The sequence below is a fragment of the Carassius auratus genome, chromosome 31, assembly GCF_003368295.1.
Source record: "Carassius auratus strain Wakin chromosome 31, ASM336829v1, whole genome shotgun sequence".
In the NCBI taxonomy this organism is placed as follows: domain Eukaryota; kingdom Metazoa; phylum Chordata; class Actinopteri; order Cypriniformes; family Cyprinidae; genus Carassius; species Carassius auratus.
This window is the reverse complement of record NC_039273.1, coordinates 15,021,144-15,165,322: the sequence shown is the minus strand read 5'-3', so window position 1 is coordinate 15,165,322 and position 144,179 is coordinate 15,021,144. Positions and strand designations below refer to the sequence as shown.

General features: G+C 36.8%; 2 protein-coding genes across 4 annotated transcripts; both read right to left on the bottom strand.

The window, feature by feature from the left end:
• Window positions 1–15,128: 15,128 nt before the first annotated feature.
• Window positions 15,129–29,457, bottom strand: LOC113050642 (LIM domain transcription factor LMO4). Of its 3 annotated transcripts, XM_026213839.1 has the most exons (6): window positions 29,318–29,452; window positions 29,120–29,223; window positions 26,939–27,179; window positions 20,806–20,902; window positions 20,323–20,478; window positions 15,129–17,353 (listed from the first exon to the last, which is right to left on the bottom strand). In XM_026213839.1, exons 3-6 carry the CDS (start codon window positions 27,172–27,174, stop codon window positions 17,345–17,347), a joined length of 498 nt encoding a protein of 165 aa, XP_026069624.1. In that variant the 5' UTR covers window positions 27,175–27,179; window positions 29,120–29,223; window positions 29,318–29,452; the 3' UTR covers window positions 15,129–17,344. The 3 variants fall into 3 exon arrangements, with proteins under 3 accessions (XP_026069624.1, XP_026069623.1, XP_026069625.1); XM_026213838.1 differs by having other exon boundaries at window positions 29,120–29,457; XM_026213840.1 differs by lacking the exons at window positions 29,120–29,223; window positions 29,318–29,452 and adding an exon at window positions 27,818–28,009.
• Window positions 29,458–57,917: 28,460 nt separating this feature from the next.
• Window positions 57,918–127,483, bottom strand: LOC113050641 (heparan sulfate 2-O-sulfotransferase 1). The gene is made up of 7 exons (XM_026213837.1): window positions 127,032–127,483; window positions 64,419–64,657; window positions 61,395–61,480; window positions 61,098–61,236; window positions 60,911–61,008; window positions 60,607–60,764; window positions 57,918–59,297 (listed from the first exon to the last, which is right to left on the bottom strand). The coding sequence occupies exons 1-7, from the start codon at window positions 127,153–127,155 to the stop codon at window positions 59,071–59,073; spliced, it is 1,071 nt and encodes a 356-aa protein (XP_026069622.1). The 5' UTR covers window positions 127,156–127,483; the 3' UTR covers window positions 57,918–59,070.
• Window positions 127,484–144,179: the final 16,696 nt, after the last annotated feature.

Genomic DNA, 144,179 nt, shown 5'->3' with positions numbered 1-144,179 from the left:
TGACGCTGATCCGCAGCGGCCTAAACATACCCTGAGTGATGACCAAAGATCACTGGAAATGTCACACTGTAAACAGAAACATAATCAAAAGCCCTTTTGCTTTTTCAAGGCTTTTGTCTGTAAGTCTCACAACACCTTGTTGACATTCAGACCCCATTTGGCCTCAATAATTATAGTGGATACTCTTGTTTTCTCAAGTAAACTGAAGCTCTTGTTTACAGAGTTCTGAGATCAGCAAACTATCCCTCTCTGGTTTTAGTGTGCAAGTCTCTTAAATAATGAAATCTGAACAGAGAGGGCATCTAGATGATATTTTCCATTTTAATGGTTTTTAAGCAGGGGAAACTACATGAGAGTGAGGAGAGGAGATGTGAGAGAGACTGGCTCCCCGGGACCTAAATGGCTTTTGGGCATGCGATATGTCTTTGATGTGGGGCCTAACAAGCATCAAACTCGCTTCCAATGGCACTTCACATGCAGCCTGATTGATGTGAGTATTCTATTTGTGTGGGGCACATAGCAAGCTGCACCAGCTGTACCTTTAATTTGAAATTCACTAATGTCCCAAACTAGATAACATTAAGGGTGATATTAGCTTGTTGTAAGTCCGATTTTTACTCTTGCATGTACTTGGCTTCACAGTGCTCAGCGTGAACTCAAGTTCTCAGATTGTTGCTACGCTTGCCAAAACGCAGCATAATAATGGTATTTGAAATTATTTGCATAGTGGATCAAATTTGCCACTAGAATAAAAAATTTAAAATCACAAATTCAAACAGTGGTCAGTCTTCAATTTTTTTTTTTTTTTGATTTTTGCATTGACTGAGCAGTGGTGGAAGATCCTGTAAACACAATTATTTCAATTTATTAAATGTCTTAGGGTCAATGATATATATATATATATGCACACAGTTGCAATCAAAATTACTCAACCCCTCAGAGACTGCAGTACTTTACAAATACAAGCTTTTCTGAAGACCCCAGCATAAAATAAAAATTGCATCTATAACAGTTCACTGGCATATTAAAAGTGATATTGCCAATATATAATGTAATATTCTTGAGTTATAAGATTTTTTTATAATACTGCTATGTCATAATTATTCAACTCCTATTCAACATTGCTGTTTTTAAATCACTAATTTGCATGGTGGGGAATAAAACAGTCTCAAAAGACAATTAATCTTTTAGAAATTCTATTAAAAACAGAATTAGCTTAAGCCGTTACACGTACAGTTAGCCCATGTATGTGTTGAAGTTGAGTAGCAAAAATGTCAACAAAGATCTCACAAAAGCTAAAGAGAATAAATATGGTAGTACTTTAGAAAGGCTAAGGCTATATGAAGATTTTCAAGACATTGAAGGTTCCTAGAGACGCAGCTCTCAGCCTTATTCCTTGGCTTAAAGTGTGTTTTACCAGAAAACCTTCGAGGTGTTGAAGAAAAAGCACAATATCATAAAATGTTTAATCAGAGCAACTGAGAAAAACCTGCAATGTACAGCCAAAGACTTCCAAGATGACCCGATGAAAGGAGGAATGGACTGTTAAGTATGGACTTCATGTTGAGACATCTTGCAGAGTACCACTCTTGATCAAGAAGAACAAAGGACAACTTGAACTTGGTAAAATTAATTTGTGTAGAAGTGTGGAGCTCTGGAGGAATGTTTTATGGAGTGATGTGACCAAACTGGAACTTTTTGGACCCATGGATCAGCGGTATGTCTGCTGCAAAACAGGCAAAGCTCATAAGCAGAAGAACACCATCTCCATCCTCAAACTTGGAGGTGGATCAGTCCTGTTATGGGGTTTCTTTACTGTAGAAGGAAGTGGAAATCATGACTGTATGAAGGACATCATAGATTCTTTGATGTATCAGGCCATTTTGACAAAAAAATGTAATGCCTTTGGTGCAAAGACTGAAGCTGATGATCAATGGACTTTCTTGCAGGCCAGTCATCCCAAAGTACACATCCAAATCTACTACTGCTTGGTTCAGGGATCAGTCATAGAATGTACTTGAGTGACCTGTTCAGGATCCATGCTTAATTCTCATTGCAAATATCTGGTTTAATTTGAAGAAAGCAGTGGCAGTGTGAAAACCAAAGATTATCAGTGATCTGGAAGCTTTTTCAGGCGAGGAATGGGCCAAGACTGTAGTAGAGAGGTGACAGAAGTTTCTAAACACTTACAGACAGCGTTTATTGGTGATTTTAAAGAATAAAAGATTCTGCACAACTTTGAATTTTGAACATGAATCTTTAGAGCCAATTTGAATTTTAATTTGAATGTTCCATTCTCAGAATCACTCAAAAGTGTACTAACAAACTTTCTCTAATACTTTAAAGATGTCTTTGTTGAATTGATTTCATAAAATGTTGTTCACCGCAACAAAATGTCTTGCAGGTCAAGGGGGTTGAATAATTTTGATAATTTTTGAGTTTGCAGACAAGATATTTTTTATATGTATTAATAAACCATGAAACGGTTTACAGTTTAATTAATACTCTTTTTTTCTTTTCTTTTTCTTTATGTTTTGTTGCCTGCATAACATGTACCTTCTTGTGAGACATGTAGTCTTTTATTTTGAACGCAGACACAAAACATATTACCAAGTCATATAGTTCCTGTGGTCAGTAGGACTACAAAACAAGGTCTCCCAGTAGGTTGTCCCTAGATAACATTTCAAAGGATGGATAAGCAGGTCTCCATTATTTCGAGGCTGATTGCTTTGACAAAGCACATTAAGGGGGTCATGCTCTTTGTGTTGGGCAATGCAATTGTGTGTCTGCCACAGTGATGGATAACACCTAGATGAGCTGGCTCACAATTGGCCAAGAATGCAGACAATTATTAGACATAAGCTTAGGTGAAAAACACAAAGGCCTTCCATAAATCATGCACAATCTCGAGTAAATATTGTCTTGTCATCTAGCTATTTGCTTAGCAGCTTGGGTGTGTGCATTGTGTCGCTAAATTGATTCACGGTTCAACTGATGGTGAATGTAATAAACCAACACTCAAAAAAGGGTGATAAATTCTGAGGAATCCTTGAGAGACATCCACTTTGTCCTCTCTGAGCCTCGGCGCAGAGATAAGCAATGCCAGATACAGCAACGGCTTTCCGGAATGAGCCTAAATTGTAATTTGAATCTGGAGATTGTATCTATGCAAATTTGTGGTCTAAAGCTGTGAAAGAAGCAAGAAACAGAGCAGCTGATGTCTTGTGCTGGAATATGGCGCCATCAAATAGTTTATTCATGCCCGCGCTTGTAAAAGTCACCTCTTCTCAAACAGGAGCATTTGCATTTGATGATGCCCTTCCAAAGGAGATGTCTTGAGCTTGATGGCTTCTTCCCATGCTTTTTTTTTTTTTTTTTTAAAGATAGGAAGAGCCTAGAGAACAATGCATTGTGTTTAATTAGCTTCTTTATTGGCGAACTAATGAAGTTTGTTCTACAGATATGCCAGAGTATATAGTTTGAGTGCACGGAAAAGACAAAGGAGATTTTATAAAACACCTTTTTATTGCCTTGTCGTGTGTTTTAACATTCCGACGGGCCTCTCGTATTCACAGACGTGACACAGTACCAAACTCACTGCTACATCTGGTGCCTTTTTGACAACACATGCAGATTCACAATGCAAGAGAAAAGTTCTTAAAAAAAAAAAAAAAAAAAAAAAGCTATTTTAAATAACTGCTACCAGATACTCTGTACTTGGCATAAATAGAATGCATGTTCATTTGGTATATTAAGAGAGGCTCACAGTTAAAGTGTTCATTGCAATTGTAAATTTCCACCCTGGGGCCCATAGCCCAGTACTTGATTACATGGGGTCTGCGCTCATGGACACAGTCTGAGTCGGACTGAAAGTCCAGTGCACCTAATTAATTTCATTAGAAAGTGAAGTCATCTTCTAACAGAAATTAATATTTGGAGCGTCATGTTGCTAATTCATTTCCAGATTTAATTAGCTCAGAGAAGAAATGTTGCTTGAGCAAGAGGACTTTTTAATTATCAGCTTGGATAAATTTGAAAATGTTGATGCCTAAGGGTTGAGTTAATTAAAACCTGCATTATTTTAACTTTAATTAGCTCCCATCTTTGTTTTGCTCCACCATATGGCCATGTCCTGTAGTCAAATTTAGTTAATTAAGCTAATTAAGCTAATCATTTTAATTACTCAAGACAATGTGATTGGATAGAGGATGACTACAAGTTTATGGCCTAGTACTTGTTATTCATTAAGTTGAAGGGACAGAGTTATTTCTGATTGCAGCTGGCAAGCATTGCCGTGCTGTGACAAGCGCTGAGATATTAAGGCTGAAGTATAATTGCATTCCTTGATAAAAACAACATGTCACAAGCACAACTCTTTTAAAGACGAAAATAATTTAGAGCTATGTCTGTTAGCATTCCGTGTCGGTTGAAGGCCCTCTCACCGATATCTGATTAAATGCTGCAGAATCGCTCAAGTGAGAGAAGCCCCCCTTCCACCCACCCACTTGACCACACTCTCAAACCTGCAATTTCTTGCTCAGGTAATGACACACACGCAGTTTTGAGATTATAAATGATTAAAGTCATGTATGTCTGGTCAATGCTCTCCAAAAGGTATGTTTACACTCCTCTGTGCTTTCTCTATTGGTTTATAAAGTATCAAGTGACACCTGTTCTAAGCAAAAGAAACTGCTCCAATCTCATGGACTAATGCAGAAGAGTTTCATTAATTCAAGAAATATATTAACAGAAGAAAAGTTCAAGGCTCAATTGCCTTGTGTGGTTTTGAATACTTTGGCACTTTTGATGTAGGAGAACCAAGAGCCAGCAAATTCCTCAACAGAAGCTCCCAACAAACAGACGTCTGGAGTCACTCAGGGGGGTCCAAATGGACACCCTCACTCCCAACCCCACCCCCCCATCAGGACCTGGATTTGACTGGCTAATTGAGGATCTTTGTGCTAAATCGGAGGGCAGTGGGCCTGTTTGCTTCTGGGAAGAGTCATTTGTCCATCTGGGCCAACAACTGCATGTTGAGCTACACATCATGTCCGCTTGGTAAGCGCCCAAGATGCAGAGGCCAAGTGCGGTAATGAAATAATACAACCAGACATCATGTCCATGGTTTCCATTATTGTTAAAGATTTTGGTTGCCCAATAGCACCACTTAGGTAATTTGTTTCTGTGTATAATCCTGTTGGCTGCTATTAAATTAAACTAACTGGTCATTTGGGTTTGGGGGCCTATAAATAAATCCTGTTGCCACGAGGCATGGGCAGTATGTGTTGTGTCTCATTTTATAAAGGGGGAAGCACTTTATAATTATATCTCAAAAATTGTGACCTTGCTGGGTTGGCCACCATCAGATGATCCCAAATAATGGCTGAAGTAGGCCTAGTTAATTATTGTCACTAATGTAGTCTCACTCGTATCCATAACCAGTGATTTCTCTCTCTCTCTCATCAGGCATATTTTCAGATTTAATCACAAGTTTAGGATTATTAATGCTTGATAATCATTGAAATTGCCTCTCATCCATAAAAGTGTTGGCTGTGCAGTTTAGTGTGAGTTGGGCCAGACGAGATTGAGTTGTGCTATGGCATGAAGCCAGATTGAAGAAGAAGGCCCAACAGCACTGCTCTCTCTCTCTCTCTCTCTCTCTCTCTTTCTCAGAACTCTTTGTGATTAAAGTATTAGGCAGTCTACGCTGAATTAACACCTGCAGGACTATGTATGTGTGCACACCATGGTATGCTTGGTGGTATGCTTGAACGCTTATCCTGGGTTTTATCAGTCACATTTTAGCTGTTACACGTTCAAGGTGCAACTGAATACTGCATTAATTAAATAGTACTATTTTGCATATAAATATCTATGTAGGTGTTTCTGTAATAAAGTATATAGGTGTTTCTTCAGATCCTGGCACTTTATGTCCCTGGGGTTGATTTTTTTTTTATTTATTAAAATGACCAGATTTCAACTTTTTTTTTATTTAACTAAAGGTTACTTTCTACTTATTCTCCAAATTCCTTTTGTGTATGGTTTGACCATTTTATCCTTTTTGCAGCAGGATGTTAAACAGGATGTTAAACCCTGCAAATGAATATTTTCAAATCTATGGTGATCTGAACTGAGAGTAAAATAACTGTTCTCCATTCATTGTGAATGTACACAAATGATTGAACTGCCCGCAGTTCCTCAGCATCATGTCCACCATGACCAATAATTTCATGAGTGCTTGAGATGAAAAACACAGGTGATGAAAAATCAAGGTAAATATCACCTGAGAACAGATTTTTAATTAGCCTTTATTTAGCCTTATCCTTGAGGTGCTATCACATAAATGTGCTGTCACAAAAAAAAGTCAATTGTTTATTGCCAAGAGTGCAGTAATGTCTGAAGCACAGTTTGCAAATGTCACTTTCAAATCAGGCAGCTTTCTGTTGGTAAATACAGAGAATTTGCTTGACCAACTTTTAAAAAACCAGCATGGGGAAATCTTTTGACCAGAACAACAATAAATGTGATTTAATTCCAAATATGTCAATTCTACCACAGAATGTTATCAAACACAATGCATAAATGTGACGTAAATGACACCGCGGAAAGAAATTATTTTAATATGTTAGTGGACAAATTAATTAATAAAAATGCATAAATAAGTGAGAATGTGAGAAGTGTTTTTAGAAAGTTTAATTTCTAATGTCTACAGGGCTAAAAGCATAAATAACACCCACATGATCCATTATACTTTGTCTTAACTGCAAAACAAAGACTTTCTGACCCCAAAGACTTACCAGAGCTCAAAATAAGTTTTATAAGTGATAAATAAATGCATTAATGTTCATACAGTTCAAATACAGACAAATAATAATATAATGTCTGAAGTTTGCTAATTATTTTTTTGGGGTTGACCCTGTTGATCCCATGCCCAGCAGGCCCCAGCAAGACAGGGCTTAATAGATTAACTAACAGAAGGTTGCCGATCAGGGCCCAGCCAGTTGACTCCAGGAGTAGCATCTGCTCAAAGGCCATCTCCCTCCACCCAGGGCCTGCGCCTCCTCACAAACCCCGGCACGGAAGCTACATCCTGGGCCTCTTGCTAATTCTGTCTCCCTCTCCTCTCTTCTCACCACCGACGGCATCGCCAGCCCCTCTATGACATAGTGGCTAATTAGAGGCATGCATATACTGTATTGATGACTGCATTGTTTACAAGAGAGAGGCTGCCTTCATGCACCTAAACAAACCTGCTTCCCAGCTTCCAGCTCACCATCCGCCGTTGCCTCCTCTGTGAAACAGTTACAGCAGTTAACCAGGGAGCCAGCTTGCAAACTCTCACAGAAGAAAATAAATATATAAGCTTGTGCTCTAAGGGGATAAGCCACAGGCAAAAGAGAAGCCTCTTTGGGGTCCATTTGAGGCTGCTTGAACTACATGTTTAATTATACGTAAAGGTCAGGAGGAGTGAAAGGGAAGAAATGGCAGACAGAGGGGCTGTGGTTAAGGCTGTGTTTTCTGCCTAATGACGGTCTCTTCTTTTAGTGCACACTCAGCTTACATCCATCACCCACAACTGTATCCCTCAGAATTAAAAGCACTTGGTAACTCAGAGAGACAGTCAACCTGAGATAGCTCCTTAAGATGCTAGTGTGTTTAAGGAAGTTCTTAATGGTAGTGTGTGATTTTATTTGTCCAAGATTATGTATTTTTGTAAGCTAACAGAAGTTAGCATGACCCTGGTTCCCTCTACAAAAACACAGAAGTAAAAAGACATACGTAAGCTCCACATAAGTTTTACGGTCGCCGTGATTTCAACATCTTTTGATGATCCTGGATCAACATTATTGTCCAAAAATTTAAGCTTAAAACCCAATCCCTGCCCCTAAACCTAAACCTACCCATAATTTATTCCTAAAATCAGAAGGAAATGATAGCTGATTAACAAGAGCGTAGAAGCACCTAACCCTGATTTTAGGCCTAAAACAAATATTTCCTTAAAAGTGATATCTCAATTCTGATTTGTTGATAGGACTGTTGCAGAAAATAGTCATTAAAAATAAAAAAAGAATGGGTAGGTGTGTCCGAACATTTGACTGGTACTGTAAATATCTCACCTTGACCAAACAGAATAAGATGGTAGTTTCCAGGGCATAATATGCTCCACTATGTTATCACTTATCGCTGGGAAAAAAAGCATTATGGGTTAAGAATCCAGGAAGGGTCAAGTTCTGGCATCCAAAGAGAAATGAATATAAGTTATAGGTCGGAGACTAAGAGGTGTGTGTGGGATGAGATGGGAATGGACAAATAGATCCTAAGCAGATCCCACTCCCCTTCATGTAATTGCAGAGATAAGGAAACTCACGCAGCCTCTTGGGCAGACAGTTAGGTGATTTACAACTCTTTAATGGTCTCAACTTCAAAGCCTCGTAAAAAAAAAAAAAATAATAGATTAATAGATTATTAATAGATATTTTTAACAATGTGAAACATTAGTCAGTGTTAACACATTATCTCAGCTGCAGTGTTTTAGAAAGAAACCCAAAGAACTGATTTCAAATGCTTTTTAATAGGTAAAGAGATCATTTTTCTTCTCTCTCTCTCTCTCTCTCTCTCTCTCTCTCTCTCTCTCTCTCTCTCTCCCTTTTAATCTCTCCTTTCATCCACTCTTCTTTGTTATGTAAGCTTGAAAAAGCGGGCTAAAATAATGCCTTGTTAAGGCACAGCATTAATTTGCTTGTTGAAGTGGAAAATTAATTTGCTATATGATCTTCCATTCTCTCTCCCATATGTTTTCAACCAACTTTAGATACTTCTTACACTTTCTGCCTCACTTGACGCCAGCCCATCCTGAAGCTGTGGTGTAGCAGATGGTGTCTATGCACCTAGCATGTTTAGTTGTGCTGCTCATATGGGTATTGTATGTTAGAGTGGCCTGCAACATCTCCTGAGCCTGTTTCCCCTCTCTTGCTCCACAGTAATGGCCTGTTCCTACACTCTCATGGCAATTTGTTACTATTTTAAGCAATGGTGAATTAATGGCTAATTTTTATTTTATTTCATTTTTATTCATCTCTTTTGTATGTTTTTGCAAGATCTACTTATTTCACAACTGGTCAACATTCACCATGCATGTGAACGAACAGACAGATCAATGCTACGTTTACCTATTTAAAATAAAATAAATTAAGAACTATTCACAAATAGTTTTTTTTAGGGAATCAAATATGGTTCTTCCATGGCATCACTGCAAAAATGTTGTATAAATAAATGCTTTTGGAACCTTTTTTTGAATGGGTGTACAGTATATAAAAAGTATTAAGCTAGTATTTTCTTACCAATTTAGTATGTACTCCTAGATTCAGATTTTATATATCAAATAAAACAGAACCCTAAATGTATAGGCCCTTTGCTCTTAATGTGAAGCCTGTGGCATTAGCCCTGAACTGGGAGTTAGAAAATCCTCTAGTGCCCTGGAAAAGACAAGAAGACTTGCAGAATTTCTAACGAGGGGTCTTTTTGACATCTAGGCTGAGTCTGGCTGATTAATGAAAGCATTTGGTGACCTTTTGCTGTTCTTATGGAAGGTTCAGCCCTCTGCTCCGGGGCTCTGGCCCCATTCCTCCTCTCTTAACTCGGAAGAGAGACCTCCATCCTGTTCAGCCACACTGAGACTCAGTGCCATTTTATTTTCACGTTCTTTCCAATAAACATTGTTTATTTAAAAAAAAAAATCTTGCAAATTACTAATTAAATGTTCTTTGCGATATTTGTTCACTTTTATAAGGGATTAAACTGTTTAAAAACAATAAAAATGTGCTTAACAACTTGGTTACTTTCCTCTACTTATAAAACTGCTATGTGATCCTGCAGCTGCTTGATGTTTTAATTTTCTGGGTGGTGTTTGCTAATTGGTGAAATCAGTGGGTAGCAGCCGATGAAATGTGTTGTATGTTTTCAGACTTGGTTTCTCAGCCTGGGCCTTTCATGCACTTCATCAAGGAGACGAACACATGCAGTTACCCGCCAAAGCACAGTGGAAAATCTATTCGGAAACACCAGAGTATTTATTTCCCTCAGTGGGATCTGATTGATGAGCACACCCACATACACAAAAAAAAACAAAAAAAAACAGAAAGTTTAAACTTCAAATGATCCCACTTTATACTGGCATTTTCGGTTTAGTACCTGCATAGCGATGGCGGTTATGAAACCTTTTCATTGTGAACGTATTGTGAGTGTGTCTTTGGTCTCGCTGTAGGAGTCCGTCTGCAGTCGGCCATGCTTTCAGGGGCTGACTGACCAGCCCAGCACTTAAGAGATGGCGCACGGAGTGTTGTCGCGAGCCACGACTGGCTTAATGCATTATTATTGTTACCACATTCCCTCACTGAATGCTCCAAAGGGAGTAAAGGCTCAGAAAAGCTTTTCAGAAGCCTAGTCTGAGAAAGCACACGGCCATAAATAGCTGAATTGGGCCTGGGTATGGATTGGACATGATTTATTTATTTATTTATTTTTTTCAAAATAATGCTCACCAAAACTGCATTTAATTATAAAAAAAAAAAAAAAAAAAAGTGCAACAGTAATAATGTGAAATATTAATTTACGGTATTAGAGGGTGACTTATGAGGACATAACCCTTGTCCCCATTTTTCAAAACACTTATAAATCATAAAGAATGAGTTTTTTGAGAAAGTAAAAATGCACAAAGTTTCCTGTGAGGGTTAGGGTTAGGTGTAGGGTTGGTGTAGAGCCATAGAATATACAGTTTTTACAGTAGAAAAACCATTACGCCTATGGGATGTCCCCACTTCTCACAAAACAAACGTGTGTGTGTGTGTGTGTGCGTGTGTTCTCATAACTGCTTCATTCCTTTTTTTAATCTCTTTTTAGTTTTAATTATAATTATTCATCAATCCACATTCATTTGTATTTGCATGAACTTTAAATAAGCAATGGATACATTATTCAAAGTTTCCCCTTTATATAAAATATATTGTTACCAAATAATGAGTGTATTTTAGAACGAACTAGAACGAGAAACCGCATGACGCTGCAGCAGATGTGAAATTCAATCCAAAAATATATGGCTGAATCATTTTCAAATGACACCATTAACCTTTTGGTTAAATGGTTTTGCACTTTGGAAGATAAAACCTAATAGTGTGTATGTGTGTGCTTGTTTGTGTGGAGCGCCGTGTGTTTAGGGCAGCTCTCGTCAAGGTGAGTCGAGACTTTCTGAGAGGAAAAGGGAGCAGAGTTACTAATGGAGGTGAGTCTCTTCTTTTTGTGAAGCAGAAAAATTAAGTATCCTTTAAATGCACTTTTCCGAGAGTCCATTGTCTGCCCCTGGGGGATAGGAGGACGGAGTGAAAGGGTGGTGCTTTCAATCTCATCGCATTACACGAGCATTTACATGACGGACAGGAAGGCCGTTGGCGAAAAGTGAGCCCTCTTGTTGTGAGAAGCTAACCCTTTTAGCTGAGAGAAACCATGCCCTTCTGGAGCCGTTCACAATGCGTTAGCAGCACACCCGTAATGGCCAGGATTGGGTTACCCCTTTACTTTAGGGCAAACAAGACTATCCTTAATTGCCTTACCAATATTTGCATGTCCCTCTTCGTGTTATCGAACACCCCGCTAAGTAACTGAGCACCTCCGCCCCTGCTCTATTTGAAGTTGTTTGCAGATGCCATGGAAAGGCCGTCAAAACAGTACAATTGCAAACTAGATTTCACACATCTTTCAGACGCCTTGGTTTCACCCGCAGGTCCTTTCATTGGCCCGTGCATCTACCTGATACAGTATTTCACAAGGTGGCATCCTTGATTAGTGTTGACCTTTTGACAGACCAGACATCGATAGCTTGTGGAGGGTTACGCGTTTAAACATGGTTGAAAGAGACGACAATGTTCACCAGCGTTTCATTATTGAACCTATGGGTTAATTATTCATGTCCATAATGTGAAAATGTGGCTGGAGTGCATGGGAAGGATAATATTTTCCAGAGAATGTCTTTTAAAAAGACACACCGGAGTATTGCCAGCTGGCTGGAGCTGGGTTAATGACTGAGAGAGCTCATTCGAATGAGGATGGGCATAATGGTAAATGCATGTACGATTTGCAAAGAGAGGGACTGTGACTGGGGGAAAAAAAGAGGCCTTTTAGAGCAATATAGGCTGTTTTAACACAGCTCCACTCAAGAACCGTGATGCTATACGCTTAATGAGAAACTTGGATCCCAGCCGTCTGAACTATTGCATAGTTTTGTTATGTGAGGAGTGTTTTTTGTTGTTTTTTTTTTTTTTCACTCTGGCTCTTTTATTACTGGAAAGATTATTATGTTACCATACACATAGATTGGTTTTGCTCTCATGTGTATTTTATCAAATCGAGAAGACACAATCTTGCCATTTCTGTCAGTTCGAGATGCCTCTGATCATGAAGACTTTGAGTGAATCGTTGAAATGGGCTTGAAACGTGCCACATTCCTTCCTGATGAGTGCACTGATAGTGCTGAAATGTCGACTTACATACTGACAGAGCTAAGTGCACATAGTTTACACCCATCCTGATACATTTACACATCAGCCTCGGCACCTGACCAAACATCCCATATGTCAAAAAACTGTATTGTTTTTCTACTTTGGTAATCTTTACAAGTGACTCTAATTACCAACCATTATAAAAGGAAAGGAGAAGACCTGAGGCCAAGTATAGTGACCCATACTTGGAATTTGTGCTTTGCATTTCACCCATGCGAGTATACACACACACAGCAGTTAGAAGTGAACAAACACACACATCCGGAGCAGTGGGCAGCCAATGATGTGGTGCCTGGGGAGCAGTTGGGGGTTCAGTGCCTTGCTCAAGGGCCTCACCTCAGATTCAAACCTGCAACCTTTGGTTTACAAGTCCAACTCTCTATGCATTAGGCCATGACCGCCACAATAATACAAATAAATGTAATTTTGTGAGTGACTGTTTTTTTATTTTTACTTGAAAAATAGTTAATAGTTTTTAAAGTATCTTATGCTTACCAATGCATTTCTTTGATCAAAAATACAGTAAAATCAGCAATACTGTGATGCATTTTTACAATATAAAAAACTATTATTAAATTATTAGTTATTAAATGAAATATATACAGTATATTATTTTTAATTGTATTTTCTTGTTTATTGAATGAGAAAAAAATTATATGCTCTCTAAAAACACTATTAAACACACACAAATAAATGTCTTAGGTAAAGAGAGTAAGTTAAAAAAATATATGTTCTGTCTTTATTTTACTCACATTGCCGTTCAACACAAATATTATGTATTGTTATTTCGTAAATCTATCTATCTATCTATATACTGAAGATTGTTTCTGTATGCAATCTGACTGATAAAAAGAAATGTTCTCCTTTTTGGAAATTTTTGCAAAATGAGTCGACGGTCTTCTAAAAAAGTCTTTAAGATGGAAGCAGGACCAGAAACAACTCACAACACAGCCACTCCATTTTAAAACTGCTTCACACCTCTCAGAATTACAGAATTACAGGCCCAAACATGCCAAAGCCTATTCATTCGCTGCTAAGAGATTCTCTTCCTATCTCTAGCTCTCATTCATACATCTTCAAATAGTGTATTTTATTGCCTCTATATTACTGTTCTTCAAACATCTGCATATATGAAACAATGCTCTCCTGAGCAATAATTTGACTTTATATGCTCAATTAACTCTTATCTCTTTAATGCCTCTGTTCTACATAACAGACATTTTGGATCTAAGGGAAGCTTTCTATGACCAAACGTCTCTCTCTGAGCAGTAAAGCCATTTGTGTGGCTCCATTGTGGTGGCTTAGCTCCATTAACTCGCCTTCTTCTGCCCCACATCAAAACCACATCTGACACATGGATCATGTGTGTAAAAATGATGTTTTATAAATATGTCACTCACTAGTTTTGCCCTGGGAGTGGAAAACATTAATGTTTCATGTTAACATTCCTCATTCATATCACATTGTAAGTACAGCAATAGAGCCAGTGCTAAAATATTTTTTTCTTATATTATTACACTAAATAGTTGATATGTATGTATGCGTGTGTGTGTTTGTGTGTGTGTGTGTGTGTGTCTGTGTGTGTGTATATATATATATATATATATATATATATATATATATATACATACATACATACATACATACATACATACATACATACATATATATACACACACACACACACACACACACACACACACACACACACACACACACACACACATATATATATATATATATATATATATATATATATATATATATACTTCAAAACAAAGCCTTCAGATTAAAATATTTTAATTGGAAAAACATGAATCCTGGAGAAATCTTGAATTAATTTCCATTTATTAGGATCCATCTCCTCCGGTAATTGCTTTAACATTAGCACATAATTGTCACATACATGGCCCTCGTGTTTGCAGTGAAAACACTAAATCACTTGAACAGATGTGATTCTGACCTTTGTTCCACTGAAACAAGCTTGCTGCTTTCAAGTATCCAAGCGATGTAATGCACTCTATGCACACTGAGTCTAAATATAACTTAAAAGTAATGACAATACATTATAATCCTCATGACCAATGTAATTATTATCTTAACTGTTACTATAGCTGCTGATATTAGGAGAGCTGTTGTCCAACACCAGCTGTTGTTGGACTACAATCTCCTGTTGCTCATAAAAGTATTTTGGAGATCCTGTATCCGTTACACATTATACTGGCACCACATGGTAAAAATAACTAAGAGGACACTTTTAAACTTGAAGGTTAGATGAGTATTTGTACCTATCATCAGACAGTTTTTTCACTCTCACAAAATGACCACAGGTCTTTTCAACTCACATAGAAAAAGGCATTTGGAGCTCTATAATTTCCTCTGGAATCGCTTTGTTGAGATTTATTTGAATGTACTTTAGCTTGATTCTCTCTACAACGGAGACCAAGAGACATTCCTTGAGTTTTACAGCTGAGGCAAACTCTGCTGAAGCACTTTGGAGATGGCGGTGTATTTGGACCGGCTAATTTGAATTCCTGATGCTCTGAAAAAAAAAAAAAAGGCAAACCCTTGCACCTGTTATGATTGCACGTTTCATGTTGCTTTAATAAAGGCATTCAAAGTGTATCTCCAGATAATAACTGTACATGATGCATCGAGATGTTTTGTGCACTCACCCTGTAGCTCTAGTGTTCTTAAATATCTCCCTCAACCCGTTCTGATTAACAGACGGCAGAAATTTAGCAAGAAAATTCAGAGTGAGTCTCTAAGCATGAACCCATATGAACAGAGTTGAATTATTTCGCCAGAATATGCACTTTTTTTTTTTTTATTTCAGGTCAGAAAGTAAAACATTTTTGTAGCAAGATCTCCTCAAATACACTCTTGAAAATAAAGGGTCATTGGCATCTATGGTTTCACGAAGAAACTTTAATATCACAAATGGCTCTTTAGATTAAAAAAAATTCTTCTTCTAAAAAAAAAAAAAAAAAAAAAATAAACTTTATTTTTTAGAGTGCATGAGCTTAATAAAATCTAATAAAGATGTAGGTTTAGACCTTACCACAGGCTGTAATAAAATGCTATACAAAATTATGGAGATGATGAAAGATTGTCACCATGCACCCTGTCCACCTGTCCGACAACTGAGTGCGGATTATAGCAGAGCATTCTGGGAATGCAAATCAGGCCCTCTTCATACCCATTAAGTCTAGCAGCAGCTTCAAACGCCGATTTGTTCTGCAAATAGCCCATTCAGTGCGGGCCCAAAAAGCTGCAACACCTTTCTCTCCCCCCCGCGGTAATTGAATCTTCAAAGGGGCATTTGCTGCACTCCTTTTCTTGTCCGCTACAAGGACCGTGGAATGAATAGCATGTTCACATGAAAAGAGAAGAAAGTATACATGTTTATCCATGTTCAATTAGCCACCCCATCATCAGCATTCATAATTACAGCATAAGAAGATGAACTGACACAATTAAGGGACAGAGAGATGGCACCGCATTTAGGGAGGTTCAATAATAATAAAAAAAAAAAAAGCATAGTTTTGCTAATGAGCTAAAGAAACCCGACGAGATGAATTACTGAGATCATACAAATCCTTTGGTCTCCTGATGGAGAATTAGATGTTGAGAGTGTTCTTTCAGATACTGTACATAATTCATATTGAGTGATTTCAGAGGTGAACACCTGTGAGAGATTGGGACTAACCCGAGGTGAATTCATGGCGCTTAAAACATAGTCTTCATACTTAACTGAGCATAAAAACAAACTTTTAACATGAGGACTTTCATATTCAGCTGCCAGCCCAATTTCCATATTAAGAATCTTTGACACAAATGATTTAAATAGGATTAAAAAAGGGATATTTTTAAACTTATTTTTTTATTTTATTAATTAAATACACCATATTGGAGCAAATGTCTCTGAAAATATCACAAATAGAATTCTCTCTCACTCTGCATTTATAGGATGACAGCTATGAGCTTCATTTCTTGTTTGTTGCGTGGTTTCTGGGTTGAGGGAAAGGGGAATAGAGTTAGCTGCTTTGTGTAGTATGTACGGTAGCCACAATGGGACAAAAACATTTACATGCATACATACTGTACATGGTAGTTCTACAAATACACCAAGAGTGTTCATGATTTGATTTCCACAAAAAAAGCCACGGATACTTCTTTGAACCCAGTCTTCGGGATTTTTATATCATCCGAAATGAAACGCGTTCCCTTTACAACATCTAAAATATAGAAAGAGAAGATACCATGTTGTGAAGAAAAGGAGAATAGACAAGGTAGGACAAAAATATAAAGGCAAAAAGAAAGTCAGTATTCCCCCACTACATTTTCAAACAAGTGTTATGAAAGATTCAAAAATCGCTGCAGTGGATCAGCTTCATTTGTCATTTTAATTTCACCCTTCCGGTCTCGTTTTTTTTTTTTTTTACTCAAAAACAACATCCTCCAGCTGGTCTCTCTCTGTGTCAGTCTTTGAGTCCCTCCGGATCAGAGGTCTCGCCTGGGTCAGTTCATAGAGTCCTCAGTATCCCCCCCTTCAGTGCCTCATGGGTATTTTCCATCCATGATTCAGGAGTTTGGAGTAAAGGGCGGGAAAGGGGGATATCTGGCGATCGCAGGTCAAGGTGGAGCTCAAGCCTGAGATCGGCCCTCTGGTTTGGAGTAGCGGAGCTTTGAGAGAAGGAGCGGGATGGGGTCCGATCCGAAAAGGTCTTCAGTGACAATGAGCGAGGGGCTGAAATGAAGGCACACATCCTGCTTTGAGCAACACCTACATCCTAACACACCTGAAAGATAAAGAGACAAACTGGTTAAAAACACTTACAACGAAAAATATTACAACCAGTAAATGGGTAAAAAAAACGTGAAAGAATATACTTTAAAACATTTAAAAAGTTGATTATATGATTACTTACGGTTTTGAAAACAGGTTTACATTTATTGACTACATTTTCTGAAAAAAGTCATGTGGTGTAACTATTAAATCCAAACGAATAAAAAATTTTGTACACCTTGAATATACGTGCGTGTCTTAATCATAATTATTTGTATGATCATTTTATCTTTAAAAATTTTAAATATGCTTTTCTTTATACAAAATATATATATATAAATATAATAAAATATATATTCTCACTTGCCCTGTCTTAAAATGTCAAATTATCTCATATTTTAAAATACTTATTGACCTTTTTTGTTCTGGTATCATATCCTGTTTTGTTTTGTTTTGTTTTGTTTTGTTTTGTTTTGTTTTGTTTTGTTTTGTTTTGTTTTGTTTTGTTTTGTTTTTTTTTGTTTTGCTTTGATTATCTTTTTCTTTTGTTTTGTTTTGCTGGTCACACCACAAGTATTAATACATGAAATAGATAAATGAATCTTATTACAGACCTTAAAATCATGTTCATCTTTTAAAGGGTCTATTCAAGTAACTGGAAGTGTGAATTGTGTTTTAATGTATTAAAATAAAAAATGTCATGACACTGACCCAAATTAAATAAAGGTACATTTTGCCATACTGTAAATAACAGTGTGCAGGTTTTGAATTTTTTTTAAAAATTTAAAATAAGAAAGAAAAAAACACTGTTGTAGTAAATCTAACAACCTGTATTGTAAAAAAATTCAATGTGAATCATACAAATCTCATGTTCTCTTAAATAACATACTCTATATCTATTGTCAAATAAAGGCCGCCAATTCTGCTAAAGCCCCCTGCTTAACTCATTGATCAGTAAGGCTTTCAAATCCATCTGCTGCCCTACTTCCTCTGCATTTTAAGTGCATATTGTTAAGCTAGTCTTTTTTTGTCTCATTTTTAACAATGATGTGCCACAGTCCCCAGGCTGCTAAGTTCTTGCGCAGGAGAGACAATTATCCCAATATCCAAGCACAGCGTTTTACTTCACAGTCACTGCAAACTTTTTACCCCTAACATTCTCCTTCCTTTTGTTTTTTAAACATTCTAGGGGGGCAATTTGCTTTTCCCGTCCTACCTCAAGTTACTAAGGGGTTTCAAGCTACTGTAATAGTAATTGCAAGCCCCCCACGCCACCCCACATTGGAGGGCTAATTAAAGAGACGGAGGCGGTGAAGGTTTGGATCCCCTGGGTTCAGGCTCAGCATGAGAAAGGTAATTTGTCTGTCCTGAACAAAGAGATTAGCGAGAAGCCGGGGAGCTACTTAATAAATGAGCATCAAATGTCCTCAGCCGTGGACACGGACAGCACCAATTATGTCACCATGAAATGGCACATAATAAAAACAATGGCTGCCGGACGAGGCCTCCTATCTGTCTAGGGAAGCGTTCAGTCGCTTTCTTTCTCTCTCTCTCTCTCTCTCTCTCTCTCTCTCTCTCGCTCCTTTCTGTACTGGCTTGTTTCAGCTCCCAGCTTATTTCTATAGGTTCAGAGGAGAATTACAGCAAACTTCAAACTCTGAACAGAGAGAACACACCATGAAGTAATAAATTACGATGCATCTTCACTGCAGTGGTGAATAAGTTTCCTAATAATGATTTGAATCTCTCTGTACCAAGCGAAAACACTAATTTCGAGCATCTCATGAGGACCCATGGACCTTCTCTATTCCTACTTGGTGAAGAGGGGCATCTGGGTGTATTTAAGAACTCTCTCTTTGCTATAATTAAAGCAGCCAGGCCAATATTCAGATTGCATTTTAGTATTAATAATTCAGCGGTTTTCACTACAATTGATGTCAGTACATAAATAAAGAATGAGGCCTCATATTTACACAGCGGCAGCCGCCGAGCGAGAGGTGGGCAGAGGAAGGAGGACGAATGGAAGGATGGGGGCTTAAACAGACATTTCAAATTAGGCATGATAATGCAAAGGCCTTCAGTTTGAAACGCAACATGCTCTTGGAGCTAATTTGTAAAAGTGACGATGCCTTAAAAGGCCACTAACGGAGCACCAAGCTTTAATGGAGCGATTTCCCCCGGCTCACTACGGCTCTCCTCAAACTAGTTTTTTCCCACTGACGGTGAAATAAATGTTCACTGGGAAACTCGGCAACTGTCCGATCTCTCTCGTATACACTCTCACATCCCCATCAATACTGATTACGTGTCACTGAGCTGTTGTTTTCAGTGCTGCCAAGTGATACAATCAGCTGGTGGCTGACTGCACAATGAAGTCTTATTGCAGACTGTCCCAAAGGCGAGAAGGGGAATTAGGTAAATAATTTGCCTGCTTGGGGCCCTGGTGTTTTTTTATTTAAGGCTTGCGGTGAAGCGTCAGAGGAGCAAATACCAAAATGGGATGGAATGCTTGACGCCAGCTAGCTTTTTATTTTTTTGTAAAAGCATAATGCAATGAAAACCATCTTTTGTTATTGAGCAAAGCGAGTCCATTAAAATCTGTGACCAGTATTTTCAGGATTTCATGTTTTGTATCTTCTGGATGGCAAATTAATTCTACAGAATCAGTATCGAATCTGAATTTGTCAGAGTTAGGAAGAAGGAAACATTTTTCACTCCTTGCCTCTCCTGTAACTAAAAAGCTTGCATTAGCTGTGATCTCATTTCAGCAAGATGTGATCAATTTGGCTTCCAGCCAGGATGAATTATACTTGGGTTAGGGGCACAGAATTATATATATGGTTCGTAAAACTTCAATATTTAAACAAAACAGAAGCAATTCTTTGATTAGGGACTGACTGAAGGGAGTGTTTGGCTAATAAATACTCATAGGGGTCCTGAACGTGTAGAAGTTTTGATAAGCAGACAGATAGCGGCTCTCACTTTCTGGTCAGGCAGTAGAGGGTTAGTCTGGAGTGAACTCAAATGGCCGTTGATGAGTGCTGTGGGTCTGTCGTGTTCGCAGAACAAGCTGCCGTTGATGTAGTGAAACCTGTCACCAGGGACCAGCCGGTTCCGGCAGGTAGAACATGTGAAACACTGCGGGAGACAATGAAAAGGACTCCATTACCCACAATACACAGCATATTACATCAGATCTCTGACTCATTTCTGGAAAAGTCTACTTATTTTAACTTCTCGTTATTTCCTTATAGGGATTCCACATGGGCTAAATATTTTAAACTAAAACATATTTTTTACTAAAATATGCACACACCATTTTTGATTTGGTATCAATCATAAGCTATTTAATTTATAACACCATCAAATAGTGACTGAAAAGCAGACTGAGTGTGAAAGGATTCTGTAGTGCAATGAAGCATTTATTTCTTGAGCAATAGTGGTCACTTTAAGATTAAAGGTTACCTTGAGATGGTACACGTTTCCCTGTGCCCTCATAACCAGTTCACTGGCTGGGATGGACTGACCACACGCACTGCACGCCCCACTGTTCCCAAATAACCTGTGAAAAGAAACAGAGACACGTTAGCATTGTCAAAATAAGAGATACAGAGTGAGCCCTGAATCTGTCTTAGACAAAGCCTAAATCAAAACACTGTGCTATTAAGTGCCAGAAAATATCATTAACAAAAACCTCAAATAACTAGGAACACATTCATTAAGATGTACAGATTACATGTAGGAACACAAACATCACTAGCACATTTCATACCAATATCTCATGACCAACATTTGACTCCTTTATATGATTTATTTTCATTCACACAGTGCAAACAAATGAACTCTTTCAGCATTAATAACCAAAGCCATCATGTGTGTGCGATTTAAAGATGATTGTTTTTTTAAGTCAGTGGCATTTTATAAATAATATTTTCGGTCTGTTCTATTAATTGTCTTCTCGTGTGGCTTCAGAAGGTTAGGTTTACTACTGTTCAAAAAGGGGAAGGAAATTGTTTCACTAAGTCTATTAAGCTCATCAAAGCTCCATATATTTAATCAAACAATAATATTGTGAAATATTATCACCATTTTAAATAACTGTGTTTTATTTAAATGTAATTTATTCCAATAATATTTTTTAAATGGAATTTATTCCAATAATGGCAAAGCTGAAATTTCAGCATCATTACTCCAGCCTTCAGTGTCACATGATCTTTCTGAAATGGTTCTAATATGCTGATTTGCTGCATCTCTTATTATTATTATCACATCTGAAAGCCCGCTGCTTATTTATTTTAATTATTTTTATTTAATTATTTTTTTTGTGGAACATAGGATAATTTGTCCAGGTTTCTTTTTTAAATAGAACGTTCCAAAGAACATAATTTATTTGAAATAGAAATCATTTGCAACAAAATAAATGTTGATAAAGTTAACGTGTCATCGATAAAAATTTACAACAAATATATATCGTCTTACTTTTAAAAGGTGGTGTAAATAAAGCACGTGGACATGTGGACTAATATTACAATGCTTCATAGTATTGTATTGTACTTTCTGAAGATTGAAAGCCATTGCCAACATACACTTTCATTGTATGGAAGAGAGCAGCATTGACATTTTCAAAAACTTCTCTTTTTGGTTTCTACGTTTGAAAGCAAGTCACATGGGTGATGACTGAGATTTTAAATAAAAAACATGCACAAGATCCTTATTTCTGTGTGCATCAAAAATGTTTGTTAACCTGTTTGGCCTTGTATTACTGTAACAGTGGAATCCTTGCAATGATAGGTTAAACCATTTCAATCCTGTGCCCGGGCCTCCTTTTCTCCCTCTCGCAGTCTCTCTCTCTCTCTCTCTCTCACACATGCAGAACAAATTACATCTTCAACATTCTGATGTAGGAAAAATAAAATCATAGTAATAATGGCAAACCAAATGAAAAAATCCTGCATCCTGTCCACCAAAAGCCTCTGCCACTGGGACTAAGTATTACCTTTGGTGTTCATTTTTGCAACCTAATAATAACCTAGAACATAAGCAATCAGGGCCTAAGAATATTTGATAGTACATCTAGGCAGAGACACAGCGCTTTTGCCATTAGGACTCAAGCGAGTGCTCAGTCACTGCCGCCTTTCCATTAGAAACCCTCGGCTACCCGGGTTGATATATAATGTGCATGGGTTAACCTTTTCAATCATGGTGTCAACACTTTAGATTTGCTTCTGCTCATCTCTTTCGTCTCTAACCTTCTCTCTCTCCCTCTCTCTCAGTCTCTTGATAATGAAATGCTTGCTCCTGCTTCCTTTCTATCTGCCTTCTGAGTCCACAATTTAGATTACTTCATCTTGCCGAGCAACAAACTGAATGAAATTTCGATTTGAGCTGAAAGTAATTTACTGGGATCTGGACCCATTTGTCATCATATCTCACTGGCTGTTTGCTCTATCACTGCACTTTTCCTATGCAATCAAATAAGACCACAGCATCTGACAAGCTCCGGAGAGAGAGAGCGAGAGAGAGAGAGAGAGAGGAGGGGGAAATATGAGGAAAGAAGCAAGCAAGAAAGAGACCGTTAGAAGAATAGAGGGAGGGAAATGGGGAATGGCTACAAAAAGATAGAGAGGAAAGAGTTGAAGGAAATGTAGGGTGTCATAGCATGTCCCTTATGTACACAGTTACAGATTAACCTAAGAGTTCATGGATGATTTCGTCCCACAAGATTCTTCCAACTCGTAAAAAGATAAACGCGCATTGTACGGATGCCGATATAACATCACAGCATGCATGTGAACGTGTACGTTCCGACATCGGAACAGCTGTCACCTGCGACGTTTCGCATACACGTGTGGCGTTTATTGAGGGCGCTACACGACGAGCGAGTGAAGCTTGGAGAGTTTCTCTTCAGCGGTGGCTGCAGGGGGAGGCGGGGGGGGGAGGGGAAAACAAATTTGGCTGTGGCATCGATTGGAGCAGCTCAATCAAAACTCAATTTCAAACGTAATTAGCTGTAGGCTCGTGACAACAGCGCAGCTTCAATGGCGTCGATGGGCCAGTCACGCTAGGCAAATGTCAGGGGGGAAGGTCTTTAAACGCTGCAGTTTGATTCACCTGTAAAATGACATCTTCCCCCGGCCTTGAGAAAGCAATCTGCCGCGCCACGACATGTGCTTGAATCAACAATCCCCGAGAGCTCGCACCTAAATTCATTTACAAGCACATATTATTTGGGATCCGGGCTCAAAGTGCGCTCCCCTTTTAATTGTCCCAGTGTCTTTCGGAGGAAAATCGTGAAGAATCTCCAGGCAACCTTTTTATTTTCTTGCCTCTCTATACGTAGTATAGCAGGTTAATTATTTGAGCAGGGGATGGCTGCTGATAGCATTTGATTTAAAGGCCCGAAGGCTTTAGGTGCTCAATTAAGTTGCTATCAGTCTGGTGCTCATCTCTAATGGTCTCTCTTACCATTGAACTTCTGTGCTGACGAGGGGAAGCGTAGGGGAGCGATATCACGGGTCACCATAATTAAGGCCAAGGGACTCTTTAATTGCAATGACACCACCAGTCTTGGCTTCTTTCTCCTCAAATCAGCCTCTCTTTCGCTGTTTTCTCACTTTCTAGGTATTCAGTCCCTTGATCAATCAGAGGAGGAGGATTTTGTCAGCGAAACATTGCGGAATGCTGATTTATTGACTCGTTTCGTCTCGGGAACGGGCGGGAAAAAGAGGGGCTACAATCTACGGCTGTCTTTCATTACGAAAGCAAGACAAGAAATCTGTCTGCGCTCCATAAGCGATGTCTAGAGGATTTAATTCTGGATACCGACTGTGAGGTAAAATACAACCTAGCAGGGCTGTTTTGGGGCCATCTGGCAGCAGCTCGGCCTCTTAAGCGGAACCTTTTGAGTGGAGAGATGTAAGTTGTTACAACAATGATTTCTGCAACACAGTCCATTATAAAAATGCCTCTCAACATTAGCAGCCAAAGCACCTTAAAAGCACTGGGCCATATTGATACTTAAGTAGGGCTTTGCATAATGGCAATGTTACATTAGGGAGAGAGAGAGAGAGAGAAAAGGAGATTTCACGGTAAAGAGAGCGGTGGGCGGGCGGGCGGGTGGGTGGACGAGGGGGCTGAAAGCAGCCAAATGACACTTGGTTAATTCAGAGCAACAGATCTGTTCCCAAGTGGATTGAAGGCCTTGAATTAATTCTGTTATGACAAATCAAGATAAACGTTTCCCCTAAATTGCATGCGATTTAATTAATTTCTGAGATCCAAGTATTTCCTGGCTTAATAGTTCACATGCTCCCGTGCTGTCATAGTGCTTGAGTGGGCAGACTTCAAAGTGATATTAAATAACCAACTATTAGATTTACCTAGCACATTCTATTGGAAAAGTGCCATTTAATTACCTGGCTCGATTCAATTAAAAGGACAGTGTTCTTCCCCCCGACCTAATGGTCACATGATTGCTCTCTCCCCAAATTAATTCAATCCCTCTCTCTGTCTCCATTCTCTCCAGCTCACGCAAAAAATATCAGCAACGGCTTAGGGACAACATGATTTCGAATGAGTCCCTACTGAAACTGCTGAAATCTACAACTCGCGGCGGTTGCCCTTGTGTTCGGAGTCGGCGCTGGTGGCCTCGAGCTGAGTGGTATCAGAAGCCTATCATCCCATGTCATTTCCCCCCATCTGCCATTAGGGAAAATGGGATGCGTTTTCGCTCGCTCCATACCAATCAATCGCTAAGCCTCTTTGCATCAGTGGTATTAATATAATTCTGGATATGTAACTTCATTATTTACACAGCAAGGGCAATTTAATAATCCATTACAAAAATAAGGGAGGCCCCTTTAAAATCCCCTAAGGGGACCGGCCTTCACAATAATCCCCTCTTCTCTCTCTCTCCCTCGCTCTCCCGCTCTCTCAAAAGCCAATTTGGTTAATTAAATGTTTTGTTTGCAATGTGGCTCTCGTTCATTTCGGACACGTCATTGGAAGCGGATAGGAGCCAGGCACTAGATCTCATTAGATAAAACCCTTCAGGACTAAAGGAAAATGGAGGGGGACTCTAATTAAAGCTTTTAATTGTGTGGACTCACTGTCAGATGTTATTTTTCCCCTCTCTCTTATCTCTCCTCAGATCACAGGCTCGCACGAGTTGTGTTTTAGCTCCGTTCTCCCGCCCGATACGCTCTCATCTCAAGGAGAGAGGTGCAGCTACTGTACTTTTCCCTCCCTGCTCATTTTAATTAGGCTCACAGACCCGATTCTAGTGGCGAGTCTTGTGGACTTGATCCCTTCGGATCAGGTGGAGTGGAAAGAGTGAAGGCACTTTTCACATTTGGACTGGTCGTCTCAGGTTTGCTCTGGTTGACACCTGTTGTTAAAGCCTGCCAGCAGTAGTGTCAGTATGAGGCTTCGCTGAATGATCCAAGGCGAAGCACATGCCAAGGTAAATACTCACTAATGACTGCACTTCTGCCAAAAAACACTCTTTTTCGGCAGGAAGAGCAGAATATATCATGGATACTCCATTTTATGAATTAGCTTTTAAATTGGTCTGCCCGTTTTAATAAGAAAAATATAGGCGTTCCATTATCAAAGTCACTCAAACAGTGTTTTTCCATCCCCTCAAAACCAAAGAAATAATCCAAGACGACCTCAAACTTCTCAATGCAAGAAGTTCTGGAGGCTTCGTAGGGCGTTCTGTTTGCCGTTGCAGAGGTCAAGGCACTGAAGGATCAGCCTGTCAAATCAGGCCATCCATCCACCTCAGCTGAGTGAGACTGCCGTGGCCGCTTTGGGTGTCAGACTTACTTGCATAAATATTTAAAAAGGGTATTTTTGCTAATTAAATGGTTTCTTTGTTATAAACAAAACATGCTGGAGAGGATGTGAAAACTCTCTTAGATTCAAGCACAGTCGAAGGTCAGCTCTGCCTTACCAAATCGAGTTTTCTAGCATCTCGTAAAGAAAACACAAACGGTCCTAGCAGCGGCTCCTTTTGCTTAAGGATGAAATATGGCGAGAGCCACAGACTTGCAGATGCTGTGGAGAGAGAATCTCCTTCGTCTTCTGCTCTGTCAACATGTCAGTGGCTTGACCTCTTTTTAGAGTGTCCCGTTGAGGGTTTAACCAGCGCGCTTTAATGAGGGCCGCTGACGGCTCAATCTGAGACACATGTTCTCAATGGAAAAATACGCTCCACTCCGTGAGAAGAAGCTTGTTGCCTTGTAACTTTTTCCTTTAGATTTTTTTTCTTGACACCCATCACTTCATCTAATCATTACATGCCTAATGTCAATTCATGTGGTCGTTGGGCTGTCATAATATCCAGATGTATGAATGATCTGAAGTTTGGCTTCAAAGACCATGAGAAAGGAGCACAGCGCAACTACACTATCCTCAAAACACATTTGGAAAGACCCTGTTTAAAATTCATTTCACAAGCACAGCAGAAAGAGACTTAAGTGAGTCCCCTTTATGAACACAAAAAGCCCTCAGTGCTGACTGACACCTTCCTCAAGCATGTGAATATGGCTGTGGCTGTGACTCGCATAAATTCAAATCAAGAATAGATATGTCGAACCTGATGTAGTCATTTCTACATAGGATCATGCCACTCTTGGTGTAGCAGGATGTGCCGATCTCTCCGAGCTGGGCCTGGCAGCAGGAACATTTCAGACAGCGGCTGTGCCAATAGCTGTCCATGGCATACAGGAGAAAACGGTCTGCAATCTTTCCCCCACAGCCCGCGCAACGCTTCCACGACAGAGATCCCGCTCCAACAGGTGGGGGCTGGGCACTTCCTCCAGGGTTCACCATTGTGTCTGCAGAAACATAATAAGACAGAAGAGAGACATGGTTAGAACTGAGCAGTCACTCAAGAGTAAAGCAGTTTTTAAATGAGTGCATCAAGATGACATTAAAGGACAGATTCAGGACAATTTATTTTTAACATTTGCTATATTTCTGCAACAAAAATAAATAAAACGGATATAACTACAAACTGTATATATAAAATAAATAAAAAAAGAATAGTTGCCATAAAAGTATTCAAATACCATCAGCATTACAATAATCCATATCTAACAAAGTCAGCACACTTAAGTTTCCTGAACTTCTGACAGAAGTTTTGTCATTGCAGTATCTAAAACACCTCGAGCCTGAACAATGACCCAAAACATTTCATGTTTTCAGAGTCACGCTTCCTAAAAGCTTTTTTGAAATAATTGAATTGCATATGATGCCTGCAAGCAAGTCAGAGAATTGTTTTAAGTGGCAGACTATGCTTGATCTTTATCAAAGTGCTCCTTTGGTCCATTTGTTATAAATGTCTGCTGATAACATTAGAGTCGCTACAACAATTAAAGAGGTGCTGGCTTTCGTTAGGTTGTCTACATTGCTTTTAAACCACATTTTCCTCAACCTCCATGATGTTTGACATGAGAAAGAGAGAGAGAGAGACCTAAGTGCTACTGCGGCCAGAAGTGGAGCAGTTAATTGGGGAACCTTGAAGTTGCATGAACCATTCAGAAGTCGACTTATTCCACTCGCTTTTGCTGAGGTTATCAGATGACGGATTTCCAGCCAACATCATGAAGAACATTCAGCAACGTTCGCTTTGGGGACTGGTCACTGCCGCGTGAAATTACGCCCAGTATGCCGGATCATTCAGCATATGCAAGAATCAGTTAATACCGGCCCACAGATCTGCCTCCAACAGAAATCACATAAACCACAGACCCTCATTTATAGTTGCAGTTCTGTACTTTGGTATGCTGATCCATCAGTAACGCATGTGTGCACTTCTGCTCCATCCTTCCACTACTACATCTGAATTTTTTATATTTCCAAGGTTTCATAAGGAGGACTGCTGGACCAAAGTGGGAAAGATTCAAATTGAAGATATATTCGTGGAAGGCTGTAAGCCAAATCTTTGTTGAAAGGTAATTAGAGGAGAAGAGAGAGGTGGGGGGGGGGGGGGTAGAAAACATTGCACTGAGAGAGAGAGAGAGAGAGAGAGAGAGAGAGGCATTCAGTAACCCCATTAGTGGAGGCTCTTCGGGACAAGCAATACCTTAGTGCTGATTAAATCTAAAGGGAGATGAATCAGAGACCGAAAGTGACTCCCCCAGATAAATAAGATCGGACCATCGTCAAGTTTCATTCCCAGTAAGAGGGAAAAGAGGACATTTGAAGAGAGGGAGGGGGTGGCTTTTAAGTCAAATGGGCAAACTCAAGTAATTACACGGACAGGCAATTTAAGCGAGGGGATGTGCAGAAATACAAAACAGATCAGCAGCCCATGGCCAGAAATACAGATCGCAGTGCTGGAGCTTAAACACAGCTGCTGCTGCTGCTCCTACTACTACAATGCACAAACCACAGCAGAAGATACAGAACTGCGCTTATGTTGTGGTTTGTTGATCATTTGTACAGCACGCGCGCAGTTCTGCTGCACTGTTATGATGTGATAAACTCAAAATGCCTGCAATTTCCATCGAGCTCACAAATGTGTGTGGTCTTGATGGGAGTAAACACATAAGCGCAACGCTCATGTCCCATACACTACATTACAAGCTATAGTCATCACGTTATTCGCGACGTGCAACACAAATAAAATACAGCGAACACTTCTAAAAAAATAATTGACTTTTTTTTATGCTTACATACTAATCTGGAACATTGTGACGCTCCTTGCCCTCTCGCGACATTAATTTATTATCATAAAATAAAAAGTGATTTTGAGTAATGTAATGTTACTCACCTATATGGAATGCAATGGTTGGAGAGAAATGTACAGCAGTCTGTTTTCTCGGTAGACGGTGAAAAGAACGCGCACAGTCCAGCAAACTCAACAATACTTCGCTGCTGCAAAAGAGTCAAGCAAATGGAGAATTCAGATTGTATTTCCACTGTTGCCGTCCGGTAACCTTTCAGATGTTCTGGTTATGACTGGAAATACCGGCCGCGGTCTGGTTAAAAGAGCGTTCGGGAATGTCTTCCGTAATTTCCATAGATGAAGCGAGAACTCTGCTCGGATCTGTCCACTCGTCTTGATGTCTGGCCGCTGCTTGTCGCTTGTACTCTACATGTGTCAGTGACAGAAAAAAGCACAGCGTAAACCCCCTCTCAAAGGATGACGTGAATCAGACTGCATCCAATCATAGCGCACCCCGTTTAAGCGGATTGACAAATCCAGCCAATCAGACGAAGGCGAGATTAATTTAGACACACACTGTTCAAAGGAGGAAAGATTGCGGTTGAGTGGGCTCTTTCAGATTTTTGAGGTTGGATAGAGCAGTGGTTCTCAACCGGGAGGGCACACTTTTAAGGGACCACAGAATGCCCTTCAACAAATAAATAGTTATATTAAAACTCAAAAGCTGCTATAAATATATATGCGTCATAAACGTTGGAGGAAAAAGCAAGAACTTTTCATATTAGATACCCTACTACAACTACGGAAAACAAGTAGACAGTCTTATCATTTTATTTATGCTGATAATTGACAATGTTTGATTTGGTAAGAGCATAGTTTTTGGTTTACAATAAATACTTTACTTTAAGCTGTTAGTTATTTGAGCAGAGTAGTTTAAGTTTATGAAGAATGTCTGCAAAAATAAATTCTGCATCTGGAGAACTTCAACAAAACATATTTGTTGCTTACATATTTTGTGGTCTCATACTTCAGGGAAATCTTGAGATTAAATATGAAAAATTATTTTTTTCTGTACTGACAGCCCTTGGTTTTGTACATAAAATATTTAAAACAAGCGTGTGGTTGTTGTTATCATAACAGCAGAAGTACAGGAGGAAAACAAGGCTGTGTACAGGGGCAATATTGAATAATAATAATAATAATAATAATAATAATAAAGTAGTACACAGAATTATTTATTTATGTATTGAAAAGTTACAACCTGTGTATGTTAGTATTACAGGCAAGCAACATTCAGTATTCTCTGAAAATATTTCCCCTGCAATGACAGATCATGATTCTTTTCATATAACGAGATGATTTTTTTGGCAATTTTAACAGAACCATTTCAAAGTAAAAAAAAAAAAGAGGTTTGGCGCACCATACTTACTAAGGTACACAATCTATACCAAATAAGGTGCACAAATAATAATAATAATAATAATAATAATAATAATAATAATAATAATAATAATAATAATAATAATAATAATAATAATAATAATAAAAACTACAACTACAAAACTACAAAAGATTAAAATTCAGTATAGCATCAAGCAAGTCACACTTATGTTCCTTTTTACAGTGGCGCCATCCACTGGTAGAAAGAAGAACTATAATAATAACTTTTGTTGTTACAACTAACAGATTTTCTCCTGTACTGAGTCTATTCATAAAACCTTGATGCAAATAACCAGAATACATTCTGACAATAATCTACATTATTTTATTAATTTAACTGACTGATAAAGCTCTTCAATATGTCACAAAATTTGAAAACATAAAAGAGCTATTCTGTTTACAACAGTTTGCCTAAATTCTCCAACACTCAGAGAATCGCAATTTAAAAAAAAACAAAAAAAAAAAAAAAACCTTTCAGCTAAGGCTTATAGATAAAATTGTATATAAAATGGCTGTTTGCATATTTCCATGGGCACAGATACCCAGAGATGAATTGTTCGTTAAGGAAGTGTACCGCATAAAGCTCATGTTTCTGCAAAAAGTGATTAATTGTTTGTCATTTTACGATTAAAGAACCTGAAATCACCTAACCAAGAGGCCTATTCATCTCAGCAAGACTGAATTTCTTTAATATTTACCTACAAATGCACAATAATTTGCATTGTGTAAAGGTAGTGCATCTTATGTGTTATTGTTTTCTATCATGAAGTTATGAACACATTTAATAAAAGGAAAATGACCGATCTGCACCTTTCCCCCTTTTTTTTTTTAATGATATCTTTATAATAGATTTGAACATATTTTCATTTGTCTCTCTGAGAACTGTCTTCGTTCAACATCACAAGCAGCAGGAAGTGAACCGTTATGTGATGTTCTACTGAGTTTCAATGGGCAGCTAATCTTTACAAGACAAAACTGTGTAATTATGAGTTGCCCCTGGATTCATTAGTAAGATGTACATTGTCTAAAGAGTCTCCTATACCAGATACTAATGGTTTAATTGTGGTTGGTCCTTGCTGATTGCAGCATGCAGTTTGATTTCCCTGCAGGAAAGGCAACTCTATTTCTCACAGGATGGGCTTCAATTCTCTCCACCAAAAACAATGAGCCAAAGATGGCAAAGAATGTATTTTCCACGAAGGAATAATTAATTTATCTCAACTATTAAAACTAGTGGGAAATTATGGGAGGACTCTGAATGGGACCCTCGGAGGAAATGCTTTGTTTGTTCTTGGGCTGTCTTAATGAGCTTTTCACAAATGGCCAAAAAAATAAATAAATTCTTCTTTCTCTTCTCCTTTTGCTATATGATAGTCACACACAATAATGAGGAGGGGGTGCTTAGGGGATCCCATGGAAAAGAGCAACACCAAGCCCCTGTTTCTGATCTCCTGATATCCTGAAGTGAATCCTCCACATCTATGTTGTGATTACAAACAGCAGTAACAGAATAGAGAAACAGCACTATATAAAGTAATGGTTTAAAGTATTGATACCCCAACAGAAGGAGAGAAACAGCTCATAATGAAGTTTGCATCCTCTGGGGGAAACCAACTGAAGCTGGGAAGAAATATAGAGTATTCACTGTGATGCTGCATTTCAAATATGAAAGTTATCCCTCATGATATTACATTATTATGCTGTTAAACTGAGTGGCTCTCCTTCACCCAGCAATGGGGAAAGGCTGGAAAGGCCTTTCAGACATTCTAGAACCATAAAAACACAAAATGATATGATTCAGGTATGTACTGGAATAGGACAAAATACTGTTATACCTTAAGACAACATTCCCACACGCGGTCGTTACAGTAGCCTATAGCCATGCTCGGGTCAAGGCCTTGCATTAATACAGAGATAATGGATTATTGATTTGTAAATACAAATGCCTTTTATGAAATGTTGGAGGATAGTGGTTAAAATGTATAGTTTTCAGTTAATTCAGCATTGCAGTGCTGAGTTCCCAGTCAGTGCCCTTCATTGAGGGCTAATCTATGGCCAAATGAAATGAAAAGTCAACTGGCTAGAAATGGTTTTTCAACTGTGAATTCAATGGAGCCTGAGGTCTTTGCTCTCACATCATCTATGTGAGGAAATGTTGCTAACCCTTCTCCGTTCTCCATTATGAGCCTGGCGAGTGTACTTTACCCAGGTGGATGAAACATGCCTGCAGCACCTAGACGGGTGGTGTGACACTGAGAAATATTGAATAGCATATTTCAAGACAGATTGTTTGTTCTCTACATTCATAAAGCTGGAGAAGAAATCTCAAAGTCATTTCTTTAATATGCTGTTATTGACTGCTTTGATCAATCTTCTGTCAGCAGCGAGCAAGTGAGTGAACTTAATTAAATATAAATCGATAATTCCTTAACAAATAGGCGCATGGACTCGAGAAACAGACCCAGCAGAATTAATTGGGGAGCGTTTGTGTAGCTAAACGTTTGGGAAACTTCATCAAGAATTCAGCTCTCCATCTTTGGCGAACATTTATACATTATGCATGTCATTTAAATGCAATTAAAGGGTCCTAATATGTTAATCTCTTTCTTTTATTTGGCAAAGCTTTTTTTGTAATTACATTGTTGTAAACAATGATAAAACTGTGTCCTCATCCATGCAATTGGATAATTGGCTGCTCACAACACATTTAGTAGATTAGACTAAAACTATTATACAATCATATCTGGGAAACTGGCTGTAAGATACCCACTGTGTCTTCATTTCCAGTCAATGGTAGCTGATGTAATGGAGAAACACATACTTATTGTTGATGTGTAATGTAATGTGTGTGTGTGTATTTAAATTTTTGTCTTTTTTATTTGCACAGACAGGGCATACAGAACTGGGGCTGACTAGACTCAAAATCCCATTTGAGCGCAACAGCTTAACAAGTGTTGCTAACTTCTAGGCCACAGATCCAACATATTTTCCTTGTTTAAAAGGGTATAAATAAAAGCTGTACTGTGTTTTTGCTTGGAAATGGTGAGTGTATACAAAAATACAGTTCACAAGAGTACCATTTGCAGTTCTGAGAACTGAATTATAGATGATGTCAATCTAAATCTACATTTACCCACATATCTATCAATGTAAAAAAGAAAAAAAATCCAGTTTAATTACATTTAATAAAAAGAAATTGCAGCTTCAATTGCCAGACATTCACTGCAAAAATATATATATATTTTTTTTTTTTTTTTTTTAAATGTATTAACTATTATTTTTTTACAGCTTATAACAGTATATTTCATTAAGGGATGATTAGTAATATACCAAGCTACTTATTCTACCGAAATTATCTTTTTACCTTAAAATACTGATAATCACCATAATAATAATAACAATAAGGTTGTATATATATATTTTTTTTCTTATATTATTACACTAAATAGTTGATTGTATGCGTGTGTGTGTGTGTCTGTGTGTGTGTGTATATATATATATATATACCTAAGGGACCAGAGATAAATAAGTTTTTATTATTTTGGTGAGATCTTTTATTATGAGCCATGCAGTGTTTAGTGTATATGCAGTGTATAGTGCAGCGTATAGGTGTAGCTTTTCCTCGACCTCTTGACCACACACACAAAGACACACTGCCTGGCCCATAATTATGCTGATCAGAACAGCCACGGCCCTCGAACAACATCACTCTAATGAAAGCTCGCTAATCCTTAATGAGTCGCTATGTCTTGTGACAAATTTCATAATTATTCAACCCAGCGCGACGGGAGACAAAGATTCATCCGTCAAAGCAAATTAGCCCGGCTCCATTATAGTGCAGCGTCTTGTAGAGATGTTCACTTTATTAGGCCTCTACACCCAATCGCAGTAATTGGGAGCATATTTCACTTGGCTGTAGCCCTACTTCATTCAAGGACTGCTTTTATCCTTTTATATACACCATTATAGACTCCCTTTCTAAAAACAAATCAGCTCATACCTGCAAGAATCAGAGTATTTCACAGTTTTTGAGAAGAGAATAAGCGGCCAAAGCTTGTAGATCAGCAGGGTTACCTGGGTTTGTAGCCTTACTTGGATATCACATTTGGGTCATGCTCCTATCGCATTTATAGGCTGGTAAAGAAAGACCTTTACCAGCCTATAAAGCGTCTGAATGTACACATTTAAAAATAATAAATAAACAAATCAATAAAGTTCAGCTCAGTATATTTTTCTGAATGTTTAAGGTAAAATAATAATAATAATAATAATAATACAAAAAAAAAGATATAATAATAAATAAATTTTATTATATTAAAATTTTATTATATATTTTATTAATTTTTCCTTTTTTTTTTTTTTTTTTTATGGGGTTGAGTTCCCCAAAAACTTTTAAATATCCAAATAAATAAAGTAGAAGCAAAGTTTCAGGTTAAATTATGACTCCTAATTTTATAAAAATTAAAATAATTAAAATGTCCTCTATGAAAAACATTGCATTGAAAATAAAATGCAATCAAAGTATTCTGTATGTAATTTACTGAAAGTACTGTAATTGATTTTTCATACATGCATAATGTAAATTTTTCAACAGTCACAGTCAATCACAACAGAACATTCGGGGTTACAAAAAAACTAAAACAATCTTAAAATATCAAGTCTCAAGTATTATTCATGTCTATTATCTTGCTTTTCATGTAAGACATGCATCTTCAACAGGCTTCACCTCTCATCCACTCTAATTACCATTCTTTCTGTCATTAGGAGCTTCTACCTGAGGAAAAGATGACAAATGTGATTTCCCCTGTTCTCTAATGCTGATTAAAACGAGGACAGTATGAAAGGGGGTATTGTCTCATTGTGTGCGCGTGTGGGGTGAGGGGGTTTAGCTGCAAGCGTATGTGTCTGTAGAACAGTGGCTGCAACAGGAGGGATAATTTCACCTGGATGATGGACATTAGGGCGCCCCTCACACACACCAGCCTTGTTTGTTACTTGACTGCCTAAGGGCGCGTGCTCGGTGGGATTCCTCTACCACTCATGCAGACAAACTGCATTCAAGACAGCATGAACAGAACCAGACTTGCTGAGTCACTCAAACATTACTCTATAAATCAACAGAATAGAGCTCATATTTGCCAAGAAAAATAAAAATAATAATAATGAATGAATAAATACTTGTAATGAATATGATTAACATGATGTGCACTCAAATGAGATTAGGACACTAGAAGCCATGTAAAAGCTGTTTTACTGTACACTGAGCAGGAGCTAGCTATGTTTGTATCACATGACCAAGCTTGGGATGAAACTGGCAAACCTACTTGTAATAACTATAAGTTTACTTCTATAGCATATATTTTTAAGTGCTTAAGGTGCTTAACATTGCATAAATATCCAAACAACACAAATAACCCAAACAATTAAACAGCAAACTTCGAAGTATTCTTCGAAAGCTTGGGGTTGATAAAATTTCTTTTAAATGTTTTTTTTTTTTTTTTTTTTTTTTTTTTTTGATGAAGTTTCTTATGCTCACCAAGGCTGCATTCATTTAAAAAACAAAATACAGTCAAATGGTAATATTGTGAAATTTTATTTCAGTTTAAAATAAACTTCTTTCTATTTTAAAATATAATATATTTGATTGATGGCAAAGTAAAATTTTCAGCAGCTATTACTCCAGTGCCACATAATCCTGCAGACACAATTTTAATATGCTAATTTGGTGCTAAAAAACTAAACAAAAAAAACATATCAACAACTGTGTTACTTTTTTTTCTAAAGTGTGACACACTTTCATTATTCTTTGTGGAATATAAAGTTATATATATATATATATATATATATATATATATATATATATATATATATATATATATATATATATATATATATATATATATATATATATATATATATATATAGAATATAAAGAATAGCATTTCTCTGAAATAATATACTTTTTTAACAAAGTAAAAGTTTTGCTTTCACAAAAACTCTCTACTCTCACAAAATTCAAGAATATAATATAATATAATATAATATAATATAATATAATATAATATAATATAATATAATATAATATGATATAATATAATATAATATAATATAATATAATATAATATAATATAATATAATATAATATAATATAATATAATATAATATAATATAATATAATATAAGAATGGCTATGTCTGTAGTATGAGACAGAAAAACAGACAAAAAAGGGGTGGGGAGGGCAATGTCAAGTGGCAGCAAAAATTATTTTCATACATCCACGCCAGTAATGAAATACAGAAAAAAACAGGGAAACGTAAATAAAAACTTGGCCTGTTGAGTGTAGTTTAAAAATAAATAAATAAATAAATGAAATGTGTATATAACATTTTGTCCACGATAAAAATAATAATAATAATAAATAACAGTAATAATACATATTCACAGTACAGCTGATCGGAGAAAGAGAGGACGGAGTTGATGAGATTAATGATTTGAACAAATGGATCCATGAGAAACACCGCGGGCAGAGCTCAAAGGACTCCAGTTACAAGGTAGCTCAGTCAAGGCCGGGCTAGGGATGAATCCATGAAACTGATACCACTGTTACTGTAAAGGCAATGTCTAATAACTACACAAATGATGAGCAACACTACACAAGTTAGCTTTTGTCTTATTTTTCCCATACGCTGTCAAATGTGTCCTAAGAAAAGCCAAATTCCTCAACATAAAAACAATCAACCCTCTCATTATTCTTTTGCCATCCTCAACAACACCATTCAGAAGAGCAGACATTTAAAAGGTTATATTCTCACAAATCCCATAGTTTTCCTTGGTGTCGGTATGAAATGTGCGGTTAACATAGCAGTTTTAGTAGAAGAGTAGGATTTCGGAGGATGTGGTGTGTTTGTGTGTGAAATCCCTTCAGTCAGACCGTATCATTTGACCAGTCTAATCTCCTCTTCTTACAGCTCATTACAACCATGTTTGTCCAAAACAATGGCCCAAAGTAATGAAAAAAGCCACTGCGAGGCTGAGCTGATTAGAAGGTAATAAAAAGTGAAAAAGGACAAAGTGAAAAGGCAAATGCACACACTCGCTCTCACAAACACAGACTGAAAATAGCATCCTTATCACCCCTGTTTCATTTAGATTTGATTACTGTCGGATTATAATGCAATCACAACACTGTTTGAGAGGTAGCTATGGGAACCGTGTATCTCGCTGCAGATCTTAATTTGGGTTTGAACACTCCAGATCACTTAGATACAAGAGACGAGGGGGATGGACAGAAGGGAACAAGGGCGCGAGAAGAGGTGAGAGGTATACTGGGAATGAGGCATGGGGGGGGGGGGGGCAGGACGTGGAGACAGGCGCTTTCTTGTTCTGTCTGTTGTATTTCATATGCGATTCAATTTGTCTTTCAGGAGGAAAATCAATTTCTGATGACAATCCTGTGTGCTGCACTGAAAGGCAGAGAGTTCCTGAGTCCTGGGAAAGTTGCTGTTGGAGACAGAGGCTAATCTCAGCAGAATGAATCATTCACGCTCTTATTTGGACATCTGTGTTAACATTCCCCCCCCCCCCCCCCCCCCCCGCTTCCTCCCCTCCCTCATAAACTCTGCCCGACTGGTGATGGTTTCATAAGAAGTTTTTGCAGGTGGTTGAAAGTTTGGTGGGACTGGAATATGATGATGCCTCAGTTTCTTAGTACGGTCAACAGACTTAATTAAAGATGCAAACTTTATCCTTAACACTAAAATGATTTAAAATATTTAACAAACTATTTTATGTATGTATAATTTATTTTGTATTTTATACATGATTAAAATGTCAGTTTTGAAATTGTGGATGCATTCATTTACTGCTGTAACCATAGTGATGCTGAACTTGACCATGGCAAAGAAAGACACTGCAAACAGCGTGCACAAAAACAATGACTTCAAAGCACGGAATGTCAGATCAATGGAAAGTTAATTAATGAAGTGAGCAGAACTGCCAGATGCTCTTTATTCCTATTGAGCATGTTCTTCATACTGCTGCAAGACACAAAGAGAGGCTTCTTTTCATGATTCTGGATGGCTTGCACCTCATTTAGTCTCATACTTTTCGTATTAATTTCAAAATGACCAGAGAAAATTACGAAAATTAAGGAAAAGGTGTTGCAGCTATAAGAAAGATGAAATAGGTAGTCTTAAAGGGATAGTTCATCCAAAAATGAAAATGTTTTCATCAATTCCTCACCCTCAAGCCGTTCCAAACACATAATACTTTTGTTCATCTTTAAAACACAAACACATATGTTTTTAATGAAATCTGAGAGATTTCCAACCCAGGCTAATTGAGAAATTGAGAGACAATGAAATATTCAGCAAGTGGCACAAAAGCATATTGATTTTTATCTAAAACAGATGAATGTGAATCTGGTATTGTTTTATAGGTTGCTCATCGTACATTGAAATGAAATGTCCGGTGAGTGGTGTTAAATGATTAATGCAGTCATGTTAGATAATAGCGTATCACCTACAATAAATCCTACCTTAAACATGCCCAATAGTATTAACATGAACAAATGTGAGTTATTGTTATTATTATTAATCAATAATGAACTGCCTGTAATCGTAATTTGTGTGAAAATAAATAAAAGTTGTTGGCCCATTTTTCTAATGAGATTAGGTTGGTGATTTTTGTCCCATCTTTGAATGTTCATTCCACCAAAACACTGGCACTTCAGGCAGTTCAGGATGAGATCACTTGATGCACGAGAACAAGTTGGTCCTTGAGGAAGCTCAAAAGTGCTTGTGTGACACTCGGGAACACAGGAGAACAAGCCTCATTGGTTCTTTTCATGTCAAGTATGGCTTAGCTTCTATTTACCATTTTTGATGTGTGCTGATAGATGTTGATATGTAAATAAAAGCAAAAAACAAATGGGTTGATAGTTCATCAAAGTGAACATGTCTTTTCAGCAGATGAGGATTAAACTGTTGGATTCATATGAACTTTTTAAGCTACAGTGTTTTGGTGGAATGGACAAATGGAGGTACAGAAATCAGTCATTTCATCTCTTTAAAGATGTCCAAATGAGTAGGAAGAGGAGAGATGGGACTGTTTATAACATTTGTGATCTCTGTCAAGTTTTTGGCAATCCCACATGTGAAATTAGAAGAGGGTTTTCAATCAAGCCTATACCAAAGAAAAGGACACATTAGAGAATGAAGCTGACTTTAGCTACTTTAAGTTGATTAAGGAGTATTGTATTTCAGAGCCAAGTTCATTCATTTTTATAGGCTCAGCTAAGACTATATATATATATATATATATATATATATATATAGTGGCGGGGTGAAGTAGGACACGACTCGAGGACGAGGGTAAGTTCCCCAAAGGGTGGATTTTATTAATAAAAGGGGAAGTGAAAGGGCGATGCTGTGAGGTGGTCTGGTGCTCGGTGCTCGGCGTTTTGGCTTGTCAGTGCGCTAGGCCATTGTGGGTCTGTGCTCTCCCGTGGCGTTGGGGCTGGTGGTCACACGCTGCTCTCTATGGGCAAAGGAAAAGGAAAAGAAACAGTTAGCCAAGTCTTGTGGAGACATCTCTCACCTCAGTGCCCGCTTGCAGGGTTTATGAGAGCCTCTGCCGATGAGGGGCAGGTGTGGCCACTCAGCCCATGAGGAGCAGGTGCAGGTGTGTCTGCTCTGTTGCCAGGGCGATGCTGATGAGTATATATATATTATAAAACAACCTACAACTGACCAATGAACACTGCTGAAGATTAAAAAATGACTTTTCACACAAGTGTCAGACATGAAAGGAGTAGGATTTGGACAAGTCCCTGTAGCTGCAATGGCTACCTGGTTTTAAAAAGACTGAACTGGCATGATTAGACGTTGAGGTCACAGATCTGGAGTATCCGCTGGGATCATGAAGACAGTGACCCTCAGGGTTAAAATCCTTTCTATGTTCTTCCAGGCAGAAAGAGTTTAGACATCATAATAGTTCTTTAAAGGGCACGTAATTATGACATTATCTAATGTCATTGTCATGCTGTTAAGGCTCAAAAGTTTGCACAGCAAGGAATTTGGGTTTTAAAATAGACAGCTCAGTGAACATGGGGTTTGATTACAATTATGCGCTACACTTTGCTGATTTGAAATCAATGAGGCCAAATTTCACAGGGTCCATGTCAAATGGTAGCAATGAGCATCCCAGATCTATTCCCCAATCAAAAGTTTTGCTCTGTATAATTTCACGCAATCAGATTTCTCCACAGTCATCCAGTGCAATCAGGTAATCAGTAGGGCCCATTAACAAGACAAATGGGGTTTAAAAAGTGGGTGCACTCTGTTTGCAGGAACTTCCTGTGGAGAAGCCCCCCCTGCCTCTGCCATCTTTGATACGCTGCTGAATGGCGCCATAGTCACTGTGATTTCGGTCTAGAAAAAGAACTCACGATTTCCTGAGATTTCGACCATTTAACATGGTATCAGCCAATGAATTGCTATAGGTAACTGGTAAAGGAATGTTTAAACTGGCTGGATATCAGATAAAGGTGTTTTCTTTATTCATTTCAAATGGTTTAATTAATGCAGTGGGCTTGCATAACAGCGTCTGCCATCATGCACATTGGGAAAAGGCTCTCTATACAATTTTTCCATTTATTGCTTTCGCCATGAATCAAAACGAATAATAAAAAATAAAAAAAATATGAAAAACACTAAGAAAAGGTGTCTTTCATTTGCCCTTTTGAAACTGAGAGAATTATATTTTGGCCTAAACTACCTTTTCTCTCAGTGGACACAAACTTTCATTACCACAAATTGAAATGCCTGTGGAAATAATGAACTGAGACAATGTGAACATAACAAAGACAACGGCAAAAAATATGAAAAGGAATAGGCTCTAATTTTGGCCCTTCGGGAAACATGGAGCGAATCTAATTAAGCTCATCCTGAAATGAAACACCCAGGTCACGCCGGTTTCTCATCTCGGTCCCTTTTGTGTGAGGTGTACAGTTAATAACAGTGTTCAACCTCAGAGAGAGGAAGTCATGCTCACAAAAACCACGTGGACATTAGAAAACTGACATGCTGTATAGATATTAGATTAGATGTAGCTTTAACTGCCAGACGGCAGTCAAACTGGCTGAGCTGCAGAAGTCGTCCCTCAAGTAGTCCTGATTAAACATGTGAATCAGTGAGGAGCGGTGCTGATTCTACCCAAGGTGATTTGAAGTGCTTAATTAAACATAGACTATACCAAGATAGCTCAATCTAAGAACTGTCAAGCCTTAAACCAGGATGAATATCGTACCTTATGCATCATATTTGCAGACAGATCTATCTCGACTGGTAATATCTGATCCGCTCACTCTTATCTACACTTTGCCAGACCTCAGATTGTTGAGCTATCTTTTATTTTGTTCATTGTGTGCAGGGCGGTAATTGGCTGAAGATAAGCGCTCTCCCTCCCTCATAGGCCGAGCCCGAGCATTCCAAAAGCAATCTTCTTTGACACGGCTTCTATGCTGGGTCATTTGGCTGACCAGGGATGTCTAAAGCTTTTGGATGCCTGGCTTCAGATGAGTCCACTCAACTCTGGCCTGCCACTCCCAGCCAGATGCCCCAATCTTTCAATCAACCATCCCATTTACTGCCGCAAAGCACCACTGCACAGCATCGCTTACTGACAGCAATGGCGCGACTATCAACTACTGCTGAAAATATCCTCCACATCGGGCCTAATAATTCACATTGCTCTGGATGAGCGAAAGGAGTGCAACAGGGTTAAGCAGGTTGATGCAAACATTCAGTTAGAAAGGATTGTGGTTTCTTCAGGAAGACAGATTCTGATCCATTAAACACTTAACTCTAAATATTGCATTTATTTATTTATTTATTTTTCTGGATGTTGATATATCCATGTAGTTAACCAATCAGAGAAAGCAAATCAAGGTTTCCATGGCAACACTAGTTAGGAAAAATGGGGAATAATTGTCAATCATTTGTCACCACCAGTCTAAATTGTTTTGATATTAGGTTGATATCTAATTTGCATTTTTAATTTCTCTGCAGATGATACACTCCCTGCTTAATGAGCAACGGATTGGTGACAAATTCAAATTTAATATCAAATATGGAAAATGCCATGACTTGACAGAGAGCAAACAAATCATTTGTTGGTTCTTTCCTCCACAGAATATAAAACATAAAACTCAGTTTCAGAAGTCGACAGAGCACTTGCACTGACATAAGGTTTTACGTTTCCAAAACAAAGGCACTAGTGAAAATGTCTTTGTGCTGCAGCATTGGGCTACTTGACAATAGGAGTCAATCAAAGGTGAAAAACCTGTTGAAGCATTTTTAAGACTTACACATAGCAAACGAGCAGTTTCTGTGGCTTTAGCACCTTCAGAACACCTAAATTCAGTTGCATAATCACACAGCACAATAAACAGAGTAAAATTGTAACAATTACTTTTCCATCACGTGCCATGAATTCAAACTTTTTAAAAGCCTCTCAGTCATACAGTTTTTTTTTTCCTTTTGTCCCGTTTTAAAATGTCTCCTGATTTCCATGAATTCCTTTCCCTGGGTCCAATTGGATAATGGATGTAAATAAGCCTTATACATCTAACATGACTAGGGACTGAAAATAGAGGGTAAGTGCCTTTTTATAAAGGCTTATGCTGAGGGAGAGCTTTTGATTGCAGGAAATGGAGATCTTATCTCTTGTGTTCGCCTGGCAAATGCCTGCACACTGTAATCTGGATTATTTAGCTAAAAAGCCTATATGTTCCTTTTTAGACAAAATGGATTAATCTTTGCGTATATGTGAAGCATTTCCATTATACGCATTCAGACTCTCGCAGACATGTTTTGGCTTGATATTGCTAGAGTCTGTTCACTGTCTGCCATTGACACATTTTCTGGAGAGAAACAATATCTCTCAACATCTTGTTTCATATCACTTATTTCTTTATACATCTATGCATCCATGCACCTATCTATACATTCATCCACCATTCATTTATCATACAGTTTATTTATTTTATTATTTCTATTTATGTATTCCTTTTTTTTTTTTTTTAGACAGTGATTAAGAGGCATTGTGTTTATGGATAGAACTAACTTTGAGATAAAATATGTTTCATGAGCAATAATCCTCAAGCTGCTTTATTATACATTACTATCGATACATACAGTTTTATTGCAGCGCTAGAAAGATAATGAGCTCTGCTCTATTAAAAAAAAAAACATCGGCTAATGGCCAATGGCTACATGGAATACACCCATGTGACGTGCTGTTTAGAATTCTTGGTGTGTTATTATTATTACTTTATTTCACCTCCATTCATGTACAGTTATTTATTTATTTGTTTATTTATATTTTGCATCTGACTGTAGCAAGAAGGCAGGACTTGGAGCGTGTAAACAGTTGATTGGGATGGTTATACATTATTTATTTATTTTATTTACATTATAGGTTTTTATTAATTAAAGCTCAAAGAAATGATTTAGGCCTTTCTAATGCTATCTACTATCACCATCTCTTACTCTTGCTTCAGGGCACGTTTCCTCTTTGCAGAGTCTTCCTTTGATCACTCCTCTCCTGTCGACTTTTGGCTGTTTCGGAGACAAAGAAGTCTTGCGCTGCACTTCATGCTGACAACTTCACTTGCTTCATTTTGAATCGGCTTAGAATTCAGTGACCTTTTCATTTTGTGTCGTTTTTGTGCGGATCCATCTCTTGGGATTATCTCTCTACAGATTGTTTGTGTGCGAGTGTTTGTACGTATACGTGTCGGGAGGGAGCTGGGATAGGAGAATTATTTTAGGCTGTTATCATTCTAATGGGGTTGGGGGAAGTGTCTTCAAAACAAGATCATTGTGAATTTACATCCCCTTGGAGATCTGGGGACAACAACAAGCACAGAAATCATTTTGTCCTCTTCACATGTTTTCACTGTGAAAAATGTTCTCCTTTCGTACATGGAAATGAAACACGAGACAGTAGATAATCTCATAAATATGTGTTGCATATCATGCCCAATTCTCAGGCTCATAGAGAGCGAGGAGCAGAAAAGGAGTTAGAGAGAGAAGGTCTTTGTTTCATGCTTGGCTGACAGGAAGTGGTAGCAGAGGGACAGTCAGGGACACTCATCCCTGGGAATAAGGAATGCTGGAAGACACGGTATCCTTTTTTGATCAGACTGTGCTGATGGATCAAATGGAGAAAGGCAAATAGGGCTAAGACAGACCCTTGATGACAGCAGACCAATTTTGATGTCCTTTTAACTCTCATGTTGTGGTGCGTCTCGTTTGAGCTGACGTGTTTGAGCAGCATGGGAAAATGGCCTTTAACCCGAGTGGAGAATCAGTAAAACCACAAAACAGACAAGCAGAAAAAAAAGACAGAGAACAGGGTGGGCCGCTTTTCACGACATAGACATACAAGACACTGCAACTTTTCGGGGGCAGAGAGGAGATGGTCGAGTCTCAGACACTGGTTTTGTTAATGGTTTAACAAGATAAAGCTTTCATTAAGATCGCAGCAAAGGGCAGAGGCGACTGTCTTGTTGCTGTGGTCGAAGAGTGAGTTTCCTTGTTTGTCTGCAGTCGTGGCTGTGATTAATGCTCCTGCTGTCCACTTTAAGCAGGGCCTTCGAGAAAAACACAGAGAAACAGAGTAGGAAAAAGACAGCGAAAACGAAGAATTTATGTTCCTGTCAAATTTCCTTTCTCCTCCCGTTTCCGAAAACAGCAAAGTTCAACAAATGAGACGACAGCTTTCTCTCTGCTTTGCGCAATATTACAGAACAACAGTGGGTTTTCAATGGAAAATGATTAATTCCAAAACGCCAAAGCATGTGCAAAGTGTTGCATTAGTGCAGAGTCCGGTTCCATATTGAATGCAACCCTAAACTCAAAGGCCCCGAGCCCTCCTCCATGTTTATAATGCATTAGTGGAACAAACTCTTCACTGTACTCTATTTACAGATCCCAGCAGGTCATGGATTAGTTGCAGATGTGGCTATGAAACGGCTCTGACCAAATTCATACCACAGTAATAAATGTTATGTTGGTCTAAGCTCTTTTTTCTTTCTTTCTTCTTCGTATTTTTGTTTGAACTAATTTTGATGGGGTGCAGGAAATGAGAGAATATAGCTCACTATTTGGATCAGGAGGTGTGGTACAACATTTATATTCTCGAGGTTAGCTTTGCACTCATCCACATGTAAAACAAAGAATATTAACTTGCTAGGCTAAAAGCTTTAACCAACATTTATTTATCTTGTGTGAGCAGATTCTGTAATTTGTCTTTGAACGGGGCAATAATAGCTTTTTACTTTGGCTCACACCAACACACGCTCACAGTCTCTCTTCATTAAACTGATTTGGATGAGCACTCGAGAACTCTTAGACAGAGCAGCCTGAATTGATTTTCTCAACTATCACCTTGTAGCGAGGGAGATGTTACAACAAACAAATGCACTGCTCTTGTCAGAGTCACATTCTAGCAAACGCATCTTCATTTGCAGTGATGTGAGAACAACAGTCCTGCTTACAAATGCAAGAACAGAGGTAGAATAGCTAAACAAGAGCTAAAGTCTGATGGTCTGTGTACATGACTGGATGCTGGTGTGTGCTTTTTTGTCATTCTGTCCCCTCCAGCCTCTTACACATGATCAGAGAGACAAGTGCCCTGCCGTTGGCAGGTTAATGGACAAAGGAGACTGTGTCTGGGGTGCAGGAAGACCTTCTGCCAGAGCTATCAGCCAACCCATTGTTAGGCCCTCGGGTGCATTAGGATCTTCATAGCCCTCACTTTGTCTGAGAGGAGAGAACAGTAAATGCATTTAACCTATAACAGAACACTGGACATGTCAGTCACTCCCAAGATTGTCATTTACTTCCTGCCCCCTTCTCCAGACAAATAAATAAACTATGGCGATGCCTGGAACTTGAAAACTGCTTCTCGGGTGGTATAGGGTGGTTGGAAAGCACTAAAGCACGTCTAATTTCAACATTCATGGTTAATCCTACTAAGGTGCCTTTATCTGGTTGACAAAAGGTAGTACAGATGTATCCTTCACTCTTTTTTTGATACCATGTACCCTCAAATATTAAGGAATAAAATATAAATGCATCTTCATGTATAAAGCCCAAATATTTTTTGTATATTATTTAGTAAAGAATAATATGTTTTTCAAATAATAACTGAAAAAAACTTTAATTTAATTTAATTTTTTAATTTTACCTTTAATTTGAATTTTTATTATTATTATTATTATTATTACTTTGATATTTAATTTTAACTGTTTGTTGTACAAAGTTTTCCAACTTTTATCACAGCAGGCACAAGCTGCCAAACAAGACATTTTAATAGTTTAACAGTTTGCACTTTACACTATGATGGAGTCACAGTGCAGTCACATTTTGACTACCTCCGAATGTGGTTGTAGTGATCGGATTTGAAAATGTGGTAAAACTTTAGAATACAGCATAACTAATGAAGAACTAACAAGTTATTTTTCATTAACACTTAACTTACTTCTGTTAACTGCTAAGGAAGATGTGTAACTAATCAGTATTTAATATAATTTAATGATTGTGATAAGTAACAGTCAATCAATAACTATTATATTCTGTCATACCTCCTGAAGAACTACTATTAGTTACTGTATCTACTAGTTAAGGTTCAAGAAAAAAAAAATTAAATAACTACTACTGAATAGTTATACGCAAATAGTCACTGTAATAATCAGGCTGTGGCCCACAAATCAAGTACTTGGGTAAAAGTACAGATACCCCCAAAAATATTACTTAATATTAAAAATATAATAGGCCTATTCATTTTCAAAATTACTTGAGTAAAAGGAAAAGTACAACATACTACTACAGTAGCAGTTTTGTTACAGTCCACTCATTAGCCTATAATGGAAATGGAATTTCACAGGCAAAACCTCTATAAAATGTATTGCATTTATTAATATTGCATTTTCATACTACTACTACTGCTAATAACTTTTATATGAAAGGGTCACCATTCAATGTAATTGTGTATAACTGTTCATTGGTAGTTATTTCACAGTTATTTTTCTTGAACCTTAGTAGATACAGTAATTAATAGTAGTTCTTCAGGAGGTATACCAGAATATATTAGTTATTGATTAACTAACTGTTACTTAACACAATCATAAAATTGTATTATATACTGATTAGTTACACATCTTCCATAGTAATTAACAGTTAAGTGTTAATGAAAAATTACCTGTTAGGTCTTCAATAAGTCCTTATTAGTTATGCAGCAAGTAAGAAAAAGTATTCTAAAGTGTTACCGAAAATGTTTTAGACCTCCATTCAATACTGTCACACCTGTGATCAGATCACCAGAGTTGGATCTCAATAGCAGATGTAAAAGAGGCCTATGCATGATCTTGCATGAACTTGTTTTTATCAACCACTGATGTATTACATCAACAAAGCGACGTCGTTCTCTAAAAACCTCTAAAAACAAACATTTTCTGGTATTTATGCAACTGTCTGAGTGAGTATTTCAACATTGCAATAGTAGAAGGCCGAGGTTCAAGTAAACCTGAGAGGGAAGTTTGGCTGGAAGTGAGCTGAGCCCTCATCCCCTTCCTCCAGGGACCCAAACTCAGAGATGCATTCCTCTCTCTAATGCTCTACTTCATCATTTGATGTGCAAATATGAAACGTACAGTATACTCGATTCGGCCCAATGCTGATGAGAGCGTAAGTCACGTTGTGTCAGACCCACACTAGAGGAGGAGGTTTACACCAGTGTGTGATTTACAATGATTTCACTGCCCCGTTTCAGATAGTAGACAAGCATGATCCTCAGACAGTATTCGGGGGAAATGTCAGCCCACACTGCTAGAAACAAAGTCACATTTGAGTGTGGTTGGTCAAAGGCCCCTTGTGGTTTGTATCCACATCCTGAAGTGGAGACTGATTTACACAGTGTGTCTATCAGTTGTTTGGGAGCGGCGGTTAGTCGCCGGTGTGCTGACGATAGGCATGCTGTGTGCAACTTTACGTTATAAATAGATCTTTAAAGCAAAGTGGCCATGCTGGAGCTCATACGTATCTGTCAGTTATAAAATGACCACAAAATGACCTGCCACTAAAATGTAAATAAGCTCCACTTCACCAAACGGTAAGGTCAGCTCATAGTCTTGTTTTCAAAATCTGTAAGTGATTCTGAGGTGTACTACAGATTGCCAGCTACTCTCATCCAGCCGTAATGCATTATGTTTTTGAGCACCTTACATTTATAGGTGATTTATCTTTACGGATTTGGCCATTTTCCTCCGCATCAAATTCCTGCTGTCAAAGAGAGCAGGACAATGCTGGGAAATAAAATGCTGTGGCATAAGTAAAGGCTCCAAATTTATATCCTCTGCTTCTAAAAAAGCAGTCAGGGCTCCTAGTCAGATCAGGACACTAGTGCAAAAGTCTCCTTCAACTCTCATCTTTACAAACTTTTCTTTACTCCATTTGGGAGACAAATCACCCAACTGGCCGGTCAGATTTCACAGTGCTTTTCAAAAGGCTCTGCTCTGAGCAAGCAGTCCGCAGAAAGAAAGCAACTTTGATTTGAGACACCTGCATTTCAGATTTCAGTGAATGATACACACGGGTTTTGATGTCTCCACCCCACTCTAACTGTTCATGCCGCTAACATCAGTTATATTATCTTACCGGGCAAGGCAGTTTGCTGAACCTGACACCCAGAAGCATTGTCTGTTGATCAGGGTAAGTCACACCTCTTTACTGAAAGGGAAAGATGGGAAGAGGTTGAAGGCGTCTCAACTTTCTCCAGCTGGAGGATCCCTGCAGGCCCTTGAGTCTTAAGCACAATGACACCAGAGATGTGATTCATGGGTTTATAATGCAGTCGTCCAGGCTGAGTGAGTCAGTGATCACCTGAAGTGTTTACATCTGTGTGAGAGCAAAAGTTCAAGGGTCATATCGATATCACTGTTGAGCTGAAAGCATGAGGCCCATTAAATGACAAGTGGATTCTTCTGTATATATATATATATATATATATATATGTGTGTGTGTGTGTGTGTGTGTGTGTGTGTGTGTGTGTGTGTGCGTGTGTGTGTGTGTGTGTGTGTGTGTGTGTGTGTGTATATATTACAAAACATATGACATGAATTAATCAAAAGTCACATTTATCCTGTGTGAATTTATTTTTCAGATTTTTTGGGAACCTTTGCAAAACAACCCACTGACCTAGAGCACCACATGAGTCATGACTGTCAAAAAAATGTCTCAGTTTTTTTTTTTTTTTTTTGCTCTTAGTGCTACTTTAGATTTTTGAGTATTTTTAATAAACAACTAATATGGAAAACATGGCAAGCGTGTGGATATTCCAAGCTACACTTTAATGGCGAGGCTCTTTTATGCTCAGCTGTCCTGTTTTACATATTGGACTTTTCTGACATGGGTCAAGACTTTGAAAAGAGAGGAACTAAAGTGGGTTAATTTAACTTGGCAACAGGTTAAATCAAACTATTCAATAACAGCCAACTTCACATTGGTGAGCAGGGCCAGCCAGCAGTGTCATGGCATGTTTTTAAGTGGCCAGCTTTGATGTCTGCTGTGCGGGAGAGACTGCGCCCTCTATGTACCCTAACATTTGTGCTTCTAACTCCCTGGCTCTGAGGCCTCTGTCATAGTCATTGTATGAAAGGGAGAGCAATAAATACAAAGAGAAAGGAATAGAGAGCGAGCGAGAAGGAAAGAGAAAGGACTGTAGAGCATTGTAATTAGTTGCACCTGTTTCCTTTACCACAGCTCCGGTTTCTCTGTACAAACGCATGTAGATTAGGCATCAAAGTTCTTCTCTTCAATGCCCTCTTTGTTGGCAGTTGTCAGGGAAGCAGCCTCCAGAAATGTGTGACCCGAGCACAGCTCTGGAACTCAAGCACAGAGAACCCGCAGCCATGTGTCCTCTCCACAGCAGGAGCGCGAGCGCGAGCTGCTGGGTCACTGGTAGACTTTGCTCAGTTCTGTAATGACATGTGCAGGAATACAGTCCTGCTTTGTTGAGAATCTGAGTGAGAGAAGTTTTAATAAGTTGTTCTGTGGGGCCATAACTCACTAGTAAAAGTTACTTTCTGGTTACAAAATAAAAAATAAAAAATAAAAATAAAAAACTTAATTAAAGTCATCTCTGTATTGTATTTCAAGGGATGGTATAGTACATTTTTTATCACTTGCCTCACATGGAATATTCATGCCACACAAGGCATAATGCAGCATTTGCACAGTTTGTACATTTATATGTGCTCATCTATTTTTCTCTTTAATTGCTCTATTTACGAGTGAGTTCTAATTTCTTTAGAGCTTGCAGAAAGAATATGTCATTGCCAGCAATTACTGCCGCGTACTGTATTGCATTTGATAAATAAACTTTGGATGCGTTCCAATTCATATACTATCCATCTTCTGTAATGCAAGATTACAATTAGTGGGTCTCCAATTATAGCATGTTGAAAATAGTACACTAAAGATGTCCTAATGGTATATTATTTTCCAGTGCAGCTTGTAATGCTTCTATTTCAGCCTTTTTAATTGCATAATAGTGGCAACGATCCAAGGCGAAAGAGAGCAAATAAACAACAACAATATATATATATATATATATATATATATATATATATATATATATATATATATATATATATATATATATATATATATATATATATATATATATATATATATATATAAAACAATATCTTTTAGTATCTAGTATGGTATTGTTAGGGTTATAGTTCATCTACTTTAATGAAACTGTCCAGGAATGATCATTTTGGGAAAACTAGTAAAAAGGACATGAATATAGCTTTTTATAAATAAATCAAACTCTACAGAACCCACTATAAAAATGTTTAAGCAATACAGGAAAAACAAGTACTACGTACAAAATACTGTTCCCTTTAGCAAAGACGTGTGATATTTCGCATTAGAAATATTACAGATTCAATAAGGAAGCAGTGACACCTAGCGGCTGATGAACGTAAGTACTAAAGAAGCTCCTTATATATTCAATTTCCAAGGTGGTCATTTCATAATTTCAAATTTCAAATGTAAGAGTGGGAGGACTTAGAGATTCAGAGCTTGTCTTAATGAATAATCAGTCTACATGATAAAAACATTGTACTTGTCTATACAGATGCATATCAGCATGATTAGGTCTAATCTCTCTTTCTTTAGTTCTCACTGATTAAGAGAACCCATAATTTGTACAGGTCATAATTTAGTTGATGGCTGTGTTTGTTCTAATGTGCACAGTGAAAACAAATCAGCCTACAGTTCTTAAGAAACATGTGCTCAACATCAGATGCACACTCGTAATTTCATGTGAAACCATTTGCTAACTACAAAAAAAAAAAAAAAAAACTTGGAATATCATCTGCTTTTCAATGGGGATTTGAATTTGTCTATTGTCTTGTGAAGATCTCATCCCTTAGATTGTAGCGTTAAGTTGCAGAAGCATGAAAATATTTTGTAGCAGCTGAAGTATTTTCCTCTCGGACAGCATGAGGTTTTTGTGAAACTGAATAGCAAAGGGGAATAATAAGAGTGATTCAAAGCAGCTTAATGAAATGATGCAAAAGAGGGGACTCAGGGCTACTGAAACCTTCTGCTTTTTCTTTCTATACACTGGTCTGTAAATAGCTACACAGTCGCAGACTCACTTCACTTTTTAGAAAACCTTGATACATGCAATGAAATATGTTTGGGAGAACAAAGGGTCTTTCAGTACTTGTGCAGTAGGACTATTCAATTTGACACAAAAGGGTTCCTCTTTGAAACCTGTAAGCAGGGGTGCACATCATTTTTTTCAGCCTGGTTCTCATAAGAGAACATGGAGATTTGGTTTGGTCCTTACACTGCATATAGCACGACCCATTAAATATAACTATACAAAATAATTAATAATAGTTATAATATAATTGCACTTTATTTAGTTAGTTTTTTAAATAAAATAATAAACTAAATGATAATGTGTGATATTTACTGCTACTTTCTTTGTTTGCCTCTTTAAGAAGAATCGCTTTATGTATTCCCTAATTGTAAGTCGCTTTGGAAAGAAGTGTCTAAAAAAATAAATACAAGTTTTTTTTGTTTTTTTTTTTTGGGCCAGCAAGTATACTTGCATCCAGATTTAGCACTGCTGCTGATTAAAGAGCTTCAGTGAATGAATGTCACAGTTTTGCATTGTGCTTTAAAAATAGCAAGGGATATCCTAGATTTATGCTTTCAGATTGAATAGAAATCTTGTACAGAACTGTTTGTCGAGAGCTGTCAACCATGTTGGTACGCAAATGCACTGTCAGAACTTACTTTTACAGTTCCTTTTTATTATTTTGGACGTGCTTATGTGCACTCATGTGCACCACTGCCTACTAGCATTTTACCACCATCCACCCAGAATGTTTCAGGCGTGGTTAACTGTGCACAACTGTGCTGCTGGAATGCATATGTGATGTGCTGATTGTTTTCAAGTGAAATATTTTTTCCACACTACTTTTCTATCAGCAGTAGCTCATTAAACCTCATATAATACCTCGATATTAGTCATATATTACATGTATTTGTCAGTAAATGTAATTTAGTCTGGGAGCTTTTACCTTTTGTAAAACACTTTTCTTTTTTCACCTTTTTATATCATCATCCATCAAAGTAGCCACCTTTTGCTTTGATTACTACTTTGCACACTCTTGGCATTCTCTTGATGAGCTTCAAGAGGTAGTCACCTGAAATGGTCTTCCAACAGTCTTGAAGGAGTTCCCCGAGAGATGCTTAGCACTTGTTGGCCCTTTTGACTTCTAGCTCACCCCTAAACCATCTCAACTGTGTTCAGGTCCGGTGACTGTGGAGGCCAGGTCATCTGGCGCAGCACCCCATCACTCTCCTTCTTCAAATAGCCCTTGATGCCTTCAGTATGACTCTACGATTTTCATAGTCATGAAAATAAAGAAAACTCTTTGAATGAGAAGGTGTGTCCTAACTTTTGGTCTGTACTGTATACTGACTTTGTATTATTATGTGTCCTAATAAGATGGGAAATGTCAATTATGGTATTGCCCTTTTTAGAGTTTAAGAGACAGAGGGGCATGGAGAAAGAATCTTTTCACATGTCAAACAGCCATAATATACAGGTTCCATTCTAACTAGGAGTGAACTAAGGTCACAGCAAGCGTCAGACTTCAGCTGATCCTCCGGTAATGGAAGGAGATGGTATGGACAATTTTTCTGAAGGACTTTATGAGTGCCTTTTCCATGTTTTAGTATAAATGAACTAGAATCTAAAAAGCATTTGGATAAAAACAAATTGGTAAGTCCAAAGCTTTAATCATAGACTTCAGACAAATTACTTCTCATGATGTTGAAATTTCTCTATGTGGTTTACTTCAATTTCTTTCCTAGTGAGCAATCAGATTTTTCCGGTACCTGTGTATAGTAACCATTCAACTCACATCCTGCATATTTAGCTTTTCCTAATTACTGTATCTTTCCACATCATAAGAACAACCTTAAATACTATTTTTAGCTTGCATAGCCAAGGAAGCCTAAACGCCCCACAGATACCGGAAATAATGTGCTAGTTTCCTTGGTACATGGCCATGTTTCCATCAGATGAAGGTGTTTTCTTTAGCCAAGTGCTCCGAGGTCCTGCCTTCTGTCCCGGAGAGTAGAGGGTCAGTGTGTCTCTCCTTGTCTCTGCTCTGTTTGTTTTATGGAGCAAAAATTTCCTCGGCCAGTTTTACTCCACAGCTCAGAGATCTCTTCTGATCTACCCTGAAAAAAAAAACAAAAAAAAAACAGCCATTTTGTCAGAAGTCCAAAGGGTTATGGTTATCAAACCCAGACAGCCTTCATTAGTTGAATGAGGTCATTATTTTGACTCTGATTTAGAGGTTAATTCAGCACAGAGACTCGCAGTACTAGTCTAATGGAGGTGAGCTTTACTTTTTGAACTTAAGTAGGCCTGAATCATATCCTTCACAAATAAAAAGAGCAGATTCGTTTCTTCCTGTTATTTAAAACACAGCCAATCATGTCACGCTCACCCCCCGGTAATTTTACAAATAAGGAAGTCGCTCAAGTCTTCCAAGAAATGCTAAACTTATTCTCTGGAAAGTCTGCATCAGCAGTCCACCATTCGCACACAGTGACTTAAACCGTAATGTGTCATTAATGCAAGAGAACAGAGAAAGGGGCACAGATTGCCAGGTCTAAAGTAAAGAGCTTTATTCATAGCTGTCACCAGCTGAAAGCCAGTGTAGCTCTAATAGAGCAATCTTTATTCTTAATGGTAATACCCCATCCGTTTGGTCCATTTGGCTCAGTACATGAGCTTTAACCCTTGTGTGGTGATTTTTGCTATTCAGTGTTCGCGGGTCTTGAGGACCTGCTGCATTTTTGGGTTTTTAATTCAACACAGTTAACAAAATTATGTTTAAATACTCAACAGATGTTTACTTCATCCCAATTGCAAGCAATATAAACAGCATATATGGCTCATATATGCCCTTTACCTTTGTTAGATCAGAATTATGAATTAACTCTTTCCCCTCAATTGACACGTTTTTACAGCTTTTGGTGTTTTTACTGTGATACACTCGGGGCGCTATTACTCATCTTCTGAATGAGTACAAAACCTCCCGAAAAAAAAAAAAAAAAAACACACACACAAAAAAAAAAAAAAAAAAAAAATGTGAACAGGACGGATAAACTAGCGATCTCTTATGTAAAGAGATGCATATTAAAAATAATGCGATCAACAGCAATATAAATGAAAACTGCATAATGTTACAGAGTAAAATGCTGATCTAGGAAGTGGTAGCCTATATTTCTGTATATTTTCTGTACTGATGGAAGCAATTCACTGGTTTTATGCTTTGATAAGCGTACTGAATATCAGCCAGATGCAGTTTTTGACAAAAATGCGATTTTCTCTGCTTTTTGCTCAAAATTATGCATTTTTATGAAACCTATCTATTTTCAATTGTTGATGAAATTAAAATGCTTTAAGATTTTTAAGTAAAGGCTCTTATCTTTATTTTGGTGTATTGCATATTCAAATATTTATACAGCAAAATATACTGGAGTCCATCAAATATGAGTGAAAATCATCGAAATCGCTGGCAGTGCCTGGTAACTTGAAAAAAAAATGCTGATGGGGAAAGAGTTAAAGTGCTACAACCTTGTACGGGAGTGGCAGGGGAAGAAACACAAAACTAACCCTTACATACCCATACAAACAGCAGGACAAGACAGTAAGAAGGAAGAGTGAAGGTACAGGACCTAAAATTTCCACTCTTTTATTAGCCCCAGGTCCATCCTGCATGTAATATAAGTGTGTGGGGGGTGTACAGTGATGGTTACTGAACATTTTCTGATAAATGTTCTTCACAGAAAATGAGCCAAGTCCAATGAGTAGGAGTATGAAAAAAAAAAAGGAATCGTAACATTTTTCTTTTGATAAAAAGTGAAAACGGTTCCACAGACCTGAGCACCATACGCTTGTTGAACAGCTCCAGCTGAGCTGATTCGAGGAGAAGGACGGATCAGTGAACACATCACTCCCTCTTGTGGAAGAAGAAAACAATGACCAGAATAGCTGATGGATGTAATAATTAAGTAAATACTGCATTTAATACAAGACAGTATTTATTAGATCAAAAGTGAAAGAAAGAAAGAAAGAAAGAGAAATTTAGATTTGTTCGTTCACTTTTCAGTTGTTTGCTATACAAAATCAAGATAAAGGAGTTGACATTTCGAGATTGTCACCTTACGATGAACAAAATATGAGATAAAGCAAAAGGATAACAGAAGTGACAAAGTGTTTAAAGGGATAGTTCACCCAAAAATGAAAATTACCCCATGATATACTCACCCTCAAGCCGTCCTAGGTGTCTATGACTTCCTTCTTTCAGATGAAAACCATTGTCTTTATATGCAAGTATCACAGTTAGCGGAAGCTAGAGTTTATAAAGTTTTAAATATGGATATTTTTTCTTACACAAACCCATCACTTCACTTCTGCAGACCAGTATTAACCCCCTGGAGCCATGAGGAGTACTTTTTATGATGGAAGAACACACTTTTGGGGTTTTAAAATCTTGACCCAATGCACTGCCATTAAAAAGCGTGGAAGAGCAGGACTTTTGTAGTATTAATCTGAAAGACTCATAATACACTTAGGGTGGTTTGAGAGTGAGTAAATCATGGGGTGATTCTCATTTTTGGGCGAACTATCCCTTTCATTAAATTTAAAAATGCCTTTGAAAAAAAAAAAAAAAAAAAAAAAAAAAAAAACATAAATAAATAATAAAAAGAATGGTCACAGGGTTGATGGATAATCTGAACACAGAAGGACAAACAAAGTGTTAGTCAAAGTCTAGAAATATATATATTCTCTTCTTGGTTTTGGCCTGTATAATGTCTGTCTGTGTGGAGATGAAGGCAGATGTTTTGTTGTCCACTGATCGCATCTCCTCCCACTTTAACTCAGTCCCATTTCCGAATGAGATTAGATTTTTCCTAGTCACCATGACTGTCTCCCCTTGTTTAAGATTGAAACTTAAACAGAAACTTAAACTGAGACAGAACAACTGATAATAAGAAATGACCCATACCCAGATGTGTGGCATAAGCTACTTGTTATTTACTAGTGCAGCTATTACACTGCTATAACAGTGTGATTACATCTGATCTTGTACACCCCTGTCGTAATCCATTTCTGTAATGTTTCTGAGAAAAATACATTTTATGAATTTATTAAGAAAATAAAATGTAGGGTAAAACTTGAAAATGGAAAACTGTATAGTTACATTAAGATCAGTAAGATGTGAATGCATTAAGTTGATCACAAGTAGCATTAAAAGTGTTTACTTTTACAAGTAAATAGTTACAAAAGATTTCAGTTTTTTATTTCAAATAAATGCTGTTCTTTTGGGCTTTTGGGCCAAAATAATCGACAGTCTCCACAAAAACATTAAGCAACCAAACATTTATAAAAAAAAAAAAAAAATCCTAATCACCAAATCAAGATATTGCAATGATTACTGTAGGATCATGTTCTACAAGGGGGATTTTCAACATTAAACATGTTCTTTGTATTTTTGATGAAACAAATGCGGCCTTGGTATGCATAGACGAAAAAGTCTTACTGACCCCAAACTTTTGTACTTTATGATACATTAATATAATCATCTATTTGATAAATCAGTAAGGAAAAAAATACCAAGTGTGACATAATTTATTGGTCTTAATTTAACAAGATAACTTTGACAGTCCTAAAAACTCTCCTCTCAAAATGTACGCAACCTTTAAGCACGTCACCGAAGCCCAGGTTGAAAACTGAATTATTAGTGTTTGTAAGAGAAACTAAGCATCCTGAAAACAACATGGTCTCGCAGACAGAAACGTTTATTTGAAATGCTTTGAGACAATTTATCAAAAAAAAAAAAAAAATGCAGAAAAACAAAAACAAAATGCAAATAAAGAAGGAGAGCTGGCAGTTTTTAAACCAATTTAAAATACAGTCTTTGTTGAAATGATCTGAACAACTGCTGAAACCAGGGTGGAATGAATGATTCATGAAGGCACTATTGAGTGTACAACTAATGTTGATTTGAGCCTCTTTCTTTCTTTTTTAATCTTCAGGTAAAATGCAGTATAATAAGGATTTCTGTAGACCGTTGAGACCACGTTACCTTAAGTCAGTATTCTGCTATATGATGATACTTCAGCCTGTCCTAAACAGTCTGTGTAGTTGAACAATGAAAGATAAAAGTTCATCTTAGAGGTCAGTTTAAAGTTTAACTATTCCGTTTCATTATTTTAGAATCTTCAGGAGATACAACGAACGAGAGGAAAAAAAAGAAAAAAAGAAAGAAAGGAGAGATAGAAAATAAAGCAAGCACCAGTGGGATCCATCCACCCAAAAAAGTCTGTTTTCTAAATAACTACTATGATTTAAAACTCTACAACTTTGAATTTCTTACAACCATTTGGTCCAATTACATAAAATATACATATAAATACAATTTTTACAGATATGAAATCTGTTTTACCACATTCTAAACTCTGGCTACAATACTTTTACTAAAGTCTGTAAACACTGTTCATGGCATTCTATTAAAATGTAGTATTCACAATGCAAGAAAGAGTTAATTCACAAAACCACAGTTAGTATTAAAATAAAGAGGTGCTCCTGATGTACCAGACGTCTGGTACCAAAAGCAGTACCCTTTTGACCCTGTTCAGAATTGATTTTTCACAACAGTGACTGATGGCCAAAGTGGTTCTGTCATTTTCTTTTGGAAGGCATGATGAACATTTTATGTAGATGTTACAAATGTTTTAACTGCTCTGAAAGTACATAAAAAAGATTTAGGCTTGATATCGAGAGTCACAGTCAGCACTTGTGTGAAGTCTCTCAAAAAACATACTCTAGAACCCTTAGCCCCTCTTCCAGGCATGTCTTCTTCTCTTCCCAGTGAAAGCGACACAGAACAGTACATGGACAGGCCAAATGACAGTTGGGCCATGCTAATGTCAACTCTAGTTTACTTTTGGATAGATTTTCTCGTAAAAGAAGTTCTGAGCCAGCAGGTAAAGCTCGCCGTCTTTTTCCCTGACGCTGTGAGCGCGCACAAACTGAAACTGTTCCAGTGCAAACTCATAGAACTCGTTCTCCATCTTCCATATGTTGGACTGCTGCAGCTTTGAGATGGACTCTTTAGTGGGAGGTTTCTTCTCGCTCGTTTTCCTCAGGTGAGACTTCTTGCCTGCAGTTTAAGTCAAAGACAAAATAAAACGCAGGTCACTCAGGAGGATTCACTGGTTTGTATAATTAAAAAAAAATAATAATTCAATGCTGAATATCTGAATAAAAACTAAAACACATCAGGGGATTCTGAATCACTGAAATGAGTCGTTTTTAAAATGAATCCCAAGCTGAAACATTAGCATATTGCCCGCCTACTTGTCAGTCTTTTCAAGTTGGTCTGAAAGAAAAATGCAAATTCATTCTTTGCCACTAGGTGCCGCTTTTGGAGCGGTAAATAACGGTTTCCCAGGTAACGGTTGTATAGAAACCAGCACTGCTCTCACAAACACTGCTTTATTTATAGTAGCCTAACTCATAGTAATAATACATGGCTCAACGCACCTTCTCAAAACAGTTCTGAAGCATGCTTTTTGTTTAGGCTATGTTTGTTAACAGACCACCAGTGTTTCCTACATAGACTGTATAAAAACAGACTTGCAAATGAAAATTGATTCTTTGCCAGCAGGAGGCGCTGTTGGAGTGTAGATATAGCCTTTCCCTGGTAACGGATGTAATCAAATAAGTGCTGGGCTCATAAATACTATGAAAAAAAGAAATGAAAATGACATCAAAGCTTCTCTAAAGATGGTTGGTTCTTTACAATGATACACTCAAATAAAAACACCCGCGCTACATTTTAGTTTTGAAACATGCAGTGCTCAGTTTATTCAACCATAGTCTTTGATTCAGCGAAGTAGAACCCTAGTAGCAGTCAGTTTTCATATTGTGACAAACTGAGAATTTTCTAGTCATTCTTTTCCATGCAATTACAATGAGCTTCCAAGCTTAATTATGGATGCAAAATAACCATAAGTATATTTTAAAATAAATCCATATGACTACTTCTGACTGAAACTATACAATACCTGTGACAAACAGACCAAATCCAGTAGCTGCAACTCATTTGGTCAAAAGAATCATTTAGTCCGTGAGTTAAACTTGAGTACCGGATCAGTCCGGTTCATAAATAAAGTATTCAAAAGCGTTTCCAAATGATTTCATTTCAACCAATTAATTGAAAAGATTTGAGGAAGAATTATTCACCTACAAATCACACATTAAGGTAATTCTTTCATGGTCTGTCATGAATGTTGGAACTTGACCTTTAGGCTGTTTATCACACAAAGCTATTGTATTCACAGTTTGTGTTATACATGGAATAAAAAAAATTGGGTTTGGAAAGACAGAGATGAGTAGATAAAGTAAAGTAAATGTAGAGAGTAGAATTGTCTTCTTTTTTTAAACTATCCCTAAAAGAGTTGGAGTACCTGTGCGGTACAGCTCAGTCGCTCCTCTGAAGAAACGTGGCAGGGCTGCCTCGAGCATCATGATAAAATCCTCCAGCTCCTCAGTCACTCCCACAAGCAGATACTCATTCACCAAATTATACTTGGCCTGCTCGAGAGCCCAGCTACTGCCAACATTCCTGCACAAACAGACACACAGGATCGTTTCCAGCTCCTACATACAGCAGTTTAGAGAACAAATCACTAAAGAGTAAATCAATCAATTTGTCTAATGCGAAAGAGCATTACATAAAAACTTGAGAAACAGGCTGCTTATATTACCCACCAGCACTCAGAGTAATGGCCGCAGAAGAACGGGATTTGTAACCAAAGCTTCTCAGGAGCACAATCCGAACCTCCTGATGACACACACTCATCAAACGTCTGAAACACATTCACACATATTGCACCTTAGCATGCACATGGGGAGAAAATTAATAGTTCCTTTGAATAATAGTTCAAATAGATAATACCTTTTTGTCCCCCTGCTTCCTCCGCCTGAGACCTGGCCGATAATCATCTCCAAATCGGAGAAAGTAGTAGTAAGACACCAACCTCTCGATAGGGTCTCGTACAATGTTGATGTAAACCGGCTTCCCCTTCACTCCGAACCTATTTATATAAACAGATTATATTATATTATGATTATGTAAAGTGTAGGGACTTTTGTGTCTTAAGAAAACATATAAACATTTTAACTACGATGAAGTGTAGTGCAACTGCTTCCAGTGATCGTGGTGAAGGTTTTGTCTCAATCCAGCAAAACTTACTTCGTGAAGTCCAGGTAGGAGACATGGCCGTGGTAGAAACCTGGTTTCATTTCTCGCCAGGATGTCACATTCCTTACAAACCTCATCTGTAAGCACAAGATAACACATTCGATTTGTCCCTGTGCAGAGTTTATAAACCTCCAAATGTATTTTACTGCATGTGTGTTATGCCCCCATCATTCAAGCATCAGCGATATCCAAATCTCAAATAACAATCTTGCACTGACGCACTGCATCTGTCACGGGCTCCTAAACAAACCAGCCAAGAGACTACTTAATGCAAACACATATCAGCAATGTTTTCTCCAAACATCCTCCCCATAGTCCCACAGCTGTGCTCTGCTGGGAGGGAAAGGTTGTATCATCTGCACCGTCGAAAGGCTTCGATGAAAGCTAGACTGGATATTACCTTGGGAAAATCACAGATAAATAACACCTTCCCTCGGTGTGCTCCGAGGCCTATTATTTCGTGGATGGCAATGACGTGAATACAAATGTAAACATACACTCATGATAGCACACTGACAGAGCCACATACTGTGTTGAATAATGCTGACACATGTGAGGTCAAAATGATGCTGAAATGCTTTATTTGAAGGGATCACCATCCACTCTGCAAATAAAACTCAAGATTGATTTCTGTTAGCTGCAAACACGTTCCCTTATATAACAATGCTTGTGATGAACAGAGTCTTTCTTTGCAGCTGTCAACCAGATCTGTTTTCCCCCCTTGTTCTTCTTTGTATCTGTTGGTTCAGCGCTGCATGTCACACAAAGGCACAGCAGCAGTGTGGATATTGACAGTAGGTTATGAATTATAGAGGTGGAGCCAGAGATGAGACGGCTTGTTAGACAGAAACACAGGACTGTTTCACCTGGACTGTCAGGGTGAGACTTGGGCAAAAGACCAATCAGAATGTCATCAGTACAAACACGCTACACCTCTGCACTTGGTCTGAACTGCACAAGATGAGTGTGCTTGTAAAATGTGCCCAATAGCTGGCATGTTTATACAGTATATTGTATGTGGCTATTTAATTATTACCCTGTTTAAGCATTTTTTAAGCAAATAGCTGCTGAAAATTCCGCTTTGCAATCACAGGATTCACATATAGAACCATTTAAATGTTGTTTTACATAGTTTAAAGTGCCCCTGTTATAGATTTTTGAAAATGATCTTTCATGCAGTGTGTAACACAGCTCTAAGTGAATGAAAACAAAGTTTTTAATCTGAAAGTGCACCGTGCATAAAGTTATTGTCTCTCAAAAGAAAGAGCTGACTCTGAATCTTTGAAACGAGTCGTTTTTAAAACGAATCCCAAGCCGTTTCATGTTAAACTGCAAGTTTAATCTTCTGGACGAGTCAAATTCACAAATGAATCATTGGGACAGTCTAAAATGCTTAACGTGAAAGAACATGGCTTTATGCATCAAAACTGTGTTTTAAAAAGACCAAACTCAGTAAACAAATTATTAATAAAGCGTTCTATTCACAGACAAGCAGATATGAGCCCAGAATACGAACGCAACACATTTAATTATGCGTTAATCATTTTACTCCCATAACCTGCTTGTCTGTAAATAGAATGCTTTAATAAAAATGTTTAAAAACACGTTTTAATGCATTACGCCACGTGAAGCGTTTTCCTTGAAGGCCAATGGTTTTCTATGGGAGGATAACACTTTTATTTATCAACTGCATGACAGATATGTAACAATAAATAGTCTTGTCATGCTATATAAATTAAAGCAATACTGATACATCCTTTTCATTTCCTTTCTCTGATGATATGAAATGATCACATTTTCAAAAATGATTTAATTCATAATTCATAATCTGATTGTCCACTGTGGACAATCAACCCAAGTCATTTATTAAATGTAGTGGGTTGTTCATCTGTTAACCTAAAGATCAGTTTAATTTAGCAAAACAATCATTTCAGGGACAAGGCAAGTTACAAGTTAATATTTTTTTGCATTATAATGAAAGCTTTGTAAAACTGCACAGCGTTTTTTGCCTTTTAAACAAATTACTCCGTCCTACACCAACTACGACACATTTCCTATCATACATGTCTATGAAAGACGATGAACCAATCAGAGTAGGTATGAAGCCCCACCTGGAATGAAAATGCTAATATATTCTTTGCCAATAGGTTCCACTTTGGTGGCTGTAAAAATAGATGTTTCCCAGGTAACAGCTGTACACAAAGCAGCACTGTGCTCACAAACACTGCTTTATCAGGCATTACAGGCATAATGTTATGAAAATGAGACCAATCACTGCAGATTAGCATCACGCAGAGGAGGGGTCATTAAACAAATTGCTTATTATAAGACAATGAAAGTGTTTTTTTAACCTTGAATGCACTTGTATCAACCTGTTATTGGGGACTCCCAAAACCAAAATATGAACCTTTCATTACCCATAATAGTGGGACTTTAAATAAAAAAAAATAAAAAAAAAAAACAGTTATGGATTTAAAAAGAGACTCGGCTGAACCACAGAAGGACAGTGACTTCTTTCAGGGTGTTCTGAGTTCATTTGAAGTGTTCGCATACAGTTATATAGACCTTTGGACCAAGCTGCTCAAACAAGGTATGTGTGACAACCTCATTAATCTTTGACAACTCATATGGAGTGGATTGCAAAACTTAAGAATTCTGTTCACATAAATGTTAAATAATCTCAAAATATTCACAGAAATGGCAAACATTTTGATGCAATGTAATGGCGCTTTTCCATTGCATGGTGCTTTTTTTAGTACCACCTTGGGTGAGGTAACCAAACAAGCTGTACCAATACTAAAATTTGCAGATTTGCAGACAAATTGAAAAAAAAAAAGAAATGGCTGTAAAGTGGACAGTAGATGAGGTGGTGGCACAAATATAATGATCAGTCTATAATCCCACCCACTTTCAAGCAGAACTAAACTGCAGTGGGAAAGCAAACCGAGCCGAGCTGAGTCGTACCACGCAGTGGAAAAGCGCCATAAGCTGAATGTAACGTAATGGACATGTTACCTGATCCTGCAGGGACATGACCGGATTATTCTTGGTGGTGTTGATGTGGAGAACATGGAAACGGTTCTTTCCGCACAGGTCATATGCAATGTTGGTGAAGGAGGTGCTGGCAGTCTTGGGCACACGGTTATAGATGATGATCAGATCCTCAATCTCAGGCAATGCAGGAGAGTCCCGCAAGCCGTCCCGTGTCTGTCTCTGTTCCACCTCTCGCACCTCGTGTCTGGCCATGGTGCGCTCTGTAAGAGAGAAAAGATGGTCATATTTACAGCTACAAACATGCATTTCTCTTTATAATTTTTAATAAAACAAAATAAATCAAAAATTATATAAATAGCTTATATGGTCTCTCTCTCTCTCTCTCTCTCTCTCTCTCTCTCTCTCTCACACACACACACACACACACACACACACCTACACAAAACAAGTTATTAAGTACAATTCATTTTCAGTTAACTGTATGGGCCAAACTTTCCACATGCCTAATAACAACTGAAGCATATTTTCCCTATACATATTCATAACTGAATTTCAAATTAAATATTTATAGTTTTGGTTTTATACAATGCTTTTATGTTTGGCAGGCTTGGAAGCTGTTTCCAATCTTCAAAATCTGTAAGGGAAGCACATTGCACCTCAAGCTCAAAGTGTGTCTTGACTGTACACCAGTGGGTCACCAATCAGATTCAATGTGAACCATTTAGACTTATCAATCTGTTCCTTTCTGACCAAACTGTGAACCATGTGCAGTCTGAGCTGGTCACACTCTACTGTCTAAAGGAAACACTCCTCACAAAATTTTCAGTGTCTACTAGATGCTTTTAAAAGACAACAATGTCTCATAAAGGACCAACCCTTGCGGTTCATGTGGAGCCAAGAGAGTTCAGGATGAAAACACCAAACAGTACAGACAAAATCACAACAATAAAGACAATAACGTATCTCTCTACAATGCAATTTCCAATTTTAATAAATTAATACCACATTAACATTACCATCTGATGCATCGCTGCACATTTTTGGTATGAAAGGAGAACAAAAAAAGAAAAGAAAACTGAATATTGTGTGTTGTAGTAGATTTGCAATTTTCCACAATGATGATAGACTTTCATTAAACAAAGCCACTTAAATTTGACTTAAATAGGATAATCTCTTCTGAAGTGTAAACAAGCTAAATAACAGTGTGGAATTTTACGCCCTGTGCACTAATAATAGAAATGCACAGTGATCCTGAAAACAAAAGCCAAGCTAAAATTTAATGAAATCTCTCCCTAGTCACCACGCTGTATCATATGCTCATTTTCCACACAGCAATTACACAAAACTCAGTTTGCTAATATACTCATCAGTCTTCAACAGAGCACGCCTACCAGTGCATAAAATTAGCCACTTAAAATATTGATCAAGTCTTAACAAGCTTCTATGCATCAGCTGTGCTACTCTTACTCGAACCACACTCGGCCTGACATCTCATCTACATCACATCTACTCAGTCTGACATCCCATCTAACTAGGACACTATCCCAAATCAACATAGCTGTATAGACCATGACTGCTCACCTAAGACATAGCTTCACCTGCAACAACAATACATTTTTAGAATGCTTTTTTTTTGGGGGGGGGGGAGAATCATACCACAGCCCTGCCCGCATTGAAAGCAGCCAACAACATAAATAAAAATACATGTAATATTATAAAAATGTGTATGTATGAAGTATATGCAAATAGGTTATGTATGTACACTGCCATTGAAAAGTCAGTACATTTTTTTTTTTTAAAGAATGAATACTATTAATCAGCAAGAATGCATTAATTTGATTAAAAATGACATTAAAAGACATTTATAATTTTACAAAAGATTTCCATGATCAGAAATGGTGTTCTTTTGAACTTTCTATTCATCAAAGACTCCTGGAAAACAAACGTTTTTTTTTTTTTTTTTCACAATAATTCACAATATTAAGTTGTAATATGTTAACTGTTTAAAATAATATCTAAATGTATATTAAACAATAAACATGAGAAAAAAAGTTCCACCAAAAAAAAAAAAAAACTTTGGATGCCACATCATTACAGACACATAAAAAATACTAAAGTGTGCTCTACAATGTGCAGTGCATTGTTGGTAAGAGAAAACACTTGTCCACAGACTTTTGATTAATTACGATATAAATATAAGCTATATAAATTGGTTACTTTTCCATAAAAAAATAAACAATATCCAAAAAAAAGTTAAAATATTTTAAAAGTTTCCTAGAGTGCAATTCTGCAATTAAGTACTGATTAATATTAATTAACAACACGTTTTATAATAATACTAGGTTGTCCTCGATCGTGGCAACTATCTACTGCAGGAAAATAGTTTAGAATGATGATAAAAGTATGATAAGAAATAGGGGTGGTGAAAAAAATCGACTATCGATTAATCGCGAGTATGTTATGGACGAGTATGAATCGATTATTAAATTTTCAAAAATCGATTTTTTTTTTCCATTATTTTATTTTGTAAAAAAAATTATACAAGAGTTGAACGTCACGAACGCGCCCAGTTCCAGTTAGCAAGCAGCCAGAACAGGTGTGTAAAATGGAAAAAACAGGAGCGAGCAACCAACCGATCCACCCAGCTCCATCTGGGCTCAAAGCAAGCGTGTGGATTTATTTGGGTTTTCATGGCAGGAGCTCTAACCCTCTTGGCGCCATGGTTGAGTTTACTCGACAAGATGCGGCACTGAATAAAACGGCCGATTTTGTCAAATAGTGTGTCAAATGTCAAGCGATCTCCCCTGCACCAGATAGCAGACATGTAATACTTCATCTCTGACTCAAAAAAACGTAATGCTCCTTAACAAAATCTTCGAGAGCGCATTGAATCAGTGCGAAAAAAAGCGGAGCTTGTGTGAGAGTGAGCCATTTTATCTGACCAATATTGTCAACGTTAGCGAGTATTGGCATTAGATTATTATTATTATCATTATTATTTTTATTATTATCTAATGGCATCAATAAAGCTTCAATAAACCCGCAATGAAGTGTTGGGACTTCTATTAGTGGACACTAATTCTGAAGGGGAATATCTGTATTCAGAAGATGACGGAGATATTGAAAGTGAAAGTACACCAAGCACAAACGGTGAATCCTTTGCCCAATGTAAATTGTCCTTTGCCAAATGTCAAGGTGTGAACAATGTTTGCAGGGGTCGGAGTGTTCATCGCGAAATTAGCAGGCGTTTTATTGTTGCGGGGACGAGGCGGGAGATTTTTTCCGCGCTAGACCTGTATATTTGTCTTCTGACCGCACCTCTCCGCAATCGCGGTGACAGTATTGTAGTGGAGACTTTGTCTAATGCCTCTGGGTATGTTAGACAAGGTCGAAGTATTCATAGGACAGTTAGGAGGTAAGGTGGAGAGTAGTCCGAGCCGTGCACACTCGGCGCGTGCGCGAGGCAGATCTGTCCGCGCTGCTCATAGCAGAAGCAGAGGCGATGTGACACGGGGCATAGATTTTGAACTAAAAAGGTTTTGTCTACTTGTGTTTGTGTGTCATATGAATAATATATATGTGCCCCATACATGGAATCAGAGTGCCTGCTGCATGTAGTAAACTGAAAATCCCAACCACTACATGCATTCGGTTTGTTTCTACCATTTATTAGTAATGATTTACACAGTTTGTTTACTACTTACTGTTGTGAAATGGAAAATCAATAATCGTTAATCGAGAATCGTTAATAATCGAAAATCGACTGTAATCGAATCGGGACTTCAATAATCGTAATCGAATCGAATCGGGAAATCATACAGATTAACCACCCCTAATAAGAAACTAGAAATGTAAATGGTTAGTTTTGTCATGCCATTTCAATCTCAGCATAGAGTGCATAAAGTAGTGAAAAAGGCATCATAGATCAAAGGGTAGGAGTGTAATAGGGAAGAAGTGATGAAGCCTGAAACCTGAGCTGTGGTGTTTGTCCTCTGCTGGCACTAACAGAAGGCTGAAACTGCTCTTAATGGAGAGCGATGGAGATGGCTCAGTTGTGTCATTGGACATAATGTCCATTACAGCCCCATAGCCTTCCAACTCCATCCAGCTTCTTTAAATAATCACAGCATCAAAATCAAAGCACAGCAAAATCCATCTAAAGCTCAGCTCTTCTTCCGAGAACAGCAACAAGGGAGAGGCCAGCAGGCACGGCTGCATTGCTCACCTTAATTAGCAAACCAACCTGCTCTTTCCTGACAAGCAAACGACTTTCCAGATGATTAAGCCTTTGATGATGTTAAGAGGAGGATGCATAATTACAAGTGAAGCTGTTTGAGGGGTTTTTGATTTTGTAATGAAAGCAAGGTCTGTTGGGAGATCATTAACATCGACGCAGCATCTCATATTCTCTCTGGTTTCTGTTCTGCACAGTAGAGGGCAGCATCAAGCCACCAGGTAGCCAAACTGGCAAGGGCTTTGGGAGGGCTTCACCTCATATGGAGGCTCAGCAGGTTTCCTGGAGGTGTTTCATCCACAAATTAAATGCAACACAGAACTGATCGATCATCAGAATTGATCAACTGCTGTCCTAATTTTTATATCAGTAGGCTACATCACATTGATGGGACTAAAATCTAAAGTGTTTGGATGGCTTTATGGTTACTTTATTTACAAGTTCATATCCAGCAGGTGGCGCTTATCTGGAATGAACTGGTAGACAGAGATTCAATATTGTGTGGGTATTCTGTATTTACATCTAAAGGTATTGAACTACATCAGATACATATGTTGCATCATCTAATCTTCAAGGAACGAACAAATGTTATATGTTAAGAAAGGGGCCAGAGTGCTCATGCTCGGAGGAGGACAGGAAGAGGGATATGTCAACGTAATATTTTGATATCTACCCTTTCTCCAATACCTGTATGCCCTTCCCTGAAATAATGGCTGAAGTTCCTTTCCATCACTCCCCCAGCTATGCCCTATTCCGTACCTTTATTTATCATCCTAATCCAGTGCCTTTCCTCTAAAGAAAAAGCTCTAGAGAAGTCATAAGCTAGTAAAAAAGTGTAGTTGAAAAGCTGCGACTATCAAAGTTTAGCCGCTGGAATTGAAGCCTTTGTTGTTGCTCTCATGAGGCAGTACTGAACTTCAGCGCAGAAGTACACCTCAGTACCACAAGCAGCAGGAAGAGCACTCTTGTGTGCTTGGAATAAGAGGTATGTGATCAGCAGAGCGGATCTCTCATCTCTGAGCGATGACAGCAGTCTTTAAATGTGTATAAACACGTCTGCACATTTTAGGCAAAACTCTCTAGTTTTGAAGCTCATTCAAACATGACAAAAGACAGTTTCCTGCTTGAAATTGGAAAACAAATCTATATTAAATAATTTTACTGTGACTAAATCAGCTCTTTTCAGATCAACCTAATATACAGTTGAGAAATATGGAGGATTACTGTAGGAGTGTGACTTTAATATTTACAGCTAGTGGATTAAATGGACACTACAGTCCAAATTTTAAATATTGGAGAAAGTTGTTTCTCCCACTCCCCCTGCTCAGACTCGAAGCTTATATGGTAATTGAACAGGCAGAAATGACTTGGAAGGGCGACAAGCCTTATACTGTAAGTTGATGAGTTGATTTACCCTGATTTTAATATGCCCCTGCTCATAGAGCTTTTCAGACAGATGCCGAAAATATTTAGTTCGGGTAGAATATGTCATGTCTGAACCAGTTTGTTTGTTGAATACTATTGAGTTAATTTGCAGTGGGCAGAATCACACTGACCAAAAAAACAACAGACATTCCGACACAGAAAGCACATTTTAAAGTAGAATTGTTTTTTGGTGAAACTAGTAACTTTGGCAAACATATTATAGTATTTTTATGCTTTAGTACAGTCAAAAAAATTTACAAACAGCGCATTTTTATAATAAAATGAAGGAATCAATTAATTTATTAGCATAACCCCTCAAACTTAAAACCAAAACGTTTTAACATTTAAACATTAAAACTGCTTCAAGAACCTCAAAACTATTCAATACTTCTTTACAATTATTTTTTGAAGAGAAATTACCATTTAAAACAATGTTACATGTTTCGTGTTCAGGTGATTTTGGAGCCAGGTATGTATGGAGTACCATTAGGTGTCAAAAATATTTTTTGTAAAATTATTTGTTAAAGTGTAACCAAACCCCTGGTCAGAGCCTGACTCCACCCACTGACAATATTTGAAAAATGCTGAAAAGTGGGCAGATCACAGTGGAGATAGAGGGGACGAACCTAGGGCGGGGCTGAGCGAGAGCGGTGTGAACCTGACACCCGCAGTGACGGATTGATTGACAGCTGCTGTCCGAGTCGCTAAAATGGAGAGTGACTCTAGTGACGCAAGTAGCTTTGCAACAGAGCGATCATTTGAAGTAGAGGACTTTTCTCACCTACCTTCATCTGAAGTGGAGGATGTCGAGGTGTTTGTTTATATCAATTATATCAACTGGCTCAAACTGCGGTCTTAACTCCTGCATCGCGTCACTTTTCAGCGCGAGCTGTGGCGATCTCCACCTCCATTGCGTTGGAGAAGCAATCCCGTGTAAAATGCAGTTTGCACACTCCAGCTCTAGGCGGGAACTCACGGTCTTCCAGGCCAAGTGCATGCAATCACTGGCGCCTAATTTTAATGTCTGCTGGAAAACTATGCAGTCCAGCAGTGCTGTCGCAACTAGCAACACACCTCCGTACCATCCTGACCACTGTACTAAATACAGATAAATCTATACTAACTTGAAGATCTAAATAACTATATAATTGATATGCTAAACAGATGCTATAATAGTATTTCCTGATCGTTTTCAATACTCGCAATTCCAACTCCTGACTCACTACAGTGATTATGATGGAACAAGATGGTTTTCTACTGCCAGGGGCGTGGTAGCTCGTACCAAGTGGCGTGGTGAGCTGGAAACTGCTTATGTCACCTGCCACCGCTTACGTCACTTGCCACCCCAACATCCAATAGGAAAAATCAACTGCAGTAGCCACCGTTCAACCTGAAGAGGGCAACACTCAGACGTTTTTACACCTTATATTGTAGAATTAAAACACTTTATACTCAAATGTCAAAAAAGTTACTCGAATCAATGAACAGCACTAATAAAGCCCCAGTCTTATAGATCATTAACTAAAAAAAGTTGGTTTAGAGTTTAGTTACTCTTTAAGTGATATTAGTGTTAAATGAATAAATAAATAAAATAATTTTTTAAAAATACATTATAGCCTTTCCCCTATCGCGCACACTTTTGGGTAATAATTTTGTTTTGTTGACGAACCACTGCAGCATGAAAAACAGATTTTTCATCTGAAAAAGAAAGTTTATGTAAGTACAGGTAAAATGTTTTGATACATATTTCATACAATGATGTACTAAAAATAAATCCTCATCAATGCTGAAAAATAAATTGTCATTTAATTAATTTATAGTTGAATGTAGTTGAATGTAACAACAACAACAAAAAAAGTTTGCCTATGTGCATTTAAAAATATAAAAAAAAGTTGAAAGGCAAATTGATTGAAAACAAAAACAGTAATAATAAGTAATTGAAAATGATGTTAATGCTGCATTTTAAATCAATATATGTTTACATTAAAAACATTTTTTTTATATTTGTCATTTTGAAAATTAATACAAAAATAATAATTAATAAATTATTGATTCCTTCTTTTTATTTTTTAGGTGGCACTGTTTTTCTGCCATAAGGAGAAAATGTGACAAGTATGTTAATACAGTGTTTTCAACAAAGACTTAAAAAAATAATTAATAGTTCAACAGATTGTATTTGCTCACTATTGATGATTAAAGATAAGAATAAATGTGACTAATTTATGAAGCATTCTCCATTTTGCTCCTGAACAATGCTCCTCAAGCAGAAATCATGCATTACAAATGGTTCAAAATATATATTCTCTTCATATTTACCTCCAATACTTTCAGATTCTTGCATGACCCTTGCAATTTTTATTTTTTTTGCAGACCCTGGAAATGAAAGAATGACTCTGCTGGTAGTTTGCATTCTGACGCCTGTGGGACAGAAAGTAGGAGGTATAAAATACATTTTGAAGGTGTGTTTCTCTGATCGACTGGAAATGTAGATGAAACCTCATAAACATGAAGGGGACGGTTCTTGGAGGTTGCTACAGAAACTGTACCAGCAACATCTATTGATTTAGCTTGAGATGAGCAAACGAATGATGCAAATTCAAATAGGATTCCGGAAACCCTGCGGTGGCGCCCACCAATGTACACTTAGACCTACAGTACGCTTCCACCGAAATATATCACAGCGATTTAACTACCTCAGAACCTGAAGAAACAGAGCATTTAGAGGAAGTCTTCCGAGTCAAATAGAACAAGAAACATATGTCGCAGGTCAAGCCTTCACAAGCTAATTTTTTAACCTTTTAACCAACCAAACAACAGGATGCCAGCTGGTAGTATCTATCTCAGTTGTAATCAAACTGATGTAATTCAAGGCAGGCAGGAGTGTCGACATTATCGGAACAGAAAAAAAGCTGAGATTAATGGCTGATATATATGATGCCAAGGGATGGGAGGGTAGATGGCGGGGGGGAGGGTGAGATGGATTGATCCCAATAACCTCTGCTGATTTAATTAGATACAAGCATATGAATTTCCCATCTGTCACAGAGGAGGAGCATGACGGCCAGGAGCTGGGAGGCAGTACATTATCTCATCGCACCTGGCTCAGTAAACACCCACCTGTCTCACGGGACAATATCATTGACAGGTGGCTCACCCCCTCCTTACTAAACCTCCAAATTTATTGTACAACACTTCACCGTCTCAGCTCTAACACACAGTCCTCCTTTCTCTTTCTTGGTTTCTTTGTGTTTCCCTACATCTAACAGCTTTTTAGTTGATTTTGAAAAATATGGACGAAAATGCCAATCAGTAGGTTTTTATTTAAGCAGTCAGCATTTTTCAGCTGTCCTTAAAAAATGTGATTATCCTGTCATAATGACAACGTCCTCTTAAAAGAAATTAAGTAAAAATGTCAGCTATGAGGACAATAATGCACATGGGGGGTTTGATACCAGAATATTGACTTTTGAGATAAAAATAAAATACATATATCTGGTTATACATTACTTATTACAGTTATAATAATAATAATAATAATAATAATAATAATGTTGATAAGTGATCATAGCAAAAGCATGCACAAACACACACACACACACAAACAAATGGATATGCATAGTAATATATATATATATATATATATATATATATATATATATATATATATATATATATATATATATATATATATATATATATATATATATATATATGGTTGTATAGTCAACAATAATAACTTCTAAATATTATAAATACATAATATTTCTGGTACCAAGGTACTTTTTCTTTCTGCATGCTGCAAAGTCCTACACTGGATTTGAAAATTAAAATTGGTTCTGCATAGCACGTTTAATTTCCATAAAATTCAATTAGTGTAATGACCCGAAACCACGGTTTGGCTCAGACAAAAGTCCTTGTCCTTTCATTTTTGGCCTATAATCTTCAACATGCCAGACTCCCTTTCTCTAGCCCAAGGTGAGCTTTAACTTGTGTTTTCATTCTCCTATCTCTGTAACTGTAACTGTGGCAGCGCTTGATGCCATCGTTTAATCTTGGGGCTCACTACTAATCAAGATGTGATTGAAAACCATTACAGAATTCTATAAAAGAGCAATTTTTTGTTTAATCCCTCACTTTCATTACAGCCCAATGCCTTTACAATGATTCCCTAAGTACAGACAATAAACATTGCAGATGACACCCATAATGACAGCTACTACCCGCACAGGACACTTTAAATCCACAGCAGATGACATACAGTAAAGTGAGAAACAAGGCAGTTATCTGAGGGATGAGAGAGTCTGTGAAGGTCAGAGTCAGTTGAGTGGTGTTACACTGACTGGAGACCAGTTTTAACATCATGACAGCTCAAAAATAAATAAATAAATCAAATAAAACAGTTGCCTGTGGACTCTTAACAACCTTTGATTCCTTGTGGCACAGGGGCAAAATGTAGCATATTTTTGGCACTGACTCAGAGCTTTTAAAAATATAACTTTGACCTCAAACTTCACATAAGTACATGGAGCTGCAGTGATCCCAAGACATGTGTTTGCTAAGGCAATTACGGCATGTCTTTAACAGAAAAAAAAAAATATCTGCCTGTCATGTCACTTTATAGTAATAAATAAAGCATTTCTTTGAACAAAATATGTCTAAATATAGTAGTTGATAAAAGAAATGCAATTTAAATTTACATTCTAATTACATTTTAATTTTGCAGTGGAAATAAATTTTATAAATTTTTTAGATGTCGATTCCGTAACTTGTGGTTCCCAAGACCATAGTTCCAACAAACATTCACAAACAGAATCGCAAATTTGTGTGGTTAGACCCACAGTTCATATCTTGTGTTTAGAAGCATAGTTTTCTGTTATTATGATGCATACATTCTAGATACATAATATTCCTCTCGTTCGATTTAAAAATACATCTTATATAAAATACATATTTACATTTAAATATTTTAGTGTGTCAACAATCAGAGCTGTTTTTGAAGAGTGCATTTGTGTGTAACACAATGCAAGTCACAATGCAAAACTTGCAAATTGAAATGAAACAGGTTCGATACAGGTTCAATACAGCAAAATGTTTTTTGAAGGGGTTGGGGAGGGATTCATGCCTGAACGGGATCAAAACGTACATACAGGCTCCAAACAAAAAAATCGAGTAGCCATTGGCTCCTATAAGAAAAAAATTCACTAGCTCATAAATATAGCAAAATGCTCCTCTTTTTAGTTATTTTTCTAGCTGACTGATGATGGACACCGAAAGGTTACTGAGGTTAATATTACTTTGCAATGTTTACAAGCTTTACACGTTTTCCACAGTTTGAAAGTGTTGTACTGTAGAATCTCTTATAAAATAGCCGACCTTTTAATGTTAATTCATGTTCATTATGTACTCTAGTAGTAAAGAGCAAGGTATGGTAGGTTCACGTACTGCTTGAACTGAGGCACTACTCGCGATCGAGTTAAAAACATCTCAACTGTCAGAATCCCGCAAGCGCACCGCGGGTCATGTGACAAGAACCAACCAATCAGCTTCATCCTTTCCAGTACCAACGTTGAAAGCTCAGCCAAGATGAAGGAACAGCTGATCATACATGCCCGTAGGCAGGGGGGGTTCGGGTGGTTCGAACGAACCCCCCCCTCACTGCCACAGGTCCAGAATTAGGTAACATACCACATGTAAATGATTAAAAAAAATGCATTTGCTTCTCATGATTTGGGGAAAATATAATTGCTTTTCCCATGCCACTATATTCAGCAGCTCTGAGTGGCAGCAAACAGTGACACTTAGTAATGACCCAGAATGAAACACTTACTGTAGAAATGTGCTAGCAACAACACAGAACACCTCAGCATTGTACCAGTGAGCTTTGCATGTCAGGTTCACAATTATATATTATACAATCCAGTCTAAGATTAGACTTGCTGTACTGTAAGCTTCTCTTTAAAATCCTGTGTAAAAAAAAGGCTTTTTTTGAGGAGTGGGAGGTATAATAAGGTTGCATCCTCATTTCATCATTCAGTAAACAGAAGAGGATTTTAAAGAGAAAAAATACATAGCATAGCAAGAAAACTGAAGCCTCAAGACACCAGAAATAAATAAAAAAAGAATTAAAAAAATGAAGAAGTGAACTGCTGTTGAACCCATTTCATTTTAATGCGATACTGTTTCTCTGTCTTTAAGCCAGCTGTTTATTTATTCAAGATGAAACACTAAAGAAGTTTGACCCACAACTGAACTGAAAAGCTTTCTCATTTCTGAGTGTTCCCCTGATGTTTAGCGGACAAAAAAATGGCAGACATTAAAAAGCAGAACTCAACCTCCGCGAAATTCTGCTACCTTATAATAGAAATGTAAAGCCTCAGTCTATCATTTTGCCTCTGGAAACAGAGTGAAGTGAAGCATGATTATTATGTGGTCTTAACCATAATGCCACCAATCCGAACTCAGGTTATTTCTGTTTTTCTAAATCACCAACTACTATAAGACTCTAACTGCATGTGTATTGTGTGTTCCACATGAATCTTGTGTAAACTCTATTCACCTATCCACTCAAATCTTTTGGTTTAAGTAGAATATCATATCAGCAGAAACGTAAAAAAAAATTCCAGCTCCGGGTAACCCGCGACAGCCACAAGTTTACCCTTCATCATTGCAGTCTCCAGTAGGAATGGATGTATCTCATGCAAGTATCGAAAATATCAATAGGCCTACCCAAATAAAAATGAATGATACTAAGGTGTTTCAAGTGGTGAACAATTCATCCATGCATGTCAATCCACACAAAAAATTTTTTTGACTTCGTAATCCTTAATCAAAATCTGAAAATGCACCTCCCCTCTGCATTGGAGGACCTTCCCTGATGACGTAGGTTTGACGGTTTGGGTGTCTGCTTCGCATCCGTAACCACGCCCCTCCAACTGACAGTAGACAGGCTGCCTGTGTGTTTGCGAGCATTGACAGCGCGTGAAAGGAGAGAGGGCGAGGAGGTGCATTTTTGGTTGTGGCACTCACTAAACACATTTCCCATTCCCTAAAACTCTCTCGTCACGGTCCAGATGGCTCGAATTTTTACAAATTTCGAGGAAGGAGGGATAAGAGAGAAGCCACGGATGTGCTCGAAGCACTTCACGCGTGAATGCTTCAAAAACTGGACAGAACACTAAATGGGGTTTGTGAGATTAGATATCTGTCATTAAAAACCTATTTTTCTAGATCCAATCAGGTGCTAGTTGGAAAATAAAGCCACGCCCACTATTTTTCCTCATTAAGTATTCCGTTTCTCTCTGAAAATATGTCACAACACTGGAGAAAAGTCGTTTGCAACTTCCAGTTCACGTGGACTTTCATTTACCAGTGATTTTGTTTATTTAGCAACAACAACAAAAAAATAATGCATGCAATTTGTATTAAATTGGTCAAATAACCTATGTTAGAAAATACTTTTGTCCAACAGGACAGAACTATTTTCCTGCTAACACATGCAAATGTTGCCTGACAGAACCAATCAATCACAGTGCATGCAAACAGGGCTGCTTTTCCCAAAAGTATCATAAGAAATCATGGATGCTTTTGGGAACGGCAGCCCAGAACAATGCTCATCAGAGGATAGAAAAAACATATATGTTCGAGTTATTTCACAATAAACAAAATTAAATTGTAGCCTATAGTTTGTGCAATTACATTTACTTAAATTGAACATTAAAAGTTCATATGGATCATACTGATCTATTCTGTAATGTTAGTATAAATCATACACTGTCAGGATAAAAAGGTTGGATTTCATGCATGCAACAGCCTGTCACTGGCAGTCCCTCATGAAAATGAACCATGGATTTAAAAGACAGTAGTTCAACTATAGCATTTGTAGATTTCCATGGTTACCACTACAATTAACATATTTTAACCATAAGTAAACAAAAAATATAAACCAATAAGTTGCAATTAAGGCATATTGAATGTTAAATTGCATTTAAAATATAAAGTTAAGTGTATAGCATTGCCCATTTTACTCATAGTAATTTAATAATTTAATACATTTCAGAATTTAAAAGTTCCGTTTAGAAGTATTGTATCGATACTGATGATACTGGCCTTTAAAAGTATCACTATCAGTATCGTATTGAAAAAAAATAAGCGGTATCTCTTATCTCTAGTCTCCAGATGTTCCAAGCAACTATAAACTTCCATCACCACAACAGAAGGCCCGTCTCTCCAGTCATTCGATTGGACAATGGAAAATAATTTAGCTCACCTTTATGCTCAGTTTCTTTTTTTTTTTTTTTTTACTTCAGTCGCTCCACCAAAACGTGAGGTGCAGCAGGTGGCAAAAACGCAAGGCGCCCAAGGCTAAACGGCACACAAAACATATAAAGTAATTTTAAAAGGTGCCTCTCATTGCAAAAAAAAAAAAAAAAAACACGTTCTGTTTGACTGGGGCCTTACTCCTTGCACCGGACAGTGAAGTGCTACACGATGGAATTTTAGCTGTTGTGGTGCGACGTGAAATGTGTCAACGATCTTATCCAATGTTAGCTAACATGCACCAAAGATCTTGGCTATTCTGCTGTTAGGACTTGTGGTGTATTTTTGCAGAAATAAAGGCTCTTTTTACGGTCTCAAATTTAAAACTTTGTAGCTAGTTTACTATTTTGCCCCAAGATGATACAACAAACACATATTGGTTTTAAGTAAAACATTGATAATATGGAAATTCCAAGGTACAATTCAAGAGCATACCAAAAGTCGCTAAGATGAGATCTCAGCAGGTTTTAATATCAATCTTTAGGTGACACTGATAAAACAATAATCTTTTGCAGTGTTCTCTCTATAATACTGTATTTGTATTAGGGCTGTAGCTATCGAATATTTTAGTAATCGAGTATTCTACCAAAAATTCCAATGATTAATGAGTAATCGGATAAAATGTGTTTTTGCTTAATTAAATTGCAATATTAATTATGCAAGAGAAAATAAGACTCCTGGGTCTCTTAAAATGAACAACTAAGTTTCCTTTTTTAGAAAAAAAAAATATATTTTTATTTTTTAAATGCATAGAATGCAATGCATACATCAAAAATAAACATTTAATTATTACCCATTGATTCTCTGTCTGTACTTGTACTGTGAACAACGACAATAAAGTTGATATATGAATTAAGTGCATTTAAGTGCCATTCAGTTGGGGTTTTAAATAAAGCATTTTCTGAGATGCACATTAAACACATAAAACGATAATTTAATTTCTTTTAATTATTGAAAGTTTACTTAATTTTTTGGTAAACAAAGGGGATTTACTATAAAAAATAAAACATGGAAGAAATGTTGTGTGATTTTAAAAAAAAATATATATATATATTTTTTGTAACTTAGTAGGCTATGTACATTCTGCTGAACAACAGTCTTTAACCGGACGTTTATTTTGACGGATTTGCGTACCTTTACAGTTCTGTGTATGTGATGTGACGCTAGTTTTACTCAAATCAAACGGTCAAATGCTCATGAAGTGACTGTCAGAGCAGTTCTGGAGATGTTGTTTATGTGTTCACGTCCTTATTTAGAGAGACAGCAGACGCTGAATTCACCGCGAGCTTCATGCGCGCTTCCGTGTGTTTAATGAATGAAGACGCGCTTCTGCTCCATTCATTAACAAAGACACGCAGAACATGCAGGATTCATATTTAAACAGACTATTCCGGCTTAATATTTACAGATATTAGTCCATATCGTGATTTGATGTAAGTGCAATGACCTATTTTTGATGAATTCATTCAAAATTTGTCAAATTCCTTGCCATTCCGCGTTAAACTGTAAATTCCGTTCTTATGACTGACTTATGACTTATATATTTGTACTGTAATGTCTTCTCTGCACACCCATCTGAGGCCTCCTTATTTTACTTTGTGATTACCTCAGATACTTATACAACTAACCTGCTTTTCTCATATGTATAAGTTTTCATATGTAGACCTTAAAGAACACATAACTGCACATAACTGTGGGAAAATTTCCATGTATTTTATGGTACAGTTTATTACTGAGATACTTATATAAAGATGAATGTTGATTATATACCTAGTTCACCCAAAAAATTAAAATTATGTTATTTAATCTCCCTCATGTCATTCCAAACCCATAAAACTTGTGTTCATCTCAGTCACTTCAAAATGTCCTTAAAGAAATCATAAAATAAATCCTTTTGAATGGAGTGGAATAAACCAAAGGTGCTTCTCTTTGGGCCAAATGGTTTTAAGAATGGTAAGGAGCAGTTCCAGTTATATTTCCACTTGAACTTAGTTAGGCATGGTCTGATTACAGACCGTTCTTAATGCATTACGCCACGTTAAGCGTTTTCCTTTTAGGCCAATTATTTTCTATGGGAGCAAAACAATTAACACGTAATTAAATGCATTTCGTTCTTATTCTGGACTCTTATTCTGCGTGTACCGTATTTTCCGCACTATAAGGCGCACTTAAAAGCCTTTAATTTTCTCAAAAAAAACGACATTTCCTTTAGCACAGCTCCATCTAGTGGATGCATAACGCAAACCCAGTCAAACGTTTGACTGCAGTATCTTCTATTCTATGTGCCTTATAATCCGGTGCGCCCTATATGAAAACAGTTTTAAAATAGGCCATTCATTGAAGATGCACCTTATAATCCGGTGCGCTTTATAGTGCGGAAAATACGCTAAGTCTACAACACTTAATAAAACAAAATGCTATTCTTATTTAACTATACAGTTTTTTTCAGGGCAATCATTTTGCATGCTTTTTAAGGTATGTTTACTAATTAAGATTCACTGTGAACCTTACTTTAAAATGTTACCACTTTGTCTATTACTGCCAAAAGCATTGACAATCTGGAGCAGAAAATCTCAGAGAAGGATGCGATACTGGCATGGAGCACTGGCAGATGCCACCTGTGATGCTACGCAACCCACCTGCTTCAGAGACCTCACAAAGCCTTTCAGACAAAACAAACCAAACGTATTCTGCATGTGGCTATAGAAAAGCAAGAAGCACGAGAAAACCTTGAAATGTAAAACTATAATGCAGACACAACACAACATATATTCGACGACAGTTTGTTTGCTCACAATGAACATGTAACTCCTGCATGTCATGACACTCACAGCCAATCAAAATATATTTGATATGCTACAATTATGAGAAACAGGATTGTAGACTAATGAGAGTGCATTATGGGTGGGTCTACCTGGTATCGCAGCACAGAAATAGAAACCAAGTGATCTGTAAAATGTTCCACCACAGTCACAGATGTTTAGGAAATAGTTAATAAAAAAAGATTCATTAAATGTTTTAGTTTCCCTGGTTTTTTTGAGCAGTATTTTGCCCTAATGTGTCAAGAAAATCTTATTAAGTGTACTCATCTGTAATTGGCCCTTAGGCATGCCTTAGCTGCCAAGCTGTTGTTAGCAATCTTTCCCATCATCCGACTCATCTTGCTCTGAGCTGGCTTCAGTAAATCCTGCTGTCCCAATTAAAACATACTCTGTGCTTTGATGCCACTTGATCTCACTGCCCCCTTAACCCCAGGGGTTTTTAACACTAGGGGGCGATCACTGTCTCTTACCTTTCGAATCAGCAGACAACACAACCTTTGGCTAATGCTTGTTCCCAATTAGCAAGCATTACACTTTTCAATGTATGGTGAGGGCTCACTGTTTAATGAAATTACAGCAGTCAGATGAGAGTCTGCAGGGAGTGGAGAGAGACAGTGAGAGACTGGCCAAAGCATCAGCCCATTGTGCAGTGGCCTAGATTTTACCTCCCTCAAACCATCTTTCTAAATCCCAAACCTGAAACCATTCTGATGCATGAATGTTATCTGCCACTAACCATACTGCTTTTTGTGTGCAAAAACACACAAGATAAAATAACCAACTGCAGTTTGTTTCATTGTATTGCACATTTTAGGGGCAAGTCTAGCTGAAATATACCACCATTCAAAAGTTTGGGATCTGCATTTAAAAACTTAAATCAATCTGTCAATCAGTCAATCAATCAAACAAGCAAGCATAGAATTGTGACATAATTCAGGAATAAATAAATTATGATTGACAAACAATTCCAGAAAGTTTTAACATTTAATTGACAAATAAATAGAATGGAAACATTCACAAATATATTATCAAAATATATCCCAAACCCAACTTTGCCTGGTATTCATTTGTGTCTTGCGCCCTGCATAATTGTAGATCTCTGTACGCATTTGTGAATTGCTCGCTGTGCATTTGTGGATCATTTCTACTGTCAAGATGCTGATGAATCCACAGATGTGTGGACTCCACTCAGCGTCTACTAAAATCAGGGCAGGAGTAGATTCATTTTGCACCCTTATAAGGAACTATATTTTATGGACACTTTGCTCGAATTGAGATTAAGTGCTGTTTGTGTGATTAAAAATCTGTTTCCATTAGACTGTTTTAGTGTAAGGGTTCTTTATATTTCCATCAGGATCAGTGAATGAGGAAAAATTAAGGATTTGATCATTCACACCACTTGATCATTCACAGATGTCGAGCATGATCAATAACAGACATGGCATAATGACTTATTCAGCCTTCAAAACCACAATCACTATGACAAATAAAGGGCATAATAACAAGTATAATATCCAATATGGGCCTAAATGACCATCTGGGTACCAGCCTCACCATCACTATAAATTTGTGAGCACTGAGGATTTGTGACTGGATGATGTAAATAAAAAATGTGCATTTACTATGGATGCTAAGTAATTTTTACAATCAAAACTAATACATTTGATTCATATGAAATATTGTTTTAAACTTTTAACCCCAAAATATCTCTTCTTACATTTATATGCATTTATTTTCAACACAACTGCACCACATTTAAAAATAACCCATGTATATTTTTTCTTTGTAATACTTTTTTTTTTTCTTTTTGTATTATTTATAATGCTTTATGCATTGTTAGATCCACATAGCTGCTCATATACATCATTTAGACCAGCAACCTTTTCGGCATGGCGTGCCATTTGTAAATATTCTGGTTAACCACTGTTCCCTATTGCTTGCGTGCCAGCAATTATCGCTCTGTTGGCACACATGCCGTAGGTTGCCTACTCCTTATTCAGACCATTTGAGTGGAAAACTGGGAAACAGCATTGGCTGTTGTGTGGTGGCAATTAACCCATTACACAAATTTGCATGTTTAACATGAGGCTGAATTCAGTTTGTGGATTTTCCATTTGTCTTATAATAATATATGTAATATATTAATATTATTAATATAAATCTAATTTGCGTTAATAACAGTTTCTGATATAAACTGCTGTTTGATGCCACTTTTAAAGCGCAAACAAAAGTCAACATGTGACTACAAAGTTAATACAGACAAAAACGTTTAAATAGTTTTTAACAGTTTTAATGTTAAAATGTTGATATTTTGAATGGATTTTGTAAAGTAGTGATAAGAGTGATCTGTGGATGGCTTCAAATACCATTCACTATTTTTATACATAATGCACACCAGCATTAAATATTATTAAGTTCCACCATTTAGCTTCATTAGCGCTGAGCTAATTATCTGACAAGAAAACTCAGCTGTAATGACTTAAATGGTCAGAGAACAAAGGAATAATGCAACAGACAGGATCTAAATTAATTTGACATTTCAAAATTCATGGACGGCTTTTATCCGCAGACAAGAAAGAGTGACTGTTCAGTGGAGAAACAGACTAAATGTAACATTATACTGACAGCTGGAGCTTTAACTGCTCTCAGTATTCACATAGTAACACAACAGTCAACATCTCCAACAGCCTCACTGAGTAGTAGTTTAGCTCTGTTAGGGTTTAATTAATGTGCTTCCTTTTTTTCTGAAATTAAATCATTACAGAAAATCTCAAATTTACAAAAAAAGAAAGAAAGAAAGAAAAAAAAAACATTAGGCACCAGTGTTTTGCTAAATAATGTGCCTGCACATTAAGAAATTAAACTGCATAAATACCTTTCCAATACAATATATATACAGTATTGTTCAAAATAATAGCAGTACAATGTGACTAACCAGAATAATCAAGGTTTTTCGTATATTTTTTTATTGCTACGTGGCAAACAAGTTACCAGTAGGTTCAGTAGATTCTCAGAAAACAAATGAGACCCAGCATTCATGATATGCATGCTCTTAAGGCTGTGCAATTGGGCAATTAGTTGAAAGGGGTGTGTTCAAAAAAATAGCAGTGTGGCATTCAATCACTGAGGTCATCAATTTTGTGAAGAAACAGGTGTGAATCAGGTGGCCCCTATTTAAGGATGAAGCCAACACTTGTTGAACATGCATTTGAAAGCTGAGGAAAATGGGTCGTTCAAGACATTGTTCAGAAGAACAGCGTACTTTGATTAAAAAGTTGATTAGAGAGGGGAAAACCTATAAAGAGGTGCAAAAAATTATAGGCTGTTCAGCTAAAATGATCTCCAATGCCTTAAAATGGAGAGCAAAACCAGAGAGACGTGGAAGAAAACGGAAGACAACCATCAAAATGGATAGAAGAATAACCAGAATGGCAAAGGCTCAGCCAATGATCACCTCCAGGATGATCAAAGACAGTCTGGAGTTACCTGTAAGTACTGTGACAGTTAGAAGACGTCTGTGTGAAGCTAATCTATTTTCAAGAATCCCCCGCAAAGTCCCTCTGTTAAAAAAAAGGCATGTGCAGAAGAGGTTACAATTTGCCAAAGAACACATCAACTGGCCTAAAGAGAAATGGAGGAACATTTTGTGGACTGATGAGAGTAAAATTGTTCTTTTTGGGTCCAAGGGCCACAGGCAGTTTGTGAGACGACCCCCAAACTCTGAATTCAAGCCACAGTACACAGTGAAGACAGTGAAGCATGGAGGTGCAAGCATCATGATATGGGCATGTTTCTCCTACTATGGTGTTGGGCCTATTTATCGCATACCAGGGATCATGGATCAGTTTGCATATGTTAAAATACTTGAAGAGGTCATGTTGCCCTATGCTGAAGAGGACATGCCCTTGAAATGGTTGTTTCAACAAGACAATGACCCAAAACACACTAGTAAACGGGCAAAGTCTTGGTTCCAAACCAACAAAATTAATGTTATGGAGTGGCCAGACTAATCTCCAGACCTTAATCCAATTGAGAACTTGTGGGGTGATATCAAAAATGCTGTTTCTGAAGCAAAACCAAAAAATGTGAATGAATTGTGGAATGTTGTTAAAGAATCATGGAGTGGAATAACAGCTGAGAGGTGCCACAAGTTGGTCGACTCCATGCCACACAGATGTCAAGCAGTTTTAAAAAACTGTGGTCATACAACTAAATATTAGTTTAGTGATTCACAGGATTGCTAAATCCCAGAAAAAAAAAAATGTTTGTACAAAATAGTTTTGAGTTTGTACAGTCAAAGGTAGACACTGCTATTTTTTTGAACACACCCCTTTCAACTAATTGCCCAATTGCACAGCCTTAAGAGCGTGCATATCATGAATGCTGGGTCTTGTTTGTTTTCTGACAATCTACTGAACCTCCTGGTAACTTGTTTGCCACGTAGCAATAAAAAATATACTAAAAACCTTGATTATTCTGGTTAGTCACATTGTACTGCTATTATTTTGAACAATACTGTGTGTGTATATATATATATATATATATATATTAGGGCCGGGACTTAATAAAAAAAAAAATCTAATTAATTAGAGACTTTGTAATTAATTAATCGAAATTAATCGCATTTTAATCGCATATAAATATTTGACCTGAGAACAGTGAGAAGTAATTTTTTTCACATGGATTTATAGTATACCATTGAATAATGACTGAATACATAAGCTTAAGCAACAAAATATTGTTTATTTTTGTTCAACCAAGTCTAGCAGACCAGTGCAATTTTTGCCATGAAGTGTAGCAATAGCATATTTAGAAACAATTTAGAAATAGTACATTTCAGAAATTCAGGTAGCTTATAGGTGCTGGAACCTTCTGTAAAGTGTTTTTTTAAGTAATACACAATACTGTCAATTACATTCAGAACATTGGAAACCCTGACTATTAGAAAACATCTCTCTGTTGCTTCAGAGGCCATAACATACTAAGTCCAACTCTCAATAACCTTGGCCAAAACAATAAAGAGTTCAACATAAAGTGCCAGTTGCACCAACAAAATAATACATAGTTCAACATAAAGTGTAAAGTCCACGCTAGCTGCTATATGTTTTGCGTTGAGGTGATACTTGAGGCTCGATGTGCTGCGGTGATATGCGAACGCTAGTTGGTGCCCCAGTATAATCGGTCCGCCGAAACTCATCCAGTGAGAAACGTTCCGCGGTGCAAAAATCAATCAAACTGGAACATTTCCTGAACTCTGTAATGTTTAGAAATCTACTGTAGGACAACACAAAAGAAATGTCTAATAAATGTTTTTGCAAATGCTTCCTGCATAGTGGCTGGCTCTTAGTGTTCGGGCTAAGACAGAGCGGCTGCACTCCTGGCCTGGCTTACACTGCTGACTCAGGGAACCAGAGAGTCTCTATGGGCCTCTAAAACTGCTGACAACACACTGGCCTAATTCTCTGCCTTACAGTATCTGTGTGTTTGTGTGAGAGAGAGGGCATGAAGTATTACCCTCTTCAGAGATTATTAATTCCTGTCACGAGCGTGAGGTGGGTGAAGATTATACTGCAGCTTTTGTAGCAACACATACAACAGCAACACTTAAATAATTGAAGCAGAGGTTTATATTACTGGATGCTTTTCTTTTCCGATATATTGCAGCTGTGAACAAGAGTTACAAGTTAGAACTATGCCAGTGTTTTCAATCAGGGAATGTCCTCAAGTTAATCAATAGGAACACCAAAAAATAAATAAATCAAATACATAGTAATTTCCTCTCATGTCAAGTTTCAACTATCCCTTTAATGGCCTCTTCATAATTTAATAAATTAATACATTTTGTTAATGTACTGTATCACAGCTCCCTGGGTAAAATGAGAATCTAGAATCTAAAAGGGGGGTCCCTGTTATAGAGACATGAAGCTAAAAATCGAGTCTAGTTGCATTACCCCTTTTTTAATAATAATAACATTATTATTATTATTTATCTTCATATTATAATTAATATTGTTATTATTAATTTATGGTTTAAGGTGCTCCTGCTAGTGCAAAATTAAAGCAAAACACTTTAAAGCAAGATAGGATTTAAGATATCAGGGTGCCATTACCGCATACTGAAAAATGCACAACAAATTCTCTGGTTTGGGTTGTGTGCATAGTCATATAATTCCATATAAACTCTACGACTGACAAAGCCATCCTAGAAGCTCAGTTTGGTTCTTATATGTCCTTGAACCTAGAATACTTAAAGAGCCTTGTGAGTTTTGATGAGATGTAGAGAACACTCAAGTATCACTTATTGCTGGGCCATTATAGAGATCACAGAAATGCTCTAAACACTCCATTAGTCTGTTGAGTGAGGTTGAGCACAGGCTCGTGAAATAAAACAGGTCAGTGTGAGGGTGCTATGTGCCACATAACAGGGCTAAAGATTGCCATCCCAGACTGGCCCGGACACCCATGATGGAGAGATCAATGAAGGGTGAAAGTGAAGAGATGCTGTCGATGGTAGAGATGGAGACATGCAGCTCTTCAGGCCGGCGGGTTGCAGGAACCCCTGGGAGTAATTAGGAAGGTGGTATTTAGCTCCTGTGGCTGCAGTCAACCTGACATCCTCCCAGTTTATTATGCCAAAGCCATCCATTGTTCTTTTTTTTCCCCTCAGTCTCTCTTTGTCTTTCAGCAGCAGTTAAACAAAAATATGAAAAGATCAGTATCAATTAATGCATCGGTCACACTGTAACTGTTACGCTCTAATATCTGAATGCTGTTTGCGTAGGTAGCAATTTCCTTAAACATCTGCATCTCAAAGACCTGGTAGCTAATAGATATGAAAAACCATTTCGCTGAATATATTTAATACCATCTTCTATGAGAATGGCTGAAGCTCTTTGATTACAGAACTCTGTCGAGACAATAAAACTCTTGCCCTGGATAAGAAACAGCCATGTGAGATCATACATCTTCAGCTCTGCCTATAATTTCCACCTCTCTTTCTAAAAACTAGAGATTTCTAATATTCCCCACATAATGATTTTTCCATTTTCTGAAGAAAATATGAGAGCTTATTTCCTATACAAAGTCAACACCATAATGCTAGGCTGTTCTGGGTGCTTGGCAGGACTTTGTAATGCAGTTGCTAGGGTGTTTTGAGTGGTTGCTGGGCAGCTTAGTTGGTAACTTAAGTCAGAAGAGCCTACCCCAAGGTCTTCATACAATTATTATATGATTCAGAATCATCATTTAATGTTAATTTATGTATTATGTTTTAGCCCACCAGCTGAAAACCACAGGTGCTAATGCACAGAAATGTAATTATACAACTTTCCTAAAGCATACCTGTCAACCCTCCCGTTTTTCCTGGGTTTCTCCCGTATTTTACCTTGCTATCCCGCTATCATCCCGTTTAAATATTTTCCCGTATGTTTAATATTTCTATCAAATAAAAATAGAAAACTCCAAATGGCCGAAAAACAGTTAAGCGGAAGTCCCGCCCTGCAGCTAATTTCATTGGTTAGGCTTACAATGACGGTGGGTTTAGGGATCTGTGTTTGGTGCAGGCAATCAGTCCTGTGATTCACATGACCAATAAATCTTCAAAAAGGGAGAGGGAGGCTTACCCATACTTAACAAAGAGCAACATTGGGCAAAGTCATGCTTTTTGTAGTCTGCGACTTATGCATAAAAAGTCCCTTGCAGATGCAAGAGAGCCATGCGACGAATATAACTGTATCCCCATCCATTCTCTCACACACTGTCCTACCCATTGTCAAGTAATAAATAAACTTGTGCTGAATTTATATTACGTTTTGTCTATTCATTTATATAATGCAGTGTTGGGGGGGGGGGTGCGCTTTTTAACGGCCCTGAAAATTTCCATTATTTTCAAATCTCAATGATGATAGGTATGTCCTAAAGAAACCATTAATTTCTGTTATAATTTATGTCCATAACCCAAATGTGCAAGATTTGTGCCAAAATGTAATACTTGGGGTAAGGGAAATACATTGGAGGTACAGTGGAGATATTTTGGAGAAATCAATACAGTAATAATTAAAGCTGCGGTAGGTAACTTTTGACGCTCTATCGGTTAATAAATAGAACTGCTTGCGTCTTGCGGAAGAACATTGTAGCCGGAACTACTTCTCTCTGTTTATGTCTATGAAGAATCACAAAGGTACTGGGTTACTCCGCCGCGGTACCCCCGAAGCAATCTAAAATAGTCCGAATATAAACACTTATTATAGGTGCACCCTAGTGATTCAGGACAAGCTAAAAACAAGGTTTGGAAAATGGATTCATGGTGTACTCGCTTATTATATACATTTTTCTACATTTTGAACACAAACAAAGTTACGGACCGCAGCTCTGATTGGTTGTTTCTTACCGGGAGCGATGTATTTCTGCAAATGGCAATAGGACCACTGGGAGGAGCCAGAGGAGCTTGATTTTTTCACAGATTATCTGTCTCATATTCTACTGTCAGGACATAATGACAGGTTTAAAAAACATGTAAAAAATATATTTTTACAAAAGTTACCTACTGTAGCTTTAAGTACATAGAAAACAATTATGTATTGATGGTTTAATGGCATGGCCCAAAATTTATAGAAACATGCAGGACAAAATAATAAAACAAATTAACAAAAAATATTGTTGTGTAGTGTTGGGAACAGTAACTGGAGTCTAACTAATCAGAGGTCTGGATGAATAGAATGATTATGTTGCACAAGAAAGTCCCTTTCAAAGCATGCTCTGGTGTTTCTATATGTATTAGGCTACTGGAGATGTTCTACATCATTCAAAGGCCAACATTCTTTCTAAGCTACCAGCACAGCAATTCCAGACCTCTCAACAAACTAATTAAAAAGGACAGTCTGTTATCAGACTCATGTGGGTCTCACTGGAGGCAGTGGCAGGAAGAGGACTGGAGTCTATCATTAATAATTCTGCACATATTTCCATAATACTCCACCTTGGAGCAACTTCAGCCACTGGCTTGTTCTACCACTGTCCAAGAAACGCTACTAGGGATCTTTTCTGCCTGCCACCATCAATATGAAGTATGAAAATCATTTTTTTAAAGAATGTAAAGACCATTGAGTAAAACTTAAAATATTTTCCTTACACACTGATTGTATGTGATTGTATAAAAAATAATTTAATTCTTCAATAATTCTTAAAAATTACACATATTTCCCAAAGTAGTTTATACACATACACACACACACACACACACACACACACACACACCTGTGTGTATGTATATATATATATATATATATATATATATATATATTAGGGCTGGGTTTTGACACAAATTTCATGATTTAATTCGGTTTTCATTCACAAGCTTTCGATTTAATTCAATATCGATTATTTTGGATAAACTGCATATCGGGTACAGTACATGCCAAATTTTCATGAAAAAAAAAAATATTTCAACTAATGCATGAGAGTCATTTGGTACTACATTACTATGATACTGAAGGTTAAAATTGAATGATTTGTAAGCTATAGCATACAACTGTTAAAATTACGTTCTTTACGCCAAACTCTGCCCCTAACATCTGAATGTTGCAGCAGAAATCGAGACTCATCAGACCAGACAACGTTTTTACAATCTTCTATTGTCCAACTTTGGTGAGCCTGTGCTAATTGTAGCCACTATGTCCTGTTCTTAGCTGACATGAGTCTTCTGCTGCTGTTGCCCATCTGCTTCAGGGTTTGATATGTTGTGCATCTGTTCTGCATACCTTGGGTGAAACGAGTGGTTATTTGAGTTACTGTTTGTTGCCTTTCTATCATCTCTAACCAGTCTCCCCATTCTCCTCTGACCTCTGACATCAACAAGGCATTTTCATCCACACAACTGCCGCTCACTGGATATTGTTTTCAGACCATTCTCTGTAAACCCTAGGGATGGTTGTGCTTGAAAATCCCAGTAGATCAGCAGTTTTTGAAATGCTCAGACCAGCCTGTCTGACACCAACAACCATTCCACGTTCAAAGTCACTTAAATCCCCTTTCTTCCCCATTCTGATGCTCGGTTTGAACTTCAGCAAGTCATCTTGACCACATCTAGATACCTAAATGACATTTGTTGTTGATGGAAGTGAATGTGTTTCACAAACACTTTAAAAAGAATGTTTACCCTGCTGACAGAATACTTTAAAGCACAACACACTTTCAGCCAAAAATCTTTCAGAGAAATGTCTCAGAATTCAACCCCCTTTAAGCCAGTGATACTTCAAATATTTTATATGAATAAAAATCTAGACAAACGATTTTATTAAATGACTAGACCTTCAACAACCATCCCTACTCCAGATTTGTGTGCCAGTAGGTAACAGCTTCCCTCCCCGCCAGCTCATCTCGCTCCTGTTTCTGTCTGTCTGCCAATGAGAAGCATGGTAGTGGTGCCAAAAGGGTTGGAGGCATGGATTTTATATTAATAGCATTGCACAGTATAGGTCAAGTTAATCAAGTCAGAGAAATAAAACAATTAAATGTATTTTAAATGTAAACTGTATTCTCACTATTTTTTTTTTCTTACTAAAATGTACAATATATTCAGAAAATAATTTAACTCAGAATTCTCAGAAATCTCATGCTTATGGCAGTAATGATAACTTAATTAATTTAGACACACACTGCCTTTCAAAAGTTTTTTATTTTTATTTTTATGAATACTTTTATTCAGCAAGGATGCATTTAATTGCTAAAGATTGTCAAGACATTTATAACGGTTACAGAAGTTTTTCAATAAAAAAAAAAAAAAATGCTGTTCTTTTGAACTTTCTATTCAATTCAAATACAGTGCAAAAAAAAAAAAAGAGGTTTGCACAAAGATATTTAGCAGCACAACCATTTCCAACATTGACAATAATATTATTCATATTAAAATTATTAATATTAATCACTGAAATCATATTAAAATGATTTCTGAATGATTATCTGACAATGAAGACTGGAATAAGAACTACTGAAAGCTGTAGCTTCACAAATCACATGAATAAGTTACAATTTAAAATATATTTAAATAGAACACAGATTTAAATTGTAACAATATTTCATAATACTAGTGTATTTACTGTAGACCATATTTGATCAAAGCCTTGTTTAATTACATTAAATAGAAAAAAAGGGCAGCCACTTGTCTACAAAACATAAAACATTAAATTGTTGACAGGTTACCAATTCCTTCTAAGTGGTCACTGAAGGTTTATCAGCTGGGCTGCGTATATTTAATGGAAACAGCATCTCTCCCTCTCTCACTTTCCAACATTACATAGCCATACACCTCTTTTTCTAGGCCACCACAATCAATCCTAAGTCACGTACCAGTGTCAGACCACATAGAACAAAACAGAATTACCCAGGACATCAGCTGATTGGAACTGTGTTTGTCTAGACAGAAACTCACCAAATCAATTGGACAGTAAACAGCCTAAATTAAACACCATCACCTCAGCCTTAACCCCCAGTAAAATACGAACGGTGCTTCAAATTCAGCCAAACTTGCAAAGACCAAGTCTGGATCTGTGGAACACAGCCTCCCATCTGACTAGGGCAGCACTGGCTAATTGGCCTATTGATTTCTTGACAGGCGACGAGTTTCCTGGCACCGCTACCAGCTCATGCATCATCTGAAGTAGACAGGAAATGGCATGATGGCATGACACTATAGCAGGAATCTTCATCCCAACAAAACATTAGCCCTAGGGGAGCTGATTTGCATTTTACTGACATAATACCAAAATGTGTTCCAAAAATTATACATCAATTCTACATTATTTATATACTCACTCTCCTGTCCAAATCAGTCATTTTCCTGACCAGTTTAGTTTACTGAAAATAATCGACAACAAATGTCGTTACAGATTAGTCAAATCTGCCCACCTTTCACAGAAAACCTCCACCAGTAACGTCAAATTACAGCAGTGAATAATGCTAAAGAGGGAAAAATTTCATATGCAGCGCGATAATTATAATTTTTTTTTTTTTTTTTTTGATAATTTAAATTCTATACCGGTTATTGGATGTTAAATTTAGGTTTTAAAGCATTTTATTATAGTAACTGTAAAGGGATAAAATAATGTGATTTAATATAATAAATAATAATATAGACTTTTCTTACATTTATAGAATAAATAAATGATAGTAACAGATTACTGAGTTAACAGATTACTTATTTGTTAGCAGAGTATGTGTTTTTCTTTACTATCTTCATCATTATTTCCATTTTTAAAGGGGTAGTTCACCCAAATATTAAAATTATGTCATTAATGACTCACCCTTCGTACGTCAGCTGTGACTGCTGACGTACGACGCTGATGACGTGTTATCTTTGTTATTGGGAGCACCGGAAAACACGTCAGCAGCGTCATATGTCAACAGCGGCGTGAACACGCTCACAATAGACCCAGAATAGAAGAAAATGCTTAATAAAGTCGTAGTTTTTGTTATTTTTGGACCAAAATGTATTTTTGATGCTGCGACAAATTCTAACTGACCCTGTGAAGTCACATGGACTACTTTGATGATGTTTTTACACACAGATTCAATGGAGGGACTGAGAGCTCTCAGACTAAATCTAAAATATCTTAAATGGGTTCCGAAGATGAACGGAGGTCTCACGGGTTTGGAACGACATGAGGGTGAGTCAATAATGACAGAATTTGTATATTTGGGTGAACTAACCCTTAAATAAAGGGAATTAAACTGTCCTTTGTCTATTTGTCTGTTTAAACTGTCTATTTAAACTGTACTTTATATAAGAGATATATTAACCATACAGCAAGTTTTCATAGCATTCAGTTGTCATGGTTGTTTGAAGGACAGCATTAGGCAGAATTTGGAATAGTGTGTTTGTCAATTTAAAAAATAGGCTTTTTTTATCTGATTAATAAACAATAATGATAATCGCTAATCTAATCAAATATCAAAATAATTGTTAGTTGCAGCCCTGAAAAAATGATGTATAACTTTACAATGTAACATTTTTTTTTTTTTTTTTTATTCTACCTATACCCATTCTGGAAGTTTGAAAGCTACGTTGTAATTGGAAATTCTCCCTTGTGTTTCACAGATTCAGGTTTGGAACACCATGAGGGTAACTTCTGGATAAACCATCTCTTTAAATTTAAAGGAGAAAGAAAAAGAAAATAAAAGACCAGGCAAGTCTACTCCATACTAATGTAACCAGCGAGATATCCTGGACTGTGATGATATCCAAAATGGAGTGCAACGTAAATGTTTAAAGAACTTGAGTCTCCGAAGGGTGAGACTTCACACAGGGTGAAATGGATCTCTCAATTAGACAATGACTGAAGGCCGCGGTCAACCGTAGTGTTGATAGGCTCTTTGAAACACACTCGCCCCCAGAGTCACAGAGAACTCCTGCATATGAAGCGCATGAAAGGACTGTTTTTGCACTGAATTTAAATATAGAGAACTGTGGAGACTTCAGTGTTTTTTTTTTAATCTGAAGCACATAACACAAACCCCTCTCTACAAAGATTATTACATATACCTTGCATAATTATGTTAAGCACCAAAACACATTTCAGTGTCTGCAGTCAATTTGCCTTTTCCTCATAAATCATGCATGAGGGTCAATTTCAATGTGCTGAACATCATCCAACTCCCTTTCTGTGGAAATTGCTGTTCCAAGCATCAAAAGTTCTGGCACTGCATTGTGGGCTTCTGAGTGCAATAAATGATAAATATTGAGGCAAATCCAACTGACACCTAAGATTAATCTCGCCATGACAGGAGAGAAAATGTATGTGCCTCTGCCATTTCTTTCTGACTGTCTATCATGCACTACTCCCAACACAGTGGCCCACTCACTCTCGCTTTCCCATCTCTTTCTCTTCCCCTAAGGAATTTTGTGGGCCAATCTATTTTCCCTCACTTTTTTCCCCATTCTCGCTCCCTTTGATTGTGACCAGTGTGCAGTTTCGTGAAGAAAATTGAATGCTGCAGTTTTTAAAAAAAGGAAGATACTTTCTGGACATTTGCTTTATGTTTCAGGTCTTTATCCATCAGTGGTTAAACTGACATAACCTCACTGTGACTGCAGGGACAACTGTAACATTTGTCTGTAGCATTCTTCATTATGGGCTACAAATCTAAAGCGTGTGTTTATAAAGTCCTTTCTGGTGTGTGAAGGATCACAGCATTAGACTTGATTTTTGATGAAATTTGGGAGGAGGCTGAGCGAGACTTTTTCACATGTGGGGTGTGCATCTGTATAATGTGTGCATGTGTGTAAATGAATTGGTGCATATGAATATTCATGCATGTGTATATGTGTGTGTGTATGAACAAAAAAAGCCTGAATGAAAACAAAAATACTTGTATATGTAAGATAGTTGCATTTTCAAGAATGAAGAGTTGGATTCTTTCATACATTATTTTTCTCTTTTTTTCTAAATAAAAATCTGAAAATGTAATCCGTTTTTTTATTCTGTTTACAAACTCACCAAACACCATTAATAGTCAATTTAAAGATTTTGAAAGCCATATGTTTTCCCCCCCAAAAAAGACATATTGCACTTAAAAATAGCAAATTCTGTTCAGAGTTTTACAGTCAAATTAACAAAATATGTGAAAATGACCTTTTTTTACCCCAGCATTCTGAGTTATTTACACTACAATTTGGACGTATGACGGAGAATGTCTGTGCCAAATACACTCCTTCCGGGAGCATATAAGCTTTGGAATGATTTTTTTTTATTCATTTTTTCTCGAGCATGGTCCTTCATGACTTGAAATTTCTGTGCTTTGTTGGCAATCGGCGTGTAAGTGCAGCTCTTTAGTTCTGCCAACAGCACGCCCCCAGGAGCTCAGCTGTTTTCAGAGAGTAGCGTAAAGCTATATCTTTCTTTTGTAAATCTGATAAAACTACAGATTCTTTGGAGATATGAAGGATGCAATGCTACTCTATAGATACTCAAGATTAACATGAGATTGTGTCTCCTTTAAAAAGTCAACTGAAATAAAACTTAAATCACACTATGGAGTTTATAAACATCCTACTGGGTCGTATATAATGTGCATTTGGGAAGGCAATATGTGCCAACCATCTTTCCAAACTTAAAAAGAGAAGCACCTACAAACAGCCATTGTCAAAGGAAGAGAAGCTTTACAGGTTCTTCAGTTTTCCGGCAAAATAAAAGCTTGATGGTTGAAAATATTTATTATTATTTTATTTTTTTACCTGCATATGATCATAAACCAACACCAGAGAACCATGAAACATATGAAAGTCTATTTAAATTATTATTTGTTTGTTTGTTTGTTAATGTTTTGCCTCTTTAAACAGGATGTTTGTGTAAGACATGAATACAGAATAATGTACTGAAATAGGAACCCTAGGGTTCACATTAGACGAATCAGATGCAACACACATTATTAGTCTAAAAGGGTCTTTAGGACAGCTCCCATTACACCGAAACACAAACACATTGAAAGCCGACTGTTTTCCGTCTCTCTCTCCTTTTTTAAAAGCTCAGAACATAATTTAAAACAAAACACAGGCAACTCTATATGACTGCATTCCATATAGACGTAACCTATATAATATATACAGTACACAGAGGACTCTAGCAAGCTATTGCTGTATAGCGACAGAGAAAAATAACTGTTGTTTTCACATTAGGGACCTCAATGCCCCATGACAATTCCACCAAATTACTCGGCTTGGATGATACAGAGAACCATGCATGACTAATTCATGAACATCCCAAAAATGTCACATTCCAAGAACCACTAATGACATTTAAAAGGTCTTATTTCTATGTGGGAAAATCAATGTGCACTAATGCACATAATAAGATGGGATAAATATCTGAATGCAAGAGAGAAAGCTACAAATGAAAGCTTTGCTTGTATTCATGTGTTTATTTATTTTATTCAAAAGTGCTGTAGGCAAATTTAAAAGGAATGCCATTCAGAAATACCCTATTAACCTGACCAATGCCTCTGAATTGGGTGTTTCTGAAATATCACACCTGAATTTGTGACAGCCCAAGGCTTCATCAACCACAAACCACATTTTCTTAGTTTGGCCACTCAGAAGACTTGGATGTATGACTATCCATATTCTTTAAGGTCATCACAAATACAGAAAACAATATATATATATATTTCAAATGTTTATTTCTTTTAATTTTGATGATTATAACTGAAAACTAAGGGAAATCCCAAATTCAGTATCTCAGATAATTTGAATATTGTGAAAAGGTTCAATACTGAAGTCACCTGTTGCTACACTCTAATCAGCTAATTAACTCAAAAAGCCTGCAAAGGCCTTTAAATGCTCTCTCAGTCTAGTTATGTAGGCTACACAATCATGGGGAAGACTGCTGACTTTACAGTTGTCCAAAAGACGACCACTGACACCTTGCAGAAGGAGGGCAAGACACAAAAGGTCATGCAAAAGAGGCTGGCTGTTCACATAGTTCTGTGTCCAAGCACATTCATATAGAAGCGAAGGGAAGGAAAATATGTGGTAGAAAAAAAAGTGTACAAGCAATAGGGATAACCGCATGCTGGAGAGGATTGTGAAACAAAACCCATTCAAAACTGTGGGGGAGATTCACAAAGAGTGGACTGCAGCTGGAGTCAGTGCTTCAAGAACCACTACGCACAGACGTATGCAAGGCATGGGTTTCAGCTGTCGCATTCCTTGTGTCAAGCCACTCTTGAAAAACAGACAGCGTCAGAAGCATCCAAAGATAAAAAGAACTGGACTGCTGCTGAGTGGTCCAAAGTCATGTTCTATGATCAAAATCCAGCATTTCCTTTGGAAATCAAGGTCCCAGAGTCTGGAAGAAGAGAGGAGAGGCACGCAATCCTTGTTTCTTGAGGTACATTGTAAAGTTTCCACAGTCAGTGATGGTTTGGGGTGCCTTGTCATCTGCTGGTAATGGTCAACTCTGTTTTCTGAGGTCCAAGGTCAATGAATCCGTATACCAGGAAGTTTTAGAGCACTTCATGCTTCCTGCTGATGACCGACTGTATGGAGATGCAGATTTCATTTTCCAACAAGACTTGGCACCTGCACACAGTGCCAAAGCTTCCAGTATTGCTGTAGTAATTCAGGCAAAAGGAGCCCCAACTAAGTATTGAGTGCTGTACATGCTCATACTTTTCATGTTCATACTTTTCAGTTGGCCAAGATTTCTAAAAAATCCTTTCTCTGTATTGGTCTTAAGTAATATTCTAATTTTCTGAGATACTGAATTTGGGATTTTCCTTAGTTGTCAGTTATAATCATCAAAATTAAAATAAATAAATATTTGACATATATCAGTCTGTGCGTGATGAATGAATATAATATACAAGTTTCACTTTTTGAATGGAATTAGTGAAATAAACTTTTTGATGATATTCTAATTATATGACCAGCACCTGTGTGTGTGTGTATATATATATATATATATATATATATATATATATATATATATATATATATATATATATATATATATATATATATAGATAGATAGATAGATAGATAGATAGATAGATAGATAGATAGATAGATAGATAGATAGTTCTATGTTTGTTTGTTTACATCACATTGCACATTGTGCATTTTTAAAAGAATGTTTGAAATGTTAAAACAACGATCAAACCTTTGTTATTTAGACAGTTTGCTGTTGGATATTCATGTAATTATGTTGAAAACCAAACACATTTGTGTGTTCAAAAAGTAAAGAAATGCTTATAATGCTTATAATACTTATAATACGAACCAGCCCTGACGTCACACGTTGTGGCATTTGACTGCGTCCTTACTCCAAAAGTGATCACAAAACATCCTTTTTTCTTAAAATGGTTAAATTTATCATGATTGTTATATATTTTAATTTATGTGTAAATCAGTTTACTAAATAATGTAAACTTGACTGACTACTTCACTTCCACTTTAAAAGTTCAAAGACAGTGGTTCATAAGAACAGGGTCAAACTGCAGACATTGGGGACAACAGAGATACAGAGGGGGAATGTCACTCAACAACCATATGGAGACATTACGTGATCTACAAAAAGAATGGCAAATGGCAGCTGGGGTGAAGTTTAAGGTGAGGACAACAAGAAAAAAAAATCCCTTTATCAATGAGAGCCAGTCTGAGGATGGCAGAAGACCATAATGATTGGACCTTCTCTAATGAGTCCAATTCAGCTTTGTTAATGGTAAAACGGAGACCTGGAAAGGCCAACAAGCCACAATTGTCTCATACCCACTGTGCAATTTGGTGGAGGATTGGTGGTGATCTCGGGGTGCTTCAGCAATGCTGGAATTGGCAACATTCGTCTTTGTGAAAGACAACTGAACCAAGCAACGTACAAGATTATCCTTATATATCCTTATAATTGCTCTAAAAGCCAATATGTTTCTTTAAAATTCACTCAAACATAGTAAAACCACAGAAACTGATACTTTTGCAGCGGACTCGTATTTTATTTTCATATCAATATCAACAAAGATATATAAATATTTTCATATCTATATAGACAAAGAGATTCACAGTTATAAAGACATGTTAAGTCAAACCCATTACCCTGTATCACATTCAAGCCAAAATCAGTAATACACTAAATGATTTGGCCTAATTACAAATGATGCCAGTTGAAAAACAAGGGTGCTGTAACACATTTCAGTACTTCTCAGCAAACACGCTTTAAAAGAAATTGTGAGTGCAGGTGCACGTAGCACTGCTTTGACATTCCTTTCATCACATCTGAATGTGGTTCATCAGCCAAGGAATATGCAGAGGTCACAAAAACCCATAAATCACACTACACAATTCTGGTTTGCTAGAGCCTCTTCCGAATGACCTGCTCTATAGAAGCAAGTAGGGCCTTCAAATCTACCTACACAGCACTTGCAGTCTCTCAATGAGATTTCAAAAGGCTCAAATCTGTGGACAAAGCTCAGGTCAAGAATGGGTGGTTGAACCTACATTTCAGAACACTTCAATTAAATATTGTCTCCATGGAAACCACTTAAGGTTAATCTTTGTTGGCACAATAACTCTGCTCTTGTGTCCTTCCATCAAAGCATTCATGCTTTAAAAAGTTTGTAAAGAGCTTGTAAAAGAAATGCACATGAATTGTGCAATTTAATAAAGTGTTTAATTAATGTAATAATTAATACCATATTTAATTTAGGCTTTTATTCAAATATAAACACTAATCAACACAAATACACACATCAATTATAATAAAAGGAAGCTCAAACATGCTCACTTGATGCATGAGATAAGTTTCCGTTTACAGATCAACGTTTATGTGAGAATTCATGCCAAAATGAAATCTGTTCATCAAACGATCATGTATTTTTGGAAGATTTTGATTAAACCGCTTGATTCATATTAATTACTTTTACAATGTTTAATTAAAATTATACATATACCTTAATTTGCATTTTGCATTTCAAAGATAAAAGATGTGAACTAACATTTTAAAGGGTTATTTCACCAATCAAAATGTAAAGTTTTGTACTTAATTAGCTATTTTGCTTTTGTAAACATTACACTTCAAAATTATTTTGCTCAACCGACTGACAGCTGACATTGACCGGTTGTTTGATATTCAAAACCTGTAATAGTAGTAGTGTGATATACTACAATTAAAGCTGCGGTAGGTAACTTTTGACGCTCTAACGGTTAATAAACAGTACTGCTTGCATCTTGCGCGTAGCCGAAACTACTTCTCTCTGTTTATGTCTATGAAGAATCACAAAGGTACTGGGTTACTCCGCCGCGGTACCCCCGAAGCAATCTAAAATAGTCCGAATATAAACACTTATTATAAAATGGATTCATGGTGTACTCGCTTATTATATACATTTTTTTACATTTTGAACACAAACAAAGTCACGGACCGCAGCTCTGATTGGTTGTTTCTTACCGGGAGCGGATGACTTTCTGAAAATGGCAATAGGACCAATGGGAGGAGCCAGAGGAGCTTGATTTTTTCACAGATTATCTGTCTCATATTCTACTGTCAGGACATAATGACAGGTTTAACAAATATGTAAAAAAATATATTTTTACAAAAGTTACCTACTGCAGCTTTAAACAACCAAATGACATGGCTGGTCATTTTAAGTCATAATCATTCAAATAAGGGCAATATAATTATGACTTTATTGATGAATTCTAATTTAATGTTTTGCCACAATTTAATATATATATATTTTTTAAATAGAGGAATCCCGATTTTGAATAATAATATTTGTAAATTTAACAATTAGACACATTGGCAATATGCTAATGATAACCATTAACAAAACAAAATATCCGGCTGCATGACAACACATGTGATTAACTGCTCAGATGTGAGCGCACTTTATAAGGACCGTAAACATAAAACATACCACTATGTTATGAAACTTAGGGCCCTATGAATCCGTGATGCAGAAAACGTGGACGTAATCGCTGAATCCAGTTATTAGAATGGAATTCACACTAAATGTCAAGGAATTTGTCAATTGTTTTATTAATGAATTAAAAAGTAGGTCATTACACTTTAGGGGTTGCATCGACTAACTGATTAGTCGACTTCAATGCTCTGCCATCACACTTTAAGCTTGACGTCGACTAGTCGCTTGTCCTACAGAGTGCCAGAAATCTTTGAAAGTCATTTCAAAAATAAAATAACAAATAAATACATACTACGAAAGTGCTCCACAAGTCATGTGTGATTATATTACTGGATGCTCAAAATTGAACGGGACAATGCATGTTTTAAACAGCTGTTGACATCAAACAGTACAGGTAGGTAAACTAATCGCTGTTCTAATCTAATGCACTGCTGCACTGTAACTCACACACATAGAGATTAGATTTTAGCCATTTAGATGTAGGCTGCAGACAGTAGCTCGTACATCACCGGCAGATCATGCTTTTTCTCATGCTTAACAATGATATTTAATGTATCTGCATTACTGTAAGGGTTGGGGTAGGTGTAGACTTTAATAAATTTTCCATCAAAGCATCAAAATCACCTGATGTAGTATAAACTTCACATCAAACTCCTGTTTCACAAATGCAACATAGACATACATGTTCGGCTAGAATCATTCTGAACTCATGCATCTTTTAATGCGGAGCTGCACAGAAAGTAGAAAAAAAAAATTTGCTGCACACCACACACATGAGTTTGCATGCACTCAAAGCGAACTTTAGGCAACACGGCGATGACGTCATATTTGCCGCGCTTATCCAAGCGAACTTGCAGATGCGTTGAGTATAAAAATCACTCTTAACCTTCCACATAAGCAGATGAATCAAACATTATTTTTTAAGGAATAATCACACAACATTTCTTTATTTGCCAAAAAATAAAGTTTGCTTATTCTTTAACCTGTTAAATGTCACCCCGTCCCGTATACGGGACGCCTACGTTGACTATACTATATTACAATCAAATTTAATCTAATCTTGACAAACTATATATCGTTGGAAAGGTCTGACTCCCAAATATATATTATACCAATATTCTTTGTTAAAAATTATGTAGGAAAAATTATAGATCAATTTATGACAAGAGTGCACCCTCAGAAATCTACATTACAAAAGGAGCTTTGACCTTTGCTTAAAAAAAAGACTTCCTCGTTGCCTTTTTCTCTATCACATTTTAGAAATCATCAGAAGTTATATATTCATCCTTCAAAACCCATTTTAAAATCAGACATTGCATTACCATGTAAATGGCACATCAAAATCATGTTACAAAATGTTTTCAGTCATGAAATATAAAAATTTAGGTTTGTATCATGCACATTCAAGCCTATCTTCAAAAACGTGAGTTACAGTTAACAGGTTAAGTAATTAAACAATAAATGAAATCATGAAATAAAATGTTTTATGCCTTAATTTGATAACCAAAATTTCATTTATTTTAATTAAAATACACAACACAGAATTTCAAAAAAAAAAAAAAGAAGAAGAAGAAATGATAAGGCTACTTTAAGAAAAAAATAAAAACAAAAATGTTATGCTTTCAAATAATTATTATTAATCATAGTAATGAATAATTCTAAACATGCTAAACACAGAATTTGGTACCAATGAAATATATGGTGAGAAAAAAAATAAAACATTTCATAGGGTCCTAAACATTACACTACACTTTTAATAAGTTGATGTATAAGTTTCTTAATTTTTGTTAATTAGACATGCTTTCTGATTAATGCAATTTTATTTTACTATTAAAAAGGAGTCAATAAAAATTTAAATGAAAAAAAAAAAAGCAATCCAAAAAAATTCAAACAGAAACAAGGGAATTTGGAAAAAATAAAATAAATTTTATGGGTTTCATCTACAGACTCAAGCTGAACTTTTCTTAACTTGAGCACTGTGTGTTAAGAATGCAGTTTCATGCACGAGACGCAACAAGACAAACAAGTGCATTGGTCACACACGTTCATCAAGCACATTTACTTAGAAAAAAAGCAGCACAATGGATTCAAAATCCTGTAAAGGACCCCTACTATCAAAATGAAACAAGATCAATAGGTCACAGATCATTCATTTTACAATACAATGGGTGAAGTGATATTCAAACATTTGCCCTTTATTTACAAATTCAAAAAAGTGGAAAACAGGGCAAGAACTGATGAGGAAAGCAGGAGCGGGGGAGCAGTATCAAGAAATGTCACAAGCCAGACTCATACTCATATTACCAGCATGAGTATCTCTTGAAGCTCTGGCACATCACTCTTTTAGTTACTTGAAAGTATTGACAAATAAGACTTGGCCATATCATAAGACAATAGAGCAAAAGTATAACGGAGTTAGATGAAGGACCTTCATAATGCTCTTGTGCAGGGGTGTCAAACTCAATTACTGGAGGGGCAGAGTCCTGCAGAGTTTAGAATCAACCCTAATTAAACACACCTGATCCAACTAATCAAGGGCCTGTACCATGAAGCCGGATTAGGTGGCTAGCCAGCTATGTTTCAGCTTAGTTTCCCCCAAACCCTGGATTTTAGGTACTATGACCGTAGCTCGGCTTTAATCTGTGTTCGTTGCCATGGTATCTTACGCTGCACGGCTAACCTGCTCCGGGGCAGGTTATGTTCTGGGTTAGAGATCTCAAACTGAAGGTGAACCAATCAGATGTGAGAGAAGTGACACATGTCTGACACAAAGACACTCCTCCAGTTTATCTTGCTCTAAATTAAAGGTCACTAATGCAAAAAAATAAAAATAAAAATAAAATAGAAGTCTGGCTTTAATGATAATTACTCATTTTATGATTTACATAATTATTGCGATTAATATTATCAAAAATAGACTACATTTTTCTACGGACAGTCTTTACTACATATAGATTGAAAATGTTTGGGTCTAATCGGGCCCATTTGGAAAAAGCATGTTTATATAAAATTACCCTAGACTGCTAATACTGAACCCAACCTGTGTCCGAGGTAGTCGGGTCAGATGTCTGTTTTTTTTTTTTTTTTATCCAAGTGGACCCGTGAAGACCTTTACTTGAGAATAGCTTTAACCAGCTTCAAAACACCTCCCTGTAAATTTCTAGTAACCCTGAAGACCTTGATTATCTTGTAGATGGATAAGATGATCAGAACAAACAAACAAGGCAACATGTGTGTGCTTCTAACAGTGGCTTATTTGAGGAACAGCATGACCTGAAACAGTTATTATTTCTATCTGTTACCTGACTGTGACGTGTGAGTAAGAATACAATACTAATTGGTGCTGTACAGTGTGACACCTTGGCATTGTTGGAGACCTCATAGGGGCTGTGTGAAAAACTAATTGCACAGATCTCTTATGAAGGAATCCCTTATGAAACAAAAATATATTGCAGTATATTGGAAAATGTAATATATTAGGCATATATTCTTATATATATTTATTTTTTCCAATATATTTCAATATATTGAAAGCGGCAATCATTTGTATAGTTTGCAATATATTATATAATATATGTATCATCAATATATTATCAAATGTATTCAAACATATAAAATAATAGAAAATAAAAAGGGAAAATAATATATTACAATACATCATAATATATTTTAAGAAATATATTGGTAAATATATTTTCCTTTCGTAAGGGAAGAAGACACAGCAGGGTTTAGATTTTGCCTGAAATGCTTTCTAGTCCAACAACAGCAGAACTACTCATTACTTCCAGTTTGGGTAAAAATATCTGTATCACTTCCCAGTTGTGTCCCAAAAGACAGACTTCATACTATGCACTACTCTACAGTTTAATTCAGGGGTCTCCAACCCTGATCCTGGAAAGCAACCGCCCTGTATAATTTAGCTCCAACCCTAATCAAACTCACCTGAACTAATCAAGGTCTCTGGGTTACTTGAAAATAATTAACAGGTGTGCTGAAGCAGGGTTGGAACTGAAGTCTGCAGGAAGTTAGCACTCCAGGAGCAGGGTTAGAGACCACTGGTCTAGTTTCTAGATTTCAGAAGGGTAGTACCACCTCAAATGCACACAGTTTTTATTAAGAGAAACTATATACTGTGTCAGTCAAAGTTCATATGTAATGCGATGATGCTAGCTTTACTAAAATAGACAAAAAAATCATTTTTACATCTTAAGAGTTTATGTTAATATTTCTTTTTATGTCCTACAATACCTCAGGTCCCTGTTAGACATAGGCATAATAGTCTGCAGGCAAATTTTGCTTCTAAAATTAACACTTTTACAATTATGTAAAATAATAGCGCAAGGACGGTGAGAACTGATGAATGCGGAAATGCAGCGGAGACAGCAAAACAAAACACTGGTCACGAATTAGAAGTACAAAATGAAAATTTGAAAAACGTTGGAGGATTTAAGTCAAAGGGAGACTTTGCTACTGTAAACGAACGTTGGTTCTCGCAAAACGAGGATAGCAGGGATTACGGTTTATTAAGTTTTAAATATGGATATTTTTTCTTACAAAAAATGCATTGATTTGCTTCGAGGCCTTTATTCATATGATTTCTTTCCTGTAGGGCCGTGTCTTGCAGAGTTTAGCCCCAACCCTAATCAAACATACCTGAACCAGCTAATCAAGGTCTTCCTAAGAAACTTCCAGACAGGTGTGTTGAGGCAAGTTGGAGCTAAACCTGCCCTCCAGGACTGGTGACCCCTGCTATACACTACAAAATAGTGCAGAATACTGTAGGTATGTGCCATACAAAGCCAAAAATTTCAAACACACACACAATTATTTATTAATTAAAAATTATTATTATTATTATTATTTTACTATATTCTAAGTAAAGTTCAGGTATAAATAAGTAATTGGGGATCCCTTTGGTCAAATTACTTTGTGAACAACATACATAACAAAACACTGTATGGTGTTTCACTACACAAAAACAAAATATGCCACCAATGATACTCGAAATTAAGAAGAAAAGAGAAAATATGGATTAAAAATGTTAATCATGGATGAAGAGCATGGGGCTCTCACAATGATCTCAGCAGGTAGAAATGAAGCCGTCAGCCTAAGCTGGAGGAGACGAAAGTCACATCAAAGTCACAAGAATCATCATCAGGTTTCTCTAATGCAGTCCTTCAGAATATAAGCCTTACACAGTTACTATTGATAGATCCAAAAAAAAAAGAAACATTCTGTCAAAATGCCATCAATAGTTTTCTCGGATTACACAAACACTTGAGAAGAGTGAAGATAGCGGCCAGCCTTTCCTTTCTGTGCCAAGGCCACATACAGGTGTAAGAGTTTGATGAATAATATATGACAATCCTTCTGCTGTAATGATTCAGCACAACAACTTTCACCCTCTCCTCGCTGTGTGTAGAAGTTACAGCGAGCTGCACCAGCCAAAGTGAGAAATTCTTCAAAGAGTGTGTGTTATCTTTAGGATCTCTGTTCCGCCTTTATCTTTGAGCACATCTCTCTCACCACCGGATCAATACTTTCACAGCTTGCAATGCCGCCTCTCACAACAGACAGCTGTTACACAGTGAATGTTGTATCGGCTTTTCTGTGGGATTACGAATATGATATGTTTGTTAAAATGGCTAAGATATATAATCCTGTCAGTGTTTATAAAGTCTGAATTGATCACCACTATCATCACAAATGTGGCTTATTTTTGCAATTACTTATTGTTTACTGCTGAGAAAGATGGTTAAATGAGGTTTGAAGAATTTGGATTTAAAGAAACCTCAATCATGCATGTTGAGATACATGCAATACAATGCAAACAACCATATAACTGACCATTGTTGGCAAGCAATATAAACAAGCTTATCAACTTTAAAAAGGGAGAAGATACTTGGGTATCATTAAAAAAACTATGTTTGTATCAACACAATTGTTGAAAAAAAAATGGAAGAGAGACTGAATAAAAATATCTAAAAAGTAGGTGTCACTTTTAGAAAAGCAGAAATACTTCAGTTATCTGGTACACAAAGAGTTTCTGTTTCTGACAACTCTTTTTGTCATTTAAAAGTCGAAAAGTAGGGTTTCAAACAGCTATTCAGGTTTTTTTTTGCATTACGTTTAATAAGCAATAAAAGCACAAAATACTACAATACATAGACAAAAAAAAACCTGTTCTGGATTCTTCCTTTGTTTGAATCCAAATCTGTAATTTGTGAGTGTCACCCATTAACAGTTTTATAGAATAGCAGCGGCTCTGGCTATGTGACCAAAACAACTAATCTTATCGGTTGGTCAGTTTTCTACACAGGGCAATGGAGAAGAGGTTAGAATATCCGTTGCCCACCGGTTAATCAATGTGTGACAACACAGGAAATTACCAGTATCACTGTTGGGTTGGGGTGGGGTTGTTAGTTTGTTTAAGTTTCCTTTTCTTCGCTTTCAAATGGCTTGTAAAAGTGCTGTGCACATTTTACTTTCACTTTCAAATTAGCGGCAATTCACCATTGATTCAATTCAAGCAACTACAATGTCAAACTCATAGAACTTTAACTAAACAAATAAAAATACAATATATATGCCTATTTATGTAAAATAAATTAAATAAAATACACAAAGTTTAAATAATCAGCAAAAACTGTGGAACCAAATAAATAAGAAAACGATGTTTAAACAAATGTTTGTCCTCTAACTGAACTAGGTTAAATTATTTTAGTTACTATAAAATAATCAAAATGACGGTGGGGGGAGCTGCAGCAGTAGGCAAATGACATAATGATGAATATAATGGGTTCTAGGCTTGCTGCGATAAACTGTGTTTTCGGTTATACCGGTGTTAAGCCTCAAGACCAGTATAACCGAAAACAAAGTCTATCGCAGCACGCCTAAAACCCATTAGATTTGCTTTGATCTATCCAGTTTAAACAGCTCATTTTTTTTGTCTCTGTACAGACTTCAGAAGGACCCCAGTGTCAGGAACAAGTGGATTGTTTATTTTTAATAGTGCCTCAGGTCGAAGGATTAAATGTTTATTCAGAGCATCAGTCTGAAGATTATAAAAGAGGCACAGTGTAATGGAGAATTTGCAAAGAAAACTTAGTTGAAAGCAGCCAACGGATTTGGATCTGACAGCAGTAATAAACAAACCAATTTAAACAAAAGCCAATTTCATAACACTTTGTCTGTAAATTATGATTTTATATGGACATTTTTTCAAAAAACTTACTCTGTGCATTCGGGTTGTTAAAGGGGGGGGGGGTGAAATGCTCGTTTTCACTCAATATCCTGTTAATCTTGAGTACCTATAGAGTAGTACTGCATCCTTCATAACTCCAAAAAGTCTTTAGTTTTATTATTTTCATAAGAGAAAGATAGTCTGTACCGATTTTTCCCGGAAAAACACGAGCCGCTGGAGGCGAGACGTGTGGGCGGAGCTAAAGTATCACGAGCGCGAGTAAGATTTTGTGTTGAGAGCGTTTGGAAGCTGTGACATTACCGTGAGGAAAAAAACATCCAAAACAAACCATGGCTAACAGTCAGATTCAGCGTATATTTATGATCCAGAATCAGATCCAGAGGCTGAAATTTAACAAGAGCAGCATCAGCAATAGCCGTGTTTCCACTATTGAGCTAAGACCGGGCGTGCTAGTGCGTGCCAGTCGCGTTTCCACAGTCACTTCCGGGGCTTGATCGTGCCTCGCTGGGGCTTCCTCGGGGCCAACAGCCAGGGTTTTTTGGCCCGACGAAAACCTTGGGCCAAAGCGGGCCAGCTGGGGCTAGAGGAGGAGTTATGAACAAAGGCGGAGTTTCTCCTTGTCTAGAGAGCGTCAGCGCGGATCATTTCAGAAAGATAACAGCTTTAACACCAGCATTAAAGAAGTTTTAAAATAAATTGAGCTCAAAACTCACTCTTAGTTGGCAGCAAGTGTTTGAAATAACTTGATCCGATGTGGATTACAATCACTAAACAAGGCAGAAATATTTATAAGCGATGTAAAAGACTATGCACGCTACACATTAACGTTACCATAGTAAACATGTTAAATATGACCGCTTTGAGAAATCAGACGTCAGCTTCTTATTCTCTATCACAATTGTGTATTTATTAAGTAACTTTTTATCTGTTGTCTCGATTCAAGAGTTTAGCTCCACGTTGCATATCATCAAAATATAATAATGATTTTTGTTCGGGAGCTTTTATAAAAATAGCGAGTCTGCGCTGCGGATCATTTCAGAAAGATAACAGCTTTAACACCAGCATTAAACATTTTTTTAAATAAGTCGAGCTCAAAATTCTCTTTCAGTCAGCAGCGAGTGTTTGAAATAACTTGATCCAATGTGGGTTATAATCACCATGCAAGGCAGAAATATTTATAAGCGATGAAAAAGATATGCACGCTAAACATATTACCATAGTAAACATGGTAAAATATGACCGCTTGAAGAAATCAGACGTCAGCTTCTTATTCTCTATCACAATCGTGTATTTATTAAGTAACTTATATTTTCTGTCACAAGCCTCGTCTCGAGAGTTTATCTCACGTTGCCTATCATAAAAGAATATAGCCTAATAATGTTTTTTGTTCGGGAGCTTTTATAAAAATAGAGATATTATCATTCATTCTAAATATGACGGCTATACTGTGGCTAATAAACAGAAACAGACTCGACTGAATAAGCAGGCTATTTTCATAAGCGTTAAAAATAAATAAAATTGAAATAAGTGTGTTAATGTGTGATTAATTTTGAGTCCTGATGAATTAAATCAATTATATAGTTAAAACATTGATGCTTTTGAATTTGAATATATAACAAAGCATGCAAACAAACGGCCTCTTTTATCATGTTTGTTTTGTGATCGCGCATGTTCCAGTGACTTATTTCTTAGTTTTCTGATAACTTCTCTCTGATGGTGAAATGATGAGGTTGCATGACGTTTTTCTGAGAGGCGTGTAAAGGGCGTGTTTTAGTGACGTGCAGCGGTGCTTCAAGCTCCACTGTGGAAACCCTGCGCTATTCTGGCCTCGTGCTACTGGCCCGGGGATATGAGCCCCACCCGGCCCACTTTAAGCCCTGGCTCGCACTGGCCCGACAGTGGAAATGCGGCTAATGACTACAGCAGGACGTCTCTATGTAGTATGTACTGAAACTGTATATATTAGAGGTTTTGGAAAATGACTAAGTTCCACTTTATGTCGTCTTTTTTTTTTTTTTTTTTTTTTTTTTTTTTTTAAGCTGTACATGTGGAAAATGCAGTTTGATGCCAACATCGCATGTTGTTTACTTGATGTGCTTACGCGCCGATAGCTAAGTTAGCAACACAGAGATATTTGAAGCAGTTTTACTCACCGCCTGCGGTTCCAACACACGATCGTGACCCTTTTTCATTGGGACTGCATTATCCTTAAGAAATAAACGATGTGCAAATCCGGGGTCAAACTGGGCCTTGTTTGTAAAACAAGCATCTTCGAAATGCAGGGAACAAACAAAAACACTTGCACAACTCCATTGAAGCTCTGTAAAAATAAACTCCATCCACTGGTCCCTTAATGCTGTTTTTTTGGTAATCTGTGGAGGGTTGTCTTGCCTTCGCAACCAAAAACACACTTCTTTTGTGACATTTCGCGACACTCTCGCTCTGATCAGTGAATGTCTGTGCTCTGCTATACGTGGGCGCGCTCTTCCGGCTGAAGTGCCCTTAGGACCCACATAAGGAAATTCCGCTCCATTTAACGTCACACAGACTCATACTCGAAAAAAACTTTCCGAAACTTGTGACAAACCGACAAACTTGTGGAACAAAAATACTCCTTCAAACTTACAACTTAATTTTTGAAACTTTGTCCATGTTTAGCATGGGAATCCAACTCTTTAACAGTGTAAAAAACTCAGTATGCATGAAATAGCATTTCACCCCCCCCCCCTTTAATAATTTTTTAAAGGGGTCATATGATGCAATTTCAAGTTTTCCTTTCTCTTTGGAGTGTCCCTAAAGACCCCTAAAGTTCCAAAGATTAAAGTCTTAAACCCAAAGAGATATTCTTTATAAAAGTAAAGACTGGTCAACGCCCTCCTAAACGCCTTGTTTAAACATGCCCCCACGTGTCTACATAACGATGTGGGAAGATTTGCATAACACCGCCCCAAATGTTCACGCAAAGAAAGATTATTTAATTTTGATTCTCGCTGTAGCATTGTTACTGCCGCCACCGCCATGTTCTGATGATGCTGTGTGTTTCGTTGCAAAAGCGAATATACTTAGTTTGGCCTTCCGAAAGAGGACACGACTAGAAATCAAAGGTTAAGTTGTACTTACATTGTTCCAGAAAAGTTTGACCCAAATTTTCAGATGTGTGCAGCACATTTTACGGAGAACTGTTTCCTGAACCTGGGAAAGTAGACTACAATGCCAGCTGTTCTGACTCACAGTCTGTAAGTATTTTTTTTTTCATTTTTAAAGAATTTGCCACTGATGATTCAAATGCAAGTTTTGAGCAGTGTAGAGTAAGCACTTTTTGTTTGTCATTTCTCAGATCAAAATGCAGACATGGTTTTATGTTTACGCGGAGCGATGCAACATCATTATAATCCATAATGATGTCCCCGCTGAATGCAACAAATGCCTCATTTATAATGGGTTTTATTGGTTTTTGTTCCGGGACATGGCATCACAGTATGGTAAGGGACATAACATTTCTGTCACAAGCTTGAGGAATTCGGCCAATCACAACACACCTCACCTTTATTTTATTTTTTTCATTCTATGGAAGTCAACGGGGACCAGCAACTAACGGTGAACTATCCCTTTAAAGCTACAGGTTGTAGGACCTGCCACTAGAGGGCGCACTACCAAAACAATAACAATCGCGTGGTTTGATGATGCTAAGAAGGAGCGTGGAATGATGGGATTTGTTGTCTTCTAACACAATAATTGGGCATACATAGCAAATGCGAGTTCAACGATTTGCACAAGTAGATTACATACATGGTAATGAGCTATGACGCGGTTGGGCAGCAACCAATCGGATCGTAGAATCCACCGCTTGAGAGGATTCCAGAGAACGCAGCTCCGACCACATTAGTTCCCAAGCACAATGGAGGACAGGTTGATTATTGCTGTTTCGTGTTTGCAATAATCTATGATGTGTCCCTGTTTGCGTACAGGGACATAAAAAATAAATTAAAAGTGATATGTGGACCAAGGTGTCTGAGATTGTTCATTTTAAGTAAAGGATCTTAATATTTCGTCCACAACAATATTTAATGAGGTTAACTTATAACATTACCCACCTTGTGGTTAGTCTGCACGAGATCAACAAGCTTGTTTGCTTTGCGGCCACTTTAATACAAAATTACAAAATTAAATACAAGCATTCGGTCTACGTCAGAGCGTCTGAGCGCTCACGAATCTTTCAGCAGCATCGTGAGCAGAGCGGCAAGAGCGATTTTTGACGCTCTCGACGCCGGCGGTGTAAATGCACAGTAATAGCATACATTTTAAATACACAAATCAAAACAACTCACCTGTCAAGTAAAACACAAGCAAAACATTAGAGATATTGTTAGTAATCAGCTGGACAAAATATTTTTGGATATTTTACTGCAAATATCTTACAAATTGTACCTTTAAGTTATATTTACACTAAAATCTGACTGCCTCAAAAACAATTTGCAAATAAAGACCAATTTTTTTCTCAAAATAACAAAATCATGACTTTCTGGAAAACTTGTATTAATTTAATAAATTACTTGTGGTTTATAGCATGCAAACAAAATGCTCTGATGAACTTCATTTTTGCTAGCGATGGCAGCATATGCCTTCTGTCTAGGAGCAAATGCGTCAGAGTTCTGGAAGGTAATAATCAAACATCTGAGCAAATTATTCAGGTCACATGATTCTTTGATGTGCTTCATATATTTTGCACTTAAAAAAAACAGATATATATTATATTTGTTGTATAAATGCTGGTGGAAGGACCAAGATAATATATACATATATATATCTTGTTAACTTAAAAATTTGCATCTTGACTTTTCCACTAAGCATGTATGCAATTTATAGAAAACTTTCACCGACATTAAAAATGAAGTAAAGGAAGATTAAATAAATATTTCAAGCTTCAACAAAGATGGTCAAGGTCTTCTCAGATCAAATCAGAGTGAATTATTTATTTACTCAAAATCTAAGACACTTAAAATAGAAACTGTACATTTTCCTATTCAGCCCATGTCATGTTACAAATTTTACATAATGTTGGGCCTAAAGACCACCCTGAAGCAAATCCAAATGAGAGGTTCAGCGTTCCTACCAAAAACTTACAGTTGACCATTACTACCAGTGTGTATGGTCCACTTGCTCTCCCCTGACAACAGAAGTGTGATCATTGGACCGTGTGAGGCTACAGACGTGAGAGGCCAGCTGGAGTGATGTGTGGGTAGTGATGGGGAAGTGGATGTTTGCAAGAACATACTCACACGTTAGAAAAGCCTCTGGAATGGGGTACCAGGATGGCAAAGTGAGATGAGAATGGAAAATGATCTCAGATGAGTGCTATTCTTGGGTCAGCGCTGCTGCTATTAATATACAGCTATTCTCATTTAGTGACATTAAGGATAATTAATTTAAGCCCTGAAAGAGACTCAGATATTATTTATGGTAGCCACTGATAAGTGGACTGCAGCTGTGAAAAGGTTTTAAAGATTGTATTAATGAAATTGTGTGCAGCAGGAAAACATACACAGAAGAATGCAAGAATGAAAAAATATATATATATATATATATTTAGGTTGCAGGTGAAACCCCAGATTTTGTGGAGCAGTGGTCTGGTGTGTTACGATTCTACATTCTTGAAGGCCAGTTTATTTGTCAATTTATTAATCTAAAAGCAAGACTTCAAGGGAAAGATTAATAGAAAAACATAGAGGGAAGGACAAATCCATACAAGCATGCAAATACACAAACAGAAAAGGAATATAAAAATAATTGAATAACACCATGAACACAAACGCAAAATAGGACATGAAAAAAAATATTTCTATTTAATATTTAATATTGAATTTTAGCACATATTTGTAATCATGTATTATTTGAATAACTCTAATGCTTCTGATATGGCAGTACCATACCATTTTGATACATATGTATTCCTGAAAGATTGGCATATTCATATTTACGGTATTTACATTTACATATTTACATTTTTCTATCAGTGCAATCAGTTGGAGCTTGGTAAAATAAATAACAGAACAGATGAATAAAAGAAAAAATAGAATAAAAGCAGCTAATTGTCTCTTATGCAGTATTATATACACAATTTGTTTGAGTTACATATCATTTGGATCTCACTAAATTTATCAAAGGCATTTTTCAATATGGATCCCATTTAACCACACAAAGACTACTTTACGGACTGGAGATTCATATCATCCTAACAACCACACTGTGCAACTTAAGCATGACTTACTATATAAAAAAAGGATGTATTTATTTCCCTAATAATATTTTGTTCTATAGGAGTAGCACTTTAAAGTAGCATGTAAATACTTTGGTAGACATGGGCCAACCTGTAGAAATTTAAATCACAAAAAAAAGTTGACAGCAAGCAGAAAACTATACTATACTCCACTACTCCACTCTACTACTTCCAGTGTGGACAGAACAGTTGAATATGATGAGACCCATTGATTCTGAAGAGCCTAGTGAAGACACTCTGCATCCATAGTTTGTTTACAGTAGCCAAGTATCCATATGTTTTTGCATATGCCAAAAAAAAGAAAGAAAAAAAATCTCACTGTTGGGCTTAAATTTGAAAAATAATGTACACATGGAGAACAATACCCATTCAAATAAAAAAAAGTTAGTTCCCTTGCAGTGGCCCAGACAAGATTTTCCTCAGAGCTGCATTCTTTGTGATAAGACTGATGGGAAGTCTCTGCGGAACAACAGACTAGAGTTGACAGAAAAATGAGAAGCAGCTGTCAATCATCCATTCCCTTTTTTCCCGCTCTGGCCTCAGTAAACACAGCTTTGCCAAGGAGACCCGCAGGTTGAGCCAGGAAGTTACTATAGAACAAGAGACATTCTGCTCCTCAGATAAAAGGGAGGAGAAGAGAAGGAAGAGTTGGAAAATCTATTCAGCTGTTCCCACATGGGTTTCCTGCTTGCAGATTTGGTCTATGAGTGGCTACAACCCATTTCTTTCATAAGGGATTTCTATGTGTTGGGGGATGGGCCGGGGGGTTGAGTTATGGCAGCATCTTGGGAGACAGCACAATACGAAAATTATAAAGTAACATTTATTCTACTTATTCCATCCATGCCAAAAAATACAAAACTGAATTATCAATCGATGCAATCTTCAAAAGACTCATAAGAGACTGAAGATGTTTAAAAGTATGTCTGCGACATACACTTAAAATGCACTCCACTGTGCTGAGCAAGCGATTCTCTGCGGTCTTCACGTGCTATCTGAAAATTCCAATTTCCCATTTACGAAGTCGTGATTACGAGATTGTTGCATTATTTTCTGTTAAAAATAAGTGGACAGTGGTTTGTGAATGATGATGCTCAGCCTAAAAAATTTGATCAGGAGCATCCTCTCCTGTGACCAATGACGTGTCTGTAGGTGTATTAAGAACCAGTGAGCAACAAACTTTCATAATAATAATAAAAAAAACTGTGTTAATCGATTAATGCGTTTACGCGATAATAACACATTAACTTCCCCAGCCCTAGTCTAAATACATTTTCAATAAAACACAAAGTATTCAAACATTTACATTTTAGCATCACAATAAGCTTCTTGCCAAGATAGCTCATCATGTTTTCACACTATGCTGTAGGAAATATTACATCATGGCTGATAGATATTATCCATCATATTTGTCATAACATCAAAATAATAATTGTACTTTTCAGGCCAAAACTTAAAGCCTGAAAAGAAAGAAGAAGCAAAAATCGTATAAGAGAGAAATGTGCAGAGGAAACTTACTTCAATGGAAAGTAGGTCAGAACAGAAGGCAGAATCAATAACCAGCTCAAATCTGTTCGTCTCTATAAAATAGAAAGGTCCGGTTTCCCAGGCAGGGTTTATATTAAGTCTGGAGTATAGGCTTAATCTAGAATAGTAAATCATGGCTTTAAAACTGGCTTCCTGAAACACTGATTAAATACACATTACCAACTTTTGGACTAAAGACTCCTGAACTAAAACTAGATTTGTTTAAAACCAAGCTTTGCTAATCTGAATTAGCATGAGAGATGTTGCCTATAAAACATGGAATGAAACAAGAAAGCTTAAAATTAAATGGAACTGAGAAGCAACTAAGACAGTAATCGTACAAAGAAAAAAAACATTCCTCTGAACAAGAGGACACCCCAACATTATTATGGGGACACTCTTAAAGCAAACAAAATAAGCTGCACAAATCAGTTGTTGAATAAAAGAAAAGTTACGCCTGGAAATCTATTTGCAATGAATTCTTGCTCAGCCAGAAATCATGTTCATGGATGAGCTAATGATATTCATTGTAGTAGAATGAAGCAGGGTGAGGCTGAAAGCAGTCAAAGCACAACGAGGCTGCTGAAAACACGGCATGAAAGCAGCAAAGCTTTTATTATGCCAGTCGACTGCTTCCGCTTCTTCCGGTTGTGACTATCTGGGAAAAAATCGTAAAATACATTTGAAAGTGCTTATTTCTCTGGATTTAAATATTCTTCGAAACATTTGGGATAGTGTTAAGTACACAAGTCACCAACATATAGAACACAGTTCAAGTGGTTTTAAAGTGCCTTAAAGTGCCTTTAAGGAGTTCCAATCAACAGGAAATGTTACAAATCTACCTACAATATATTATCTTAATGCAACATGAAGAGGATAGTTTGAGTGGCCAAAAACTCTGTAAAGGAATCTTGTGGTCAAAAAGCCTAGAAAGAAAGAAAGAACACCACAAACCAAACATAACTAAAAGTTATTTGGGAGGGTTTTGGAAGAAAAAAATTCCTCGGCTTTCATTCAAAAACAAATTCCAGCATATTCAGATGCCACACACAATAGGAACTTCAAACTGTACTGGGTTCTATGGTCAAATGAACCTACCTAATGAGCTCTTTTTGCAGGAAACATGTCAAATGAACTATACTGCTGTATCTTTAATGTGGTTGACCTACTTTTCTGCTGGAGGTCTGGGACATCAGACAGATGGAATTATGGATTCTAGCAAATACCAACAGATTAAAAATCTAAACTTACTGCCTTGACTAGAAATCTTATAATGGGCCTTGTTGGGATCTTCCATCTAAAAAAGACCATCAAAATCAATACAAAAATGTGTCACTGAGCACAGAATGAAGCTTCTGCCATGATTATCCCAGTCCTCTGATCTGAACCCTATAGAAAACTGAAGATGAGGAATAAACATGGTCCTGGGAAGGATCTGGAGATTCTGTACAGGGAAAATGCTCTCTGATTTCTTGTCAGCTGTTCCCCAAACACAAAAAGTATTAAATAAAAAAATGCCTTTATTTGTAGCCAGTGTGTATTACATAAAAAACATTTCTTTCCTAATGAGATTTCCCTTCCCTACCATTTTACTTCAATCAAAATTCATGTTTTTGGTTTTGTATGTGTGCGCGTTAAAAAAAAAAAAAAAAAAAAAAAAAAACATTTCTTTGAGCATATCTACCAAGGGGGCAAAATTTTTGTGATGGGGGTAGTAACGCATTACAAGTAACATGAGTAACGTAATAAGATTACTTTTTTTATAATAACTAGTCAAGTAACCCATTACCTCTTAATTTACAATAAAATATATTTTTATTTTTTTCAAAAAAGTAACGCTGGTTACTTTGTTCTGCCATTTACTGACTGACACGTCTCCTTTCCCCACATTGGGAGAAATCAGAAGTACAGTAGCATTGTGTGCACTGTGTGAACATGATGTGGTTTTAGAACAAATGTGAATGTGCATTAATTAATCCCACTCGCCATAAATAAATAAATTAAAAAAATGATTTACTATTCATCAAAATGAATTAAAAAAGAGAAAGGCAAACTCCGAACATGACGCAAACATACAATAATGAAATATGTTAGCACAAATATATCTTATCCCATTTTATTAACTAATGTCTTTGCTGCTGACATTTGATGATCCAGTTCAACCATACCAATAAGCACAAATGACTTTAGATAAACTAACAATTGTGCGTCTTAGATTTTTTTTTTTTTTTTTTTTGGCTGAAGAGTGTTGAACCTTCTTCTCCTGTGTTCTACAGACGTGAATTTACTTTTCCTTCAGCCTGAGGTTTATTCATTACACTTTTTGGTGTGAAAGGACTTTTAACATTTGCTATAAATAGAATTTATATTAAAAATAATCAAGCCCTGCTCATATTTAAAAAGTAAAGCAAAAATAATGTAATGCATTACTTCCCATAAAAAGTAACTAAGTCATGTAATTAGTTACTTTTTAGGGAGTAACTTAATATTGTAATGCATTACTTTTAAAACTGTCCCAAACACAACGTTAATCTGAAGTTAAACCTGCCTCCTGGTAGGTTCAATTTAAGCCTCAATTTAGTCCTGAGCTGTAGTATTCATTCAGGAAATATTAGGTCAATCCAATCCTGAGATTGCGCAGAGAGGAAAGAGAGTTCCACCTCCTTATCAAGGAGTGGGAATAATACTGTGAAAAGTCCTCATGCTGTGTATAGTGTAAAATTGTTTTGTATACTTTTCCCATATTTAAGTCTGCAGTAATGACGTAAATATGTTTATTGTAATATTGTAATTTATGTGCAGTATATAGTTAATACTGCACATGCGCATCTTGTTATATATATACACTGCCATGCTGTGGAGATTTTCACCAAAGAACACTTGTGTCCATGGTGTTATGACAAAGTGATTCTATTCGGAATATATTTGACTTTTGAATACTAGCCAGGTTAAGATTTCAGTATTAAGAATCTTAAGACCCAAACACAATAAGAATGATAATTATGAAGAGGAAAATTATGATATCTAGTGTCCACACCAACAGAAAATAACTATCTGTTCATTATAATTGCGATCTGCCAGTTTTAACGCTCATGCTCTTTAAAGTCAGGTGTATTCTGATTGGCTGCCAATATTTATTTTTCATTTTTTTTAATCATTCTTTAGCTGGAAAAAAAGTTATTCAAATGGCATTTTTCCGCTGTGTTATTTTAATAGCTAGGGTGTAGACTCTGCTATTCTCTTAATTTTAGAAAATGAGCATTATCTTTAAACAGGCTTTTAATGATCCTCTTCCTTTGCAATTACACAGCTAAATAGCAACATTATTATGGGGATGTTCATAATTCAATTAAGTCAAATCCACTCTTTTAGCACTTTTCATTTTGTTGTGTTTGAGTGGGTCATTTGTCAATATGGTGACTGTAAAAACAAACTGTATGCCAAATGTGGAATGCATTTAGAAACTAATGTGACAGCCTTCTCACTGGCAGGATCTCGGATTCATTATAAGTGATATCAGGTTCAGGGAGGCACTTACAGAAACACAACTGCTTGTGTGCAGGTGAACAAAGTGCAGGTAACTTCTAAACCAAATTAGCAGTTCCCATGGCAATGGAGTGCCAGCGGGTTGCAGGATAATCTCTTGGAAATGGAGTTGACCCGTGTATGTATAATATTTTGTGGAAGATGCCTGTAAGCAATATGTGAAAAGCTGCATATAACAGATTTTCTGTGCTAGGACACACAAACATTACATCAAGATTGTTGTATAGAGATTCTGCCATGGAACATTATGAAAAGAGAAATGGAAGTACCTAGTGGACCTTTTACAATGCAAAAAACTATCAAAAGAATAGCCAACAATCTATTTACACCAAGAGCAAAATGAACATGTGATGTGCTGTGGGAAAATTAAATTCATGCCCATACAATAAAGGGAGCAACATGCAATACACATTTTATCTGCTCTGCTATTACAGATGTTAGAAAACAGAATGAAGGAGAACTGCAACTATTTATTATTAAATACAAATTAAGTAGTAGTTTGCTGTTATAATTGGTATGCAAGAAGAAAGTCCTTAAAGGTGCCATATGCAAAAATTGAGGCAAAAATATTCATAACATGACCTACACGCATCAAAAGAATGAGAAGAAATAAGGGCGATGATGTCATTAAAAAAATGTCAATTTATAGTGCTGCAGAGATATCAACTTTAATTAGCATTAGCATTACTAGCCCCGGCCCGACAGGTGTCGTAGTACCAGTTTCGGCCATGGGAGGTGATATGCGGGCAACATAACCACCAGCCAACCTGCAAAACACGAATAACTCGGAAGGCTTGTGGGCGTGCCTGAACCTGATGTCAATCATGTGGAAAGTACAGCCCACTACTTCATTTCAGTTCAGGGAGGAGAGAGAAATTATGGCTCAAGCCCTTGGCAAGAGACCACCGCGCTCGGAATCACAAATCAAATCCAATAAGAAAAGGAGCCGAACCAGAGTTAACATCGGCACTGCTTTTAATCGCTGGAGACAACTGATGGACCTGAAAGAAATTAGGTTCGACTCCGAAACTTGCAACATTTCTTTTGGATTGGTAAGTTAACGTTAGATGCTGTTAGTATTTTGCTAGAAGTTTGTTTCATATGTTTGTGTATTTGTTTTCGGGAAGTTATAACATAGAAATGTATCGAAGGCTGTTCGATAAACGTGCTAATGTTAGCAATGGCTAACTGTAGCTGCGTTTTATAATTAGATAGCTATAACTTAACGTTACACATTTTATTATATCATAACTAACCTGCTCTGTCTAGTCTGTTGGTCTCCGTGTCCTCTTTGCTTCGTGGTTTTTCTGTGCGTGAAAGCGTGTGAAAAGAGTCAATTGAATTGTCAATTGTCTCACGGTGAATGCTTGAGAGTTGGCACATTAGTTCCTAAGCAGAATAAAGGACAGGTTGATTATTGCTGTTTAGCGTTTGTATTAATCTATGATGTGTCCCTGTTTGCGTACAGGGACATAAAAAATTAATTAAAAGTGATACGTCGACCAAGGTGTCTGAGATTGTTCATTTTAAGTAAAGGATCATAATATTTCGTCCACAACAATATTTAATGAGGTTAACTTATAACTCCTTGTGGTTAGTCTGCACGAGATCAACAAGCTTGTTTGCTTTGCGGCTGCTTTAAATACAAAATAAGCATTCGATCTACGTCAGAGCATCTGAGCGCTCACAAATCTTTCTGCAGCGTCGTGAGCAGAGCGGCAAGAGTGATTTTTGACGCTCTAGACGCCGGCGGTGTGAACGCACAGTTAGGCTTCGGCTATGGCTGTAGTGTTGTTGTGAAGGTAGGGGCAGAGCATAGAGACTATGCCGTTTCTCGTTTGTTATTCTAGATTAGACCAATTCACTTTATTGAGTCATACTGCCCCCATCTGGTATGGAATGTGGAGTATGACTTTTTTGCCAAACATTACAGATAGCACCTTTGAAGAGTATTTATATTACTGAGCATATTTTGCAGGTCAGCATAAAGTTCAGTGTTTGTATTTCCCTGTGATTATTAATTAATTTGAAGAAATTCTGTTTTTGTACAAGAAAGATGAGCACTGTTACGGGAACACATGATATGTAAAAATTGATAGCCTGAATTCACTGTAAGTTGCTTTGGATAAAAAATGCTGCTAAATGCATAAATTTAATTTAATTTTAATTATGTATATATATAAATATATATATATATATATATATATATATATATATATATATATATATACATATACATATACATATATATATATATATATATATATATATATATATATATATATACATATACATATATATATATATATATATATATATATATGTATATATATATATATATATATATATATATACACACAATGCAATATATGCACTTTACAACATGCAATTCAAACAAAATATTTACTTTTTTTTTTCTTAAGAACTGAAAAATAACTTGAAACATTAGAATTCAAACCTTCTGACATAAAATGAATAATACATTAAATAATAAAAAAGAAATCTACTGCAAAGAGAAATTCATTGACATCGTTCTGCATGTAGTCAGACAACACAGGGACATGAATACTAGGAAAACAGCTAAGAGGTGCAGTTCTGATGACAAACAGAATAAATCACTCCATTTAAAAGTCATCAGAACAAGGTTTCCTTCCACTTTAGAGAGCTCTGCTATCAGCCACTCACCCCTGAGCACCTAGACAGCAAGTTTGTCCACCTCAGTCCTGAAAGAAATTCCAGTGGTTGAAATGGAAATTAATCATCTGCTAACGATCTTTATGTCTGTTAAAAATTAAATACCATCACTGTAGAAAGAAACCTTTTAACAAAATGCTTGTAATGATTTTCTATCAGCAATACAGCACTGTGTAATTAAAGTGGCTTGCTAAAAATAACAAAATTTATTCTTAGAAGGTCAAGCAAGCATATTTTGCACTACCATCATCATTTACCAGATTTCACTGCAATACGTACATATTTAACAAGGTGGCTAATTCGTATTATTTTGTATGACCTCACTCATATGAAAAATCATATGTATTTTACAAGGTGGCAAATTCGTAGGCATTCATACAAAGCACCACACCTAACCCCACTGCTAAACTTAACCGTCATAGAAATCGAACAAAATTACACGAGTGAGGTCGTACGAATTAGCCACCTGGTAAAATATGTATGAATTGGCCGTAGCGTTGGCATCACCAACATAATTGCAAAAATAATGGAAAAATAACTGATTCTGAAATTGCACGCTTCATAACTGTGTATTTATTAATGCAAACCAGCTCATAAGAATCATATATATGGTCACACTGTCTGGTAAGTTGTTTTGTTTTTGAATCCAACCAGTAAAGACAATACATTATTTTGCACTGCCAATTGAACAATATTGGAATATGCTAAAATATTTCAAATTACACTTGAACTTTTCTATTTTAACATTTTCAAATGTAATTTCTTCATGTAACCGCAAAGTCTTCAGTGTCAAATAATATTTTTTTAATATGCTGATTTGGTGCTCAAGATGCATTTCGTACTATTATCAATGCTGAAAACGGTTGTGCTGCGTAATATTTTTTGTCAAAACATGCACATTTTATAGAAAGCTGAAAACAACAGATTTTATTTTATAATAATCTTTTGCAACATTACAAATGTCTGTACTATCATCATTATTCAACATCATCAAAACTATTCATTTATTTCAATATTATCTATATTATAAAACATGCATGATATGTCACGACTCCAAATGCATTTCTAACAATCTGGTGAACTATTTGCACAGCATGTCCAAGGAATTATGCTCCATATCATTGGCATCAAATTGATTTCAGATAGTCAGTCTTTCAGCTCTTTCATCTCTTTGCCAAGAAGACAACATCAGGAGAATTTTACAACATTCAACTTGGGCTTTTTTAAAGCGGAGCTATTCTGGTCACACTGCATGCAGGCTTCTGCTTCTTTCTCTTTGTGAGCTGCACAGCTGGTAGTGGAATGAGAATAAACTGATGTTGTATAATCTATGGCATAAAACAAAGCAATAAGAGACTTGTTGGCAGTGGCTGAACACCAGATTTATAGCTTGACAGTGATGCTTGTAACTTAGTGGAGTGGAAGGCAAAGCTAATGGTTTTCCATCTTCTAATGAACCATGTCACGTGAGACAACCTAATAAGCATAGTGCAGAGTCTATAAATTCAAAGCCTGCACAGGGCAAATCAGATTGCACTCCTCTGTGAGCCCTGGCATCCTAAGCCTCAACAAACGTCTATCACAGGCGAACGGCAGCAATGCTTTCAATTTAATTAACTCTCCACTTCATGGAATTATGATCAATATATCCTCATCCATAATGCAAAAACTGGGCTCAATGCTAAATATGACAGCACTGTTTGCACTGGTAACAGAGAGTGCAATGTTTATTCATTTATTTTAAAGGTGCCACTATATGAAAACGCTGACTGTCATGCTATTTGCTTTGATGGGATTCCATTAGGCCTTTACATATGTATTATTTATTTCCAGTATTTCCATTATGAAAGCAAACATGCAGATGTTCCTTTTTATATATTTGTGGAAAAACATACAGCCTAAACCAGAAGCACATAAACATAATAATAATTTATTAAAATATGCACAGTACCTGTCATGAACAATAACATTAAATGCAGAAGCCAATCAGGCTTAGGAACTGCACACATTTGTAGGTTCCAGCAGCTGCATTTTTTCCTACTTAAAGAAAAGTCCAAATTAAGCTTCCCGCTCTAAATGGTCAATAATTTACACAGAGCTGTAATTCGACTTCTACCCATATTTTCAGTGTCAGACTAATTAAATGGACTCATTTCAGCTGTTCTGCTTCATGAAAACTTGGCTACACCTAGGCTGTAGACAATTGTTATGGGTCACAGGAGGATGTGTGTAAAAGCACTAGGAACATCAGCAGGTAGTGGCTTACAAATGAATTTTTTTTTGCTAAATTGAGGACACAAACTGAAAGTTTTTAATATTAAAATGTTAAGACAAAGACAATGTATGCAAGAAATAGTGGTATGATCCACACATTATACCCTACTATATATTTTAAGCTACAATGCATGCTTTCACTTGCCTTTCGCTGTGTTTTCAAATAGCCAACCATCACACCAAAAGAATGGCAAATGTGGGTCATCTCAGGTGCCAACCAAACCACATTCGCTTCACAAAGTTAATGCATTTTGTGAACTTTGATTGCATGGTCATGACTCATGATGCAAAACATGTAGACTCCATATTGAGCTGTCAAAAACTCTGTAATACGGATCAACTAGAAGCAATCCTTAGGAATTCAGCATTCAGTAGATTTCACTTTAGTTGAAGTCTATTATTTGTCTAATAATCTCTTACCTGTTTTACACACCGAGCACTCTAATGAGTATACATGTGTAAGCTGATTACAAACAAAAGCAGATTGTTGAGCAAAATCGGATCAGTGTAAGAGTTTGATCAAATGTACTAAATACCATTCTTAGTGCTGGGTTACTGCATCACTTTATTCAATAATCTGTGTCAATAAAAGAATATTGGTACAGTTAGATTTCTATAGTTTTTTTTTTTTTTTTTTTTTTTGCTATACTGTATATAAAGGGACGATTCACCCAAAAATAAAACTAGTTTACTCGCCCTCATGTTGTTTGGAAGAATATCTTTTCAGAGCAATGACAATGAATTTTGCATAAAGATGTCAAGCCTCAGCAAGAATGCATTAATATGTATAAAAGGTGCCCTCAAAACTCATGCGCTGTGGGCTATTCCTCTTATTTTACAATCATATGATAACAAACAAAATCATGATTCACTGAAAATATGAAGCATTCAAGAGAATTAGTGATGTGCAGTTTGTGAGCAAACTGAGACTGAGAATACCTTGAAAAACATAAAATGCATTGTTGCAAACCAAACCCATTGTTTTGATCGTCATTCAATGCTTCATGGGAGTGTAGTTCTTCCCTCATTAAAGACGTTCGGTAAAGTCTTGTACTTTTGTCTAATTTTCAAACATGTTTTTGCTTCAAAATGATGTTTTTTAATATTGTGATTTACCATGTAGCTACTCGGTTTAGTTGAAGGTATATAACTCTTTAACAAAAACTTAAAAAAAAAAAAACCTATGAGAAAAAAAGAATGAGAAAAATACTTTCAAAACCAAGGACAGGTAGTGTGCACTCTTGCACTCTATTATGGTATAATGGACGTGAATACAAGAAAATAGGGGTGCTCCGATCACGATCGGCCGATCGTTATGCGCATCTCGTCAGTAAAGCCGGTTTTCTAATCAGCTGTTAAGCACCCCTACAAGAAAAAAAAAGTCAATACCACACAAACTTATCAAATAACTTCAGAAGACATGAAAAAAATCATATGACCAGTCTGGACTACTTAAATTATACTTAATTACTCATTCTGCATCCACCTGAGGTTTGACATCTTCTCTTACTATTCATTGTCATTGCACAGCAACAGCATTCTTCAAAATCTCTCCTTTGTTGTGTTTCGCTGAAGAATTATATGAGTCAAACAAGTCTGGGATGAGACGAGGGGGACAACAGAATGAAATAATCATGAGTGGGTTAACCATTTCTCCAAATAAGTTGATCCTGCAATGCAAATTCGGTCGTCTTATAGCACTCTCATTCCTAATGTCTTGTATTGTGAAGACAACAGCAGAAGACTGTCTCAAAGCCTAATGAGCTGCCCATCTCAACAGCATTTCTGTATATGCACCTAGGCGCGCTCCAATCGATTCTATTAAGTATCGAACGTGCATGATGTCCAAAAAGGTTTTCTAGAGCAGACAGGCAGCTCTCCGATGTTCGAGACACAACCGCAGTCTTACCCAGCTTTGCCCGAGACTCTTCCAGCTTCTGAATCTGGTTCTCAATAAACAGCATCGCCACTCCAAACGCCATAACGGCGAGCAGCTGGAACTTGGGTGGCATCATGATCCTCAGGAGCCCCATCAAAAGTATCGGATGATTATCTACATGTCATGCCGTAAAATGGGAATGAGAAATGTGGATCAATCCGTTACCGGAGCAGTAAATGTCGACTCCGGACAGATGATCTCGATTACGCGCATAGAAAACAGTAAAGTTAAGGATATAGTAACCGAATACATCAGTGCGAGCAAGGGCATTTCAGACGCTCATCTGTTTGCAGATGGTGCTATTCTGTTAAAACTCGAGATGCTTGACTCTTGGTCTTAGTTGCTGCACATCAGCTCCTCTGATCGTCCACGCTCTGGTCTGCGTTACTCATCATCACAGTCAGCGATAGGATTCCTCCGCGGACTGAAATGAGGCGAGGGGAACAGGACGGTGCCTAAAGCGCCATCTGTTGGGTTGGAGATTGACATACTGCTTGGCTCAGTGAAAGATTGGCTGGGGAATATTAAACGTACAATTTGTAAGATATTTGCAGTAAAATATCCAAAAACCACTAGGTTAGTTGTTCTTACTAAAGGGTTTATGCTTGACATCTTAAATTGCATGGCTTGTTCTGGACAGGTAAAAAATGTATTTACAATAAATGTTATGTGGTGGTGCTGTCTTGAACCTATTGGTCAGTTCAATAAAATAAAAAAATCAAGGTCACAGTTTATTTTAAGATCCAATTCTTGATATTAACAAACCTTTAACTACAACTTTTGCCTCAATAAACGCCTCATTTGCTTCTTATTAATAGTTAGTAATGTATATTAAGTTTAGGTATCTGGATAGGATTAGGGATGTAGAATATGTGCAAATATTCTCACAAATATTCAAAATCTTGTAGAATATGTGCTTTGTAAGTACAAATAAACAGCCAAAATGTAAATAATAGGCATGCTAATAATCAACTAGTTAACATTGAGAATTGGTCCCATACTAAAGTGTTATCAAATTGGTTTAATAAATCAGATAATCAGTCCAAACCATGCAAAGTATGCATGTACACTTACAAAAGCAGCACAAGTAAATATAGATTAACATTTTGTAGTTTATTCAAATATTGCCTGTTAATGCGTACAAATTTTATAAAGACACGCTCAAATTGCATGCCCTGTAAGCATCCTATAGAACATCTGAAACAAAAATAGGTCTGTGTGATTACTTTCTGCAGTTAAATTCGGACTGAAAATCAAAGTGAGAGCATATACATGTATTTTGTTTCTGCTGTGACAAGTGTTGCCAGCACATAGCACATAGAGGCAGGGGTGAATCCAACTGTGCATGAAATTGCCACAGATCAAATCATCTGGATTTGGCTTAAAATAACTTCTCTTACCATCTGTCACACAGCAGGTGCAGAGCCATATCATCATCTGTATGATTCTCATACAGAGCCAAATGTTTCTAAAAGCTATTATTATTAAAAGTAACTTAGAGTTAAACAGAGTTCAGTGAATCTATCAAGTGTACTGGACCATCCTTTTATAATCTGAAGGCACATTCAGTGCATCTTTCAAGTGCTTGGCATCCTTTGTGTCTTAGATCAATGTCTCAAACAGACTGACCAGACACAAAGAAGATGTTTGTTACAGCTTCTCTATTGCCAGACTTTCCAATGATGCAAACAGATTAAAATATATATATATATTTTTTTTTTTTTAGGGGTAAATGATCATTCTCTGTTGAAAGAAGCACATTTTTGAGCATTACTCATTTACTGTGTGGAAACTATGAAAAGCATGCAGCTCTTTGAACCTCTTTTTAATCCACCACACATCACTGTTTCCAAAAAAAATCAATACCGCTTTCCTTAGTGCTCAGAGCTGATAAGAACAGCTTCTGAATTACTTAAAATAAATCTAAATACATTTTGCCATTTTATATTTATTTTCAGAAGACAAACAGAAGACAAAAATAAAATGTATTGTCAATAATAGTAATAATAATAAAAACTCCATCCCACTAAGTTTGATAGCATGGCTTAATTTGAGCTATTTCTGGCTTGTATTACATTTTTATTTTTAATTAAAATATGATTAGTGGTTTAGCTTTTTCAATCTTTTAAATAACATTTCTTTTTTCCTGCTTACAGTTTAACTGAAAAAAAGTCAGTGATTTATTTGAATATCTTTATATCTAATTAATGTCTTTGAAAGTTTGATGTATTCTTATAAAAAGCTTGTATGTGTGTGTGTGTGTTAATGTCAAAAATGTAAAGTTTTGTGCATCTTAGTGTTATCTTAGTTCAATATATATTTTTATTTTTATAAGAATAATATAAACTCATTATATAAACTAATATAAACTGTTTGTTATGCAGACATTTCAGGCTGGTATATAGGAAATTGCACATGTTCACTGCTGGGACACTTTTAGGTAAGTTGTCTTCTTAAATCTTACAGTGAATGTATCAGCCATTACAATACAAAGTCAATACATTTTCAGGAGATTATCTGTGATTCACGGCTTATATTTATATTTTCTTCTCATGTGAGTTCACTTATATTGTCCCTCATTCACTTTAACATAATAGTGAATATGGCAAAATAGTGGCAAATAACATGTCTGCAGTAAAATTAGCAGTTAAAAGGCATTACTCATAGAGAAGGAGTAAAACTATAAGGCATAAAGTACCCTTAAAAGGATTACAACACTAATCAGCAGTAAGGCATCTGCTAAGGCAGTGAAAATACTTGTGTTAGCAGCTAATTAACAATGCATTAATCATGCCCAGACATCCATTATTAACCTCTTGTATTATTACTCAAAACCAGTAATTAATAATACATGCTTTGGTCTAAGTCCTGATTTATTAATAGCAGTGTTTGTGTGTGTGTGTGTGTGTGTGTGTGTGTGTGTGTGTGTGTGAGAGAGAGAGAGAGAGAGAGAGAGAGAGAGAGAGAGAGAGGATCTGAATTTCAGTTTGGCTTTTTCTATTAAAACTGTTTTACATAACTAAGGGAAAGCATTTGGGAAATAGGAGCTTATTGTATTCATTCCATAAGTGATGGTATGACAATGACCTCGACTTAATACATTACTAATGTAAGCAGGATGCATGATTTTATTAACATTTTTCACCGAACTGTTATTACATAAACATCTGAATCTTTGTTTTGGGGACAGAATTAAATCGTCATTCATAAATATGACAGTCAATCCAATTCATATTTTGGACTTAAAAGCTAGTTATAACTGATATAAAGCCCCTTGACTTCCACAGTATCTCTGACTCTGTGGTCACAGAAAACAGAACTCTTCGAAGCAGTCAGGCGAGGAGCATGAATGATATTTAAACAATTTTTACTGATTGTAAAATGTACTGATGACTGTTAAGCTAAGTAGATTTAGAAGACGTACATATTGAGAAATGTTTTCCTTTGTCCATTCTTGCACATTAATTAATTGTTTTGCATCTTGTAACTATTTCATTGCTAGCCTATTGTTTTAAAACCATTAAACTGACTGTACAGTACATTTCAAATACCAGAAGAATCCATATTTTGGGAAAGACTCAACTTTATGAAACAAAAAAAAATAGTTTTATTCTATATATATATTTACTTAGTTGTTTGTATGTTTGGATGATGAGGGGGAAAACTCTGCTTTCCCCTTCATCATATAATTTTCAAAACATTAATATGTTATACTACTTCAATTCATATTCAATTCATAATTGTTTGTTTTTTTTTCAGAAATTTACTTTTAAAATACATGTTGAAACCAAATTTGTGTCCAAGTGTTATTTCAACTCCCAATTATCAGGAAAACTTGCCACCGTCCCAGACGTGTGGCGCCATCATGTGTTCAGTTCACTGATCTATTATACGTAGATCAGTGATTCAGTTACATTGTTGTAGAGCAGTTTCCAACTTTTATGTAAGTTCAATAAATTAAATTAGAAGTAAAGTAAAGTAAAAACGATGAACATACACAAATAATCCACAATTTTTCTGAAAACTGCCTCTTCTCTTTCAATCTTTAGTTGTGTCACATCAGGTCATGAGTTTGTGTTTAAATCAATATTCAGCATCACACTCTGAACCTCTTAATAGGGATAGTTCAACCTAAAATGAAAATTGCCATATGACAATTTGCCATACTTCCTTCTTTCTTGCTTATTTGAAAACTACATGTTATATGTGTAGGAGGGTTGGAACCAGGGGCCGGCCCTCCAGGAATTGAGTTTGACACCCCTGTCTTAGACTCTGAATACCAGTTTAAGTATAATATATTTATATTTAAGTATAATATTTAAGAAAATATATAAATTAATGCTAATGTGTTCCAGGAACACGAGGAGCAGTGAAGAAGAGAGCAGTCAGAGAAAGAAGCACTGGAGAGATAGAAAGAGGAGGAGAGATGAAAATCTCAGCAGGAAATTGGTGAGCTTAGACAAAAGTTTCTCCAAGGGTCTAAAGACATGGCAAGCAAGCGTTCATCCTTATAGACTGTGAGTGTACATTGGTTTAAAATGAATACTTTCAACCGTCACCAGTAGATGGAGACAGATCCTCTGGTATGTATTCATGCCAGGCAGCCAATAGATGAGCTACTGGGGGTATGTTTTTCGTATGTTATTGTATTAACATTCTATGTTATTTGTCATTGTTCCATCTATGGAAACTGCTAGTGTTTCAAAACAAAGATGTAGTTAATAATGTTAACAAGAAGAGAGTGATTCTGAGAAAGAAATGCCCACTTTATTTTTTCATGCAGACCTAAAGACTTAATTTGAGTCAAAATAAATTTCTAACGACGCTCAAGTCTCTGAGTGTCAATTATCAATTATATTTTATTACTCTCAAATGTAATTAAAAATCTGCTATCATGCTCTAATTGGCTAGGTGCACAAGATGTTGTCTGTGAGCTTCGGTGACGCGAGTGTGGGCATGCTTGCTTAGGGTCTTTGCAATGTCACATTTACTGTATGGAGAAACTTTCATGAGAAACTTGGCTAGACATAATAAATATTTTTCAAATTAAATAGGGGTAGAGGTATATCAAAGACAAGAGAAAACATCCTTGTTACATTATTGCATACCTCTGTGTGGTAATTCAACAGCTCAGAGATTGCTTCATCCTTCCTTCTGTTGAGTGTCTAAAGGGATCTCTCCATTCAAACACAAAACAAATAAGTGTGCAATATACATTTTTAGAGATTTGTTTTTGTTCTGACTGCTGGGGGACTTGAGTTGTTCATTCCCTTTCCCCGTGGAACAGGTCTATTTATAAGATCATAATTGTTGCGACTGTCGAATGGGAATTCAACATGCATTATAGACTTTTGTTTTATTTTTTAGTAACTTTATTTGCTAAGACAACCCTCTACAATGCAAGTAAATCACTCACATTTGTGACAAAATGTCCATGCTATGTGACCAAACAATGTAGAAAATAAACAGATTTAATTTGCCTGTGTGTTTGACTTAAGAGGCTAACAGATATTTCACTTGCCTTCATTCATTTTGAAAACTGCTTGCTTGAGTTTCATATATCTTGAAAGTGCACTGTTTTATTGCATTGCAATGGATGTGCAGCGTATTTGACACACTATTAACTCTTGTCTGAAGGCACCATCGCTTAGCTGAGAGCCCTCAGTGTTTCTCGCACACATGCATAGAGAGAGAGCAGGACAGTCTTAATTTTCCTGTCAAAATAGTGGAGTTCATTTGAAATTATTCAGCCTTTCAGAACAAGCAGAAGCCACTCCCATAACCAGAAGTGTCACACACTGGCTAGATTGGAAATTCAGCATGGCCACTATATGCAATTAGACAATTAAAGTGTTAGTTCACCTGAGAATTAAAATTTGTCCATCTCTACTCACCCTCGTAGCCAGGGCCGGCCCGCCGTATAGGCAAATGCTAAGGGCGCCACTCATCCATAGGGGCGTCAGAATGAGTGAACGAGTTAATTTTTTTTTTTTTTTTTTTTTTACATATTCTTTTTTATAATAGGCTACTATTTAAAAAACATTAATTCGAAATACTACCAAATAAAGCAAAAAAAAAAAAAAAAAAAAAAAGTCCGGCTCTTCAATCTTCCCCCGCCCATCGAGTGCTTGAAGTGCGTCAGAAACAGAGCGCGCGCACGATCAGTTGTTGGTAATTTGTTGTGTAGCGTGCCCGATGCTGCATCCAATGTAGACAGCACTGCTTTTGTTAACACACAGCTCGTAGAAACGGGCCTGGCAGCTCGCACCAGTTCTAGACACGGTGAAAGATTCCAGATTGTGACGGAAGGCCGAATTTACATGACACATTATGAATGAGCATAGTCTGCGATAGATACAGTGCCAAAAAGAAGAGAAGAGGATAAAGACAGAGGTAAAGAGATGTAGTGAAAGAACAATTTATTGCATAGGAGTAAGATACTATAATTTCATGGCAGTTATTTTTACCTTAAACTTAATGTTAGCAGTTGTTCTGAGTTCTGAGTACCCAGACTGTGATTTTGTACAATCATGTCAGTTTTAAGACACATTTTTTATTATCACTTTTTTATTAATGTTTTTCTCTACAGTTGTGCAGTTTTGGGGGGATACAGTACAGGCCAAAAGTTTGGAAACATGACTATTTTTAATGTTTTTGAAAGAAGTTTCTTCTGCTCATCAAGCCTGCATTTATTTGATCAAAAATACAGAAAAAATTTAATATCGTGATATATTATTACAATTTAAAATAATTTGTTTTCAATTTATTATACTTTAAATTATCATTTATTTCCGTGATGCAAAGGTGAATTTTCAGCATCATTACACCATTCTTCAGTGTCACATGTGACATCCAGTCTATCACATGATCCTTTAGAAATCATTCTAATTAATATGATGATTTATTATGAGTGTTGGAAACAGTTCTGCTGTAATGTGTGTGTGTGTGTGTGTGTGTGTGTGTGTGTGTATATATATATATATATATATATATATATATGCTAAATCATGAACACAATGACAGGGTGAAATGGGCTGTGATGCATGGGGTGCCAGGTAAAATCTTGCCTAGGGCAGCAAATTGGTCAGGGCCGGCCCTGCTCGTAGCATCCTAGGTGTATGTGACTTTCAGAATAATCCAATCAAAGTTATATTAAAAATGGTCCTTGCTCTTCCAAGCCTTTCAGTGGGGGTAAGTAGGTGTTTTGTCAACTGTTAAGAAGACGTCCCTTACATGGCTCGGGAAGGGCCATGTAAGGGACAAAAACAAAAACGAAAACACATGAATTTGCTACAGGGGGCTTTTATTCACCCCCCAGAGCTGTGTGTGGGATGTTTTATTACAGATCTGTGAACTTTATTCCACGTCCCCTGAACAGTTGTCAATAAACTCCCCCATTGAAATGCTTGGAAGAGCAAATGCAATTTTTTATATAACTTCAGTTGGATTATTCAGAAAGAGGAAAGTCACATACACCTGGGATGATGCTGTCACACTGTCTAGTCTCTGTTTCCCTGGGTGTCCACTAGTGGGCTCACTTCCCCTTAGGCACTTCACCGTAGGCACTAGAATTCCTCTAGTCTGGTACTGTCTTCACAGTAATTGCACTCCTGTTAATTGCACCAGGTGTAGTAACATTATTGTCATTAGCCTCCCTATAAATACCAGTCTTTCCGTGTTGTTTGTATGGAGTCCTTACCCTTCGTGTTATCAGTCTTCTCGTCATTCGAAATTCTCCTTCGTCTTCTCGTCTTCCGAGATTCACCCTAACCTCTCGTCTTCCGAGTTCCCTTTCCTGTTCCCTCCTTTGTTTATTAGTTTGTTTACTTTGGATTATCTGTTTGGCTTTGACCTTGGCTTGTTCGACCACGATTTTCGATTATCCCTTACTAAAAATCTGCGATTGGATCTCTCTCTCCCTGTGTCTCTCTGGTGCACGATCGTCACAGATGCTTCGAGGCTGAGTAGAAGATGGACAAACTTTTATTCTCGGGTGAACTAATCCTTAAACAGTCCAAAAAGTACATCATTTGAAACAACAAAATGTACAAATTTCAGCCAACAAAATAAATTATTCTGAAACTTAATTGGTCCAAATATTAAACATGAAATATGTTCTGAATATGATGATCTGTTTTTTTTTTTTTGTGCCACATCATGCTGAATTTTCTATTTCCATGCTGACACTGCTTGTCACTGAAAACTATATATATATATATATATACAGTTGCAATCAAAATTACTCAACCTCCTAGAGACTGCAGTACTTTACAAATACAAGCTTTTCTGAAGATCCAGGATAAAATAAAAATTTTATCTATAACAGTTCACTGGCATATTAAAAGTGATATTGTCAATATATAATGTAATGAGATTGTTATGAGTTATGAGATTTTTTTAATAATACTGCTATGTCATAATTATTCAACTCCTATTCAACATTGTTGTTTTTTAAATCACTTATTTGCATGGTGGGGAATAAAACAGTCTCAAAACACAATTAAGCTTTTAGAAACTCTATTAAAAACAGAATTAGCTTGAGCTGTTACACATACAGTTAGCCCATGCATGTGTTGAAGTTGAGTAGCAAAAATGTCAACAGAGATCTCACAAAAGCTAAAGAGAATAAATATCGAAGTACTTTAGAAAGGCTAAGGCTATATGAAGATTTCCAAGACATTAAAAGTTCCTAGATACACAGCTCTCAGCCTTATTATTCCTTAGCTTAAAGTGTGTTTTACCAGAAAACCTTTGAGGGTGTTGAAGAAAAAGCACAATATCATAAAATGTTTAATCAGAGCAACTGAGAAAAATCTGCAATGTTAACCCAAAGACTTGCAAGATGACCCGATGAAAGGAGGAAAACCATTTCAAAGCAGTGTGTAAGAAGATCACTAGACAAGTATTGCCTTTATGTTGAGACATCTTGTAGAATACCACTCTTGACCAAGAAGAACAAAGGACAACTTGAACTTGATCAAATACATGTGTGTAGACTTGTGGAGCTCTGGAGGAATGTTATATGGAGTGATGTGACCAAACTGGAACTTTTTGGACCCATGGATCAGCGATATGTCTGCTGCAAAAAAGGCAAAGCTCATAAGCAGAAAAACACCATCTCCATCCTCAAACTTGGAGGTGGATCAATCCTGTTATGGGTTTCTTTACTGTAGAAGGAAGTGGAAATCGTGTCAGGCCATTTTGACAAAAATTGTCTGCCACCTTCCAGCTACACCCCTCACCCTGTCATTGTAAAACACATTCTCACATATCTCATATATTCTCAAGTAATTCCCATTGCCTTTAAAATCTTGCAGCAGAAATAACATTTGTTTTTGAACATTGTCTTTAATATTGGACTGAAAAGCTTTGTATTATACCTGCCTTCTAGTTGTCTGATGAGGAGAGTGATTTGGAGCTGTCCTCCATAGAAGAGTTCACGGCCAACCGTGCAGAAGTACACAAAGTTCAGAACCTCAGGGACCAGTGTATGGAGCTCTACAGCCAGTAGACTATAAGAGCGTGGTAAACTGTGATGTGACTGTGTCAAATAAATCCTTGTATTCACTCCAAACCCAAATTCTCAAGAAATCCTAAAAAAATGTACAGGTACAATTACAAAAGAATCATTATTAAAGGGTTTTTGTACGCGTTAAGAAATAAGTGAACCCAAAAATTTTAGCAAAAACAAACAGCCATTACTTAAGTAAATCAGTGGTTAAAAAAAAAATAAGTAAGTTTGTGATCTTAAGAATATAATTGACATTTGAAATAATTCTGAAATGGAAGACTATAAATCAGTCATGAACATATGAGAGAAATTAGGGGCAATAAATATACAGTAGTTAAATGTGCTAGAAATGAGAACAGAATTTTGACTTTACACACATAGATTTTTGGTAAAGATTTATAAGGTGTACTTTCATTATTCTTTGCCTGAACATGAGCAGAGCTTTATCTTCTTTTTAACAATAAACAGTTGTAAATTTAAACTTGACAATTCATTTTTATGAGTGCAGAATCAGTCCATGCTCATTTCAGCGGAAAATAATGCAATCAAGCTTTGTTACCAGCTGAAACAATAACAGCGCCATTATCATTATAGCTTTGGTGTGTACTTTCCTATTCTCATAGAAGCTGAATGATTATTAAAACTGTATAGTAAGTAAGTAGTAACATTTATAGATTAAATTGTTTTTTTAAAGCAAGGCATGATTATGATTATAAGTAAGTTTAAAGCTGTGGTAGAAGTAATAAAATAAATAAATAACAGTAGCTAATGTTTGTCATACTGAAAAAAAGAGAAAAAAGTAAAGAAGAAACATAATATATTGCCATTTGTGTAATTGCTTGTGAAATTTACAAGTTCTAAAACTCCTTTTTCAGTGCATGTGTGAAAAGATAGAATCCACAAGTTTGCAACAAGTGTGGTGACTGTAAATTCTGAGAAAAAAAAGCAGGCTACCCACAATAGCCTGGCTGCATGTTCTTATCTCTTGGTCAACAGAGTTGGGTTCCTTACCATTCTTATCAGCTCACATTCATCTCAGAATGAGATTAAATGTTGAATCACACCCCTCTCCATTTCTCCCTCAGCAAAGGACAGCCTGCCTTCCTACCGCTCTTTCAGCAGTGGCCTTGCATTTGTCTCTCCTGTTTTACACCATGACCTAGAATGGCTTGCATCCTCATAAAGAGACATAAAGGTTCCTGGTCTTTAAATTCTGTCTGTGCCTCTGAGCTCTGATAGCCTGAACAGCTGCAATCTGCTCCATTAGTGAAGTCTCTGAGAATAGAACCTGAGCCGTGCAGTGTTGGCCAAGATGAAAGACTCTCCAGGGAAATGTGACAAATAGGATGCTATTTACAGCCTTTTACCCATGGTTACCTTGCTTACTTCCTCTGTAACTCTTCCTCACTAAGCACTAGATCGATGCCTAATTGCCATTAAAGCTCAGCTGTCACCAGAGGGCGCAATGTGCACAGAATAAGCCGCTTGTTTCGCTGCTGGAAACAAATTCGCAGAGCACTTGATAAGAGTGTTTCTTTTCATTCTGTTTCCATTCTCAGAAGCCCAGGCCTTCACAACAGGCCTTGAGGATTTTGCAATGAATGTGGGCCAGTCAAGAAGAGGACAATTAGGATTTTTACCCACATTTCACACTCGAAATAAGTGTTGAAACAGTCAATCCATAGTTCCTCACAATCTTCTATGTCCTTGTTCTTTTTTTCTTTCCATCCCAAAGCTCCATAATGCCAGCGCTGCCTCTTTCAGCTGACAGACAGAGGATTTCAAATCCTATAAGAGGAAAAAAGCCCAGGGGCCCCTGGTTTCAATGTTTAGCATCTACTAATACACGACACCAAGCAGACGATACAACATCCAGTATGGCTCTCGCAGAAGGACTGGGAAACGGTGAAAACAAAATTACACTTTTGTTCGGACAACAGAGGAAACACAGTTCTCCGAAAAGGTTTCAGGATGAAAATGAAGACCTTTTCCCTATTATCGATTGCTGGACATAGTGTGTTGATCCTTGGGTCAGAGCCTCGCGGATATTGGGGTCACAGGGTGAATTTATTTAAGATGCGTGACTTTTCATTCTTACCAGGAAACACAAACTCACTCTAGAGATCAGCAACACTATGCCACTGCATTATATGGTCAAAACAACTTGCAAGCATGAGTACAGGAATGAAGAATCACTTGAGAAGTGAGTTGAGGGTGGAGATTCCTCCAGGAAGGCCGAGGTCCCATGCAATTGAAGGATGGGCACAAACTTTGCAGATTCCAGAGCAATTAACCAATCAGGTCTGGCAATATGGTGTGACAGAGTGAGCACATCATGGGCCACTGCGACTCACATCCGTTATGCATTAAGGCTAGCCAGATCTAAATTAGAGAGCCAATTAACTCTGCTAATAGCCCTCTCCAATTTAATCTGGGAGACAGTGGGGGATTGAAGACGATGCTTTATTAAAGATGGGAGCTCACACAATATCCTCTTTCTGTTACGATTCGGAGGGCCTCCACTCACTGCCTTGTTTTTACTTCAGTTAGCCCACCGCCTCCCATGATTAAGTGCCTATAATTATTTTTCAATTAAGGCTTTGATCTTGCAGTGTACTGTATACAGCTTCTTGGCATGACAGAAAGAATGAGGATGAGACAGTGAATTTGTTCTCTTTCTGTTTGGCGTCGATGGGGGTGTGGGAGTGATTATGTTTGCAGAGAGAACCCTCTGGGACGGACACTTCCTCTGCGCAAAAGTTGATGAAAGCACAGCTTGGATTTAGTACAGGCTTTAAAGTTGGCATTTCCTGAAATTTCCAGGTTTGAGTGTGTTCGGGAATATGAATCATGCTAATAAGAGGATGTAGCTCGGTGGTAGTAGCGCACATGTCCTGGTTCAGTCCCTGGCATCTTCATGACAATACTCTCGACTTCCTGTAAATTGGACTGTCCTGATTAGCAACTAATCCTGAACACACAGCACTTGCACACTTCAGCAGTGAAGGTGATTCAACACACTGGAAAGGTTGATGCTTTGAACTGTAAATCGCTTTGAATAAAATGTGTTAAATGTTAAATGATAAGTGACCAATAAATGCTTGCAGATTTTTAGCCAAGGAAAAATAGTTTCTGGTCTCTGAAAATTTAGATGCAAAAGGCTTAAGGAAAATCTTTTTTTGTGGTTTATATGTTAATTGCATAAATTGATTGGTTACACAGTGCAACGGTCATGAAACAGTCATTTCAACAAGAGACTGAGACACATGTTGGCACATAACATGTCCATGGACATTTCCTTTTCAACAACCAATCACCATCAATGTTTTACATTTTCTAATAAGTACTGCATCTTGTATATTAATGTATAAAACAAAAAAGGTGTAAAAAATAAGCAAATAAAGAAAAAAGCACAAAAGCCATTCAGTTTCCCAAAAAATTAAGCAAGTTTCAAAATTAAGCATGTATATAATTTACAGTAATATTACAAAAGCACCAAGCACAAAAGTGTTAATTAATAAGTTCAATATTTAGATTATTATTTTTGTGTTCAAGTCGACAGCTACATTTAAAGGAACAAAAATAGCTAAAAATGAAAGCTCTTATGGTTATTTGGTTATTACAATATTAAATATTACAAGCTGGTTTCTAAGGCTTGATGAGATCTATAACTAATTATATTGTTTATAAAAAATAAAATAAAATAAAAAACACTCTTTCCCTCTATGCTAGTCACACAAAAAATACAGATAACTCCCATACCACAATGAAATGCAAACAGGCACCGAACATAATATAAAGTAATAATCTTAAAAAAAAAAAAAAAACATAAAAAAAACAAACAAACAATCCAAAAAAACCTTCCACATGCTTCTGTGATTTTAATCTTAGCTCTTTATCAAGTTGTTTTTGTTTCTGGCTGCCTCAAAAGTTTTCCAATGAATGCTCTTCAAGGTTCTAAATTGCTGATTCACTGGCGGTTATGTGTGTGAGATTTACAGGGTAGCACTAAAGGGATCTTAACTTTGTGGGGCCACACAAGACAAAGAAAGTTAAGTGTATGTCCTCTACACCTCCACACTGAATCAGCCTTCCTCTGCTGCATTACCTGTGCTGGAGGCTGTGCCAAGCTGGATGACAGGCCGGGCTAATTATCAGTATAGCTGCAGGGATTAGAAGAGATCAGTGCGGCGGGACGGCATTCATGGGGCGGTGGGGTAGTGACAGCTTCTTTGTGTGAGAAGCTTTAACTGCTAGGCCTCACCACACCCTCCAGGCCCATTCTGACATCATGGTGCAGAATCATGAAGACAAGCAGAAGGGAAATACTCGCCATTGACAGGGGACAGTTTCAACATCCCCAACGGACCTGTGAGTGAACAACAGTATATTAAAGTTAGAGAGACAGAGAAGTGGGGTGGGGTTAACAATGGGTGGGGTTCAGCAGTAGTTATGTGGTTACAGATATGAGAGTTAAGACCTCAGGGAACCGTGAAGAAAAGAAAAGGACAGATTGTAAAAAAAAGAAATATTCAAAGCTTCTGGTTTTAACACAAAGCCAGAAACAGGGTGCGTCAGCATTCCAATATCTGCCTTCATTCAGAAAATAATTATTGAGGAGAACAGGTTTCTGGTTCACACTGAGGTTGATGGCGGTTGATATTTGTAAGGCCCAACACCCCAAATCCTCTTGTCAGTGTGCTATTGAAAACCTTGTGTCTTTGAAGAACTGAATCTTTCCTCAAGGCATGGCAAAGAAGCCATGAGCGGATGTTTCAGCTAGGGATTTAGTCCAATCCCAAAAATTAGACAAAGGACATTGTTTAGAAACTATGTAATATTTGAATAAACATGTATACAAGATGCTGATTTTCCATCAAGAGAAGCTATTATATATATATATATATATATATATATATATATATATATATATATATATATATATATATATATATATATATATATATATATATATATATAAAATTATAGAATAATAATAATTTTTATAATCATAATAATAACACTTCTCCTGAATAGAATACTATTAGATATTCAATATATTAAAAATGTAATATTAATATATATGACAGTAAAATATATCATGTTACAAAATTTATTTTTAAAATAAATGCTGCTAATTTGAACTTTCCATTCATCAAATAATCCTGAAAAAGAAAGAAAATAAATATATCTTGGGCATAGGGGTTGCACCGACTACAATGCTCTGCCATGACGCTTTAAGTTTGATGTCGACTAGTCGCCTGTCCTATAGAGGGCAAAACAGTATAATAAATCTATGAAGGGCTTCCACATTTAGGCACCGTTTCCAAACAGTTAAAAGGATAAATAAGTATATACTCTGAAGGTCCACAAGATGTGTGATTATATTAATGGATGCTGGAAATTGAACAGGAGATTGAACGCTGTTCTGTGATTTCTCAATAAAATAGCTTAGAAACTGTAAAGTTCAAGCATATATTTGTTGATAACTAAATCCCACAGTGTCACTACTACTAGAGAGACATTGCCATGTAGAAATAATTCACACACGCAATCGATCTCACTGATGCATTCATATGAATGTAATCTGAACTGTGCTACTTCATCTGGATCTGATTTAGAATGAGCAGAAATCTGTGAGAAATAAAACGACCCAAAGGCAAAAGAACTGATAAAAATGAGCTGTTATAGGAGCAGTAGCGCTGTGTCATTTGTTTTTCACAGCTCCAGACTTATTTGTTCATTATTGTCGTCATCAGCGACTAGTCAACTTCGACTCGACTTTCATCACATAAAAGTCGACTTTAAAAAATCAGTAGTCGTTCAACCCCTATTTGGGCACCAAAATCATCATATTAGAATGACTTCTGAAGGATCATGTGAAACTGGTAATGGCTGCTTAAACATTTTGCTGAAAATGTTTTATTAATTTATCTTAAATTGTAATCTGTTTTTATTGTATTTTTGATCAAATCAATGCAGCCTTGCTGAGCATAAGAGACTTCTTTCAATTAAAAAAAGGAAAAAGAGACAAAAATATGAACAAAAATTTGTAGATTATTTGTTATGGTGTATATAAATAGAGGTCTACACAACAAAGACAAACAAATGAAGATCATATGAACCAAATGTTTACTGACATTTTTTGTAAGCATTTCAATTTAGATAATCATATGTTAATCATAAGGTAATGTTTAGTAAGCTCATTAGTAAACATTAACAAGAACTGTATCTCATATTTTTAGCTATGTGAATATATATTAACTAATGATCTGTTAAGCATTATATAATGTTTGTTAATGATAATATAATTTATAAATAATTTATAAATTAGTTATTATACCAATAAATCTTATCGGCCACAAACTTTTATACAGTTGTGTAGCCTATCATGATTATGACTAAATTTAAGGTTCCCTGTTGCTACATTATCACAGAACCTTGTATAAGCCTTGCTGAGTTTAAGAAACTTTGGTAACACTTTAGTTCTATTAACCAATTCTCATTATTATGTAGTTGCTTATTAGCATGCATATTGTTAGCATATTTGCTATTATAAAGCACATATTAATGCCTTATTTTGCATGACCATATTTTAGATCTCTTAATCCATCCCTATACCTACACTTAACAACTACCTACTATTAATAAGCAGCAAATTAGGAGTTTATTGAGGCAAGTTGAGATAATTCTCAATTAATAATGAGAATTAGTCCTTAAACTAAAGTGTGACCGATACCAAAAAACATTCAACCACCCATACAATTTTATTGTAATTATATTTTAAATGGTTTATGTATATACAGTAACAACAACAACAACAACAAAAACACAGACAAACTGGCAAGGTAATAAGGAATGTCAGACATCTTTTCAAGTGACAGCTTGAATTTATGCTGGTTAGCAACATACAAATCAGCAAACTCTATACGTTCCCTTTCATAGCCATTAAATTAAATAGCTTTGGTGTTATCAAGTGCATTCCTTAGCACAAGGATATAAACATCTAGCTATGCAACTAATGTGCTATTTTATTCACATATAAATGAGAAGAAATCTAAAACTAAGAGAATATGGAATATGATGAAATATACTTCAACAGCACCCCTATTAAGATGCCCTTTAGAAATGCCTTATATTGTGCTCTTTAATGTAACATCTGGAAACTGAATGAAGAGAGAATTTTTCACCAACCAGCCTTTTCTATGGAACTGATGACAAGAAGCCACTTAATGCCATCAGTTAACTGGCAAATACAGGCAACATACGCTTTACTCTAATGGCATGGCATCATCTAAGATGAGTGTAGCCAATGTACACAATGCTACACACTATACACTATATTCATATCACAGACATATTGTGACATCAAGGCCTTGATGTTTTATTTAAAAAAGAAGTAAGGTAAATATGAGCTAAAAGCTGGAAGACGAAAGCAAGCATAAGGTAGTAAAGGTGGATCTAAGTGAAGTAAAGCAAAAGGAAGTGATGGAGGACTGAAAGAGCAAAAGATCTGAGAGCAATAGTGTAATATCAGGCAAAGAAAAGAGGCTCTTTAATGGAGAAGTTGGGATATTGGCTGGTGAGGAGGTGAGGGACGGGAACAG

Coding starts and splice junctions, on each gene's coding strand:
- LOC113050642 (XM_026213838.1), bottom strand. CDS start 27,174: ATGGTGAACCCTGGAGGAAGTGCCCAGCCCCCACCTGTTGGAGCGGGA. Junction 20,903..26,938: donor TGTAGAAATGACTACATCAG/GTTCGACATATC, acceptor TTCTTTTCACAG/GTTATTTGGGAACAGTGGGG. Junction 20,479..20,805: donor GAAACGTGTACCATCTCAAG/GTAACCTTTAAT, acceptor TGTCTCCCGCAG/TGTTTCACATGTTCTACCTG.
- LOC113050641 (XM_026213837.1), bottom strand. CDS start 127,155: ATGGGGCTCCTGAGGATCATGATGCCACCCAAGTTCCAGCTGCTCGCC. Junction 64,658..127,031: donor AGAGTCTCGGGCAAAGCTGG/GTAAGACTGCGG, acceptor TCTCTCTTACAG/AGCGCACCATGGCCAGACAC. Junction 61,237..61,394: donor TCCTACCTGGACTTCACGAA/GTAAGTTTTGCT, acceptor TTATATAAATAG/GTTCGGAGTGAAGGGGAAGC.